Source organism: Jaculus jaculus, chromosome 1, assembly GCF_020740685.1.
Source record: "Jaculus jaculus isolate mJacJac1 chromosome 1, mJacJac1.mat.Y.cur, whole genome shotgun sequence".
NCBI classification, from domain to species: Eukaryota; Metazoa; Chordata; class Mammalia; order Rodentia; family Dipodidae; genus Jaculus; species Jaculus jaculus.
Window position 1 is genome coordinate 75,557,868 of NC_059102.1, and position 144,179 is coordinate 75,702,046.

Sequence of the window (144,179 nt, forward strand, 5' to 3'; positions counted from 1 at the left end):
AGCATTTCTTTATTGCTTTTTCTCAACATTCTGTCTTTAGCTGGAACTGCCACATTTATTCTCTTTGCTTTTATGGTTCCATACTTTTATTTGCATTACTCTGTTGTATGTTATCCCTGTTGTTCTAATAATTTGCTTTAATTAACCTGTTTATTTTCCATTTTCTTTCCACCCCTACTCTTAGTAACTATATTTGTTATAAATCAGCTGTGGTTGCATATGCAGTTACTACTCTAGATCAAGTGTGAGGACAGGAACACATAATCTGGTGGTTTAGCTGATGACAATACTCTAAGTTAAGTGGGATTTTACCCTACTACAACCTTGCAAATACTTCAACTGAAAGAATATAGGCAGTTACAAAAATGACCTAATCTTAGAAGTGCACATCTGTAGCAGACAGATTCAGGTTTGCTGAGATGAACTTCCAGACCAGGCACAGTTATGGAGGAAGTGATATTTATTGAAGCCTACAGGTCCAAGGGAAGTTCCATAAATGGCAGAAGAAACTGGCCTGCCTTCTCAGGACCAAGCAGAGAGAAAGAAGTACAAGCCAAAAGCCAAAAAGCCACACAGCACAGCACACTTCAGCAACTCCAGCTAGGTACACTTTGCATATCTTTAGATTGAAATCTGAAACCCACCACCACACCTAAAGATCCACCCAGCCTCCAGCCAGGGGGCTGCAGAATGCAAACTACAAACAAATAAACAACTGAATATATTGGGGGCCATCTATTCTATTCAAATCACCACAACATCCTAATGTAGAAACACAATAAACATGAAAAGCCAAGGCCACACATAACTCCTCTGAAATTTACCAATTCCACAATAATGGATTTCAATGAGAATTAATTAGATAAAATCCCAAAGAATTAAAAGAAGAGGTTATAATTAACAATAAAAGTTAGAGAGCACAAATAACCTCCGAAATTACTTCATAGAAAATACAAAAATCAGCTAAATTAAATAAGAAAGACAACACAAGGTATAAAGGAGAAATTCAATAAAGATAGAAATATAGACAAAAATCAAATTGAAAATCTGAAAACAAAAAAAAACTAAATAAATCATTTATAAAATTCAAAAATTTTTACTAACTGAATGGATGAAGTAGAAAATAGACTACCAGGGCTTGAAAACAGGTTAGAGTAAATGGTATATTTTAAAATGTTATAGATAAAAGTATAATGAAAGCTTGGTACATTGGCTCATATCTATAGCACTCAGGAGACTGAGGGAGGAAGATTACCATGAGCTTCAGGTCAGTCTTGGGTACAATGAGTTCCAGGTTAGCCGAGGCTTGAGTAAGAGCTTGCTTCAAAGAAAGCAAAAACAAAACAAAAAAAATTAAAAAATATAAAGAAGTAAGAACAGAAGTGTGATATCTAGAGGACAGCACTGAAAGACCAAATATATGAGCCATGAATATAGACAAAAGAGAAGTGCAAGTTAAAAGCACGGGAAATATGTTCAATGAAATCATAACAGAAATGTTTCTAAATCAAGGATAAAAGATAGCTAGCAGATAACCAAGGCATTTAGACCACCAAAGAGAAGACCAGAAAAGTACTTCTTTATAGCATGTTATAAGCAAAATACTGAAAACATATAAAAATAAGTAAAAAATTAAATACACAGAACAAATAAGAATACCAAAGCTACAAGAGTGAATTACCAAGTCGCATCCAAAAATAAATAAATAAAACTATCAGAATCACAGATTTCTTTCTTTTTTTTCTTTTTTTCTTTTTTTTTTTTTTTTTTTTTGAGGTAGGGTCTCTCTCTGGCCCAGGCTGACCTGAAATTCAATATGTAGTATGAGGGTGACCTCGAACTCACAATGATCCTCCTACCTCTGTCTCCTGAGTGCTGGGATTAAAGGAGTGAACCACCACACCCAGCTCAGAATCACAGATTTCTTGACAGAAACTTTAAAAGCCAAAACAAAGGGAATAGTGATATATTTCAATCTATAAGACACAATAAGTGACAACCAGATGACAATATCTACCAATATCCTTCCTAACTGAAGGAGATTCAAAATGTTTTGTGATAAATACAAACTAAATAAATTAATGACAATTAAACCATAACTATAGAAGATACTTGAAGGAACCCTGCACACTTAAGAGAAGGATAACTCTAAACATACCCATGGAGTCACAGGAAAGAATATACTAAACTAGGTAGGAGAAGAGATGAACAATACAGCAGTAGGAAAGTTCCAAACATTACAAAAATTTACCCATACCTTTCAATACCATTTTTCTGTCTGTAAGAAATTACCTAAGAGACAAACATAGCCTTAATATAAAAGAGACATTCAAAGCAAATAGAGGAAGGAAACAAACATGGTTGCTGTTCTCACATTAGATAAAATAGACTTCCAGCCAAAATGAATCAGGAGAGATAAAGGAGTCATGCCATCCAGTTTAGGGAACAATCCATCCAATAATATGATACTACAATTCTAAACATGTATGCAGCAAACATGAGCACATCCAGTTTTCTATTTAAAAAGAAAACTGCTGGAAGGAAAGGTACAGAATTGTCCCTACACAGTATTAGTAGATGTCTTTCATACTCTATTTTCAACAAAAGAATAGATAATTCAGACAAAAATGGCTTTGCTGAGCTACCCACCTACCCCAGTGTAACATCCTGTCTTTTTGTCAAATCTTTTGTTTACCTATCTGCTCAGCTGCTATGGTATAATTAAAAATTCTGTGGGATTGAGAGTGGCTAAAACAGATTCTGAAGATCCCAGAAGCCTTAGTTTGATAAGGTGTCTCCTATAATACAAAGCCTTTAATGGGTGCCAATAAAGTTTGCCTGTAAGGATGAGAAACAAGAAACATTCAGTGGAAAAACAGCTCCTGACTCACAAAAGAGACATTTCCTGCCCTACTTGCTTAGGAAGTACTTCCTCCATGGACAGGAGGAATTCATTGTACTTACAAGTACAGGTCAGCAACCTGTTAATAGTCAGAAAAATCATCTTGGGGCTGGAGAGAGGGCTTAGCAATTAAGGTACTTGCCTGCAAAGCCAAAGGATCCACATTCACCACCACAGAACCCACATAAGGCAGATATACAAGGTGGCACATGCAAGTTTGTTTCCAGTGGCTGGAGGCCTTGGCACACCCATTCTTTTTCTCTCTCCCCTCTTTCAAATATATATATATATATATATATATATATATATATTATATATATATATATAATATTTAAAAAGAAAAAAATCATTTTAGTGTATCATAGGAAATATGAAATTTTAAATTTCTGGGTTTTTTTTAAGTAAGTTATTTTTATTATTTTACTTATTTACTTGAGAAATAGGAGAGAGAATATGTCAGGGCCACTACCATGTGCATCTGGCATTACGTGGATACTGGGGAATCGAACCTGGATCCTTAAGCTTAGCAGGCAAGTGTCTTAACTGATAAGCCATCTCCCCAGCCCCATAAAATTTCTAGGTTTTATTTCAGGGTTTAAAATACTTCAGTTAAAACCAGCATGACTTTCAAAAACTAACTTTGGAGGATTCTTACTTCATGTCACATTTAAAGAGAAAAATTGAGTCAGATTCTGAGAGTCTACAGTACTGAATGGCTACAAATATGTTCAATTCCAGTGTCTTACCAAGATATAACCAAATCTAACAACTTTAAGAATCTCAGAAACAAAAACTTAGAATAGAGTTGTTAAAAAATAAATGCAGCACTAAACACAAAAGTATTACCTATGGAAGAATCAATGAGAAATTGAGAAAATACACTTGACACTCGCCTGTCACAACATTCCAAAAAAAAAAAAAAGAAAAAAAAAGAAAAAAGAACCACCTTGCTCAGTTTTATAGAAGGAGTTTATTTATTCATTTATTTTGGAAGTAGGGGGTACTGGAAAGACCTGATTAACAGGGAAGAATTGTCTTCTCTGTGAGGTTTTGAATATTCCTTTCAATTCCAGGATCTGTGATGTTTTTTATATCTTAACATCAGAAAACCAATGTCAATGTAAGGAAATAAAAAAGACAGAATTCCTTTTACAAAGCAGAAACTTTTATGTCTTTAATCCTATTTAATCTATATAGAAATCATGGGCAGAATCTATTACGGCTCCCATTTCAGATGCATAGTCAGTAGCTATGGGAGCCAAGTGCTTACCTGGTTAGCAGGCTGTGAGGTGTGTGTCACTGCAGAACAGACTACACCAAGCAGACTTCTATATCATGCTTTTTCTCTGATTACAAATTCTTGGAAATCTTTCCTTTCTTTTGATCTTAACCTTTTTTTTTTTTTCTTTCTATGTTTTCATTTTTATAGGTTAGACTCTGATCTTATCATGGAGTCATGGCTCCTAAAGTATCTTATAGAACCACAAAATGTGAGTGTCCATCTCAAATGGTGCATGTCCATGTAGTAATTCCGTTTTGAAGTATGAATCTTAAATTTCACATGAGATGAAACACCTTTATGGAATTTTTATTTTTATTTTAGTTTTTTTCTTTTTTCTTTTTTTCTCAAGGTAGGGTCTCAGTGTGGTCCAGCCTGACCTAGAACTCATTCTGTATTCCCAAGGTTGTCCTCAAACTCATAGCAATCCTCCTACCTCTGCCTCCTGAGTGCTGGGATTAAAGGCATGCTTGTACTTATTTACTACTATAGTTTTGCACAAATCAAAACAAATCTTTGAAATCTTAATTTGAAAATGGACTACCTTTATGAGCCATCATCAGTTATTGAGGTAGTTTGGATGGCATCTTCAAAGGGGATAATGAGGAGGTAGAAACTGGCTAGGAAGCTAAGGTTAACCTTAAAAGTGAACAGTTTTTCTTTTGTCATGGCTAAAACAGGAAATGTTTGTAAGGAAGGATCTGGTTATTCCTTATCTCTTTTTCACTAAATGAGTTTCCCTGCTCTAGAAATCTGGCAGGAAGATGCAAATAAGATTACAGAGCACCCAGCTGGCATGGGAGCTGGACTGGCCAGTTCAGCCTCCATCTAGTAAATTCCTATAAAAGACTCAGAGTCACTGGGTGGGTTTTCCCATTTCTTAGGATCCCTTCTGCTTTACAGAAGGACGTTTGCATTCTATTCATCTCTTTAAGTACTATAACAACATCTTTCTGAATTTTACCCTTTATGGTCTGTGGATTTCAGTTTTGAATCCATAAGACAAGAACCTGGAGGCCACTCACTTAGTGGAAGTAACCATGACTGCTTGTTGCCATAACTCCTGCGTGCCAGAGGGACCAAGCAAGAGCTGAGCATAGCTCTATTGCTTTCAATGACATACCAAGCTTGCATATCATTATCATCTAGTTTAAATTTCTTCCTCCACAAGATATACTTCACTACATTCCAACAATGTGTTTTTATTTCTTCATCTTGCATCAGGAATGACCAAAATATCTTCTTGGCAGATTATTCAAACTTCCTTGCTTCCTTCTGGTTTTCTAGGTTTGCCTCAGTACTCTTTCTGCTATTGGGGCTGTTTTAATGGCACTACAAAACACCAACTCAAGTTCATTTAAATAAGAAAGGAAGCTATTTTAAATATTCATCATGCTCACTGTGTCTTGAATTAAGTGGTTTCCAGGCAGATTCTCTCACATTCTGCCTTTCTCAGGCTCTATCACCTCTCTCCTCCCTGCCTCCCCTATATTGTGCTTTCTATGAATAGCTTCTTCTTCTTCATTACAGAAACTGTTCTTCAGTGTATTGACAAAAAACATAATAAAAATACCAAAAGTCCAACCTCCACATTGGCATAAGGGAATGTCCTATAATATTGTGAACAAACAAAAGAGTCAGAGTTATTGTCGAGTGTCAAACTAGTCTTTAAAAATACTCTTTGATTTCTTCATGGAAGAGTATGGAGTAAAAGTGGATTTGCCTCTTATAAAAGTTGTTAAATTTTCCAGCCATATAGATGTGTCTGGATTATGCCCTTACCCTTCCAATAGCCCTTTACTCCAATATTTTTCTCAAAGTATCTATGCCTACTATCAATATTCTGGCATTCATAGGTGACAAGAGATGTAGTTGAGGGCACTTTGATATTCTATATTTTGTGTATATGTTTGTACTCTGTTGTAGAAAGAAATCTGAACATACACATTATAAAATGTCTCAGCACATACACTGTTAATGGTTTGCCTCTTCTCAGTGAACCGTACCAATCCCCAACCTAGGTGCTGCCTGGAAGAATGCAGGACCGATATACTTAGATACTAAGCCAACTCAGCACCTTGAGAGGAGCTATATCCAGCTGTCTACAGGGGTCAGGAGATAAGCAGAGTCAAGTGCAGGAGATGATAAACAGAGAGACACGAACACCATGAATCTCAGGGATGACACATGACTGGGAAAAGGCAAGACTGAGCTCTGGAATGATTGACTGCCCTTGTTTCCCCTCCCTATATAACCAGCTGTCTTGAGATGAGCTGTAAGGCAGTTTTCTAGGGTGTGAACCTGCTGTCTTCTCAAATTAACAGCTCTCCAAATACAGTGTAAGTTAAAGATCCAATTCCTGTCTATTCACTGGCATTTGTAGTGACAGGCAGCACACAACTCTGGTATTCTGGTTGCAGGATTCCTAAATTAACTCACATTCAACCACCCTGAATAGGTAGCCACAGTCACAACATATCCTCTCCAAATTGATGGGATTATCATTAAAATACAATATTTACATGTATGAAAATTGTCAATATGAGACACTTGAAAACAAGAAAATAGAGCTGCTGGTCTATTGCATGAAGTGGGATCACCACAGTATTAATGCTGACCAGTGTGTGCATGCTTTAGATGTAATTGCAGTATTGATTTTCCTTGATCTCCTGCTGCAACAAGCTACCAAATTAATCTGCAAGAGTACAGATTAATATTTGGCATACTGTTTCTTTGGGAGTAGAGTGGCAGTTGCTTCACAAAATTGAGGTACTATTTCTTAAGAGTGCATAAGATACTCTTAAATATGTTAACTTCAATGTGTGTCTTTTGTGTTTTCATAAATGAAAATGCTTGACAACGTAAATATCATATGTATTTATAAAAAAGAACCTATTAGTTATATAATTATATTGTAGGTACTGCCTTTTAGCCATGCTGTTGAGGTAGGATAGAAAGAAAAGGAAAATTATCATGACATAGGAAGAAGTACACAAGCTCTTCATGGAATCCCGTCTGTTATATTTATTTTATTTACAAGGAGAGAGAAACACAGTGATAGAAAGATAAAGAGAAATGGATGTACCAGGGCCTCTAGCCACTGCAAACAAAATCCAGATGCATGCACCACTTTGTGCATCTGGCTTTATGTGAGTACTGGAGAATCAAACCTGGGTTGTTAGACTTTACAGATAAGTGCATTAACCATTGAGAAATCTCTCCAGCCCTGATCATTTTTTGCTGGTCAGGGTCTTGGACATTGAGCACTGCTGATATGGGAAAAATAGAAACTTTCTGACTTTAAATGACTTCAAACTTAATTTGCACTCTTCTCTCATTCCTAGGTTAGGAGAATACCCTTCATGAATCCAGCTTACAAGTATTTTTAGTAAAGAGAAATCTTTAACTTTTAACCTTGTTACCAATTTTGTCAACAAGGAAAGGGTGGTTTCCTAGCAACCTTTAAGGGTATAACTTAAGGGTCATCATTATATATATAATAATAACATTTTTTTTCTGATAGAATTGATTAAAAAGTAAAAAGCATAAAATCCAAATTCCATTTATTTTTGAATTCATATATATGCATATATATATGTGTGTGTGTATGCACATATCTACACATCTATCATATATATATATATATATATATATATATACACACACACACATATATATATGTATGTATATATATATATATGTATGTATATATATATATATCCATATATATCCATTACATGACTCTTCATTATAGAAGCCTACACTTGATTATCATGTATGCTTTTCCTTTCCTTTCTGTGAAGCACTTTTTCCCTCTGGTTTTTAATAAAGTTACCAACTTTGCTTCCCAATTGCCTCAGCCTAAAATTCATTTCAGTATCAGAAACCATGAACCCTGGGAATTTACCTGGGTGGAAATTTCTAACAAAGAACTCCCCAGGCTTTTGGGAGAGCATCAGATGGGCTAAGGTGGAGAGAGACTGAGAATGAAATGCAAGACTCATGCACTTACTACCACTGACATTCTTATCTGTGTAATTATTCCTTATCCTCCCATTTTCTTAGGAAGGATGTTCAAGGCAGTAATATAAAAATTTCCATGTGTCTTTGAGAGCATCATAATATTATTACTGCTCTTGGATGGATTCAAGAGTTAGAATCCAGAAAATTAATGATCATGCAAACTTCTACTGAGTGAGTAGCCTTCTGGTTCTTACCTTATGAATAAGATGAGTGAAATCTACAGACCAGAGGATATGGTTCAGAAAGATGTATTTTAGATTAGAGCATTAGGAGAGAGAGAGAGCTTTAAGAGAAGGAGAACTTAAGGGAATGAAGCTAGACATAGCTCTTGCCCAAGGAGGCACAAAACAGTTTCAGGAGCCACCTTGAGACTCAGGTTGGAGTCTTTTATGAAGGGTTTTTCTGCTTTCTTTTCACAGGGACAGGAAGGTGATGCAGCAAGGATGTGTGAGAACTGAGAAGTGGCTTCTTCCTGAAGGGTTCGGAATTCTGTTCCTCAACAATGTTGGTGTGTGTATGGTTTGGTTGGCTACCTGTGTAGACACTTGAAATTTGTTCAAGAATGAACCACAAAACCTGATTTTTTTTTAGGAAAAAATGAAATCTCAACAAATATAGGAAAATTGAGATAATCCCTTGTACTCTATCTGACAACAATGGGATTAAACTGCAAATTAGCAACAAGAAAAGGTACAGAGCATGCAGAATTTCATGGAGACTTAACAGTACACTATTGAATGATCAATGAGGTCATTGAAGAAATCAATAAATTCATAGAATTAATTCATGATGATAATACAACATACCAAAACCTTTGAGACACAAAGAAGTCAGTCCTAAGAGGGAAATTTATAGCTCTAAGTGCCTATATTAAGAAACCAGAGAGTTCACGAATAATCAGTTTAATGCTTCACCTTAAGACCTTGGGAAAAAAAGAACAAGGCAAACCAAAAGCCAGTAGATGAGAAGAAATAATAAACATTAGGTCAGAAATTAATGAAATAAAAACAAAATAAATCCAAAGAATCAATGAAACAAAGAGTTGGTTTTTGAAAGGATAAACAAGGCTGATAAACCCTTAGCAAATCTGACCAGAAGAAAGAGAGAAGAGACAAAAATTAACAAAGTTAGAGATGAAAAAGTTACCATTACAACAGATACCAAAGAAATTCAGAAAATCATAAGGACATACTTTAAGAATATATGTGCCTTTAAGTTGGAAAATCTGAAAGAAATGAATGATGTCCCTGATTCATATGACCTACCAAAATTAAATCAAGATGAGATAAACCATTTAAATAGACCTATAACAAGTATGGAGATCCAAGCAGTTATAAAAAGTCTCCCAACTAAAAAAAGTCCAGGCCCAGATGGATTCACTGGTGAATTGTACCAGACCTTCATGGAAGAACTAACATCACTGCTTCTCAAACTTTTCCATAAAATAGAAAAGGAAGGAATTCTACCAAACTCCTTCTATAGAGCCAGCATCACTCTCATATTAAAACCAGGCAAACACAAAACAAAAAAATAAAATTACAGACCAATCTCCCTCAAGAACATAGATGCAAAACTTCTGAACACAATATTGGCAAACAGAATACAAGAATATATCAAAAAGGTTATTCACCCTGACCAAGTTGGTGTTATCCCAGAGATTCAGGGATGGCTCAACATATGCAAATAGTTAAATGTAATGTATCATATAAAAGGTCTGAAGGATAAAAATCACACGATCATCTCAGTAGATGCTGAAAAGGCATTCGACAAAATCCAACATCCTTTCATGTAAAAGTATTACAGAAACTGGGTGCATGCATCTGGAGTTTTTTACAGTGACTAGAGGTCCTGGTGTGCCCATTCTCTCTCTATCTACCTCTTTCTCTCACTCTCAAAAAAATAAAATAAAATAAATATAGAGCTGTTTATATAAATTGAAAATGTCATATACATACTTTATTTTTATTAACTTTTACTTTTGATATAATTTTTGATTATACCAAAAACAGATTCAATATACCTAACCTAACAAATATCATAGCTTATCCTTGTAGTCAGTAATATGTTACAGGGTTTAGCCTACTAATTCAGAGGGTTTCTGGAATCTGAGGCTTACTTAATACTACCAGAATTATGAGAGATAGATCATACTACATATAGCAAGCTAGCTTAGCTAAAAAAATCTGAATTGTAATCTGACTGACCACATATCCCTTTGACACCATTGCAAATTTGAAGTATTGTAAGTCATACCATCCTTAGGTGGGGGATTGTTTATGGTACAAAATCAAAATGGAAACTTCAGGTAAACTAAATGAGATTTACCTTTTTGGCAAGGGGTCATACAGATTTTAGTAAAATGACTGATGAAATTATAGACCCAACAAATGAGAAGCAGTTATGATTTGAATATTCAATGTCTCTGTTATAGTTACTGTCACATTACTGGGACAAAACCTCTGACCATAAGTAAATGATAGGAGGAGAGGGGTTATTTAGGCTTAAAATCTCAAGGGAAGTTTCATGGTGGCAAGGGAAAGTATTGCACTAGCTGAGACTGGACATCACCTCCACAACAGCATGTGGTAAATATCATCAAGAGTGACCGAAGCTTTGGCAAGTAAGTTCAAGACAAAGTGGCATGAGTCTGGAGTTCATTTGCAGCCAGTATAGGCCTTGGTGTGCCCATACACTATCTGTCTCTTCTCTCTCTCTATCTATCTCACAACACATAAATAAATAAATAGTGAATAAAATATTTTTAATAAATAAAAGATTTTCAAGTATACTGAAGAATATCAAGGCTGGATCTTCTAGAATCATGTGCTTCACTACCAAGAAATATGAGATTGGTGTTAATAAGCTTTGTTCAAGAAAAAGAATCATGGGCTGGAGAGATGGCTTAGTGGTTAAGTGCTTGCCTGTGAAGCCTAAGGACCCCGGTTGGAGGCTCAGTTCCCCAGGTCCCATGTTAGCCAGATGCACAAGGGGGCGCAAGCGTCTGGAGTTTGTTTGCAGAGGCTGGAAGCCCCGGTGCACTCATTCTCTCTCTCTCCCTCTGTCTTTCTCTCTGTGTCTGTCACTCTCAAATAAATAAAAAAACTAAAAATAAAAAAAAAGAAAAAGAATCATGAAGGAAACATTTCAGTATGTGTACACATCATTATATATGATATATGAGAGAGAAGTTGATTTTAAGGACTCATCTAAGTCCATTGTGGAAATTCACAAATCTAAAAATTTCAAGGGTAGGTCAGCAGGCTGAAAACTTAGGGAAGAGTTGCAGTTTAAATCCAAAGATAGTCTACTATAAGTTTTCCCTTCCATGAAAAAAACAATTATAATTTTTGTCTAGGAAGTCCATAAATTTGGTATGAACTATGATGATGGTTCCACAGATAAAGAAATATTTGGAAAACAATATAAGTAGTACTGAAAGGTCAAATGCATAGAGAAGAATGGAAAGTTTTAAATTGTCTGCCTGTGGTAAGCCCAAGTGGATTTGGGCTCTATCACTTAGTATCAGAATTAATCTTCTCATCTTCACCTGTTTCCCTCTCTCTCTCTCTCTCTCTCTTTCTCTCTCCTCTCTCTTGTATATTACCTATCTCTTTTTCTTCCTTCTTTTCCCTTGGTGCTGGCCTGTAACTCTCAGTGCCAGATGCAACTAAAATCCACAGTGAGCTGCTGATCAGAGAGACCTATGAGGTTTCCCAAAAGAAGACAGAGTTCTGTCAGAGAACTTGATTACCCACCAAATGTTAATGGTAAGACCCTGCTGCTGGAGACACCATATGCTGTTGGTATAAAACATGGAGAAATCTAGCTGGAATCTGAAGAGAGTCAGTCCCCAGACAGCTTGTCCAGTGCCAGATGTTACTACATGAGCTACTGGGGGAAAATTGTCAACATCTGTCCAAGCAAATCGTGGTCTAAGCTACTCAGCAGCAAACAATCAGACATGATGTTCACCCAAGTGCAATAGTGGCTCACAGCCATGTTGGGTAACCAACTGCTCTTTAATTGGCTAATGGATCCACTCAGTGGAATGAAACCCATTGCTGGAACTGGGAAACAAGTCAGAACCATATTCAAAAAATGAGTTTGCTCTTGAAAATCAAGCTTTCACCAATCTTGGGCTACAAGAGGGCCTATACCTATTAAATTCACTCTAAAAGAATAATGGTTATCCCATTTACCCAGTGCTGACTTCAGTCTCCACTGGAGAATCTACTTCTCTTTTTTAGATGGACACAGAACCTGAGGAGAGAATCAGCCCATCACACCTCATCAGGGCCCAGATGAAACCATAGAATAATTGGGAAAATGATCAAGAGTGCTGCTTTCTTGGTAAACCTGGAACCAGCACAAGGGTGACCGAGATAGACACAGAAATCACTCACCTCCTACCAAACCAGATATCCAGAGACACAGAAGCCCCCAAGACCTCATTACTAAAGAAGAACTAATACAAACCCAACATGGCTCAGGGAAACTAGCGGAAGAGGGGGTGGAAAGATTGTTAGAGCCACAAGTTGTGACATTATGCACAGAGACATTACCTCTTCCCCATAACTGAGGGCTGCCCCCACAATGCACGAGCCACAATCCCCAGCGAAGAGGGTCCCTTTGGAGGGGAGAGGAGGTTAATGATGGTCCCAACATGGATATTTACACACTGAATATGTACATAATTAGTAAAGGAAAGAAAAAGAATATAAAGAGGACACTAGTAACTGTATTGAGAAAAGAATGAAAGACTATTTTGAGTAGTGAACTCAGTTAATAGTGAACTCAGAGAAGCATGTAGTCAGTGGGTGTGAAGAACAAATGGACTTCCAATGGAGATGTGCAAAATAGTCAAAGAATCTTAAATTCAAAGGAGATTAGGGAATGTAAAACCAAAATGTGGGATTCAACATCATACAGGCTTTAGTAATCTGCAATAATGAAATTTATTGAACAGAATATTAGTAGCAGAGCAGTGTGTTTAGGAAAGAGGAAGGAAAACCCACAGGGAGTACTGGGAAAGAACACGCACATAAAGAAGGAACAAGGAAGTAAGGGATCAACAGTGCTAACAACTAAAGAGTTAATGGACAACCACTTGCTCAGGTTTGTGCTATTTAGCAGCAAGGAGGCCACTTAGCAATTGCAGCCAGAGCAGCCTGATAGTGAGAAATCCAGAAGAAAGTGGGTTGAAGGGTGAGTGTGAAGACCAAGAATGGCAACTATGACAATCTTCTCATGAAAATCTTGGCTAAGAAGGAAAGTTCAAGGTAAAGGTGACATTGCACTGTTAAGTACAGGCGAGACCTGTGCATGTCTATAGGCTATAGGAAGAGAACCAGATTGAAAGTCAAGTAGACGTGTAAATATAACATCATTGATGGAGCATAGCTGTATGACACCAGAGGACCTAATTATAAAAATAAGTGCCTTTCTAGGCATGGTGGTACATGATGCCTTTAATCCCAGCACTTGGGAGGCAGAGGTAGGAGGATCACCAAGAGTTTGGGGCCACCCTGAGACTACATAGTGAATTCCAGGTCAGCCTGAGCCAGAGTGAGACCCTACCTTGAAAAATCAAAAAAAAAAAAAAAAAAAAAAAAGCATGTATTATAGGGGAGATCAAAACTTAAAAAAGAAGACACAAAAACACTTCCCTATGAATCCTTTTGTTTCATATGTTTTTATTATTATTATCAACATGATTTGTATAGATACATCATGTGTTGGTACCTCTTTTACCTAATTCCTGCCCCCCCATTCCATTGGGGATGATCCTCAGTGGGGTTGCAGGTATTCCTTATGGGGTATGTGTTGTGAGAGTACCAGTCAGCTATTTGGGGGGAGGGGGGAGGAATGCCTCTAAGCATGATGTCTCAACCTGTTGCTCTTACAATCTTTCTGCCTCCTCTTCTGCAAAATTCTCTGAGCTGTGGTGGGTGAGTTTTAAGTCTATTTCAGTGATGAGCTCTTAGAAGCTTCTGTATATCTGTTTTGGTAGGTGTTGAGTATCCTCAGGGTCTGTCTCCTACACTCTGGTGCTGATCATCAGGTTCAGCATGGAAGAAGCACTCATGCTGGTCTCCCCAATTACTCTGTGGTTTCAGCAGTGGCTTGGCTGAAGTGCAAGGGGTGGTTTATATCCTGTAGTCTCACTACCTTCTGAAAAAGAAAAACAGATTCTCCAATGGACAGTGAAGTCAGCATAGTTTAAATGGGATAAGCATTATAAATTTTGGGAGAATTTGATGTATGTAACCCCTTTGTTTGCCAAAGACTACTGAGAACTTGACACTGGAGAACATAATGTTTGTCTCCATAGGATTCTGATGTGGTTCCCAATTCCAGATATGGGTTCTATAGACCAAATTGATCTCTTAGCCAATCAAAAAGCTGTTGGTTACCCCCTGAGGCTGCATGCCACTATTGCACTAGCATGTACTTTCTGTCAGGGTGTTTGCTTCTGAGTAGTTTAGGCTGTGGTTGCTCAGACAGTTGTTGTCTACTTTCCCCTAGTAGCTCAAGTAGCGCTTTCCAGCACTAGGCAGGCTAAACTGCCTGCTGCCTGGATGTCTTCCAGATTCTAGCCAGGGCTCTCCATGTTCTGTGTCAGGAGCATGTGGTATCTTCAGCAATAGGGTCTTACCTTTTGCCTCTGGTGGGTAATCAAGTGCTTTGACAGAAACCTGCTAGTTTTGGAGACCTTGTAGGTCTCTCCAATCAGCAGCTCATCATGGGTAGCAATGGACTTCTGGTATTGGGAGTTCCAGGTTAGAGACATAATAGTAATAATAATAAGATTTGGTTTCTTCCCACTCTCCTCAGGGCCCTTCTATTCAGGTTCCCCCACCCCACTGCAGTTGAGGGTTACATCTTTTAGTCTATCTTCAAGGATAAAGGTTTCTATGATAGAAGCTCAGTTTGGATTCAGTTTTGTGTTTGTTTTGCACTCCCCCCATCCTCCCCCTAAACCCTTCCATCCCTATTGTCTGGGCCTTGAGTTGCCTATCAGGTACATTAGCAACTCAAGCAGGTCCCAGGTTAGGAACTGCAGATAAGTAACACCATGAGGCTTTTGTCTTTCTGTGATTGTGTAAGTTTGCTGAGTATGTGCTCCAAGTCTGCCCATTTTTCTACAAATTTCATTGTATCATTTTTTTCTTAGTGCTGAGTAGAATCCTATTGTATAAATGCACCACAACTTCATTACCCAGTCATCCAGTAATGGGCATCTGGGATGATTCCCAACTGCGACTGTCACCCTATGAGTGCAGGCGTGATAGAATTTAGAATGATTTGAAACAACTGTTGAAGGTTTGGACTAGCAAGAAAATGGAAGAGAGAAGTTTCCCAGTGCCTTAACCCCAGTTAGAGATGTGGAGTTTATATAGCATTAAATGTTACTGCTTTTGATGCTTCATTATCTGGGCTAATATGACAAAAAAAGAAAGGAAAATATAGAGTTGAGAGCCCTGAAGAAGGCCCTTGAATTCTTTTCCCTGTACTCTTTTACCTTGTGATTGCATTGCAGAATAATCTTCAAAATAGCACTTTGCCACTTCCTTTTAAAACTCCACATCCTGAAACTTCTGAATCTTTCACTATCTTGACTATTTTAGTTTAATGTACAAGGAAGTATAATTAGAAGTTTTTTCCTAATGGTAAGTTTTTTTCTTTCCAAATCCACAGGTCCCAAACCATTAGATAAATAACAATAGCAGCTTAGTTGAAAATAGTACATTTCCTTCCAGCAACCCCCCAGAAATCCAAATACAGAATTTTAATTCTATGCATATGAATACAGGTGAATATATTTGACAAAATGCAGACCTTTCTTTGGAAAAGTAAATACTATTCATGGTGAGTAGTTTTCATAATTGTTTTCTTTTTGTATTATTGAAAGGGAAGCAAATTTACTTCCTCCATATTCACAGGAATGGAAATTAGTATTGGAAATAAGCAATTAAAATCCCCATGAAGATTACATTAAAGATAAAATACAATAAGTTAAAAATACCATACGGAACAGACTAAATCTGATAAGGATCCAGAAAGAAAATGGCCAAAAGGTCCAGCTTTCCCTTTTCTTTCACTCCCTGCAAGGTGCAGGATTTCCACACATATGCTGCTAAAACCTTCCAGTGTTCTGTGGCCCCAGGTGCAAGACCATATGTGCTGCAATCTACTTGTACAAAGGATGAGATAGGAATTATCTGCCAGTTTTTCCTTGGAGTTCCTTTGTGTTAAACAGTTTTCTATTTGCCCTTATTGTTATAATTTACTAAGTTAATTACAGACGCTTTTATATTTTTGTCATTTCCTCATAAATGACTGATGGTTATTCCAGCTTGGGCCTGGAGGGCACCATTGCAATGCTGCCATCCATGTGGGCGACAGATCTGTCTATGGAAAATATTATCAGTAAATTTATAATGCTCTAAACTATACTTTTCTCTGCTTGGCTTTGTTCTTGTTTTCAATTTATAAGTGCAATAATTACTGACTTCTTTCCCTAATACCCTTCATTCAGTTTCATTGAAAAGTCCAGAGTTGCATTTTGATATTCAATACCCCAATTCTGGATTTTTTCTTTTAATTTTAGCTTTTAAAATACTTTAAAAATACAGATAAGACATTATAGGTCATTCCTACTTTGTTCTTCCATTTTACTAATGTGATGAAGAATTGACAGTTGGGACATGATTTGTTAACCCTTAACACTACTGGCATTTGGGGCCAGATAGTAGGCTGAGGTCCTATGCACTATAGAAAGCTGACAATCATGCCTTTTCTCTATCCAATCAATAGATACCAGAAGCCAATGCCACCCCCATCACCTCAGTTATGATGATCAAAAGTATCAACAAACATTTTCAAATATCCTTGACTTGCAAAATCATTACTTATCTCAAATTAGTAATATGAGTAATCTTTGTAGAACTTGAAATTCTACCAGAAACAACAGACTCATTTTCTATGAAAAGCAAATAGAACTAAGAGGATACAAAACATTAGCCTTTATCAAAACATTCTTCTACTAAGTATAAATGATCATCAAAATCTGAAAAAATATCTCAGTGAAGGAGAGAAGAAAGAAAGAGAGACTAACACAGAAACAGACTTGCAGAGATACTGTGGAAGATTGAGAATTCTAGAAGCTAGAAACTAAAGATTGTTAAGGGGGAAAGTGCCACTGAACAGGAACAAGGAATAGAAAGAAGTGATAAGAACACTGAAAATGAAATTCTCTGTCCAAATTTTTCTCAGCTCTGTTTCAATTGAGCTAGCTAGTAAAAATTGATTGCCACTTCTCTTGGCTCTCATCTCCAACACCTAATCCATTACATATCCTATTGATTTTTATCTCTCAGGTATTTTTGATCCTACTTACTGGTTTCCATCTCCATTACAACCCCACTAGTCCAAGTTCTCATCATCCCTCTTCTGAATTACTACACTACCTCTGAACTCTTCCCTGGATTCCAACCTGGCCCAACTTCTACAGGACATTTTCAAAAATTCAAATCCAATCACGGCTCCTCACTGCTGTCCATCCCTCAAAGTATCCCATTGTTCTTAAGGTAAAAATAAATCTTTTCAATGTGACCAATAAAGTGCTACAAAGTCTGCCATCTACATTATTCCATCTTCATGCCTTAACACACATTCATTCAATCACTCCCTGCACTTCTTCCTGTCTCACATTTTCACAGCCTATCTCAGTTTACCTTTGGAAAATTTTCATTAATATTCATTTCTTGTCAAAGTGTTCACTCCATAAGAGTTAAAAAGGATCAAATTTCTCAAGTCTCCAAAATACAGCAGTAAAATGTCCACACTTGTGTCCAGAGCATATTTATTTCATCTTTGAATGAGGAACTATATAAATGGATGAGTTAAGTTACAGAACAATCTATTGAGATTTTTGATAGGGCTGCATCTTCTTATTCCATAAATATACATGCTCATTCTCTCTCACACACACACAAAAATAAAATTAAAAGAAAAGTCTTTTATCCACTGGGCTATCTTCCCAGTCTAAGGTCCATTTTTAATGAAAAATTTTATTGGCATATATTCATTGTACATACTGATGGGTTTCATAAAAAAGATTTTTAAATAAGTATATGAAGTATTTTTATCATAGTCACCCCTCCCTTTGCCCCATTCCACTTTTCCCATTAATTCCTCTTAAACAGTCTCAATTTGACTTTTAATTGTATAAAATATAAAGGCAAAGATTCATAAATGAAAGAAAACATGAGATACTTGTTCTGAGTCTGACATATTTTACTCAATATGTGGTTGTTCATTTAGATTCATTTTTTGAAGCCCATTCTGTATTTTTCTTCTCTATAATTGTAAGTTCAGAGATTTGTGTTATGTTAAGCTACTGCATATGGAATAATTTGTTAGGGAAATATAAGGAAGCTAAAAGAGAAGCCCACAGTGTAGTCAGAGAAGAAAAAACAATGCAAAAACTCTACTACGTACTGAGGCTCTCACTACCTTATGATATTAAGAATGGATATAGGACTGAGAAATTAGTGAAAAAATCTGAGGTTTAGGACTGGCCTCAAATTCTGTCCTCACCCATGTAGCTACTATTGGGCATGTAATAGAATATTTCTGAGTTTCAATTTATTCATCAGTAACATCATAACATTAGTGCTCTCATTGTTAGGACTAGTGAGGATGTCATCTCTGAGGGGGCCTCTACTAAGAAACCAAGAGAATAACTTTAATGATATAGTCCACCAGGGGGAGATAGAATCAGGACTTGATCCACGTTTGAAAAATCCCATTATAAAATTTCCTTTATCAAGTCTTATTGCTTCCCCAAATGACTTTTAAAAATGCATAGCTATAATCAGTAACTGCTAAACTAATCTGACTTCATTAATCAATTTATTTATAATTTAGACCTTGCCTGCTTCCAACTATAATTGAAAGTGACTGATCAAAATTAATGCCTAAAAAAGGAACCTTTTCTAGTCACTTTAGTGGGAGTTGTTAATAGGTACATCACTGTGGGAAGGGTCAGAGCAGGCCTGCCTCCTCATGGAACATGGCTGACCCAATCGGTGTTTCTGATGATGTATGGCCACTCCATCTGAAGTAGACCTCATAGGTTCTCTGAGTTCACCTTCAGCATTTGTGCAATGTTAATGTAACATATTCTGGTGAATATGCTATAGAAATCTCCTAAGGAGTTATGATGAAAATAAAGAAAAGTGTTATAGCATTGCAAAGAGAATAAAAAAATATAGAGAAAAAGAAAAGAATACATAAAAAGGGAAACAAAGGAAAACCTCTAAGAAAAGCTGCTTATTGTCACAAGTCAAGATAAGTTCCTAATGGAATAAATAGGGTCTTACAAAGAGAGTAAAATGAATAATAAATAGTAAAATTGCCTACCTGCTCAAAAAATGCGGTGTGAAAAACATCTAAACATCTCTTAATACTCTGTTAAATTTGATAACAATGAAATACTACCAAGGCTTCAAAAAAGCAAATGTTTAAGTCAGGGGTTACCAAATGTGGTGGTTTGAATGAAATGTACCCATGGCTTCATGTATTTTAAACACTTGGTCCTCAAATAGTGGCAGTTTGGGAGAGTCTTGGATCCCTTTCGGGTTTGGAGCCATGCTAGAGGAGGTAGAATGGATCTTGAGGTTTATTAGTCCAGCCCACTTGGTGTGCAGAGCTAGGTCGCTCAAATTACTTCTTTACTTTGGCTAGTATGTGGCAATGAGAGGCAGCTTCCTGCTCATGCTAGGATTTCCTTGACATGATGAAACTTCTCCCCAGAGACTATGCATGGAAATAGGCCATTTCCTTGCATAAGCTGCTTTTGGTTAGATGTTTGAGCCCAGCAACAAAACATTACTGCAGCATAAAACTACTTCTCAACATGAGTTCAAATGGAGTAGGTTCTGCTCTTGGTCAAGTGAAGACAATAGAGGTTGGAAAACAAACCCAATTCTAGTAAAAACCTATGTTTATTAATATTTCAGCCTTGGGCTGAAGATATAGCTCAGCAGCTAAAGGTACTGGCTTTCAAAGCCTAACAGCCCTGGTTTTGTTTTGCTAATACCCATGTAAAGCCAGTTGCACAAAGTGTTGCCTGAATCTGGAGTTCTTTCTCCTTGCAAATAAATAAAGTTATTTTAAGAAAAGATTACAGCCTGAAATGGCATGAAATGGACATATAGCATGTATGTATCTTTTCATAAAATTACATAAATTTTAATGAAACAGTTATTTAAAAGCTTTAGTGTGTGTGTGTGTGTGTACGTGCATGCTCATGTGCACATACACATGTGTACTATAGCATATGTGAATAAGTCAGAAGACAACCTCAGGGTTAGTCCTCTCCTGCTCCCATGTTTGAGAGAGGGTCTCTCTTGCCATTTTGCCTCTGTGAAGGCCAGACTAGCTGACCCTTGAGCTTTGAGTTTCTCCTGACTCTTCCTCCCATTGCTGTAGCACATTAGGATAACAGATGTATGTACTACTGTGTGTCTAGCCTTAGGTCATTGCTGGGATTCTGACTTGTACAGTAAGAGTTTTGAACCACGGAGCCATCTCCCCAGCCTTTTTCCTTCCTTCCTTCATTCATTCAATATTTTGAGTGATAAACACAAGGCAAGAGAAAATAAATGAGATCTGACTATACATTTTAATTGTGAGACATGCGTCATTTCCATGTATAAATTGAATGAAAGCAGGGAACAATAGGTATAGAAGAATGGCTCAGAAAAATACATAGTAGTTCAGATATATAGCACTCTAGTTGGGGAAATGGATAAAGGTATTTTGGAAGAGATTTTATAAGGTTTGAGGAACAAATAAGAGGTACATTTGAGGAGAGACTATGAAAAGAGAGATAAATACAGATGGTAGGCTGTGTATTGCTTGTGGGTTTCTGTGTGAATGAATGGTGAGACTTTTAAGTGGGAAGAAAGATAAGCTTTATTACTTAATAAAAAATACTGATGGAGGGCTGGAGAGATGGCTTAGCGGTTAACCACTTTCCTGTGAAGCCTAAAGACACCAGATCAAGGCTCAATTCTCAGGACCTGCATTAGCCACATGCACAGGGGGCACACACATCTGAAGTTCATTTGCAGTGGCTGGAGACCCTGATGTGCCCATTCTCTCTCTCTCTTTCTCTCTCGCTCTCTCTCTCTGTCTCTTACCTCTTTTTCTTTATGTTGGTAGCTTTCACATAAATAAAAATAAAAAAATTCAAAACTACTGATGGGTAAGTGTCTTTATGCTATGCTCATTTTGAGGGCCAAGAAAAGAAAAAAGAATAGATGAGATCCCACCACCTTCATAGTATGTGAAAAAACTTGCTTATAGATACATTATATTAAAAGAAAAAAACATTGATGGTATCAGCCATATGAAAAGTAAATACATATTCTTGCCTTGAAATGAGCATTGCTTTTCATTTATTTCATTTTATTAAGAGGGTTGTTTATATTTGTGAGTACCTGTTCAAAGTGCATGTATTACTTTCAGACTGACCCTAGGCTTGGAAAGGAGCAGAGATATGTTTAATCCCACTCACCTTTTGTTTGAATAGAAAAAAGACACTTAAACATTGTCTATAATTTCTAGGATAAATTCATTTATTCCATAAAGGTAGCAAGAAATCTTACATTCATGTTGAGTTTACTATGAATTTTGCATATGTTGGTTATAATACTAGCAACAATATATAGCAGCAGTCATTATTTTTATGCCCATCTTACATTAAAGAAAGTAAGTCATTGTGGGATTCGTTGGCCCACCCCAGGCTGGAAACTTTATAACTAGCTACCAGTAGTACACAATTGGTGGGCTCAAGTTCATGTTCTCTGCTGGTCTAAGCAGCTTCAATTTCAATGTTACTAATTCTCCAATTTCCTGGTTAAATTTGAGACTATAAATTGGGAGCTAAAAAATGATACTAAAAACTCCTTTGAGTTCCTTTGCCTAACACTTTTCCTGCAGTTCTCTTAAGTGGTAACGTTTATTTTTGGATTCAGGAACCTGCATAGAGCAATATGGGAATGTAGGTGGCATCCTTAACTGAAGATGGAAGTTGCTGCTTATGGAATTATGTGCTTCAAAGTTAAGTAGGAACAGCCTTTGAGGAATTTGTGATTCTTCTGTAGAAGTTCACTACATCAAGCTTCCAGGATTAAGTAGAACCCAAGTGTTCCAAATGTGTACTACTCATGGTGGACACACAGAACTCTCTTGTTGGCTTTAATGTTCCTATGTTGTTCTCTAATGAGCAAAAGTTCTTTTTCTCCCAAGTCAGTTTATGCCTTTCTCAAGGTCTGAAAGGAAAGATATTAAGCAGGAAACATTCAAAAGCACATAAGTGGATAGATCAAAAGATCTATACCGATGTATTTATATAAGTACAAAAAAGCCAAGCTAGGGTACCAGCAGAAACACTTCCTGTAAAATAGCATTGTAGGCCAGGTGTGATGGTGCATGCCTTTAATCCCAGCACTCAAGAGGGAGACAAAGGAGGATTGTTGTGAGTTCAAGCTCTCCCTGAGACTCCAGAGTGAGTTCAAGGTCAGACTGTGCTAGAGTGACACCCTACCTTGAAAAAAACAAAACAAACAAACAAACAAAAAACAGCATCGCCATTTTTTTCTATTTCTAAACCAGTTTAGATTTCAGGGTTCATTTGCAGTACTATTTCTATAGCTGTCAGTAACCAGGGAACTTTTACATTCTTGTCTTCTCAGATACTAGTCTTCCTCCTATTTTTTTTTTAAAGGAATTAAACCTTTTACAAATTTCTTTCCAGATTATTCTGTAGCCTCCTGTTACAAAGCCAGGAGAAGGAGGAAAACCAAAAACAAAAACGTAAAATGATTCTCTTCTACTCTGAAAACTGACTGTGGGCTATATTTGCATGAACATTGGAAGGTATCTGAATATTGTTTGCCTCCCTCATGAAATCTACTCCACAGGTCAAGATAAACTAAAAAGTAATAGGGGACGGGGAGAGTGAGCAGCTTAAATGTTCATGAATGACCAGCTTGGAGTGGGGATAGATGTCCTGGGGTGGGGCATTAGACGTCCTTATATGGGGTTAGATGTCCTTGGGATGGGAGTAGATGTCCTTGAATATATGATCTTGAGAGAGCTCCAGATATGAATTCTTTCCACAAAAACAGGGTATTTGGAAATGTCACAAATAATTACTTCAGCAATGAACCAAGGCAGTGACTTAGTACCAAGTCCTATTATGAACTCAGACCAAAGATTCTTCTTTCAAGACAGACCTATTTGGGGCAGTTACTTTTTAATGTGTTCAGAAGTAACAGGACAAATTTATATAGACAGACTTCCGGGTAAGATTGTGGCATAGTAGCCATGTCAAACTAGCCTACGGAGGTTTTTAAGCAAAATCCCAGCAAAATACACTCTTCTTCTGAAAAATGAAGGAGTAAGGTTATTATTAGACACAGCAGAGAAGCCAGAGAAACCAAGATCCACCAGAAAGGAGGAAAACAGCCCAATCCACGCTACCCGTCCACCCGCCTGGCATTGCCCTGCCAGGCACACCAAGCAGCCACAGCAGCAGAGATGGATTTTTCAATTTCATCAGCCTCCTTACACAATTAAGAAAACAAAACTAAAGACAGCTGAGATCAACCAAAGAGCTACTGAAAGTGATACATGTGGAACTGCATGAGCAACTGCAGAAGTCTGAACTCCTCCATTCCCCACCATCAGAACAGGGAACCTCTGGCATTCAGTCCCCAGTGGCAGTGCAACCAGCAGAGCTGATCAGAGGTTCAGCTCCACAACACAGAGGAAATGAAGTGGGTACTCAGCATTGGTGAATTTGGAAGTTACCCCAAAAGGTAAGGAGGCCAACTGACAAAAAACAAAACAAATCAAACAAACAACAAGAACAACAACAAAAACAGGTACATAGGCCGACATTGGAAGAGCTAATCTCTCTTTCCTTGTCAGGGCAGGTTATGGGTTGGATTTACCATTTTCAAATAACTTGTATTTGGGGGTTGAATATTGTTCCCTTTGATACTTTCAAATTTATAGGGCCTTTGTCTTTGCTTCTGTAATTATTGGGGCAGGGTCTGATCCAGATCCATGTTGACCTGGAACCCAATTCAGAACAGAAATCTCTACCCACCAGCTGACTAGATTAAGGGTATATGAAAACACACACCCTTAGGGAATTTAGCTTTATAAGATTATGTGTTTTAATCTTCACAATTACATACTTTGTGCTGGTTTGTTTATTGATTGTGTATGTTTCTCAGTTGAAGTTTAGAATTTTCTAGTAAATTGTTCCACCCAGTCCACTAGAATACTTGCTTAGCAAGTAAACTCAACACCTAGGATTACTTCTTTTTTCTTTCTTTCAATTTTTAATTAACATTTTCCATGATTATAAAAAGTATCCCATGGTAATACCCCCCCCCACTTTCCATTTTGAAATTCCATTCTCCATCATATCCCCTCCCCATCTCAGTCAAGGATTACTTCTGCAGCTGGATTGGGGTACAAGAGCTACACCTGGCACCTTGAATTCATATCCTGAGGGCATAGGAGGTGGAATGCCACCTCTGGAAACACCGAAGATAAGTAGAAACCCTAAGCATTAAAGCAACTCAGGATGCAAATTTGCTACATTATAATAAAAGAAACTCAAAGAACCAAGATAATACAGTCCCATCAAAAATTATAAATCCATCAGAAATGATCACGGATAAGACTGTTTTAAATGAAATGCCTGGCAAAGATTTGAAGAAAATATTGGTATCTATGCTCAAAGAAATCAGAGAAGGGGGCTGGAGAGATGGCGTAGCAGTTAAGCGCTTGCCTGTGAAGCCTAAGGATCCCGGTTCGAGGCTCGATTCCCCAGGTCCCACGTTAGCCAGATGCACAAGAAGGCGCAAGTGTCTGGTGTTCGTTTGCAGTGGCTGAAGGCCCTGGCGCGCCCATTCTGTCTCTTCTCTCCCTATCTGCCTCTTTCTCTCTGTCACTATCAAATAAATTAAAAAAAAAAAAAAAAGGAGTTGTTCTTAGAGTCAAAGGCTGAAAGAGACTCCTTTAAAAAAAAAAAAAAAGAAATCAGAGAAGGAATAACGGGAATAAAAGAAACAAAGGAATTAAAGAAGAACACAAACTTATGAACAAGAACATAGGAAACTACCTTAATGAAATAAGGAGGTCATTACAAGACATAAGTAAGGAAATAAAAATACTGAAGAAAAAACAGGCTGAAATCCTAGCTTTTAAGAATACAGTCAGTGAAATTAAAATCTCTGTAGAAAGTCTCACCAGTAGAATGGATGAAGGAGAAAAAAAGAGTATCTAAACTGTAAGATCAGTGGCAGACTTAATACTGTCCAACAAAGAGAAAGACCAGCTAATAGCAAGGTGTGAATGGGAATTTCAAGATATCTGGGACACTATGAAAAGATCAAACATAAGAATTCAGGGCATAATAGAAGGAGAAGAATTTCAATCCAGAGTCTTAGTAGGTGTTCTCAACAAAAACATAGAAGAAAAATTTCCCCAAATTCAGAAAGAAATGCCACTGCAGATACAAGAAACTTTTAGAACATCAAACAGACAAAACCTGTATTCACCATGTTATAAATAAACTAGTAAACACACAAGCCAAAGAAAATATATTGAAAACAGAGGGGAAAAACAAATCACCTACAAAGGCAAGCCCATCAGAATGACTGCAGATTGCTCAACACAAATGTTAAAAGCCAGAAGGGCTTGGAATGATGTATTCCAAGTTCTGAAAGATAACAACTGTCAACCAAGATTACTTTATCCTGCAAAGCTATCTATCCCAATCAATGGAGAAATAAAGACATTCCACAACAAAACAGGCTAAAGTAATTTATGACAACTAAACCAGCTCTAACACTACAAACTAAAAAGAATGGTGAGAATAAATGCATACCTTTCAATAATAACTCTTAATATCGATGGCCTCAATGCATGAACCCAAAGCTACAGGCTTACAGACTAGATTAAAAGTCAGGATCCTGTCATTTGTTGTCTCCAAGAAACTCATCTGTCAATAAAAGATAAACACTGTCTTAGTGTGAAAGGATGGAAAATGGTATTTCAAGCAAATGTGCCTAGGAAACAAGCAGGAGTTGCTATCCTAATATCTGATAGTATAGACTTCAAACCAACATTAGTGAGGAAAAATAAAGAAGGTCATTTTATACTGATTAAAGGAACATCCCAACAGGAGGACATTACAATTCTAAACATATATTCATCTAAAATGGGGGCTCCCAGTTTCATCAAACAAACAGTATTAGACTTAAGCTCACAGATAACTTCAAACACAATATCAGTGAGTGACTTCAATACCCCACTTTCATTAATTGACAGGTCATCCTGGCAAAAAATAAAAAGAGAGACATCTGAATTAAAGGATGTCATGGATCAAATGGACCTAACAGATATCTATTGAACATTCCAACCAAATGCTGCAGAATATACATTTTCCTCAGCAGCACATGCAATATTCTCTAAAATATACCATATATAGGACACAAAGTAAATCTCCACAGATACAGGAAACTTTATATAATCCTTTGTACTGTATCTGACCACAGTGGGATTAAACTGCAACTCAGCAACAAGAAAAGCTACAGAGCATACAGAAATTCATGGAGACTAAAGAGTACACTATTGAATGGTCATTGAAGAAATCAAAAAGGCAAATAATAAATTCATAGACTCAAATGATGATGATAAGCCAGGCATGGTGGTGCATGCTTTTAATCCCAGCACTTGAGAGACAGAGGTAGGAGAATCACCATGAGTTCAAGCCACCCTGAGGCTACATAATGAATTCCAGGTCAGCCTGAGCTAGAGTGAGACACTACCTCAAAAAAACCATGAACAAAAAAGGCCAGGCATGGTGGCACACACCTTTAATCCCAGCACTTGGGAGGCAGAGGTGAGAGGATCACTATGAGTTTGAGGCCACCCTGAGACTACATAGAGTTCCAGGTCAGCCTAAGCTATAATGAGACCCTACCTCAAAAAAACAAAAAAAGAAAGAAAGAAAGAAAAAAATGATAATGATAATACTACATACCAAAACCTTTGGGACATAATTAAGATAGTCCTAAGAGGGGAATTTATAGCTCTAAGTATCTATATTAAGAAATTAGAAAGTTCATACACACACACAAAACCAATCTAATGCTTCACCTTTAAGACCTTGGAAAAAGAACAAGGCAAACCAAAAATCAGTAGAGAGAAGAAATAATAAAGATTAGGGCAGAAATTAATGAAAAAAAAACCAAAAAAATAAAAATAAAAAAACAATCCAAAGAATCAATGAAACAAAGGGTTGGTTCTTTGAAAGGATAAACATAATTGATAAACCCTTAGCAAATTTGACCAGAAGAAACAGAGAAGAGAAAAAAAATATATAATTAGAGATAAAAAAAGGCACTATTATAACAGATACCAAAGAAATTCAGACAATTATAAGGACATACTTTAAGAATATATTTGCCTCTAAGTTTGAAAATCTGAAAGTAATGGTTGATTTCCTTGATTCATATGACCTACCAAAATTAAATCAAGATGAGATAAGCTATTTAAATAGACCTGTTACACATATGGAGATCCAGGCAGTTATAAAAACTCTCCAAACTTAAAAAAGTCCAGGCCCAGATGGATTCACTGGTGAATTTTTCCAGACTTTCATTGAAGAACTAATACCACTGCTTCTCAACTTTTCCATAAAATAGAAAAGGAAGCAATTCTGCCAAACTCCTTCTATGAAGCCAGCATCACCCTCATGCCAAAATCTGACAAACACAGAACAAATAAAGAAAATTAGAGACCCATCTCCCTCATGACATAGGTGCAAAAATTCGGAACACAATATTGGCAAACAGAATATAAGACTATATCAAGAAGGTTATTCACCCTGACCAAGTTGGCTTTATGTCAGGCATGCAGGGATGGTTCAATATATGCAAATCAATAAATGTAATGCATCATATAAATGGTCTGAAGGACAAAACCACACGATCAGTTCAATAGATGCTAAAAAGGCATTCAATAAAATCCAAAATCCTTTCATGGTAAAAGTATTATAGAAACTGGGAACAGAATGTACATATGAACATATCTCAACCTAATAAAAGCTGTTTATGACAAACCTACAGCCAACATAATACTAAATGGAGAAAACTTGAAGCTTTTCCAATAAATTCAGGAAAAAAAAACAAGGGTGTCCACTGTCCTCCATTTTACTTAATATAGTACTGGAAGTCTTAGCTATAGCAATAAGGCTAGAGACACTCATAAAAAAGGATACAAATTAGAAAGGAAGAGATCAAATTATCACTATTTGCTGATGATATGATTCTATACATAAAAGACCCTAAAAACTCTACCAGAAAACTGTCAGAGCTGAAAAACACTTTTAGTAATGGAGCAAGATACAAAATAAATAAACAGAAATCAATAGCTTTCCTATATACTAACAACAAATGTGCAGGGAATGAAATCAGGGAATCTCCCATTCACAATTGCCTCAAAAAATAAAGTACATTGAAATAAACTTAACTAAGGAAGTGAAGGAGCTCTACAATGAGGACTTTAAAACACTCAAGCGAGAAATTGCAGAAGACACAATGAAATGGAAAGACATTCCATATTCTTGGATTGAAAGAATCAATCTTGCATAAGACCGTCATAAGAGGAGGAAAAGATCAAGACATCAAAAGTAAAAGAGAGACTGATTGAGATGGGGAGGGGGTATGATGGAAACTGGAGTTTCAAAGGGGTAAGTGGGGGGGGGAGGGTATCACCATGGGGTATTCTTATAATCATGGAAGTTGTTAATAAAAAAAATAAAATTTAAATATATATATATGAAAGAAAATGTCAAAAGCAATGCAAACATTTAATGCAATCCCCATTATAATTCCAATGGCATTCTTCACAGAAATAAAAAACAAAACAATCCTAATGTTCATTTGGAAGCACAAAAATCTTTGAATAGCCAAAATAGCAACCAAAATAATCACTATATCCAACTTTAAGCTATATTACAAAGCCATAGTAACAAAAACAGCTTGGTATTGGCACAAAGAGAGACATGTAGTTTGATGGAACAGAATAGAGGACCCAGATGTTAATCTAGGCAGCTACAGCCATTTGATTTTTGAGAAAAATGCCAAAAATATTCATTGGAGAAAAGACAACCTCTTCAACAAGTGGTGCTGGGAAAACTGGTTATGTAAATGTAGTAAGATGAAAATAATTTATTGTCTTTCTCCATGTGCAAGCATCAAATACATGTGGATCAGGGACCGTAATATCAGACCTGAAACTCTGAAACTGCTCAAGGAAAAGGTAAGGGAAACCCTTCATCATATTGGCATAAGTAAGGACTTTCTGAATAAAAACCCAATTCCTCAGAAAATAGAACCACTAATAAACCCCTGGGATCTCATGGCATTACAAAGATTTTGTACAGTAAAGGACACTGTGAATAGAGCAAAGAGACAACCTACAGAATGGGAGAAAATCTTTGCTTGCTACAGACCTAACAGGGGATTAATATCCAGAATATACAAAGAACTCATAAAACAAAACAAAAAATCAAACAACCCAATTAAAAAAATGGGCTATAGAACTAAATAGAGAGTTCTCATAAGAAGAAATACAGACAGCATATAAACATCTAAAAAAGTGTTCTACATCCTTACCCATCAGGGAAATGAAAATTAAAACTACTTTAACATTCCATCTCTCTCCTGAAAGAATGGCTACCATTAAGAAAACAAATAGCTCTGAGCATGGTGATGCACACCTTTAGTCCCAGCACTTGGGAGGCAGAGGTAAGAGGATTGCCATGAGTTCAAGGCCACCCTGAGACTCCACATGAATTCCAGGTCAGCCTGAGCTAGGGTGAGACCCTACCTTGCAAAACCAATAAATAAATAAATAAAAGGAAAACAAATGGCAATAAATGTTAGTGAGGATGTGATAAAAGGGGAACCCTTCTACACTGTTGGTGGGAATGTAATCTGGTACAGACATTGTGGATGTTTTTGAGTCAGCTAAAAGTATAGTTAACATGTGATCCAGCTACAGCACTCCTAGGCATATATCCTACTGACTCATCTTACTACCTTAGAGGTACTTTCACAACCATGTTTATTGCTGCTGTATTCACAATAGGGAGGGTATGGAACCAGCTTAGATGTTCATCCATAGATGAATGGATGATAAAGATGTGATAGATTAACAGAATGGAGTTCTATTCAGCAGTAAAGAGAAATGAAATTATGAAATTCACAGGGAAATACATGGATCTGGGAAGGATTATGCTGAATGAGGTAACCCTGGCCCAGAAAGCCAAATGTTGCATGTTTTCTCTCATATGTGGATCTTAGCTACAAATATATAGACTTGTGTGTGTGATCTGGAACCAAAAATCAGTAGCAGAGGCCCATAAGCTAGAAAACAGCTATAAGGGAGGGAGGAGAAAGAAAGAATTTATGGGATGATATTATATATATGTAACTAGAAGATTATAGGGAGGGAAAATGCTCAAATTAGGTCAAGGGAAAAGATTGTATAAAAGAAGAGGGAGGGGCAGGTCAATCAAAATTCAAGATATTCTGAATAAGATATATGAAATCTACTTTCTTGAATAATGGCATATCTAGAAGCCATTGATTGTTACTAGAAAATTTTCAGTGCCTGGGATGGGATTCTCTCCAGTGAGTTGTTGGCCAGGGAGGTCCCTGTTCCCTCCAAAACATTAGAGGCAATTGCCAAGGCCCTTAGTTTCTCATGAGAAAGAGATGGTAAGACCCTATTGCTGAAGACAAAGTCACTGAGAAATCAAGCTGTTGCTGAACTGAAAACCTTCTCCTTGTATGTGAGCCAACTGAAAGCTGGAAAAAGCTGCAGTGTATGCAGCCTTATGGGAGATGGAAGTCATCAGCAGTGAAAACAGTGGACACTGGAAGCCTCAAGTTTAGCCAAACAGGTCAAATGACTGAATGAGTACAACAGTGGCATGCCTGCTCTGGGGGAAACCAACTGTTCTCTAATTGGACTGATCATCCACTCTATGGGAGGGAATACATATCTGGTACTGAAAACCTAATCAAAAGCCTATGACAGGGGAGGTTATGAGCTTTATTGGTATAAAGCCTGCTCTTATCTGGATAAATGCATATATTTCTTTCATCAACTTGCACTGAAAGCACTACACTTAATGTTCATACTCATATATTAATGCTACTCCCAGTTCTGGGTCGAGAAGTTTCTCCTTTCAGATGGTGATTACCACTGGTGTGACCCCAAATGCAACATAATGCTGAGATGAAGAGATGGAGTGTCCAGCACTGAAACATCTCACACCCTCCAAGGCTCAGGGTTATTGTGGAAGAGGTGGCAGAAAGATTGTAAGAGCCAAAGAAAGGATACCTCTCTTTACATACAACTGTCCATACATAAATTGGCCTCAATATCCAAGACCTCGCAGTGCCTAGCAATATCTACAAAAGACCCACATAATAGGAGAAAAAGATGATGACATCAAATTCAGAGACTATTGAAGAGAGGGAGGGGACAGAGAAGAGAGTTATGTAGGGGAAAGCGGGAGAGGGGAGGGCAATACCACAGTTTGATGTCTATAAGTATAGAAGTTGTCAATAATTAGATAGATAGACGGATAGGTAGGTAGGTAGATAGATAGATAGAAAAATATTATTTTATGTTAAAATGATTGTAGATGAAAATTGCAGATTTACTTGTACAGGAAATCCTGGGTGCTAAATTATCCCACTTTATGTGTTAAGATTAAATAGCAGGGAGGGGAGGATAGGGATAGCAGAAGCACTTTTTTTTTTTTGCATCATTGCAAAGAAAAATGAGAATTCCCACTGCTCTGAAGTGAATTAGAAGCCACTTCTTTAATTGGAGTGTTTTTCATAAATATGATTAGTTTTCTGGAACTAACACATTCAGAAAACTCCAATAGTCTAATTGTATTCACAGATGCCCCAATATTCCCAGAGAACATTTTACACTTGTATATGCTAAATTAATGTGCTTTGAGTAATTGATAAATTAAAGTCAAACAGCTAAACAAAGATGCACAAAAATCCACACATTTCCAAGCACTCGAGCGACCATTCAGATGTACTACAGTCTATAATGTGATCAGGTGCTAATTTTCATGTAGCAGAGATGGATCCAGAAGTCTGACTTTGAGTCTCTACTCCCACATCTCTCTAAGTGGTGTTCTGTGTTGAATGTTTTGTGAGATGAAGTCTTTAGACAATATTCACTTCTGTAAATGGGATAATCTTTCTGGAAACAGCTACTTAAGGAATTTTTGAGTTTTGAAATAATGGGTATCATAAGATTGTAAATTAATTATTGATCCCAAAGAGATATGGATATGCCTTGTGGAAAGAAGTGTGTTTTCAGTCCCCATAGAATGTTAATATTTTGAGAGATGCTTTAAAGGATGCTGGATCAAGGGGAAGAAAAGAATTGTGAAAAAACTGAACTAAGAACCTGTTTGTCTGAATCCCAACTTTTCACATACCAATTTATGTTAGAATTAAAAATAAAATTTCAACTGAAAATAGTTTATTTGTTTAAAATGACTGAAATTGAATTCTGGCCAAGATGGCAAAGGCCAAGCTGAGCTGCAAATTCCAGGGAAAGAAAGACAGGACATTAACGGTTCACTGGGTCTTTTAGGGGAGAGTGATCTCCAATAGATTGACAGTGGGAGGGCACAGAGGGGGGCAAACAGGGAAGCGCTGATCCCATTGCAGGTGGGTAGCCCACCCCTCCCTCCAAGTAGCCACCATATCCTTGGAGCTGCTGAACACTGATCGATCCCTACACGTGGAAGCTTAGACTGCTCTGCCCACTCACCCAGTTATGGCTCTGGCCACCACAGGCTCAGTGAGTCCAGGCAAAAACAGGGAATCACTGATTCCCTCGTGGGTGGCTAGCTCACCCCTACCCCCAAATAGCTGCTTTATCCATGGCACCCTGTGCAGATCGATCCCTGCTTGTGGAAGCTTAGACTGCTCTACCCACTCGTCCACTTGCTGCTCCTGTCACCACATTTTCAGCAAGTCCAGGTTCATAGCAACTGCCATACAAGCTCAGACTGTGTCTGTTGCTTGCGCCAGCTCAGGTGCCATCCCCTACCTGTCTGTTCCACCTGCCAGCCTCAATTTTCCTGTGGCGGGGGAGTGCAGACTGCTTCCAGGTCCCAGTGTTCCAACACCAGTCAGGGATGCTTCAGTGCTTGATGCCTCAGTGTCCCTCCTAGCTCAAATGCAGGCATCTTTGGCACATTACCACTTGAGAGATCAGGCAACTTTGGCGCCCCCGCCAGACAGTAGATCAGGCAGCTTTGGCAAGTGAGAGATAAAGCCCAGGCTGCTTGGCAACTGCCCCAGGCTGCTTCAGATTCCCATTGTGCTTGAGCCCAAGCTGATCCACCTACCTACGTGCCCATATACTGTCATGGGCAGACCACAGCACAAAAGAAACAACATAAAGAATCAAATGCAAGAAAATCCAGTTAGATCACTCAGTCCTATAATGAACATATCTAATCAAAACATATAAGAGTCATTAGGATCAGAATACCAAAATGAAGTTATGAGCAATGCAACCATGACCAAGGTACTAGTAGAACTTGCAGAAAAGCAACAAAGGACCAATAATCATGTGGATTCTGCCATCACTAAACTAGACATAATAAATAAGAACATGAATGGAGTTCAAAGACAGTTAAGAGATTTGAGGGAGAGTGATAAAAAACGAGACCTCAAAAATCAGCTGGCCATACTAAATGAAGACACAAAGAAATACAAGGATGAATTCTAAGAATCATCAAGAAAATCAGAAAATGATATGAAAAGGGAGCTTGACAGAGGGATAGAAATTATACATAGAAAAGTAGTAGAAAATGCAAACCTAATTGAACAAGTCCAAAACTCTCAAGAAGCTCTCAAGAATAGAGTGAGCAATATGGAGGATAGAAACTCTGATCTGGAAGACAAGATGGAAGAAACAGTATGAAGTTTCAAAAATTTCAGTAAGTTCAAAACTTCCTGTGAACAGAACATGAGGGAATTGTGGGATACACTTAGATGTCCTAATATCAGGATCCCTGGAATACCTGAAGGAGAAGAAATTCACACCAAAGGCATGGAGAATTTATTTATCAAAATAATTGAAGAAAACTTCCCCAGGCTCTTAAAAGAAAGGCCCATAAAGATACAAGAAGCCAACCGAACTCCAAATAGACTGGACCAAAGGAGAAACTCTCCAAGACATATTATCATTAAGACTATAAACATTGACACCAAAGAGAAAATCCTAAAAGCGGCTAGGGAAAAACAGTACACCACTTTCAAAGGTAACCCCATCAGAATTACTTCAGACTTCTCGATGGAAACCCTGAAAGCTAGAAGGGCCTGGAATGAAACAGTGCAAAGTCTAAGAACCTATGGCTTCCAACCCAAACTACTCTACCCAGCAAAAGTATCCCTCATAATAGATGGTGAAAGAAAACTTTCCATGACAAAACTCAGCTTTACAATTATATGAACACAAAACCAAACCTACAGAGAGTATTTCAGGAAATTCTCCACACAGAAGAAACAAATAATCACACTCAAATGCCTACAAGATCAACTCCTACCAAATCAGAGAGCCAAAGCCTCAGAGGTCCCCAACACCTCAGCACTGAAGCAGACCAAAAATGAACCCAACATGGCTCAGGGAAATCTTGCTGAAGAGGGGGCGGAAAGAATGTCAGAGTTACATGTTGGGTCATGATTTGCAGAGACATTTATCATACTAATAACTGGGGGCTAGCTCCACAATGCACGACCCATTTTCATTAACAAGGAGGGTCTAATGGGAGGGGGTAGATCACAGATGAGCCTAAATAATGGTACCAAACAGCCTGTATTCACTGAAATGAAAAATAATAAATTAAATTAAAAAAAAATGCCTACAAGAAGCAGATCAAAATAACCAAACTCAGAGTAGGCACATAAAACTTCAAAGTCCATGAAACCAACCCACATAGACCATCACGATATGGCAGGGATAAAATCAAATCTCACAGTTATTACACAAAATATTAATTCACCCATCAAGAGATACAAGCTAACAGGATGGTTCAAAAAATTAGACCTCTGGACTGGAGAGATGATTAGTGGTTAAGCGCTTGCCCATGAAGCCTAAGGACCCCGGTTCGAGGCTCGGTTCCCCAGGTCCCATGTTAGCCAGATACACAAGGGGGCACACACATCTGGAGTTCGTTTGCAGAGGCTGGTAGCCCTGGCGTGCCCATTCTCTCTCTCTTCCTCTATCTGTCTTTCTCTCTGTGTCTGTCGCTCTCGTATAAATAAATAAATAAAAATTTTTTAAAAAATTTAAAAAAAATTAGACCTCTAAATCTGTTGCAATCAAGAACCCACCTTGCTACTAAAGACAGACTCCTCCTCAGGATGAAAGGGTAGAAAACAATATTCCAAGCAAGTGGGAATAAGAAATAAGCAGGTGTAGCTATATTATTATTGGATAAAATAATAGACTTCAAACCAAAAATAATCAAAAAAGACAAAGAATGCCACTTCCTACTTATCAAGGGAACAATCCATCAAGAGAATAATACAATCATAAATCTGCATGCACCAAACACAGGGGCATCACAGTTCATAAAATAAAACCTACTTGACAATGAAACAGAAATAACCACCAACACCATCATAGCTGGGAACTTCAATATACCATTATCAGTAATAGACAGATCATCCAAACAGAAGCTCAACAGCGAAGTAAGAGAGTTCAACAAAACCACATAGATCACTTAGACCTAATGGACATCTACAGAACTTTTCACCCCAAATCCACAGACTACACATTCTTCTCAGCAGCCCATGGAATATTCTCTAAAATAACCCATATACTGGTTCACAAATACTGCCTCCACGTATATAGGAAGATTGACATAATTCCCTACATGATATCAGATCACAATGCTAAATTGCTAGAAATCAACAACAAAATACCACGAAGAATCCCAACAGCACCTGGAAACTGAGTAGCACACCTTTAAACAATAAATGGATACTGGATGAAATAAAAAAATGAAATTGCAAAATTTCTAGAATTTAATGACATTGAGAACACATCGTACCAAAACTTATGGGACACAATGAAGGTGGTCCTCATGGGAAAATTCATAGCACTCAAAGCCTTCATAAAAAAAGACAGAGAAATCCCAAATCAATAACCTAACCATCCACCTAAAGGCAATGGAAAAGCAAGAAAAGTCCAACCCAAAGAGTTCCAGAAAGAAAGAAAGAATTAGGGCTGGAGAGATGGCTTAGCGGTTAAGCCCTTGCCTGTGAAGCCTAAGGACCCCGGTTTGAGGCTCGGTTCCCCAGGTCCCACATTAGCCAGATGCACAAGGGGGCGCACATGTCTGGAGTTCGTTTGCAGAGGCTGGAAGCCCTGGCCTGCTCATTCTCTCTTTCTCCCTCTATCTGTCTTTCTCTCTGTGTCTGTTGCTCTCAAACAAATAAATAAAATTTTTAAAAAAAAGAAAGAAAGAATTAAAATCAGAGCAGAAATGAATGAATTGGAAACCAAGGAAACAATTAATAGAATTGACAAAACAAAGAGCTGGTTCTTTGAAAATATTAACAAGATTGACACACCCCTGGCCAATTTGATCAAGTGAAAAAAAGAGAAGCTTCAAATTAACAAAATTCAAAATGAAAAAGGAGAGTTCACAATAGGCATAAGTGAAATTGGGAGAATTGTCAGGACTTATTTCAAAAACTTCTACTCCAGAAAACTGGGTAATATGGAGAAGATGGATAAATTCCTGGACACATACATCTACCAAACGTAAACTCAGATAGATTTTGATCATGAAGTGATGTTGTATCTTATCAAAGGCCTTTTCTGCATCTATCGAAATGATCATGTGGTTTTTATGTTTAACCTTTTTTATGTGGTATATTACATTGACAGATTTCCGTATGTTGAACCAACCCTGTGTTCCTGGGATAAATCCCACTTGGTCAAGGCTGATAATGCTTTTGATGTGTTGTTGGATTTTGGTTGGCAAGAATTTTGTTCAGGATCTTTCCACCTAACTTCATCAGGGAAGTAGACCAGTAGTTTTCTTTTCTTATGGCATCTCTGCCTGATTTTGGAATTAGGGTGATACTAGCTTCATAAACAGAGATGGCTAGCTTTCCCTGTTCTCCAATTGTGTGGCACAGTTTGAGGAAGACTGGTTTGAGTTCTTCCATGAAGCTTTGATAGAATTCAGCTAGGAAGACATCTGGTCCTGGACTCTTCTTTTTGGGGAGGTTTTTGATTACATTTTGAATCTCCATGAGTGTTATGGGTTCATTGAGGTGAATAATCTGCTCTGAGTTGAGCTTTGATAGATGGTATGCATCCAGGAATTTATCCATCTCCTCCACATTATCCAGTTTTGTGAATTAACATTGTGAAGATGACAATTCTACCAAAGACAATATGTAGATTTAATGCTATTCTAATGAAAATCCCCACAGTGTTCTTCACAGAGATAGAAAAACTGATCTCAAATTTCATATGAAAAGGCAGAAGGCCTTCTCATATCCAAACATATCCTCAGCAAAACAAATACCTCTGGAGACATCACCATACCTGATCTAAAGTTATATTACAAAGCCATAGTAATAAAAAAAAAAGCATGATACTGGCATAAAAACAGGAGTATAGGGCTGGAGAGATGGCTTAGTGGTTAAGTGCTTGCCTGTGAAGCATAAGGACCCCAGTTTGAGGCTGGATTCCCCAGGACCCATCTTAGCCAGATGCACAAGGGGGCGCACGCATCTGGAGTTCGTTTGCAGTGGCTGGAAGCCCTGGCACACCCATTCTCTCCCTCTCTCTCTCTCTCTCTCTCTCTCTGCCTCTTTCACTCTCAATCTCTCTCATATAAATAAATAAATAAACAAAAAATATTTAGAAAAAACAACAGGAGTATAGAACAATGGAATAGACTTGAGGACCCAGACACTGTGTCAAGAAACTATAGCTACTTGATATTCGACAAAGAACCTAAAAATATAGGTTGTAAAAAAGACAGCATCTTCAACAACCAGTGCTGGACAAACTGGATAACCATATGCAGGAAAATGAAACTTGATCCACACATTTTGCCATGCACTACACTCAAGTCCAAATGAATCAAAAAACTCAATATAAGACCAAAAACTTGACTAATACTGGAAGAAAATTTAGGAAGTACTTTCCATGATATAGGAATGAAAAAGACTTCCTGAATAAAACCCCAGTAGCTCACTATCTTAAACAGTCACTCAACCAAGGGGATCACATGAAGCTGAAGAGATTCTATACAGACAAAAATACAATAAGCAAAGCCAATAGTTTACCCACAGAATGGGAGAAAATATTTTCAGGTTATCCAACTGAGAGAGGCCTAATCTCTAGAATCCACAAAAAAACTCAAAAATCCAAACAGTAAAAAGTCAAGCACTCCATTCACAAAATGGGACAAAGAGCTGAACAGGCAGTTCACAAAGGAAGAAATACAAATGGCAAACCCACACTTAAGAAAATGTTCATCATCCCTAATCATCAGGGAAATGCAAATTCAAACAACTAGGAGATTCCACCTTACCCCAATAAGGATAGCAAATATCAAAAAATCAAATGAAAATAAATGCTGGCGAGGATGTGGAGAACACTCATCCACTGTTGGTGGGAATGTAAGATGGTACAACCACTTTGGAAAACATTATGGAGACTTCTGAAAAAGCTGACTATAGAGATACCAACAAATCTAGTTATTCCTTTACTGGGAATCTACCCTAAATCCTTCAAACCACAGGCCAGAGATAATTGCTCAACCATGTTTGTAGCAGCTCAATTCATAATAGCTAAGAGCTGGAATCAACCCAGATGTCCATCACTAGAAAAATGTATAACTAAGATGTGGTATATCTACACAATGGGATTCTATACAGCAGTAAGAAATAAATGACACAATGAAATTTGAGGAAAAATGGTTGAACCTGGAACAGATCATTCTCAGTGAACTTACCCATCACAGGAAAAAATAACCACATAGTCTCACTCTTCTACAGCACCTACCCTGAATCTACCCCAGATGCTTATATATCCAGCAAACATCTCCTGTGCTAGACATAAGGATGGGTGTGGAGGGCAATGGAGAGGTGGGAGACACATATCTAGACCCAAATGGCAATTGTACCATAAAATTCTCCTTCCTAAAAGGCAGAACCAATGACTGAACCTTCATCAGGCCCTTACAGGGAACACATGAACCACAAGACACTGGAGATCGTATGATGAAGACTAACCTTAATCTTCTACAGCTTTCCACCCTCCCTCACCCTCTCTCTCTCCCTCTCTCTCTCTCTCTTTCTCTCTCTCTCTCTCTCTCTTCTCTCTAACTCTTGTATATTAGTTATCTTTTTCCTCCTTTTCTTTGTGGGCACTGACCTGTAACTCCCAGTACCAGCATGTGGCTATCATCCACAATGAGCTTTTGATCAGAGATCTACAAGGTTTCCTAAAACGAAGACAGATTTCTGTCCAAGTACTTGATGACCCACCAAAGGTTAGTGGTAAGACCCTACTTCTGAAGACATCTTATGTGGTTGGCACATGAAATGGAATGGCATGTCTGGAAGCTGGAAGATAATCAGTCCCCAGACAGTCAGCGCATCTAGAGCCAGAAGGTGCTACATGGGCGACTGAGGAGAAATGACCAATATCTGTCCAAGCAACTCATGGTCTAACCTACGTAGCAGCAAATGACCTGTCGTGATGCTCACACAAGTGCTATAGTGGCATACAGCCATGGTGGGAAACCAACTGTACTTGATTTGGCTAACTGATCCCCTCAGTGGTACAGGGCCCATAGCTGGAGCTTGGAAACACGTCAGTAACATATCCAAACATAAGCCCACTCTCCATTATCAAGCTACCATCAATCGTGGGCTACAAGAGGGCCTACACCTATAAAATTCTCTATAAAAAAAAGTAAGGGTTATGTCATTTGTGTTGCTGCTAACTTGCTCTCTGTTGGAGAATCTTCTTCTCTTTTTCAGATAGATGTAGATCCTAAGAAGAGAGCCACCCCATCATACTTCAAAAGGGCCCCAGGCTGAAAGTAAGAAAAATTGGCGAAACAAGCAAGGGTGTTTTTATCCTGGTGAACCGGGTACCAGCAAAAGGGTGAAGGAAATCAACACAGAGAAAAATAAACTCCTACCAAATCATAGAGCCAGAGCCTCAGAGGCCCCCAACACCTCAGCACTGAAGCAGACCAAAAATGAACCCAACATGGCTCAGGGGAATTTTGTGGAAGAGGGGCGGAAAGAATGTCAGAGCCACATGTTGGGTCATGATATGCAGAGACATTTATCCTTCCCATAACTGTCAGCTAACTCCACAATGCATGACCCATATACCTCAACAAGGAGGGGCCCAGAGGAGGGGTTAGGTCACGGATGAGTCCAATAATGGTACCAAACTGACTGTATTTGTTGAATACAAAACTAATTAATAAAAAAAAATTTAAATCAATAAAATGACTAAAATCCATTGAATTAACCTCATTTGGATTGAAAACTCTAAAAATAGGACACAACCTACAATGTCCATGAGTAGGGGATTGGTCAATCAATCTGTATTATATTCATACTATAGCATATTACTCAGAATTATAAAGTAATGAACTAATCATATATGCAATATAATCATATATATATGCAATATAATCATATATGCAATAATGCATTATGTTGCACAAAAGAAGCCAGACACATTATACAATTTATGATTTCATTTACATACTAATAGTTACATGTATAGTTTCTTTTTTCCAGGTGTTATTAACTGAACATAATGCAAGGTAATTTTCTGGAGTACATAATATTACATACCTTGTTTTGATAAGTGATTATTCAAACAGTTAAAAAATTGAGCTATAACTTTAAAGATTTATATAAATAACTTTATATAAATAATGTCATGGTTTTTAAAAGTAGGTATATTATGATGAACTGAGTCATCAGAGATGTCACTAGAGATATAGAGTGGATGATCAGAAAATTTATTCATGTTGATTTGGACTCATGAGAATAACTAAAGCCTGAGTACTGAGCTCTGATAGCTCTGGGGTTTTCTATACAGTATAGCAGGTAGTTTTAAATCATCTTGAAGTTGTTATACTATTGGTGGGTTTCCAGTTTCTAGTGTCACATTATTTTGGGGTACAAGCAGACAATTCTATAGCAATAAATCAGTGATAAGAAAGTACAAATATAGAACAGAAATCTGTTTTGACAGTGGTGTTTGTGCCTGTGGCTGCATTAACTAGATAACACATAAGTGGGGTGCTACTGCATAGATAGGGAGGAGACTCGGAGTCATGCTGTCTCCCTGGTAAAACTTGTATAATAGAAACTGCATTTTACAGTATCACCTGGGCCTGGTTTCTTTGTTAAATATCTTCTACCACATCCCCCCACTTTGATGTCCTTTGTAAATATCACCAAGAGATGTCACCAATTCTATTATTATCATAAGTGTTTACCCTTTTATATTCCCAGAGGAGTATTTGAAATGTTATAGATTTTAATTGAAAGAAAACAAAATTGAAGACCATATTGAGAATATAAGAGCCAAACATAAGACCATGAAGAGTATCAAAAAAGAGCCAGCAAATGGAAAAGGCCAGAATCCTTACCATGTGTCTGGCTCTTTCTGCCTTATAGAGCTTAATAGGGCACAAGCTTTTATAAGCAGCAAATATTTTTTCCAACCTGGCACAGCAGATGCCAGTAGGACTGGTGGATATCCTGTCTATTTTTCATGATTCATGATATCCCATGTCAAATTCCTCAGGCTTCCTCCATGTGTGGACCAGTCAGCTTCCAGGATTATGACTGGAATAGGGCTGTAGTCTGACAAGGGAAGGTTTTCTCTGAAGGTTGACCTTGAGGGGACTTTCTGTGTTCCTGGTAACTTGTTAGCTATTACAATTAGCTGAGGACTAAGTGGTATTGACTCTGTTGTTTTGAATTTATACTATATCTCTTGGCTGATGGGTATGGGCCCAATTCCTTAGGGTCATGTAGGGCCCTTTGTGTTGTATATTTTAAGGGAACACCAGCAATGGCAGAAAAATCTGGCTTACTTCTGTAAATCTAAGCGGAGACACCATACAATCAATGCCGTCAACATCAGCAAGCAAGAACAACCAGAGTTCCAAATGGTTTTACACCTTAGGGCTAGGTTCCAGATTTGCCTTAAACATACCTTAGGGTAGGACTCCAAGATTTGCCCTCAGTGACATACCTCTTTAGTGGTAAAGCTTTATCTATTGGCTAATTAAGATTTATGCCTGGTTGTATGGGACCACACATTTAAGTCATTATATTTTGTCTTTGGCCCCCATAGGACTCACAAACATGTCATACTATAAATTGTATTTGGTCTTACTTTAAAGGTCCCCATAACCTTCACCAACTTTAAGATTGGTTTAAAGTTCCAAGTCTCATTTGAGATTTAGGATTGTCTGATAATGGTGAATCCTATAAAATCAAAATAAGTAACATATTTTAATAGCAAAGACACAGAGTAAACATTTCTATTCTAATATGTCATAACAAGAGAGTCCAATACAAATCAATAACCATCAGGTAAGAAAAACCAGTGAGGACAATTTCTGAATTTTTATTGAAAGTTGAACAGTGGATGACTAATCAGAGCTGGGCAGAGACAGAAGTCATGAGTTAATGTAACAGCTTAATATTGTAAGCCAGCATCAGACAGGGGAGCCTATTAGTCTGAATATTTCTTTATATTGAAATATTTTGTTATCATATTCTCTTACTGAGTGTTTAAGTCCATGCAGGCAGCCAAAATTAACAATGTACTGTATTTGTAGAGGTCAATAATGGCTCTGTAGGAGAGAATTTTAGGGACCTATGAGGAGCTCTGTGGCTCTCAGCATTGTGTCATCTGCTAGAAAAAGTCAAAGGCATGCTGACCAAGTGGCCTTCCCCCTTTTGAAAAGCCTGGAGTACTGATTTTCTTCTAATGTGACTCTCTTTTGCAGATACATTGACTTGGAACCAATCTCCAAGTCTCCATGTCCTCTCTGATCAAGAAAAGAGGTAATTTACCAGAGGCTAGAGGCTAAAGTGTCCTGTTATTTCCTGTGGCTATTTGACCTGGGGCAAGAAACTAAAATTTTTTTTTTCCTTTTTAACTCTTATGTTTCCAATTGTCTTTGGCTTCTAAATATGGTTATTAATCACTCAGAGAGACCATACACATTTGATTAGCAAAACAGATTTAACTAAAATAAAGTGCATAACATACCTGGTTAACAAAACATATCTTGTTAGAGAATGACAAAAAAGTTTAAAAGCATTCTAATATTCAAGTTTAGTTATCAGGTGTCATTGTAAGATGGAACAAAGAAAATGTACAGGTTTTATCCTTTAAGTATCTGTCAGGTATAAGTACATGCAGAATATGTTAGCAGCCCTGGAAACAATGTTTTACCAACATCTTTCAATCAATTGATTTATCTAAAAATTGTATGTCAGGAAAACAAAAGACAGTATAAAATCTTGGCATCTGTGTTTCAAACACCTTTGGCTAGTCTTTTCTTTGTATAGGTACCAGTTAGAAGCCAAACAACAGAATTTATGATAATTTTTCTCTTCAATAAAGATCATTTGAACATGCACTTGTATCCTAGAGTAGGAAACATGTCTTAAGAATCAATATATCTATAAGAAACTAACTTAAAATACCAGAAATGAGACAATTAGTTAAGTAAAACCCTGACTGAAACTGTTTGATTACACACAGCTCAAGAATAGAGCAAATCTTGGTCATTGTTGAACTAAACCAGCCTGATTTTAACATACATTAGAGACATTTTGACAGGAATAAAGTGATTTTGTAGGCAAGCACCTATAAGCATTGAGTCATTTTTAAAACTTAACATAAAACAGTATTTATGACTGTTAGAATATATGACATTTAGATGCACCATACCAACATATGTATATTGCAGATTTTCCTATGCCATGGGGAGTTTTTTTTATTTGTTTGCTTTTTTGTTTGTTTGCAGATCCTATAAGAACAAAGTAACAATGACTAAATCACTTTGTTAGGGGTGAGGGTTCTTTGAGGTAGAGTTTCACGTTAGACCAGGCTGATTTGAAATTTACTGTGTAGTCTCAGGCTGGCCTGGATCTCATAGCAATCCTCATGCCTCCGACTCCCAATGCTAGGCTTAAAGGCATCTCCCGCTACACCCAGATTAAACCACTTTTTATAAGACTTAAGTAATAATCTCCCAGCAGAACCAACATGAACAACACAGGAATTATGTCAAAGTTAAAGTGGTTTTAGACATAATAACCTTATAGTAGGAAATTAAATACCAATTAACAAACCTTAATCTTAAGATTCAGTTTTCAAGTAGTTAAAAGATTGACAGAAGAACTAAATTGGATGAGCACTCTAAAGTCAGTCTGTTACATCTGTTATCATGAATAGATTAACATCAGTGAGTTAAAGTCTTAATTTAACCTTGATGTTTTAAGGCATGGTGACATAAATTCACAACCTGTATATATCTTGCAACCAGCAAAGTTCATCCTTTGTTAGTTAGATATAAGCCCTAGGCAAGTCTAAGGAGTCTATAATCTGATCAAACACTTTCAGACTCAGTTTATCAATCTTGTCTGTAAGCTTTCTGTTTAAACTTACTCATAAACTTTTATTCACACACTTTTGCTTTATAATCTATATAAGAACTCTGCAATAATCTCTTCTTTTTTTTTTTTTTTTTTTTTTTTTTTTGAGGTAGGCTCTCACTCTGGCCAGGCTGACCTGGAATTCACTATGGAGTCTCAGGGTGGCCTCGAACTCATGGCAATCCTCCTACCTCTGCCTCCCAAGTGCTGGGATTAAAGGCATGCACCACCATGCCTGGCCAATAATCTCTTCTTATCAAAGATTTAACATTCAACATTTAAAGTTTCCTTTAAAGTTTATCCTTTTAGCCAGTTTATCTCATTGTAACCTCCAGCAAAAATTTTCATTAAAAAAACATTTTTACTTTACAAACAAACAAAATATTGGTCCCATCCCTTTATGTTATCTTATAGGTTTCTTTTCCCTTATTCCCATCCCAATTGAGACCCCTCCTCAGTGAGGTTATGAGTGTATCAGCCAGTCTCTATGGGTAGACACTGTCTCAGAATATTCCTTACCATAAGACTATTTTTTAACTGGATTTTTTTTTCTTAGTTACATACACAGTGTATACAGTCATGTTGGTACTATCATTATCCTCCTCCTTTTCCTCCCCCTTCCACAGGGACCCTCCTCATTGGGGAATATGGGTCGTGCATTGTGGGGTTAGCTATCAGTTATGGGTAAGAGGCAATGTTTCCGTGCATAATGACCCAAGTGTGGCTCTAACATCCTTTCTGCCCCCTCTGCTGCAATTTTCCCTGAGTTATGTTGTGTTCATTTTAGGTCTGCTTCAGTAATGAGGTCTTGGGAGCCTCTGTCTCTTTGCATATCTGGTTTGATAGGAGTTGGGTGCTCTCTGTGTCTATCTTTTTCACGCTCGTTCCTTTACCAGGTTCACCAAGAAAGCAGCACTCTTGCTCATTTCCCCAGTTACTCTTAGTTTCAGCTGGGGGCCCCTTTGAGGTGTGATGGGCTGGTTCTGTCCTTAGAATCTGTGTATATCTGAAAAAGAGAAGCAAATTCTCCAACAGAGACTTTTTTAACAGAACTACTTAAGTTTTTTTTTTTTTTTAATGTTATTAAGAACTCTCTGAGGGCTGGAGAGATGGCTTAGCGGTTAAGCGCTTGCCTGTGAAGCCTAAGGACCCCAGTTCGAGGCTCGGTTCTCCAGGTCCCACGTTAGCCAGATGCACAAGGGGGCGCACACGTCTGGAGTTCGTTTGCAGAGGCTGGAAGCCCTGGCGCGCCCATTCTCTCTCTCCCTCTATCTGTCTTTCTCTCTGTGTCTGTCACTCTCAAATAAATAAATTAAAAAAAAAAGAAGAACTCTCTGAAAATAAAAATAAAAGCTCTTTGTTTGTTTTTAGAGGTACAGTTTCACTATAGACCAGGCAGACCTGGAATTCATGATGGAGTCTCAGGGTGGCCTTGAACTCATGACAATCCTACTACCTCTGTCTCCCGAGTGCTGGGATTAAAGGCATGCACAACCATGCCTAAAGCAGCTTGTTGAAATAGATTCTTATAAAATAGACCAGATTTGATTTGTAAAATTTATCCAGTATATACATATAGATTTTTATCATTTGTTGATTTTAGAAACTTTTTTATAAGCTCTCTGAAATGCATTTAAAAAAATGAAAACAAGTCAGAACATTATTAGAAATTTTCTAACAAACTCAGTTTTGAGTATTCCTGAATCTAAGTATCACATAATTTTGAGACTGTGTTTTCTGTTAGCAGTTCCATAGAACCATACAAAGATAAAGTAAACTTGAAAACAGTTATAGAAAATTTCTTATAATAAGTCCAAATGTGTCTGCAGTAAGGTGGGATTCACTTATTATCATCCTGGGGCCAGAACCCTGAGATTCCCTGTACCTGCAGCTCCTCTGGCTCTTCAAGTAGGGAAGCCAAAAAAACAGCCACCAGGGTTGGGCTCTGGGCCTATGAACAACTGTGGCCCTGGCACCTACCACTGAAGAGAGAGGTGCAGAGGGAGCAAAGCAGCAGCCACAGCAGTACCTGGAACTCTGGAGAGATCCCAGGAGGAGTGTCTGGTCTCTAATGTCCACTGGGGATGGGCCTTACTGTCTAACTTTTCCTGATCAACCCTCAGCCATTGGGAACCCAGTGAGACAGCACATCCCCCCCACATACACACACAGTGAGAACTGCACTACAGCCTATCTCCTTCCCTCTAGGCCCCTCCCCATTGTCAGTTTGTATAGAACAAAGGAGACAAAATGAACTTTGAATATATTTCTCACAGATCCTAATATTTCTCACAGAGCCAAAAGAACTCCTGGAATTAGCATAGAACCAGCAGCAGTTTTACTATGAGAACTCTCTCAGATCTGGCCCAAACATGTCATCCACATTAAGCTTAGAGGCCTTTGCATAAAATTGCAGAGAGACTTCCACCTTGTTTTACCTTTGGCCAGTATTTAATCCCTTCCCATAGCACCAGGCCATGGAATAGTGGAATTCCCAAAAAGCCCAAACAACGTTGCACCACTCTTTCTGGGATTTTGGGCCTAGATATTCCCAGGCCTGGACTTCTGGTCTGATTCCAGCTGAACTTTTATTTTTCGTCTTTTTTCTTATTGGAGGGAGAGTTTTAAATTTTTCTTAGGGCTCCAGGGCAGCTCCCTGACCTTGTTGTTTTACTTTTTTTTTTTTTCAGTTTTTATTTTATTTTATTTTATTTTATTTTTTAATTTTTATTAACATTTTCCATAATTATAAAATATATCCCATGGTAATTCCCTCCCTCCCCACCCCCACACTTTCCCATTTAAAATTCCATTCTCCATCATATTACCTCCCCATTACAATCATTGTAATTACATATATACAATATCAACCTATTAAGTATCCTCCTTCCTTCCTTTCTCTATTTTTTTTTTTTTTTTGAGATAGTGTATTTCTTTCTCTGGCTGGGCTTCAAACTCGCAGTGATCCTCCTACCACTGCTCCCAATTGCTGAAATACAAAGTGTGTTCCATTATGCCTGGCAGAGAAAATGTTTAATAAGAGTAGAAGAATATTGTATTTTTTCTGTCTATAATCTCAGTTACATTCAAAGTTTCCTATGGGGTCAATTCAACATTAAAAGCTGGCCAATCGGGCTGGAGAGATGGCTTAGTGGTTAAGCGCTTGCCTGTGAAGTCTAAGGACCCCGATCGAGGCTCATTTCCCCAGGACCCACGTTAGCCAGATGCACAAGGGGGCGCATGCATCTGGAGTTTGTTTGCCGTGGCTAGAAGCCCTGGCGCGCCCATTCCCTCTCTATCTGTCTCTTTCTCTCCCTCTCTCTGTCACTTTCAAATAAATAAATAAAAGAAGAAGAACAACAACAAAAAGCTGGCCATCCTAATTCACAAAGGATCTTTCTTAATTTTTTTAAGGCAAACCCAACAAACTGTCTTTCTTATGCAAGAGAGAGAGAGAGAGAGAATTGGCATGCCTCCAGCCATTGCAGTTGAACTACAGACATGTCTACCCCTTGTGTGCATGTGCAAGCTCTCATGCTTGTGTCAATGTGTGACTGCTTTATGTAGGACCTGGAGAGTTGAACATGAGTCTTTGGACCTCATAGGCAAGTATCTCAATTGCTAAGCCATCTCTCCAGCCTGCATAGAGGATCTCTTATGTCTCCTCATGTCATCCTAATATCATAATCTCCTGATTATCCCTTTCTGAGTTTTTTGTTTGTTTGTTTGTTTTTTCGAGATATGGTCTCACTCTAGCTCAGGCTGATCTGGGTTCCACTGTGTAGTCTTAGGGTGGACTGGAACTCATGGTGATTCTCATACCTCTGCTTCCCGAGTGCTAGGATTAAAGACATGTGCCAACATGCCACGCTCCTTTCTGAAGTTTTTTTATTTTTTATTTTAATAATGTAGTCTAGGACAGTGGGCTTGGTGAAGGACTCTCCCTGTGATGAATTTCCCACTATGTTGGTGTTGCAGAACATACACAAGGACAAAGACTTCCTGGGCATGCACTAGTTAGGACAGAAATGGTTCAGCAGCTTCAGGTCTATGAGCCACATACATATACATACACATACCTTAATACCAAGTGCACTTTTCATATAAACTCCAGGCAGCCACCTGCTCCTTAGCTGACCTAACTGAGCAATGACAATAACTGCCACAGAATCCAGATGGCCACCTCCCTGAAATGATCTATTTGAACAGTCACAATGACTGCAGAGAGGGGATTAGTCTTATCTCCTAACAATTTGGTGGGTCTGACTAGTAGAGCATCCTGGGTGTCTGTCCTACCAGCTTTCTGGAGTCCTAGATGATTTGTCCACTCTCTTTGTCAGGTCCATCCAGCAGAGGATAATCTGATAGCACAGCCCACAGCCCATGGAGTCTGGATCACAAACAAAGCCTGGGTGGAAACCCCCACATAATTTTTGGGCTGTTTCTGGCCACAGCTGAATCCTGCAGAGATAGTGGCTCAAAGGGTCAATCTTGTTTGTGAGCACTAGACACAACAGGGTTTCCAATGCACCAAAAAATATGGGAAACTGAGTCACACAGTGATGGCACCAGAGAATAAGAAAATTTATTCATGTTGAGTTGGACTCAGGGGAATAACTTATAAAGCCTAAGTACTGAGCTGTCATAGTAAAGGGGATTTATACAGCATAACAGGATGTTTGACACCATCTTGAATTCATTATACTATTGGTGGGCTACCAGTTTCTAAGGTTGCATGATTTGGGGGCACAAACAGAAAATTCCTTAGCAATAAATAAGTGATAAGAAAGTAAAAATGTAGAACAGAAAGCTGTTTGTTCAAGGGTGTTTGTGCCTATGGTTGTACTAATCAGATAACATACAACCAGGGTACAGCTGCATAGATAGGGAAGAGCCTCAGGGTCATACAGTCTCCCTGGTAAAGCTTGTACAATAGAAACTGTGTTTTAGAGTATCATCTGGGTCTGGTTTCTTTGCTGAATTTCTTCTAAATTACTTTATAGCACAGTGTATTGGTCTTCTGATTTTTGTGGTGCCAATGAGAAATGGAATCCACTAAGTTCCAGAAAGAGATAGAGAGGAGCAATAAACATGTATCCATTTTTCTATAGTAATATCACCACACTCCCAACTCACCAAACTGAGATGCAAGCACACACATGCACAGGAAACAAACCAATATATCTTTCCAGTAAGCCCATTTACTTCCTTATCCCTTTTTTTCTTTTCTTCTTATTCTTTCTACATGCTACTATGTTACCAGGTACTATCCAAATCTTTCATTGAATAATTAATGATCCCTAACCTTGAGTTGTGTTCCTATCACATCATTGGAATCTCTGATGAAGATAAGTATATATTACCATACAACATTTTTTTTTTTTTAGTGCCAGCAATGTACTTCTAACATCTCTGGGATGTTTACATAAAAAATTATTAACATTTTTGGATTATGTGCTACCAGATGAGACCTGCTCTAAACAATTTGAATAGGTCATTTTTTTTTTTTGGTTTTTTAATTTTTTTTAATTTAATTTATTAGTTTTCTTTTCAGCAAATACAGGCAGTTTGGTACCATTGTTTAGGTTCATCCATGATCTACCCCCTCCCAATGGACCCTCCTTGTTGATGTAAATGGGTCGTGCATTGTGGAGTTAGTCCACAGTTATTGGTACTATAAATGTCTCTGCATATCATGACCCAACATGTGGCTCTGACATTCTTTCTGCCCCCTCTTCTGCAAAATTTCCCTGAGCCATGTTGGGTTCATTTTTGGTCTGCTTCAGTGCTGAGGTGTTGGGGGACTCTGAGGCTCTGGCTTTCTGATTTGGTAGGAGTTGATTTTTCTCTGTGTTGGTCTCCTTCCCCTTTGTGCTGGTATCTGGTTCATCAGGAAAACAGCACCCTTACTTGTTTCACCAATTTTCTTTAGTTTCAGTCGGGCCCCTTTTGAGGTATGTTGGGGCAGCTCTCTCCTTAGGATCTGCATCTATCTTTCTTTCCCCAGTATTTGCAGCACAGCTAGGTGGTCACCATCTTGGCCGGAAGTCCAGTCCGAATAGGTCATTTTTGATTATCAACTTGAATTGACTAATAAACAAACATGTAGGAAATTAGTCATTCACCTTTGGGTGTTTTAGAGACAATTATGTCATGAGGACTCTAACCTAATGAATGAACTATGCCTCTGATAGTTTCATAACATGATGGCATTATGGAGAGGTGGTGACAAGTAGGAAGTAGGGCCTGTCTAGGTAAGTAGATCATTAATATTTCCCTAAAGACAAGCATATAATAAGCAAAGCCAATAGATTACCCACAGAATGGGAGAAAATATTTGTGGGTTATCCTACTAATAGAGGCCTAATCTCTATAATCTACAAAGAAATCAAAAATCTAAACAATAAGAAGACAAACATCCCACTCACAAAATGGGGCAAAGAGATGAACAGGCAGTTCACAGAGGAAGATATACATATGGCAAACACAAACTTAAGAAAATGTTCATCATCCCTAATCATCAGGGAATTGCAAATTAAAACAACTATGAGATTCCACCTTACCCCAATAAGGATAGAAAACATCAAAAAATCAAATGAAAATATATGCCGGTGAGGATGTGGAGAAGCAAGAACACTCATTCACTGTTGATGGGAATGTATGATGGTACAACCACTTTGGAAAGCAATATGGAGAGTCCTGAAAAAGCTGACAATATAGATACCAACAGACCCAGTTATACCCTTACTGGGCATCTACCCTAAAACTTTCAAACCACAGGCCAGAGAGATTTGCTCAACCATGTTTGTAGCAGCTCAATTCATAATAGCTAAAAGATGGAATCAACCCAGATGTGCATCACTAGAAGAATGTATAACTAAGATGTGGCATATCTACACAATGGAATTCTATACAGCAGTAAGAAAAAATGACACAATGAAATTTGAGGAAAAATGGTTGAACCTGGAACAGATCATTCTCAGTGAACTTACCCAATAACAGAAAAAAAAAAATTTACACATAGTCTCACTCATCTACAACACCTAACCTGAATCAACACAATATACCTTACATACCCAGCAAGCACTTCATGGATTAGACACTAGGATGGATGGGGAGGGAGGGGAGGGCATCGAAGGGGTGAGAAACACTAATCTGAACCCAAACAGCAATGGTACCATAAAATTCTACTTGCTATCTTAAGCATTTTTGACTACATAGATGGTATGCACACACTGTATCTCTATGTGCCACTAAGAACCCTAGCTTAAGAGTCCTGTTGTATCCTTTCTGGTGATTTTTTTTTTTTTTTTTTTTTTTTTTTAGTCTTTTCAAACATATTGTCTCAATGGGATAGATATCCCAAGTGTGGTGGTTTGATCCAGGTGTCCCCCATAAACTTATGTGCCCTAAGTGATAGGTCCACAATTAGTGGAAATTTGGGAACTGGAACTCCTATAGGCAGTGAATGATTGGGGGTGCGCTTATGTGCATTATAGCCAGCTTTCCCTTGCCAGTGTTTTGCATACTCTTCTGCTATTGTCCACTTGATGTTGGCCAGGAAGTGATATCCACCCTCTGCTTATGCCGTCATATTCTCTTGCCATCATGGAGCTTCCCCTATAGTCTGTAAGCCAAAATAAAGCCTTTCCTCCTATAAGCTGCTCATAGTCAGGTGTTTTCTGTTAGCACTTGAGACTGACCAAAATAGTAAAATTTGTACTGAGAGAGGGGATGTTGCTGCTAGAAACCTGTCTAAATGGCTTTGGTCAACTAAAACTAATTTGAGGGAGTAATGGGGAAGAATTTGAAACCTTAGCCTAAGAGATGCTTTGTAGTGCTGAAAATACTGCTTGGTGTCAGAATTAGAAGACCTGAATGCAGTAAAAACTATGGACAGTGAAGCTTGGCTTATCAGGGTAAGAAAGAGCTTTGCTTGTACTGGGCTAGAAACAGTTTGTGTAAGACACTTGCTGTGTTCTGCCTTCTTATGCCCTGAGAACTTGTGAAATTGTGCAGGGTTACATTGTGTAGAAATGGACTGGTGTGAGCTGAGGGATATGGCACAGAAAGAAAAGATATCTTTAGGCCCAAACTGCTGCCCATTCAGCTTCAATTGTTTGAGAGGTTACAACATGTGAGATTAGACCAACTGATTTGCACTGGGACAAGAAGGAGAATGAAGACTCATTTGAAGGGAACTGATTGCTAAAGGCGTGCCCTATTCTTCATAGTCTGCTATATGCCCTCCTATATTAACAAAGTGGTAGCCCAACTGGTACTGTGGAGTAACAAATGCAAGAAAGAAAGGGTCATGCAATTTGAAACATGGTTTTGCTTTCTGGAAATAGTCATGGGAAGTGTGAAGCAGGCTTGTTGGATTACCTTTGTGGAGGCCCACTGAAGCCATGTGGATGAAAAATGAGTTGTAGTTGGAGATCAAATGGAGATGCTAGGACTTTGGGATGGCTGCCAAGGAGAGCTGCCAGCACTGGATGAAGTTTTTTGGGACTAAGAGTAGCCTAGCTAGAGGGGCAGAATTGGAACTCCAGATAGTTGTTAGTAGTTAGAATTATCTGGACTGGTTAGAGTTGTGAGACTTGGAGCTACAGAGCTTGATGTTTGTCCTGTTTGCTTCAAATATTGTACTGGTTGGCATAAGGGAAACAAGTATGAATTTAACCTTTAGCAGAAAGTAAAGGCACCAGGACTCCTTATAACTCTGCAGTTCAAAGCACTGTATGAGGCACAGATGGGTGAATATATGATAAGGGTGTGATATGAAGAAATATAAATGATGGAAACTTTACTTCTTGTCTTGGTTTTCTCAGGCTGGTTCAGTGAACTTCCACATGATGAACTGAAGCAGCAGCAAGTTACTATGTCAGTGGCCTAGCATCACAAAGTTTGAAATCCATTCAAGAGAACTACCACCTTCAGAAACCCCAGGGGGTTTTCAAAATTTTACTTTTGATGAGTAAATAATATATATATATATATATATATATATATATATATATATATATATATATATATAGTTTTTGTGATGAAGCTTTAAAAACTCGACTAATACTAATTGAAAAACATGCAATACATCACTTTTAGTTATCATCACTATTCTGGGCAATTAATTTCTCAAGGTTAATAAAATTTTAATTGAAACTTTCTGTCCTTTGGTCAGCATTGTCCCTTTCCACATCCATCTCTCTTCTCTAGCTTGTCTCTGTTACCACTATTAACTCAACTTTTTAAGATTCTACATACTTGTCTTTCTGTGCTTAGTTTATTTCATAATGTCAGCCATGTTGATCTACATTGCTGTAAGTGATGTAATTTTCTGCTTCATATGATTAAATGACATTCTAAGTGTATGGAAGCCATACCTATATTGATGTGTAGGATCAAAGGATCCAAGAAGGTATGTTATACATACTCAATGAGATACTCCTTGTTCTCTATTGCTTTTCCAGCTCCTATTGGTCCCAGGACTCCCTTAGTTTGTAGTTAAGGGTTCTGTTGTCTAGTTGTGCTTTGCCTGCCTGTGGTTTCACATGGTCATCTTGCCTTCTTATAAGGACACCAGGCACACTGGATGAAAAGCCTGTCCTAATATTCTTAACTGACTACATCTGAAAATGCCCTGTTTGTAAGTAAGGTTATTTTGACTGGTTCTAAGGGGTATGATTTCAGCATTTTTTCTTAATTGTTGAGGGACACAACTCAACCCTTAACACTCCTGGCACACCCTAGTTACATAGTTCTCCCACATACCATTTGTTTCTTGGTCGTTGCCACATTTTCTGAATCCTATCTTCTCCATTTCCCTCCTATTAACTGCAATTTGGAAAGGTCTTTGTACCAAACCAACAAAGCCAGTCTTTTTTTAAAAAAAAACTTTATTTATTTATTTGCAAGCAGAGGGAGAGAGACACAGAGAGAATATGTGCACCAGGGCCTCTAGGTACTGCAAGCAAACTCCAGATGCATGCACCACTTTTTGCATCTGGTTTTACATGAGTACTGTGGAATCAAATCAAGGTTGTTAGGCTTTGCAGGCAAATGCCTTAATGACTGAGCCATCTCTTCAGCCTAAAACCATTCTTCTTACTGTCCCATCATTTTTTTTCTCTCCAGTAGAATAATCATGAATGAGAAAAGCTTGGCTCCCTTCACCCTGACATCAAGTTAATTTTGTTCTCAAAACTTCAAGGTGCTGGGCATGGTAGCACACACCTTTAATCCCAGAACTCAGGAGGCAGAGGTAGGAGGATTGCTGTGAGTTTGAGGCAACCCTGAGACTACAGATGAATTCCAGGTCAGCCTGAGCTAGAGTGAGACCCTACCTCGAAAAACCAAAAACAAACAAACAAAAAAAAAAAAAAAAGAAAAAGAAAAAAAACTTCAAGCTAAACAGGACCTTTGAGATAAAGTTTGCATTAGTTTATCTTTATAATGAACATCCCATAACACAGTAGTTAATGTCAGTAACTTGCCTTCTGTCAGTGCAATGGCCAGGATTCTGACCAAGTTAGTGGTATGTTCTGAAATCAATTATGAATAAAAAGAAAGGAATAACATGATAATGCTAAATGATGGAAGGGATAGGCATAATATATAAATGTCATTAGCTGTTGTTTTGTGAAGGTAAATGTCTAGGTTCAACTGATTAGATCACAAGTTAAGTTAGAGACATACCACATTGTGACATACCAGATCTCTGAGCGAATTTCCAAGAGAAATTAACTGAGAGAAGAAGACTTTCCCCTAGAGTGGACAGCACTTCCATTTCCAGCCTATTTATAAAAAGAGGTTTCAGGAGCAAACAGTTCTTTTTCAGTAACTTCCTTCCTGCCCCACTGATAAGCCATCTTTTGCTGACATCAGAACCCAGTTTCGTAGGCCTTTCAGAATGGATTGAAGACTGGCACCTCTCTAGGGAACCCTCCAGACTTCCCATGTCAGAAGGTTGGGAATGCTGAGGCATCCAGCCTCACAGACTGAGAAGTTACTGGTTGCCAGACTCTCCAGTCTGCAGATAGCCATGGTTGAACTGCCAAGCCCATATCACGTAGGTCAACAGGATAAATTCCCTTTATAATATGTATTCATTCTATCAGTTGTGTTCCTGTAGAGGACCCTGACTAACACAACCTTAAGGAGCATTTATGTGATTACATGAATATGAAAATGCAGCACAGTACTTTAGAATTTCACTGAGCACTGGAAAGCTTTGAAGCAGATGGACTGTGTGACTAATGATTCAATAGTTGCACTGATTAAAAATTTCATGCTTTTAATTTATTCACAGCCTCCATCTCAACTCCATTCTGTGAAGAGCTGAAGAATGAAGTGGTTTGTAACTGTCAGCAGATAGAAAATATCTAAGTTTTCTTTGGGTGCCCTTGTCCCATATTTGGGGTCCTGACTGACATCTCAGAAGTCTAATAAAATATTGGAACCATCATCAACTGTCTCAAAAACAAGAGATAATATAGAGTATTTTTTCTGTACCTTCACTGTCTCCCCCAATCCCACCTCACACATAAAGTATATTTCATGTCTCCACAGTTGCTCTTCTATAAATCTCAGGTGTGTAGAAGTGTCCTGAAAAATTTAGATACAAGTTTTGAAAGCCCACTTCAGTCAAAGTGGGAGTGGGAGGTAGACAACACGTAAAAAAAAAAATATTAACAGTTACAGTTGGGGTGTCAAGATAGGTAATGTTGTAATTGTCTTCTTGTTGCTGGGACAAACACCTGAACATAAGTAGCTCATGGGAGGAAAGAGTTTATTTCAAGCTCCCAGATTCCATGGAAACTTTCATTATTGTGGAGGACGCTGGTTTATTTCATCATATATCCACAGGAGGGATAGGACAGCAAGCCAGAGCTGACTTTGAACACACAGGGCTGGAATCTGCCTCAGGGTCTAGCCCAGTTGTTATACTTATCCAATAGGACTCTACCTCCCCAAAGCTCTACAAGGTGAGGCCCAAGTAGAAAACTTAATCACAAACACCTGAGGCTATGGAAATATTCTACACAAACCACTGCAGGTAACAAAGCTGGGACTGAATTGCCTGGGTTAAAATGATGTATCTGAAACACCCATAGCATCTGTGCATCAATAGATGGCTTCTAGCTAAAGAGTCTGGCACTGCCAAAGCGTATGAGGATGAAACTGCCTTTTGTTTTTGCAAGCATTTATTCTCTGTATTACTTTACCAGCAAAACACATTATCCACTAGCAAAGGACCTGAGTACTGTACTGACTCACACCTCTAACTAGCTGTGTACTTTTCATAAGGCCTGGCCTCCTTCTGCTCAAGACTCAGCTATCTAGTTCTAAGATAGTATGAAATACTATTTTCTCACTCTGAAGAAGGAGCTATAGTACAAGGAAACACTAACTGCAATATTAGTCACACTTCAGAAGGCTGTGGTCTCATTGACTGATTGGGGCAGTAAGGCCCAGTGATATTCATAGAAAACTGACTTCATAGAAAGCAGTTGGATGCCTTCATATAAACTTTTGACATTATCTTGATTGATGGAATGGGCTTAAAAATAGTGTTATTTAAAAGTAAGGATACGGGCTGGAGAGATGGCTTAGTGGTTAAGCACTTGCCTGTGAAGCCTAAGGACCCTGGTTTGAGGCTTGATTCCCCAGGACCCATGTTAGCCAGATGCACAAGGGGGAGCATGAGTCTGGAGTTTGTTTGCAGTGGCTGGAAGCCCTGTCATGCCCATTCTCTCTCTCTGTTGCTCTCAAATAAATAAACAAAAAACTTTGTTTAAAGTAAGGATACAATTTTGAAAAATGGAAAAGAGGTAAGAATGTATGCTCTGGGCAATATCATTTGTGTAATGGTTGGACTGAGTTAGACTTTTGAGATGTGTTAATGAGCAAATCAAATTGGCTTTAAAAAAAAATTCCTTGTGTCTAACAGGACAGGTCTTGTTATGTCCAATACCAAATTTCCAGTGTTGGTGAAAGAGATCACTAGGCACATTCTGTAACTTCCCAAGGACCTCTAATCATGACTGAATTGAGTTGGAATCCACAAAAAAAAAGAACAACAACAACAATGAGTTTTCATTGCTACATGAGAGAACAGTCAGTAGGATGGAGATGGGACTGGCAGCTCCTGAAAAGAGGAACAGCTTATGATAAGATTAGCAGAAAATAGGGCTGGAGAGATGGCTTAGCGGTTAAGCGCTTGCCTGTGAAGCCTAAGGACCCCGGTTTGAGGCTCGATTCCCCAGGTCCCACGTTAGCCAGATGCACAAGGGGGCGCACGCGTCTGGAGTTCGTTTGCAGTGGCTGGAAGCCCTGGCGTGCCCATTCTCTCTCTCTCCCTCTATCTATCTTTCTCTCTATGTCTGCCGCTCTCAAATAAATAAATAAAAAAATTTAAAAAAAAAAAGATTAGCAGAAAATAGCCTCCAACGTAAAGTCATGCTGAGGGCAGGGACATTGTAAGTAAAAGCCAGGTGTGCCAATGCTCTGGGAAAGTCATAGTGACAACAGGATTGCCAGTGGAAAGTAGATGTGGTATAAGGACAGAGGAAAGAGGCATACATGGGTAGGATTTGAGCCTCACTTGTTTTTGTTTTGGTTATCCAGCAGCACATTGTTCATACAAACCTTTTTCCCATTTTGTAACTAGTGTCAACATTTACAATAATTATTTATATTTTATTATCTGTGTGTGTGTGCTCATGTGTGTGACTGTATGAGTGTAGAGACAGGCGAACCATGGCATACTTGAGGAGGTCAGAGGACAACTTCAGAATCAGGCCATCCCATTTAAGGAGGGGTTTCTCACTCTACTGTTCTTTGTGGTGTTTGACACCACTTCTGGAAATTTCTCCTGTTTCAGAATCTCTCATGTCAATGTCGGCAGTGTCTGCATGCTTTTAATATTTTTAAACTTTTATTTTATATAAAATATAGCAGGTTATATTCTCTTATCCCCTTGCCCTGGCTTTTGTTACCCTCAACACTAAAGACTGCCAACAGGCCTGCCATGGCTCAGGGTAAAATGCAGAAGAAGGGGTGGAAATATTTTTAATTTTTTAAATTTATTTTTATTTGAGAGAGATGGAGAGAAAGAGAGAGAGAGAGAGAGAGAGAGAGAGAGAGAGAGAGAGAGAGAGAGAGAGGGGATGGGCATACCAGGGCCTCTAGCCACTGCAGACAAACTCTGGATGCATGTGCCACCATGAATATCTGGTATATGAGGGACCTGAAGAATGGAACATGGATCCTTAGGCTGCGCAGGCATGCACCTTAATCACTAAACTATCTTTCCATCCCTCAAAGTCTTTTTGAATGAAAATAAAAGTGATGGCTGGAAGGCAAACCATGAAGAAAGTAGGGACAAGCCAACTATATCTGCAACCCCACTGAGGAATGTCCTCAATGGCATGGGGGCAGGGATGAGGAGAGAGGACCAACACATGACGTATCCATATAAAACATGTTGTTAATAATAATAACAAACACTAAACAAGTCAAAACTCATAACAGAAAAAGCAAAGAACATCTGTGAGAAGCTGGGGAGATGGCTCTGTGGGTGGAAGTGCTGTACAAGCACACGGTCCTGATTTCAGATTCCCAAGAACCCAAGTGGAGCTGGGTATGGTAGTTTACATCTGTAATTCTAGCCTGCCTGCAGGTCCATAGGAAGCAGAAAAAGGAAAATTGTGGGAAACTCCAGGAACAGCTGGCCTGGTGTCTGCAACAGTAAACAACACAAAGAAACCCTACCTCAAACAAAGGGTGTGGTGATGGCAGATACTCACAATTGTCCTCTAACCTCCACCAATGCACTGTGACGCATGGTGGCACTCACACACATGAACACCCATACCGTACAGATACATACACAAAAGATACAACAACAAAAATGTGTCTGTGGAAGACAGAAATAACCATGACAGAGTAATCATGAGGCATACACACAAAGATGAGGATGGAACCAGAGGGAGGAAAATGAAAGGGCCACAGTAGAAACTGGAGTGTTTCTTTCAGCAGCCCCTCCTGTGCCAGCCCCATAAGCCCTGCCTTCATAGAAATGGAGAAGAAATGGGAGTGATATATTAAGGAAAGGAAAGCCACAGATATTTTAAATGACATGTCACAGATACTCTGTCATAAATCTTACCTGGTTGGAGAAACTGAGATATAAGGATCTTGTCAAGTAAAACTGTAATTGGAACCAAGGAATGTTGGCTCCCAATTTTTAACCCACAAGATTGCACACTTTCTGCCTGACATCTAACATACATCACTCTTTCTCTTCTCTTTTGCTCAGCTGGCAAATGGAAACTTAACAGAAATGTTTGATATAATATAAGACACGTAATAATCACAGCAGTCATAATCTTCATGGTAATATATATTTTTATGTGTACATTGTAACTTCTTATTTCTAAATAGCATTTACCTGGTGGTAGTTATTTTCTGTGCATTAGTGGTTCACACAAAAAAATAAGAATAAAATAAAGCAAGCTGCTGAGTACCAACCACATTGAGGAATTAAAATATGATGATAAGTAATCATATGGCACCAGAGCATGATGTGAATGGAAAAAATAACATCTTGTTTTGGTCCAAACAAATGTATTATTATAACTGGAATGATGCAAATCTTCCAAATATCAAGTGATTGTAGTCACTTCCCTGATGGCTGTAGGAAAAACAAACAAACAAACAAACCCAGCAGCTTTATTTCCTGTGATACTTGGTAATCAGATTCTCTCAGTCTTGTCTCTGGGTCTCAGCAGTGGTCTAAATGATTGTAAGACAACTGTGTAAAGCCCAGAGAGAAAAGGTATAGCTACTAGCCATATGGTCAAGTCCTTGTAATATGATATAGTATGTAACAGGGAGTCTTGTTCTGTTTGTGTTATGACTTGAATGTGAAATGTCCCTCACAGGCTTAAGTGTTCGAACATTTCATCCCCAGCTAGTAGTTTTGTTTCAGGAAGTTGCAGAAGCGTGATGAAGTGGGGCCTTGTTAGAGAAAGTGTTTTGTTGCAGAGCAGGCCTTATGGGGTACAGCTCGGCCCAGGTCCTCTGCACCTTTGTCCATCAGCATATGAAGTAGCCACCTCATACTCTGGCTGTCATGAGTGGCATCATGCCTTCTCTGCTACGAAATGGTGAACCAAAAAAGTCTTCCCTCCCACTAAATTGTGATGTTTTATTTTAATTTTATTTTTTGCTCCTTGAAGCAATGGGAACCTATAAAATATATCTTTGCCCCTGTAATACGCCCATCTCCACCCCTGGGAGAAAGAGACCAGCATGTATGTTTCTGGGGACAGTTGAAAGAAGTTAAGCACAAAGCCATCTCTGATGTTGCTGATCTAGTGACCAGTCTGTTTTTGAATAAGCCATATGGATTTTTGCAGGGGCCAAAGACCATCTCCAATATCTTGGGGCATACAAGCCCTTGGGGCTTTTCTATAACCTAATTATGAGGAGACATCTTTAAAAATGAGGTTCTTCTAACCAATCTTAGCTGAAACAGAACTCATCCTAATTGCAATAAAAAAACTGGGCTGGAGAGATGGCTTAGCGGTTAAGCGCTTGCCTGTGAAGCCTAAGGACCCCGGTTCTAGGCTCTGTTCCCCAGGTCCCACGTTAGCCAGATGCACAAGGGGGCGCACGTGTCTGGAGTTCGTTTGCAGAGGCTGGAAGCCCTGGCACGCCCATTCTCTCTCTCTCCCTCTATCTATCTTTCTCTCTGTGTCTGTCGCTGTCAAATAAAAAAAAAAAAAAAAAAAAAAAAAAAAAAACTGAACTATCAGGGCACAGTGGTGCACACCTTTAATCCCGGTACTTGGGAGGCAGAGGTAGGAGGATCGCTGTGAGTCTGAGGCCAGCTGGAGACTACATAGTGAATTCTATGTTTCCCTGGGGTAGAGTCAAAAAAAAACTATGTAAAAAAAAATTGAACTGCAAATCTTTAATAATACCCCCAAGGACAGAAGTATAAGTGAAAATTTGCACAGAATTGTTCCATAGGCTGTTATTTAATTAAACTAATTTCAGTTTGTTAGAAATTTACAAATAAATGGTTACATTTTCCCCCTGTGGAACAGGCCACTCTGAGAGTTGTCCTCCATTCTCACATTGCCATGAGTGATGGGAGCTCTGCTCTTTGCCTGACATTCACAGACTAGAGTTAATGACTTTCAGGGCAGGACACACAGGTGCGACAAAGGCTAACTGTTATCACAGTGAGCCATGTGTCTCTGCATATTGCCGCAGCCCCACATGGCAGCTTTAGCCAGAGGATGACAGTACTGACCCAGTCCAGGCCAACTGATAAAGGACCTGTGTCCCTGTGTGAGGATAGGAAAAGACAGATGCCCTCAGTGTTGTCTGAGTTCAAGGTAGTCCATGTTTCTCCTCTCTAGCTAATTTTTTTTTTTCTATAAGGTATGCTTTAAAATATAAAAGGAGGGCTGGAGAGATGGCTTAGCGGTTAAGCGCTTGCCTGTGAAGCCTAAGGACCCCGGTTCGAGGCTCGGTTCCCCAGGTCCCACGTTAGCCAGATGCACAAGGGGGCGCACGCATCTGGAGTTCGTTTGCAGAGGCTGGAAGCCCTGGCGCGCCCATTCTCTCTCTCTTCCTCTATCTGTCTTTCTTTCTGTGTCTGTCGCTCTCAAATAAATAAATAAATTTAAAAAAAAATTAAAAAAAAATATAAAAGGACAAACAGCTGTATATATGTCCATCCCAGAGAGTGAGTGCATTACCTCTTTCACCACCAGTGTCTCTCCCATGCAGGAGATTCTTAGTGCCCTGGAGTCATACTGAGGGTCTCTAGAAAGCCATGCACTTCCCAAAATTACAGGCAAAATTATACAGATTTTTGTTACAGAAGTTAAGGACTTTGAGCAGGGAAGAACCATTCTCTCTCCTGCCTGCACTTATTATCCCATGCCCCGAGAAGAGTCACTTTCAGGAACCTAAGTCTAGGTTGAATATAAAAGAAGAAATGAAACTAGGAGTCTCTAAACTTCTGTTAAGGTTTTCTTTTCATGTCTGGTGATGCTGGACCATGTATTATGTAAATTCTTCACTGTAAAAGTTGTCTCAGTTGGATCTTCATTGCTTTCCAGTAAAGAAAATGTATTTACTCCATTGAAAATGAACTCAAAACAGACACATGTGTTAATTTGTCACAGGCCACATGGTCAGTAATGAGCAAGCCCAGGGGTTCAAGTTAGTGTAATCCAGATGTAGGTCAGTTCACATCTATTAAAATCTCCTGTAATAGTTTCTCATATTTTCCTATTCCTGTTTAAAAGGGGTCAGATTCCACTGACAGGGTCTTTCCTAATTACATGTTGAATATTTCTATATCATTTTATATTCCCTGGCTAGAATATTTCTAGGTAGAATCCAGAAAGAGAAAAATAAATGTATCTTTCTAGAGGCAAGAGAGTGGTTGCGACTCCTCTGACAGGTCTTGTTTATGTCAGCTTAGGTTCAAAGAGGACACTATCATGTCCGTAGCACATCAGTCCCTGTGGTGAACCAGCATGCCCCAGTGCAGCTTATGTCAGTCTCTATCGAGAGCTAGGGCTTTGAGCAGGTCGCCCTTCCTCAACCTGAGTCATCATCTGCCACATGGGGAAATAATTTTGGGATAGTTTTACTGTTACCAGTAAGTGGAATTCCTCTGGGTATTTCTAGGTTCTTGGCATTTTACTCACAGAACTGGGAAAAAGATACACACAAGTAGTGAAGCAGCAAGAAACTTGAATGAGAACAAAGTCATAGTAGAGACATGAGTGTAGAGTGTTCAAAGCATTTTAATAGAACTTTTAGGGGAGGAATGGCCAGTTGCTAGGGATGTAATCTAGTTTGATTCACTAGTTTGGGTTATATAACAGTTTTCCCATGGTGCATCAAATTTTATTTATATGTATACCTAGTTATACAAACATATAAGATGATAACTTGGCATTTTGTTCATGTAGAGTTCATTGAGAGGATACAGTTTGCCTTACCATGCATGTACCCAAAGCTATTCTAGATTGGTTGCCCGCCTGCTCTTCTCATCCCAGATCTAAGAAAATATTTGAGTAGGAATTGATCACAAATAGTGGTTGCTAAGAGATGGAGTAAATTAGTTCCTTACTTGGAGTGGGGTGTATGTAAAACTTGGTACTGGTTGGGGTCCCAGATCCCCAATAGGTTGCCAGGTACATTGTTTAGGTAAGGACTATTTGCTGAACAAGCCAAGCAGTGCCCCAGGTGGCTAAACTATTCCCTATCATTGCCTTCCAGAATAACACATTTCTTTAAAAAAAAAAAGTAAGTATATTAAAACTAATAAATGTTTAAAGAAGGAATCTCCTTTAACTGTGCTTAAACCGAGATTGAGTCTAGTGTCTCTCAATTCTACCACCTGCTAGCCTTCTTTTTTAATGATACACACTTAACTTTCCATTGTATAAATTTTTGAAAATGCTGATTTGCCAGTAGAAGAATAAGTATAAATAAGTTAAAAGTTAGTGTTCTTATGTGAGTGTGGATTGAAACAAGGAGAACCATTATTATCTTGTATTTGTGGGACTTAAAGCTATTGCCACTGGGTATTGCAGAAATGAAGATATTCTGTACAAATGTACATGTGTAGTATATGTGACATAGGATTTAAGAAATTTTTTACATATTCATTATGTAAAGTGAAATCTTATAAATAATGCAAAATAGAGAAAAACTAAACAGAAGTGGAAAAAATACCGCATAAATATACTTCATAAGAGAAATACAAGTGACCAATCCAATAAGATAAAGTTGTTAAAATAAAAACTGTGATAACATATTGGCAAAGCCCAGGTAAAATGACATCTCCAATCATTGTCAAGAAAAATATAATAGTGCAATTTCTACAGTGGACCAACTATTTGTGTCTCCTCAAAGTTCCTATCTTCAAATCTTATTCCCATGTGTGATGGGCTTTGGAAGTGGTGTCTTTGGAGGTAATTGGGTAAAGAATATGGAGTACTCTTAAAATGAATAGGATTGAAAGAGGATTTAATTTGGGGGTTGTCAAACACAAACCCCAAACCCAAGATTCATGTCTGTTTTACCAACGAATTGAAATAAAACAGACTAAGAGAGATTTAGCGAATTATTGCATTTTATTCCATCCAAGAACCAAAGGGCAAGGAGTGGGTACATAAATGTGGTCTAAGGGCCCATGCAAAAGTCCATGGGCCTAGAAAAAAATGTGAAAAAGAGAGAGGTTTTAAAAGTAATGTAACAACACATCATAATTTCCCACCCCAGTTGCAGCCAAGATGCCAGGGTAGGAAGGCCAAAACCTTGCTGAGGGCAAAAACCTTGAATGCTGAATGACAGGAGATAAATGGCCTAGGAACTGGAAGTGAAAAAAAAAAAAACCTCATCACCAGCCTCCTGAGCAGCCAGGATTTTTATTCTGGGTCAGGGGCTGAATCCAGAAGAAAGCACACCTGGGTGCAGCTTCCAAAAGGGGCTAGGCCAGAACTCCAGCACCTGAGTAATTCCAGCTCTGCTTCAGCTGCTGCAGACAGCAGACTAAATGTGTAATGTTAAGCAGCCACCCATAGTTTTATCTCTACTTGGCAGACAGGAATTAAAATTCATATTTCTCCTATGGGCCTTCTTGTCTAACTGCTTCTCCATAATGCTTCCTATATTCATCTCAGGATTATTACTTAAAAAAAAGTTTAGAGATTTTTCTTTTTTCATTAAGAGAAGGAAAGAAGAGATAAATCAAAGAGATCCTGCCACTGAGAAGGCAGGAGGGGGTAAAGCCGACTTAGAGATCTGAATAGAGGTCCTTTATAGGTGCTGAGTGTTGGTTAAGCTAACCTGCCATGATGTTTTCTACATCTAAATGAGGACTGAGCCAAATGCCAGATTCAAGTTTATACACTAGCAATCTTAATTCTAGGAAAGGGAAACTCTTTTATAGGGAGGGATTGTGGTTGAGTTTAAGGAAAGCCAGGTCTATGGAATTCCTTTAGATAGCAAGTGATAAGACAGTCAGATCCCTCTCTGATCTCTAACAAAGTGAAGACTGCAATGACAGTCTCATTACATTTTAGGGGGGATCCTGTTGCCCATAAACTGCCTCAGTCATCCCTCTGAAGAAGCAGCCCTAAGTGCCTTTAGGGAAATTGGGCCATCCATAACCAACCTGGCTTCTTGTTGAACGGGCTATCAAGTGTGGCAGTTGGGGTGCTTCTCCAGTGAATATAAGGGATCCTGAAAGCACATTGGTGTAACTCTGGAAGACATCCTAGCTAAATATTTTCGAGACAAAGAGTAAAAGAACAAAGTTAGGGGGAAGTGGGCACTGCACAAATTGGAGCTCTTTATGGTTCCCATTCTTGTAACTTTTTAGACTTCAGACAGCTATCAAGGGGAAACAAGTCGATGGAGTTAGATAGTCAGAGTTTGAGTGTGGGCTGCCTGGAAATTTTCCAGCTCATTGGTCACTAAGGCCTGGGCATAGGCCAGAGGCATGTAGTAGCGCTTGCTGCACTGGTGCACCTGTTACATGGATGCCTACTTGTCCTCACAGCAGCCAGTGCTACAATGTAACATCAGACCCTGAATCCTCTCTCCACATTTTTCTCTATGGTGTCCACCAGCTCCTGCATCAGGAGCTGCTGCACCTACACCATGGTGACTTTGCATGCAACCATCTGCAAGGACAAGATTGTTACTCTTATATGATGACATGAGATCACTGCTTTTTCCTTCTTTCTTCCTCCATATAAAGATACAAAAAGATGTCAGTATTCTATAATGCAGGGAAAAAGAAAAAAAAAAACCCTCCCAGAACCTGTACATGCTGGTTAGTTGAACTTTCAGCTTCCAGAACTGTGAGAAGCAAATGCTTGTTGTTAAGCTACTCAGCTTATGTTATTTTTTATGGTAGTCTTAACTAAGATGATAGTATAGAATAATTCTACAAATTTAGGTCTGTTCCCCTTGACATTGCAGTTTCCCTTCTTAGAGAGTATATGTTTGTATATGAACAATTCAAGGGAACTTATAAAAAGAAATTTGTATTGCACATCAGAACAAAGGACTAGAACAAAAGATAGGTGGCCACAAGTTAATTGTGGTAGAATTTTCAGTGGTATCTCTTGCAAGATTGGAAAGGGCAGCTTTCCATATGGTATGAGACAGTGTCAGAGTGACAAAATGGAGGATGTTGATGTGAATTCCTTTGTTGTTTAATATATGGGGCCAGAATGTCTTGGGGAGGCTTCAGGGGACTCAGGGGAGAATCAATGGACGGATGAGATCAGGAACCAGAGGCCAGAGTAAGAAAAAGGCCTATATCTCACTATATACCCTTTTGACTTTTAAAATTATGTTTAATCATGCATATTCATTAACTATTCAATAAAATACACCAATTACTGAGAAAAATGAAAATAAACATGTATACATATGGCCCATTCATAAAAATGATTTCTTCAAAATGAACCAAAGAAAGGAGGCTGGGGGTGTGATTTAGTGACACAGCCCATACTTATTATATGAAATGCCCTGGGTTCTGTCTCCAAAACTTTGCACTCCTGCCAAAAAGCTTTAATACAAATCCATTGTTTTTTTAAAAAAATATATAGATATAGATATAGATATAGATATAGATATAGATATAGATATAGATATAGATATAGATATAGATAGGTATATATAGATATGGATATGATATAAGAAAAATAACCCAATATTCTCTTACATATTGATAAAATTTAAAAGTTGACCTAAGGGCTGGAGAGATGGCTTAGCGGTTAAGCGCTTGCCTGTGAAGCCTAAGGACCCCGATTCGAGGCTCGGTTCCCCAGGTCCCACGTTAGCCAGATGCACAAGGGGGCGCATGCGTCTGGAGTTCGTTTGCAGAGGCTGGAAGCCCTGGCATGCCCATTCTCTCTCTCCCTCTATCTGTCTTTCTGTCTGTGTCTGTCACTCTCAAATAAATAAATAAATAAAATTATTAAAAAAAAAAGTTGACCTAAAGTGTTACTCATTTGTTTTTGTATAGATAACTTGACTCATACATGTGTCGGGTATACACATGTCAATGGCATCATTACCACTCCTAGCTTTCATTTAATAAGAATAATGGATCTTTTTTGAAGACTGAAAATAATGACAAGCCATCTTCACTCTAATGTGGAGTTGAACTGTTTCAATAGAGGAATTGCAATAACCAAATGGAGAACCTGAAAGCTTTTTTTCTAAGAATTTGAAAGGGTAGAGGAACCCTTCTCAGTTGCACATCCCACTTGATCCGTAGAAATAAACAAGAACTTTGGCTTTCAAAAACCTGCCATGAACTAGAATTGTCCATCACTAACTAGGAAAGATATTATGACAGCATTATCCCTGAACACCTAAGGGAAGACTATTATACACCCTTCTGCTCAGTACAGAAGGGAATCTAATGTAAACATTGTCAGCAAATTATATCACTAAAGGAAAAAATATTCATTTAAGATCTCTTACCTTTGTTGCAAAGACAAAGAAATTTAATAAGTAACAAGCTCCCAATGGCTTTGAGGTAGATAATCTTTCAGGCTGTCAGATTTGTTTGTGCTTAAAGACCAACCTAATGTGTATAAAGGTCACCTTTTATAGTTAGGTATAATTAATGAAAACAGTGGTTTTGTTAGATCTTATGGAAATCTGAGATCTGCAAGATATCTTGTATTCTATGTCATTCTATCTCTTAAGACAAAGAATGACAATATACATACATATTGAATATACATGAATATGTATGTGCAATATATATATATATATATTGCAATGTATCCACCCATAACATTGTTCCACTTATAGACAACATAAATCTTATTTGAAATGTATCCATTTAGTCTAACACACATGAATCAAACCACATTTTTAGTAAAATAATGCAATATTCAGCAGATTTGCCAATGAGCTCTTCTCTCTGAGGTATGGATGGCCACACACTTATTGTTATTTGAGTTGGACACAACTTATATGGATAGAATGAGAAAATAATGAGTTTATCATTTAGTATTACAAACTTAGCGCTAAAAAAAAAGTAAATAACTCATAGATTGAATAGTAGGGCTGGGAAATGGGCAAAAAGGCTAGATACTCTTTTTCCTCCATTTGAAATGTCTGATGAAGGCCAGATAATCTGGTTCAGTGGAAATAGCATTGAGTTGGTACCCATGAGAATGGATGTTTATCCCAATTCTTCCATTTGGTAGTTGAATGACCCTGGGCAGCAATTAGATTTTGTTTGTTTCTTTTTTTTATGACTCTAGAGAATGGGACTAGATGATCCCTAAAGTTAGTTACAGCTATAAAATTCTAAGATTCTAATTAAAATTATCCAATGAGGTTTGCATGCCAGCAAATTCCAGCAAGAAGATAAACCTAGAGTTTGCAGGTTATAGTTTCAGAAACACTGTGTACTAGCCTAGTACATATTAATCCTCTCCTTCTGTGAATTAACTTTGGTACTCTCAGGATTAAGAGTTTAAGTGAATGTTTGTCAAATTTGTATTTAGGATATTGCTAGTTTCAATAACAGTAAACACTAATGTGTATATTTTCAATTATTTCTCTTAAATTAAGCTGTCTGCTGATGCATATTGCATTTGTTCTTTCATTCTAAATCATTTTCCTTTTGTGGTCTACACTGGAACCTCCCATACACACAAGTCTCTGGGAATATCTTAAGTTAGAATTGTGGAAGTACAGCCTGAAACATGGGTTCTTTATGAGTCTTTTTGAGAGAATATTCAGGTAGAACATGTAGTGGAATGAAACATGTTGAGTAGTAATATAGAAGACACTCCATTTTCCTCAAGAACCAGGCTTATAAGGACTTTAATCAAGATTTTTGAAGTCAAGCTCAATTGTATCTACATTTAAAAGCTAAGAAGTCTGGAGCTTCTCAGTTCTCCTTGCGAAAAAGAATACTCAATCCCTGTACGTAGCCACAGCAGTGAATGCTTGGGAGTAGTTGCCAGAGTTGGACACAGGCCTGAAACAGAAGCCTCATACTTCTCTGTTGCTAGCCAAAGTACAAACAAATGTGAACATCCTCTGACTTCCTCCAACTTTGACACTAGGTGCTTTTAGTTCATCTGAGGGAAACTTCGAGTTTAAAGGCAAACATTTGGGCTTGAGAGATGTCCCAGTGATCAAGGTACTTGCCCGTAAAGCCTAACCTTCACATATTTCACACAAAATGGGGTTATTTTTAATGGAAAAGAAATAGCATCTATACCAGCATTTCAATTTGTTTATTGGAAAAATGAAGGTTTATATAATAATCCAGAAGAGAAGAAATATGACTCAACTCTAGATATGAAGTACACAGCAGTAAGGCTGTAGTAGAAAGCCAATTGGCTCTCAGAAAGCATCAATGAATAGTTTCTTTGTCATAGTATCTGGTCCTGTCCTCCTGGCCCAGATATGCATTGTAAAATACTTACTTCCTTAGTATCGTAATCAGGGATCTATCTATCTATCTATCTATCTATCTATCTATCTATCTATCTATCTATCTATCAATCATATGTCTATGTACCTACATATCACCTATCTATCTCTCTTTCCTTTTCTTATAGTATTTTTCTTCAGGTACACTTGGGCAAGAACTGTACTGAAATATTTTAGAGAAAAAGGATACTATATGTACAACTTTCTGTCATATGTCTTAGAAAAAGTTATAAATGGATAGATTTTGATAGATAGATAGATAAATCAAAACATAGATAGATAAAACTGACTGCTAAAAACAATGACAGGCCAGTTAAAATGTTAACAATAGACAAGCCTTGAAGTAGGATGATACCATGTTTTCTTTATTAGTCCTGTCACTTTTATTTAGGTTTGAAATGGTTTATAAACACAAAATTAAACAAAGTAATAAAGGGTTGTCATTTAACAACCATCTCTCTGCTTAAGTCCCTTATGTACAGATGAAAAAATTAACCCCCAAGCAGACCTCCTGAAACAGTAATAGCCATGCATACCTAATCTTTACAATAGCTAACATTCACACAAATGCACCTCGAAATTCAAAATAAGATATTGTAAGTTGGTATGAGCCACAAGCCATTTGAAATGTTGCAAATGACAGTGAATCCTATATAATTTTTTTAAAAGCTTGTCATCATGAACTTATATCTTTTAAGAGTATTTTTATATTTTCTACCTCAAGACACCCTTCTCTTCTTCTGTTGTGCCCCAACTATTTACTTTGGATAAATTAGAATATAACCTTGCCTTAGGAAAGGTTTTTATGTTCTAGAAGGAAAGGTGGACTGTGTCTCTTACAGCTGTGTGAAGGGGTAGGAGGGGTAGGAGTGGAAGTGAGTAGAGTGGGAACAAACCTCCATTCTTTCTTCCGTTTTCTCTCTATGGTAAGGAGAAAGTTTTCTTTCTTTCTTCTGGGTCTTTTAAATAGCTTAGAAGGAATGGAAAATTTCTGTGGTAGCTGATAGCAAATTCTGAAAGACTCATTTGCATATAGATGTTCCGGCTTGCAACTGCATAATCCCCTGAGAGAGGCCTTGTTTAAATGGGCAGGCAGGCTGGCACAGGGCTGCCCATTTCCTAATGAAAACTAAATTGAAACTTGGGAAACATTTGCCTTGGAGGTGGGCAGGCTTTTCAGAGTATCAATTTAAATCTGAAAGATGTAGGCAGGCCTGTGCCAAGTGGCCCCTCACTCTTTAAGGAAAAAAAAAAAAGGCTATAAGACAGAGGGTACAAGGGAATGGAGAGATAAAGATAATGATTAGGTACAACAGGAGCTTACCAGAGTGCCTCTTTGACTTTGGTATTCTGCCTGAAGGAGCCAAAGTGGTGAGCAGGTGGGGAAGTAGAGAAGAACCAGGAACACAAAGGCTCCTGCTTTGCAGGAAACTCCCTGGAAATAGAAAGGCCCTTGTAAAGTACCTTGCAGAGTCAAGTCTTTGAGACAACTGGTAATCCATTTATAGGCTAAGGACTTTTCAGATTGAATGTTCTCCTGAACTTGACTGTGGGCTGGAAAGATATGAACAACTCTGCAAACAAGATAATGTGGAAAGAAAAGAGATTACAAAAAGGTCAAGAAGATTACCCGGGGGATAAGAAGTGAGAGGAAAATAAAGGGAAAGGTTAGAAACTGATACTAGGCAAGCAAAATAAATCAAGTTAGCCAGAGGAGGATGTGAAAATAGGTGAAGAATGAGAAATAGGAACAGGGGAACTAGTCACAGAAGGAGAGGGGAATATAAAGATGATGAAGTATAAAAATGAAAGAAAACAAAAACTAATAATGTGGATTAAGGAAAGAAATTACAACACCAAATTGAATGCTGTCAAGCCTTATTTGTGTAAGTCCAATGAGAATTGGTATGTCAATTCTATTTTTGATTCCGCCCCCCCCCCAGTAGAATTAGTATTTCTTTGTTGCTTATTTTGATCAAACTCTGTTCTAAATCTTTTTGATTCGGCATCTAGAACTGAGTATGATATCTTCATCCATTAGCTAAAGCATCACAAGACTGGGTTAAAGCTTTTGATAAAATAATGTCTTAAAGGAGGCTTTAATGTACATGTGAGCATGTGAGCAAACACACACACACACAAGTAAGCTTTGCAGATATTGAGTAATTAAGGGCATACTTTCCACAATGTGGAAGACAGATTTATTCTACAGTGACATGCATTACAAATTAACATTTTCTGAGTGCCTGTTATATCCAAGGTTAATGTTTAAGTGATAAACTTTGCTGACAGTTTTTATAACACATTATTTCTAGCATAACAAATAACTAGAATATAATTTTTATGGCTAGAAGAAAGATGTAAAAGTGAAAGGAAATAACAATTGCCATCTATAGTATTATATTCATAGAGGACTGAATCTGAAACATGCAGGAATTTTTGTTTACTTTTTTTAAGGTGAGTAATTGTTTTGTATATAAGGTAAGTGCCGAAAGAATCCTGATGAAAGACTCTCTGACAGAGGACAGAGTTAGAAGGACCTTGTTAAGCATAGGCATCTACAAGATTGAAAACCAAAAATGATCTGAGCAGTCTGGAAGGAAAATGCATGCAGTGAAATACAAATTATTTTGTATTGCTCCTCAGTGCAATCTCCAGGATCTCAAGATCCAGGGAAGCAGATTTTCTCTGGGTATAGAGAGCACTGATCCACTTTGACCACAGTTCACTGCAGAGAATCACAGCACCTGCAAGAGGCATGTCACCCAAACAGATGAAGGGCAGCTGAACTCCAACTTATTCAGCATGTATTCTCTCCTTGGACAAAGCTGTGCAGGGTTTAAATGGTAAATGAGCCAATCTCTATGTTCCATAGGAAATGCAACCTGAAATTTCAATAGAAAAAATTTTACCTTTCAATTAATTGTTCACAAATAAGACCTTTAAAAACAAAGACAAAAGTAAAGCTTAATGAAAACAAGGATACAATGTAAGTATCCATTGCTAAACACAGTATGTGCTAACTATATGCCAGCTGCTTTACATACAATGGTTTTCAAAAATATTTTATTTATTTACTTATTAGAGATAGGGAGAGAGAGAAAGAAAGAGACACGGAGGGAAAGAGGCATATGGACACACACGCATACATATATACAGAGAGGAAGAGAGAGAATGGGTGTGCCAGGGCTTCTAGCCACTGCAAATAAACTCCAAATGCATGTACCACCATGTACATCTTACTTTACATGGGTCCTGGGAAACTGAATCTGGGTCCTTTGACTTTGCAGGCAAGCACCTTCAGCACTAAGCCATCTCCCCAGCCTTGAAATAGTTTCTTAGACCTCACAATCAGTTTTAGAGGTTGAAACTTTTGTTACCTCCATTACATACATAAAGAAACTGAGGATCACAACTATTAAAGAGCAGTTTGTCAGTTGCTCATTGCTATAACAAAGTACCTGAGAAGAATCAATTCAAGTGCTACAAAATTTACTTTGGCTTACAGTTTCATAGGTTTTAGTCCATGGCAACTATGGGCCTATGGCCAAGCATGACAGCGAGTTTGTGTTGATGCAAACTGCCCACCTCATGGTGGCCAGAAATGAGAGGGAGAGAGAGGAAAATACAGAGTAGGAGGCCAAGTACAAAATATACACTTCAAGTGTATTAGCATTGACCTTTGGCACTGACAGTGGCTTACTTACCTTACCTAACTAAGCCCTACCTCATAAAATTTTACTGCATCCAAATATTCCATTTAGCTATGAATCCATCAATAAATTAATCCATTGATGAGGTTAGAGACCTTGTGATATAATTATCTACTAAAGGCCCCACTTCTCAATAGTGTTGTATTTGGGAGCAAGCTTTCAACACATGAGCTTGAGAGGATACTGTAAATAGAGATCATAGCAATCTAACCATAACTTTCCGAAAGCATACCTTTGCAATACCAAACCTGAGGCTCAGTGGCATAACTGTTGATGTCAAAGCTCAAGTCTTTCAAGAACTTTGGTCATTCTTCAAAATTCAAGGAAAACTATCTCAAAAACTAAAATTGCTTTAGTTATAATCCATCCAGGTCCTTGTCCAAGGGAAAGGGAGTCAGTGTTCTACTTGAAAGTCAGATGAACAATTTTACATAATATCTAGTAAGTATTTGTAAATGTGCTCTTGGTCTTAAAACTATGGGCTATTGACTATGATACTAGCCACAGTCACGTGGGTTATCCTCACTTAGACGTCTTGGAACATATTTGATGCTGAACATTATTGCAATCAATAATAAAAATTATATCTGAGTACATAAATTCATGACAATAGCAAAAAAATTTAGTAAATTTGGCTCTTTTGATAATAAAGCTATCATACAAAGAGGAAAACCACTCTAACTGAACATGAGGGAAAGAAAGAAAGAGAGAGAAAGAGACAAAGGGGGAAAGGAGAGAAGGAAATGAATCTCTTGACTGGAGCCCTTGTCTTTTATTCCACTGGTTTCTTTGTGTACTTTTATTCTTGCCATTGACCAAGCAACCAAGTAATTCTAACTTCAAATCAGATCTCTCCTTTGGCATGTTAAGAATTTAAAAAAATAATAAATAAAGTAATTATAGTTAAAATTGGCAATTAAAGGCAAGATAAAAAGTATATATAAAATGATATTCATCCACAAAGGAAGGAAGCCAGCAGAAGAGAAATACTTTCTCTCAGGGATTTTAATAACTATTGCACTAAAATTACTCATTACTCTTGGGAAAACTGCATTTTGGTTGACCTTGTGGAATGTCTATTTGATCATTTTCAAAATCACTTATCCATGCAGTTTTGGCATCTCTGTGCTGTGTTAGCAATCCCACTTTTATATTAAATTGTACTTCAATCTTTTACATAAGTTATATATTTCCCCTTTTATTACTCTTCAAAATATCTAAGTGGGTACCCTGAATTTACAAATGGCCCACAATGGACTACTAGAAAGCTTTGATATAGTTCTACTATTTCAAAGTATTTAACCTAAATCATATGTATACTTGCAAGAAAGATGCAAAAGCTAAGTAGTGTTCATTGGCCTGAAGTCTGAGGACCATTTGGAAATTCTTTTTTTTATATTATTTATTTTATTTTTAGAGAGAGAAAGAGAGAATGAATTGGCATACCAGGGCCTCAGCCACTGAAATCACACTCCAGATGCTTGATCCACCTAGTGGGCATGTGCAACCTTGTGCTTGACTCATCTTTGTGTATCTGGCTTATATGGGGTCTGGAGAGTTAAACATGGGTTCTTATGCTTAGCAGGCAAGCACCTTAATGGCTAAGCCATCTCTCCAGCCTGGAAATATTTTAATGAAGTGACGAAAATTTTTAAGTAAAGTTTGGGAAACATCTTAGTAAATTTAGGGAATGTTTATCATTGGTAGATAAGTTTTTTTTTTTTTCTCTCTTTTTCTATCTGCTTACCTATGATTTAGAAAGGACATTCATGACTCCTTAAAATAAAGGTTTTTTTTTTCTTCTAAGTAGTCTATCCTTTCACTTCCTTTATCTCATTTAAATATTGACATGAAAATTAGTTATTGTTTTAGAGTTACCTCTCTCTATATATATGTATATGCACTTGATCTCATATAAACCACATAGAAAATCTGTGAGCTAGATACAGTTAACATTTCTATTTTATAAATACAGACATATTAATAACTTACCTGAATACCTATAATAGAAACTGGCAGAGCTGGGATCTCCATGGTCAGTTTGTTGGGATTTGGAATTCAGAATCATCATGGAATACCATGGAAACACCCCTGTGTGTCTGCAAGAGTTTTCAGAGAGATTTAGCTGAGGATAGAAGACCATTCCTGAATGTTGGTGCCACCATTCCATGGACTGACTTCCCAGACTTAATAAAATGGGAGAAAAAAGAAAATGAAAGGAATGCCAGCATTCCTCTTTCTCTTTGTTCTGACTGCAGATGCAATGTGAACAGCACTTCACATTCCTGCAGCCATTCCTTCCATAATATACTGTATTCCTTCCAACCATAAGTTATATTAATTCTTTTTCAAATTGCTTTGCATTAGGTATTTGGTCCCAGCAATAAAAAAGTAACTAATACAAGTCTGCTTGAGTTTAAAGCCTAAAGTTATTGACTTTTTTTAAATAAAAGGCTGCATTGTTAAACCCCCTCACCCTTGCTCCAATTTTGCAGTCCTTACTAGGATTAGTGGTATTATATAAATATAACAATATATAAACGACCAAGAGACCTCCCACAATCATGTGTATGGGGGGAGGATGATGTCTCAGGCTATTCCCACCCACCCAAAAGCTCTAACAATCTTTCAACACCCTCTTATTCAATGTTTTTGAGCCTTATTGGGCTTGATAAAGAACTGATTTAGTGTTGTGTTCTCTGTAGTCTCTGGGTGTATGTTTTTAATGATGTTTAAGTGTCCACAGTGTCTGTCACCATCTCCCTGGAACTGGTTTTCAGGTTAGCTGTGAAAGCAGTATTTGTGTCACCACTTCCCCTACAATTACTTCTGGCCCGACAAGTGAGGTGAACGTGACCCATCTCATGGAAGACAGTTGGCTCTCTATTCTTGATGTATTGATGGATCCTGGTTCTCTCAAATATACTCCACTATCTGTAAGATAAAACAGATTCTTAAACCAAAAGTGAGAGCAGTTTGAATTAAAGGGGATAAGCCTAGTGATTAAAGAGACTTGTTGATGTGTATGTCCACTCTTCTAACTTAAAGAGCGGGGGTGGGGGGTTCTCTCTTGAATCTATTGGTTTCCTGTCCTAGGGAATTTGGCTTGGTTCTCAGAGCCTGAAATGAGTCCCTGTGACACACACACACTGAGCAGGTCTCATGTCCAGTCCATGAGCAGTTGGTTACCCACATAAGCTGTGTGCTACTATTGTACAAGCAAGTACTTATTGCTCATCTGGTTAATTTTGTATCTGGAAGGATCTCCTGCTTATTCTATCTGTTGGCAATCATTGTTCTCCAGCAGCTCTCACAGCAATTTCTAGCACCATGAGAGCTAGCTGGGAGGGAGGTAGTTTCTCTCTCAGTTTCATCATGGTTACTTGATGTCATATGGCCTCAAAGCCTTAAGTGTTAAGGCATACTGCTTGCCAGGGTTGCACTGGGAAGCTACCCATAATAAACAAATAATATTCATCGCCCTTTCTTTTCTTTTTGAGACAAAGTGTCACTCTGCAGTGTAGTCTGGCCTCAAACTTGAAATCCTCCTGGCTTAACCTCCAGGTGCTGGTATCACAGGCTTCTCTTTAATAAATATGTTCTTAATGACTAGGCTTTACACTCAAGCCATATGGTCCAGGTGGAACCTCTAGTTGCTGGCTCCTAGGATAATAATATGATGTAGGCCTAGCCAGTCAGAATATCAATATGCTCCTGGCCATCGTGGCTGAATGGAATGATACTGGAACCATTATGTGAGTAGAAACCATCTATGAAGAAACTAAGATCTTATGATCCAAAGAATGGAAAGAGCCCTAGGCCTCATGTCCATGTAAAAACCCTACATCCAGTCATATCTTGGATATGTATATCTTCCCAGTTATATGAAACTATAGAATTTATGTTTACCTTTGTATTTCTTTAGCTAGTTTGAGTGCAATGCACTTACACCAGAAAAAGGCTAATGAGAGGGGACAGAGTCCCTTGTGTCAAGAGATTAACATTAAGTATTATAGAATACCCTGGGATTGCTTCATTCAGTTCCTTGCTCTTCCCTAACTGATAACCATTTACAAAAGCTCAAATAAGGTCATCTCTTTCAGTGCAATATTAAAATATTGGGATCATTTTTATATTTAAATAGTACTGTTTTTTTTTCCTAATTGCCCTTAAATATCTGCTAACTTTTCCTGTTTACTTTTATCATATTGTTGACATCTGGATGAACAGCATAGCTGTAAAATTATCACAAGTAGATGTTTGCTGATGAGTACTTATCTTGACACTTTGTGATGTCATAACAAATATTATGGATTGGATAGCTTACAAATAACTGATATGCAGTGCTGACAGATCTGGAGTCTGAGAAGCTCATAGTGAGGTGCTAGCTGGTACAGCATGTACTGAAGTCTGATTCTCCCATTCTTGCAGCATGCTTGCAAGGCAGAACAGGTCTGTTAGTTTTCTGGGGGTCTCATTTAGAGTGGCATGAGTCCTATTTATGAAAGAACAACTTTCATGATAAAATCATGTCCGCAAAGCCCTGGTTTCTCATTCTATCACATTGAAGATTAGATTTCAGCTAATGAATTAGAAAGTCATAAACATTCAGACCATGGCTATTGTGTTATGGACTGGATGCATTCCCACAGATACAGTGTTGAAGCCCTCATCTTAAACATGATAGTATTATGAAGACAATTAGGTTTAAGTGATGAGGGTAGATCTCTCCCCCACCCCCGGAACCATCATGAAGAGATTCATGTCCTTATAAAAGTGGAAGAAACACTAGAGCTTCCTATGCAACAAAAGGATGCTACAAGAGGCCAGCAATCTGCAAGCCAGGAAAAGGTACTTACTAACAACTTAGTCCTGTAGGTGTCCTGTTCTGGAACATGTTCATCTCCAGAACTGTCAGAAATTAATGCTATTACTTAAGCCACCAAGTCTATGTTATTTTGTTACAGCAGCCCCAATAGGCTAAAACAAGGTAGCCAATAGAGATTTTTTTTGAAATGTCTCATTTTAAATTTTCAATGAACTAAAATTTATGAAAATAAGAATTCACTGGAAAATTATCAAGCCATATTAAATGTACTTTTTAGCATCTTTGATTCAAACAACTGAACAAGTTAAAACTAAGCATAATTTATGTAGTAGGATTCTCTAGAGAGACAAAAACAATAGGATATGATATATGATGGTAAGGAGGTAGATAGATCGACAGAGAAATAGAAAGATAGATTATAGATAGGTAGGTAGATAATAGGTAGAAAAGCAAAGGGACACTTATTAGGAGAATTGGCTCATGTGGTTATAGATGGTGAGGAAATCCATGATATCTCCTCCACTAGCCAAAAAACCAGGAAGCAAGTAATATTACTATGTCTAAGTCCAAAGACTTGATAATAAGAGGGTGTGATTGTCAGTCCAAGGCAAAAATTCTGGGTACTCAGGGGAGAAGCAGGGGACATGGGAAGGATGGTATTATCCTGGGGTCCAAAGATAAGAGATTTTGGACTTTTCATGTTCAAGGGCAAAAGATTATTATCTGGATTCTAGGAGATAGAGAAGGGGAGAGAAAGAAGTGGGGAAGAGAAGCAGGATAGGGAGAGAAGAAGAGATAGACAGGGAAAGAGAGAAGGAGGAAGGGAAGAGAGATAAAAAATGAAATATAAAGAGAGAAGGAGAGAAACATAGAGGAAAAGTAGAATTCACATTTTGTTCTAATCAGACTCTCAGCTGCTCACATGGTGTCAGCCCGCATTGGGATTAGGTAAGGCTGGATCCCTTATTTAGTTGGCTACTTCAAATACTAATCTTTCCCAGAAACAGCCTCATAAACATATTCAAAAATAATACTTTTCCAGTTATCTATGTGTCACTCAATCTAATAGAGTTTACACCTAATATTTACCACCACAATTTCCTCCTCCATAACTTAATTTATGTATTAGAATCCTCAAACCACCTATACTATGTTATGTGTAAACTAGAGATTTATCCTGTATCTGGGTCTTTATACGTAGGAATATATCTATCCACTTTTTATCTATTTTATCTAAGTTTTGAACTTTCCATCTCCGTCCCTCAGCCTGCGCAGTGCTGCGATTACAGGTGTGCCACCACCCAGCCTCCATTTCTTTTTCAATGAAAGGCACAGGTGTATTCCAAATGCCTCAGTTCCCAGCAGTGCCGTCAGTATGGGGTACATCTTTGCAGCTTTGTTTTGATCATATGTTGACTCCAGAAAAGTTGCTGTTTTTTGTTTTGTTTGTTTCATTACTTTTTGCCTCTTTGAGGTGGCACTTGAGCACCATGATGGAAAAGCACATTTCCCACACTTAGGAAAAGAACAGTTCTTTGGCATCTCTGCTTTTGCCCACACTGAGCAGTTTCTTAACTTGCTCATTGCAGGAAGAACTGAGATGCATTGTCCCTTCACTTCATCAAAGCAATTATCAATTAAAAAGGGAAAAATAACAACTACATTCCATGAATGCACCATTTGCATCGTCTTTGTGTAGGTGCTGGGAAACTGAACCATGGGGGACAGGCTTTGATCAACAAGCAAAGATCATTAATCCCTGAGCCATCTCTGCAGCCTTATATACTTAATTTCTGTGTCTGCCAACTGGTATTCTGTTTATTAGCCCATTCATCCAACTTCTTGTATCCTCTACTTACCTTTTTAGAATTCATTGCTACAAAGAGCTGCAGGAAGACATAAATATATAATTTTGGGGTATGTTTGCAAGTCACTAGCATGCTAGCAATTCAGCTACATTAGAATTCAATTAGAGTGTGCTTCTTGGTTAGTTTTGGCTTTCCTGCTCCTTCCCTTCCTTGGTTTAGACAGCCACTCCAGAGAAAGGTAGTAAAAATACTTCATGTGTTTAAAGAAAATCAGGGCTTATTGACTGGTTAGAGTGCTTTGATAGTTCATTTTGTTTGGATCAAAGAACAGGGACTATTGATTTCCTAGTATTGTATGCAAACCTGCTTGTATGACACACAGATTCCTAGAATAGCCTTGATTGTTGTCTCTGGAACCTCAGTGAAAATGGAAATGATTCTCCTGGGACAGTGTCATTCTAATAACAACAGCAATGACAGACTGCCTTCACCAAAGAGGGAAAGAAAATGAACTTGCTCTTTATTTATCTATTTTGCATGTGCATGTATGTGTGAACATTTATGACACTTTTTCTGTCTGGCTTATGTGAGCAGCTTGGAAATTAAACCTGGGCCAGCAACTTTGCAATCAAGTACCTTTAACCACTGAGCAATCCTCTCATGCCCCAGAACATGAATTTTAAAAGAATGACAAAATTAATAATAAAGCCACTGGGATACTTATATAGATTAACTGTACCCACAGTACTTTTCATACTACAACAATTCATCAAGGTAGCAAGGCAAGCATTGTACACCAATTTTGCAGATGAAAACACTGAGCCTCAGGGGATTGACCACACTCATAGAGCTAGCATCCCAACCCAAGACTTTAAAAATGTTATTTCTTATATAATACACTCAGACTCAGTGTATAATAAAAGTTCCCTTTTATCTCCATGTTTTTAACCCATGATTTTTTTTTTCCTTCTTGACTGAATGAGCAGCAGTTTATATAGGCATTTCAGAGTTTGTTAGCTACTGTTCTCATCAATTTTACCAAATCTCTGACAAGAAACAATTTAAGTGAGAAGAAATTAAATATAGCCATCATAGTAGGGACAGCATGACGGCAGGGATCTCTCCTGCATTGGGAACCAGTAGCAGCTACTTGCCCTAAGGTGTCCACCAGGAAGGAGAGAGGACGCAGGTCTGACCCCAGCAACCCACTTCCTCCAGTGAAGGCCCATTTCCTAAAGGTTCTACAACCTTGCAAAACAGCAACATTAGTTGTGAATCAAGTGCTCAAACACAGGAACCTGTGGGGAACGCAATTTACTCATAGCACAGAGGTTGTTAATATTATCATTAAATCTTTCCCTGTTTTGTTCCTGGTGTGAAGGTACAAATGTTTCTTTTTTGGACCAGACCCAGTAAGTTCCCTAGAATATGAAAACTGGGGTATATAATGGAATTCAATTTGTGTTGGCAATGTTTTCTCCCTTCTGGTCAAAGTACCATTATTCAACAGTGCATTCTGTGACAAAATAACTCAGAAAACCAAATTTCAATGAAGAAACTTTTGTTTGGCTCATCGTTTCAGGTTTTTACCTGTAGTCATTTGGTTCTGTTATTTTTGAGCTTGTGGTAGGACAGGGGAGAACGTGGTAAAGCAAAGCTCCTATCACATGGAAGCTGAGAAGAAAAAAGCAAGAGAAAGGGGCCCAATATCTCCTTTGAGAGCTAATGCTCACTATCCTCAATACCTGACTTTCTTTTACTAGACTCCATCTCCTCAAGGTCCCACTATCCTCCAAGAGCAACATAGGCTTGTATACAAATGATGTTCATGATCTAAGATCCAAGTCCTAGCAAACAGAAACATGCCTGAGTACTGGAAGTGACTCTCTGATATTTGTGTGGGTGGCGAGGAGGGTTATAGTAAATAATGCAAATTGAATATCTCAGTAAAGTATTCAACCCCTAAGCATCTGCCCATTTTGATGGAAGAGTAGATTTTCTTTTTGACTCTACAACTTGATTTCTATAATCAATCAATTTTAGGATGCTGAGAATTTTTTCTACAATTGTTTTTCTTCCAGGGAACATTTTATTTTTGACAGATACATCAGTGCCAGAAGAGTGCATTTTACCAAAACATTTATTTTATGGATTTTATATTTGCATATCCAAATAGTAGTTATTTTTTTCTTATTGACATGGACATTTTTTGTTACTTAAAAACAAACACCTTGCACAGAGTTCCTCATAAAAAGCAATTAATATTTTAAAGATAGTTACTTCCTTAATGATAAAGAGTCTAGAACTCAGTGAAATAGCCATTTTATTAGCACAGAAGATCTCATCAGTCTTCTTTTATTTATTTATTTGAGAGTGACAGACACAGACAGAAAGACAGATAGAGGGAGAGAGAGAGAATGGGCGCACCAGGTCTTCCAGCCTCTGCAAACGAACTCCAGATGCGTGCGCCCCCTTGTGCATCTGGCTAACGTGGGACCTGGGGAACAGAGCCTCGAACCGGGGTCCTTAGGCTTCACAGGCAAGTGCTTAACCGCTAAGCCATCTCTCCAGCCCTCATCAGTCTTCTCTAGGCTGATGATTTGAATTAATTAATTCTGTTCTTCTAAAAGTAGAAAACAACAATAACAACAACAACAACAACAACAACAACAACAAAAATAGAAGGCTCCAAAACCACTGGATAAAGAGAAGGGAAAATCTGGGCTGGAGAGATGGCTTAGCGGTTAAGCACTTGCCTGTGAAGTCTAAGGACCCTGGTTCGAGGCTTGATTCCCCAGGACCCACGCTAGCCAGATACACAAGGGGGCGCACACATCAGGAGTTCATTTGCAGTGGAAGCCCTGGTGTGCCCATTCTTTCTCTCTCTCTCTCTCTCTCTCTCTCTCTCTCTCTCTCTCTTTGCCTCTTCCTCTGTCTGTCTGTAGCTCTCAAATAAATAAATAAAACAAACAAAAAAAATTAAAAAAGAGAAGGAAAAACTATTCTTGCCTCATTTAAGAAAGCCAAGAGAAATCCAAGCAGTTGGGAGGCAGAGGTAAGAGGATTGTGTGAGTTAGTGGCCACCCTGAGACTACACAGTGAATTCCATGTCAGCCTGGGCTACAGTGAGACCCTACCTCAAAAAAAAAAAAAAAAAAAAAAAAACGAAAAGGAAAGAGAAGAAAAGAAAGATAGAAAGAAATATAGGTAAGAGAAACTGTCTGTACAAAGCAAAGTATGTTTTCTGAAGTTACATCCAAATGTTTCTCCCTCAGAAGATGAGAATATAGTCAACAGTTCACTCAACATCTGCACAAGGCACTGGTCTTTGTACTGGATTTGAGGAGGGATCCAGATGAGTAGTAACAATCTGCTTAATTTAAGAATACATCTTTTTCTATCTGAAATTTCACTGAGCAGATGTTCCATTTTTCTCATTTTCTCTTATCTTCTTGAAACACAATTTAAAAACATCCAGGGGAAAATCTAATTTTCATGAAGGATGATCATTTAGAATTCTTTTTACACCTTCTAGAATTTCTTTCTTTAGTCAGATTTGATGTAGAAGTTCATGTTTGAAAATAACTGTAAACTCTAAGAATTTATGTGTTTATAAAAAAAGACTTTGTGGTGGTTTGAATTAGGTGTCCACCACAAACAACTCGTGTGTTCATGGTAGGTCACAGGCTGGTGGCAGCTGGGGAACAGGTGACCTGCTGGAGCAGGTGTGTGACTGGGAGAGGGCTGTGTGTGCTGCCCTGAGCTTCCTCCTGCCAGTGCACACTCTCCTGCTGCTGTCTGCCTCATGTTACAGCCCAGGGGGTGATGTTTACTCTCTGCTCATGCCATGTTTTCCCCTGACATCATGGGGCTTCCCCTGGAGTCCATAAGCCAAACTAAACCCTTTTCTCCCACAAGCTGTTTTTGGTCAAGTGTTTTGTCCCAGCAATGCAAAGCTGACCACAGAAGAAAATGTCTGAGCAAAGCTCACAACATGATAGGCTCAAGGGAGGATGGCTGTTTGGAATACAGGTAGATTCTGAAAAAAAAAAAATTGTTCCCTGTTGTTTAAGTTGTATGCAGGAGAAATGCCTGTTAAACACTTTAATTCCTTTTATTTTTAATTTCAAACTGCATTTATGACTCATGTACGTTGTATGTGACTATGGCCTAGCTTATGGGAAGTTTGCACAACATATACTTTCTTCTGCTTTTCATCCTGCATTACTACCATTGTATAAACTAGGCAGAGGCAGAAATTCAACCTGTAGATGAAACAAAAGAATTGGAAGTGAAACTGAGGCCACAACAGATTTAGCAATAATACAGAACTGTCTCTTCATCCATTCAACTGTAGCTTGTACTTAAAATTAATAACATTAGAACATTTATTTATAAATGACAAAGTCTAGTTTTGGTTTGATTTTTAAAATTAGTTAGAAAACTGATATTTGGAAATGGCAAGTTTTAGGTTCTTTTTATTGCTATTTTTAGGTCATTCTCTTTTATACTAGAATATATTGGATGGCATCTGATTAACCAGGAAAATAGATTCCTTACTATCTCAACAGGCCGCATAGCAATGATACTAAACCACGTTAAACTTTATCTAATTATGCTTTCAGTGTTTAAGGACAAGTATAGAGCTCCCCTCATGCCCTCCCCACAAATGAAAAAAAAATAAATAAAGCAATAGGAGAATGTGCTGCCTTCATTTAAGCAGGCTGGATAAATTCCCCCAAACACAAAGGTAATTTGTTGATTTATTTTCCTTCTGCTTACTTCCTTATTGGGGATATATTTCCTTACTCCCAATCTTTAATGTGCTAAGTTAAAACAAGCACAGCACAGTAGAAACATGTAATTTAGAGTATGGCTATGATTAAACTACTATATCTGGCACTAATATTTTTAAAAATGTTTTTGTTATTATATTTAAAACTTGCAATGAATATAAACTAATACAAAATTAGTGAATATATAAACATTTATCCTTGAGAAAACATGTACTTATGTCTACATAATGCACATACATATATACACACATATATGTACATATGTACAACCTTTCAAGTGACAGTATCTTTATTGTTGGCTTGTGTTAACCAGTCATTACAGTGAAATTAAAGCAGTATAATGTTACTAGATGTCTGAACAGAAACCAAAGACAGATGAGAAAAAGAGAATGAATACCTGGCACATCCCTACTTTGCTGTAACAAGTCAAATGTTCTGGGGTCTCAGTATGAGAACTAACAGACATGGGGTAATACACTGGCTGTTTGATTATAAGAAAGGGCAAGCCCTGCTCCAATTACTCATACTTTGCCAGACCCTATTTTCTCACTGCCACATTATTTTCATGGCATCATTTAATTATTATTGCATTAAGCCTTCATGGAATCTTGGACTGAATCTGTGGCATGTGGGTTAATGAGAAAGACCTAAATATAAGAATTGCCCCAAGCCCTTTTGAAACATTGCCATTGGAGATTTTACTCTGTAAAGTATAAGGAATGTTTTCCCCTAAGGTTTTCATAATATCTCATAATTTCTCTCATAGACTTTTCCTGATCCTCTGTTCAATTCATTCATGAGTTTGCCTTTCCATCCCTTTCCTATAGAAAATCTAGATCTTTAGAGTATAGAAACTATGTAAAGGATGATAAAAAGACTCAAATCTATAATAAGGCACAAAAGTGTCTCCTGTAGATTGGGGAGGCAAGACTAGCCTCCTGGCTACCCTTCCTTCCTGTATGTGCATATAGCAGAAGCAAGGCACTGACCACTCATGCTTGATATACTAAGTTTATTACACCTGGAATTTGGGAGACAGCTAAGTCAGTAAGGTATTCACCTTGAAAGCATGCAGATCTGAGTTTAATCTCCAGATTGAACTGCACTCACATGTGCATTTACACATACACATGCACACACATACAACACACAAATACACACCATTTGATATGTAAAAGTTGTGGGACTTATGCTAAAGTAGGAAAAACCTCTCAAGTGAGAATAAAATCTTAGCAGCATGTGCCTTGTATATCAGGTATTTGATGAATATTTACTAAAGTAACTGATGCATGATAGAAGATTCATTAAATTGTGCCCCAGATTTTCCCATAAGTCTTAGATTTCTCATCTGTATGGATTTTGTCATGGATTGTGGTTATAAAATGTTTGGAATGAGAGAGAACATTCTCAGTCCCCTTCCTACATGTTAACAGATGAAAAGGGACTAGCTGGATCCACCATCTCCCCCTGTTCTCAAAGCTGGCATGATTGACTCTCCTCTGGGAGTCTGTAGTTTGTGTTTAGATAGGAGCTGAGCCAGTTGTGGGAAGTCAGCAAGTGTCAGCTCCAAAAAAGGAGGAAGAAAGAGAACAGGGAGAATGCTTCTTCTCCCCAGGAGAAAGGTCTTTGAGGGGTAGGTTGGCATGTAGAGCCTCAGTCCAGAGTGCTAGAACTCAGCAAATGGCTCAAGTCTCAGCAGGAAGCAGAGGCACAAAGCCAGGCCATGTGGAACAGACTCCAAAGGTGGAGGAAAGAATGGGATTACCATTTGGTCAGGCCCCAGGTGCCGAGGACTCACACCATGCTAACCATATTACAAATTTGTGGTGAACCAGTTATTTTTGTACTCCTCCTGATAATCAACCATAAGTGTCACACACTGCGGCTTTGGTCTATGGGGCAGGTGGCCTCTTCTGAACGTGGAAAAGCACTGTGAACAGGGAAGAGCAACAGCTTTTCTGTATACACAAATGCCACTGTGGTATGGATTCAAAACCTTCTCAGTCACATGGATTTGAAAGCAGGAACAGATCCAGAGAGGGAGGAGAAATGCGATGGAAGTTTACTTTGGTCTTGATGCCAGTGCAGCCTATGTGCTATGGGGATTGATGTCCACATGTGCCCTGCCCCTTCAAAAATCAAGATCTAAAGAAAACACAGAGCCCAGTATTTTTGTTAAAAAATATTGTTTCTGACCCATGGTACATGCACATCATTGAGAAAAATATCTGCATGGCAGAAGGTGAAAACAGATCCTGTACTAATTTGATGGAGTCTGAAATATAGCCCAAACCAGCTAGAGACGGCAAACACCTTATTAAACATATTGAATACAAGATTGTTCAATTTCATCACTTACTTCTATTGAACATTAGCATTACTTCAAATTTCGACCACAGCAAAGAGCCCCCAAATTCAGATATACCTGGGAAGTTTTCCATTGTTTTAGTACCAAGCATAGTAGAGGTTGTCCTGTGCAGGGTAAAAGAGGTACTCATATCATTTCTTTCTCTCCTTTGTTTTGTTCCTTCCTTTCTTCGTTTCTTTCTTTTTCTTCCTAACATTCTTTAATTTCATATCTTATTTTCTTTCTTTCTTTACTGGTGTCTTAAACATTTATTTTCTCACAGTTTGGACAAAAAAGCTCAATATCAAGGTGCCAACACATTACAGTACCTGGAGAGGGCCCTCTTGGTGGTGCTCAGTGGCCCATCTTCTTACTATGTCCTTCGGAGCTTTCTTTTTTTTTTTTTTTTTTTTTTTTTGGTTTTTCTAGGTATGGTCTCACTCTAGCTCAGGCAGACATGGAATTCACTATGTAGCCTCAAGTTGGCCTCAAACTCGTGGTGATCCTCCTACCTCTGCCTCCCAAGTGCTGGGATTAAAGGCGTGCACCACCACGCCCAGCCCTTTGGAGCTTTTGCTCTGTGTGCAAGTGCCAACTGTAATGTGTCATCATCATAAAGATCACAGGTCCCAAGAACCTCAATCTTTATGGCCTCCTCAACCTTAAATCCTTCCTAATCTACATATATAGTCATTTCAGGATTATGCCTCAATATTTGGGCTTTAGGGGGACACAGTTAAGTCTGTAACACTTTAAAAGATTTTGGCTTGGCAGAGGCAAGTTGGAGAGGTCAGCTGTAGAAACTGAACTAAATTATAATGAAACAACCACCCAACTATAGCTTGAAGACTAAAAATAGTAACGATATGAAAATACCTTCATGTAATCTCTTAAAGTTGTTCATAGCAACCAAAAAAAGGTAAACTGAAGAAAACATCATTGACCTTTGTCAGGCAAGAAATTCCAAAGGGTGTTACTTGTCTCAAGTAACTGAGAGTAGGAGAAGTTGGGAGTTCTGCACTGAATCCATGACCTCAAAGCCAACACTGTTTTTCTTATGTGAATTGCCAGTGAAATAATTTTCAGATGTCCCACAATGAGGCAATAGGACAAATATCTATAGCAATCCCAGACACCAGCACTGATTTAAAGTGAATAATATGAAATCATGTCCCAAAAGATTCAGGCTCTGCAAGTTATTTCATTCTTGTAATAATTTCATTCTCAAAATATTTTCTGGGCACCATTCCTCAAGTAAATGGAGAACAATACCCTAGAGGAAGATTGGAACTTTAACGTGAGCTCTATTGTATTTCTTTAACTAAAAATGAGACAAGTTGAGGCAAAATGGGAAGTCTGAGCACCTGTAGCAGGAAGGTAAGATTTCCTATATGCACCCTTCAGATTCTCAAGGTGATCTAACATCCCTTCAGGGAGGATATGCCAAGATGCTCTGAATACTTCCAAGGACGAGGTGCATCTTTCTGGGATTGGATCAGAGGAATATCTGTGTAAACAGATTCTCTAAACCCAGATGAGCATCAGCAGCTCTCCTCCTTCCTTGGCACAAGCATCATTGTGGATGAATGCATGTGGATTTTTGCAAAAAGAAAACAAAGTAGATGCTATGGTTTGAGGATGAAGTGTCCTTCACGGGCTCTGGCAGTGAACTCTTTTTCCTCAACTAGTGGCACTCTTTGGGAACTGGTAGAATCTCTGGGAGGTGGGATGTAGCTGGATGAAGTGTGTCACTGGCATATTTTTGAAGACACCTTGGTGGCTCTCTCAGCCTCTTGTCTGCCAGAATTGAAGAACTTCCTTTGCTGCATGGCCCCACCAGCAAGGAGGGCTGCCACAGTGCAGAGATCCCATCAACCATGAGCCAAAGTAAGTCTTTCCTCATTTACACTGGTCTGTTAGGGATTTTAGTCATAGCTATGCAAAAATGGATTCTACAAAAAACAAACTAGTGCTTCTCTGATGTCTTTGGCAGGGTCAATAGAAGCTTTTTTCCAGTTTCTTTTTTCCAGGGTTCTTTCATTACAGATCCAAGAATTCTGCTCTTAACCAAGTTACATTCTCTTTGCAGTAGGTTTCTTTCCCTCCCAGTCTTTGTTGACAGTTTACTTTGGTCACAGTTGCTTTCTCACTGCTGTCACCATATGCTCTGACAAAAGCAACTTAATGGAAAAGATTAATTCTGGTTCACAATTTAAGGGTACAATCAGTCAGTCCATCATGGAATAGAAGGCAAAGCAGCAGGAACTTGAGCTGGCTGCTCACATTGTATCTGTGGTCAGGAGATAGAGTGAAGAAGGCTGATGTTCAGCCCAAGAGTTGCATTCAGTGGCTACCCCTGGACCTCAGGACTTTGGCCGCCAATTTTAGCCAGATATTACACTCCTGCCCCTGCTAGTGCTTTGATATGTTCACGCTGCAGTGTTTGCAGTGGGTCTACCAAGTGGAGCCTCAATACCCCAATATTTGGGCAATTGATTTATTCATACCAACTCCAGGAACTGCTTTTGAAATACTTGTACCCATTGATCGCTATTCCTAAAATGCAAATGATGTAATTAATATGTAAAGGGATCTGAAAAGTTAGTTGTAATTAAAGTTTCTGACAGCTATATAATGCAATAGTGCTCTGTGTCACTCCTCTTCTAGACCATGTGTTCACTGGGAAATGGCTGTCCTAGAATTGTAGATCCTGTGGTTCTGACAGCAGAATTGAAACACATTATCAGCTCAGAGAAAGCACACTGTTCATTACCAGAAAGATTACAGATTTATTCTATGTGTCTGGCAGCCTCTGCTTCATTGTTTGTTTTCTTTTTAACATCATGAAATAACTTGTTACACAAGCATATAACAGTATCAATGGGATGGCAAGGAGAGAAAATTAGTCATGATTCTTTTTTTAGTTTTACCTTCATTTCTCTGCTAGTTTCCAGTCTTTGGTCTTTCTATATAATTTTTCAATGCTAGAACCAGGTTGTGCTCTTTCATTAAACATTAAGGTAGAAGCCCTGCTCGTGCTGGTCCACAATCTTCTCCTGTGATAGCTATGTAATGGCACTACCCTTTCTAGCTGATAGTAACAAACGCAAAGTTTAGTCAGAAGTCATGATTGGAAGCCAAAGACTGATGCCACATAAAGCAGGAAATTTTAAGACAGGGTACTGTACCAACTTTGGGGATTGGAGGCGGGGGAGCTACAGGTAGTAATGTCTTAGCCTTGACTAGCTATGACAGTCACTCATTATTGTTTTTTATTTATATCTGATCTCTACAGACTGTGCCTTTAAAAAAATTGATTGTAAAATTATAAAATATTAAAACATACAGAATCTTTGTCATTCATTCAGGGCAAAGCATAGATGCATATAAATATTATTTGCAAATATCATACTCTATACCAATAAGCCATATTGTTATTTGTGACCTTCTGAAACTTAAAACGATTAAAATATTTTATTTATTATTTATTTGAGACAGTGAGGGAGACAGGAGAAAAAGAGGCAGATACAGAGAATGTGCATACCTCTAGCCACTGCAAACAAACTACAGATGCATGCGCAATCTTGTGCATCTGGCTTTACATAGGGACTAGGGAATCAAACCTAGGTCTTTTGGTTTTGCAGGCAAGCACCTGAACTTCCAAGCCATCTCTCCAGCTCTCAGAAACTTTTTTAAAAAACTTTAGAGATGTGTATAAATATTATTTGCAAATATCATACTCCGTATCAATAAACCATATTGTTATTTGTGACCTTCTAAAACTTAAAAAAATATTTTATTTATTATTTGAGAGACAGAGAGAGAGAGAGAAAGAGAGAGAGAGAGGCAGATACAGAGAAAGAATGCATACACCAGGGCCTCTAGCCACTGCAATCGAACCCCAGATGCATGTGCATCTTGTGCATCTGGCTTTATATTGCGACTAGGGAATCAAACCTAGGTTTTTGGTTGTGCAGGCAAGCACCTTAACTGCCAAGCCATCTCTTCAGCTCTCAGAAACTCTTTCTTTAAAATGTTGCTCTGCACTCTACAGTATCTGTTTTATTTTACTGCATAGCTATTGTTCAATCATTTTCATGTAATAATTATAATCATATTTTGCAATACTCTATTACATAAGTGTTCTAACATCTGTTTAGTTTTCTTTTGATTGTTTTTAGGGGTTTGTTTTGATTTTTTAAACATATTTTTATTTATTTATTTTAGAGGGAAAAAGAAGCAGAGGAAGAGAGAGAGAGAAAGAGAGAGAGAGAAAAAGAGAGTGAGAAAGAAAAAGAATAGGCACGCCAGGGCCTCCAGCCACTGCACATAAACTCCAGATGCATGCTCCCCCTTGTGCATCTGGCTTAAGTGGTTCTTGGGAGTCGAACCCCAGTCCTCTGGCTTTGCAGGCAAATTCCTTAAGCGCGAAGCCATCTTTCCAGCCCCTTGTTTTGATTTTTTGAAGCAGTCTCACATATCCCAAACTTGTCTTCAACTCTGAATCCTCTTGCCTCCATCTCCCAAGTGCAGGGATTATAGGTGTATACCTCTACTTGTGGCTTTTTTAAAAAGTTATTTGCCATATTTAAAAGGTCTGCTTGTGAATACCAATGGCTTGAAACAATTGCTTGGTAATGCAAATTGCTCCCTAAATTATTTCTATTTCTCTATATTCTCATTATTTTGGGAAATAAGAAAGCCTTTAGGATTTTCTGATATTTTGGTTTACAAATATTTCCATGCTTGCTGGCAAGGTTGAGTGTCTTCTTACAAGTTTACTGTGGACACTGTTTTTGTTTGCTTGTTTTTGTTTTTAATGCAGGCCCTGCTCAGATCTGTATGCTTATTTTTACATGAGTGTCTGATGTTTTCATAATTAAATTCTTAATCCGAATATTAGTCTTAAAAAAACAGAATTGCAAGCGTCTCCTTTTAAAATTCCCATAGAGATTGAACAACACTGAGTATGGTATTGATGCCAGTTTTTTGTGAATAGTATTTATTAGTTTAAAGAAGTTCTCATTTTATTTTTATAAAAATTTAAAATTTTTTAGCATGGATGATGTGAAATTATATTGAGTGCTATTTATTTATTATATAAATGTTTCCCTTTAATTTCTACTGATAGTCTTTTGAGGTTGTATTGTATTATATTTTCAAAATTAGAAAAAAAACTGGTGGTATTGCTGTATGTATTTAGTAAACTGCCTAATTTCATTTGCTAGTATTTCAATATTTTTGTTTATACTTGGGATGGTAATTAGTTTTTGTTTGCTTAACTTTTTAAATTTAATTTTATTCTTCTTATAATGTATTTGTCTGGTTTCTTAGAAGGAGTAAACTAGTCCATAAAACAAATTTGGTAGCTTGTCCTATTTTTCTACATCTAATACACTTCTATAGGACTGAGGTAGTGTACTGAAGGAAGATTTGCAATACATTGATAAAAACCTTTAGGAAATGAATATATAAGCAGTTGCTCTGAGAATGAATCAAGGCAATTTATTTTTCATTACTAATTTCATTTTCATGGCTGTTTTATTGTACATTTTTTGAGTTATTTTTTCTTAGAATTCCAAATATCTTAGAAATTTTTAGAGAATTTATATTAGCCTTTATGTTTGTTGAAATAAGCTGCCTCTGATATTATCTTGAGTTTTCATCTCACTTGAAGCTTGCCATTTTGATGAATTCTCTATGTCTTGATAAAATATGCCAGCACCTTCTTCTATTGCTTAGGTTATCTCCATCTCACACGAAGTTTGCTGTTTTCTTTTCTCATACATATTGCAGATTGCTAATAAATAACACATTTGAAAAAAAATAATTTGTTATAATTACCAATGGATATACCAACAGGGTGTTATGTTTGATTTTTCTTTTTGAGACACAATCTTTTTCTGTTGCTCCACCTGAAAATTGTTATGTAACCCAAACTGGACTTAATCTCCTGGCAATCCCTTTGCTTCAGGCTCCCAAATGTTAGGATTATAGGATTATATGAGCCACCACATCTTATTTCAGAAGGTGGGTTTTATGAATATTTATCAAGTCTGTTTTATGATATAAAACATTGCTTTTAGGTACATTTCATGTGACTAGCTTTTTATGGAAAATTTTGGAAAGTCTTATTTTAACTAAGTCATTTTATAAATAAGGAAACTCAACATGGACTCCAAGACATTATATAGTTTGATGGACACTATCAATTTATAGCTGTCCTCTAAGGAATCAGGCTTACAAAAACAGTGAACTCTGATGTAACATTCACAAATTAAACATTTCTTTTCAGCCATTTCATGGTGTAAGGCGGCCTTCCACTCCCAGCCCTACCCCCAGCTTGGGAGTAGCTTCTGCTTCCGGTCTGGCCGAAGACCTTTGCATTGTGGCATCATCTTCCTTTCTTGCTTCCCAACCATCTTGGTGGCTGCTCTTGGTTGAGGACCCTCCCGCAACTAAGGCAGAAAGATGGTAACCTTAAAGAAGATGTAAAAGTCCTAGAGTCCATCCACTCGAGGCTTCAGCAGACGCTGAAGATGATCAGACAGGCCAAGGCAAAATAGGTCATCCTCACCAACAACCGCCCAGCATGGAGGAAATCTGAACTAGAATGCTATGCTATGTTGGCCAAAACTGGTGTCCATCACTACAGTGGCAATAATATCAAATTAGGCACAGCATGCGGTAAATACTACAGAGTATGAACACTGTCGATCATTGATCCAGGTGATTCTGACATTATTAGAAGCATGCCAGAACAGCCAGGTGAAAAGTAAACTTTGTAAAATTTTTCTTTAATAAAATTTTCCAGAGCTTGTTTAAAATAAAATTCTGGGGCTGGAGAGATGGCTTAGCTGTTAAGCGCTTGCCTGTGAAGCCTAAGGACCCCGGTTCAAGGCTCGGTTCCCCAGGTCCCACGTAAGCCAGATGCACAAGGGGGCCCACGCGTCTGGAGTTCGTTTGTAGAGGCTGGAAGCCCTGGCGCGCCCATTCTCTCTCTCTTCCCTCTATCTGTCTTTCTCTCTGTGTCTGTCACTCTCAAATAAATAAAAAATTTAAAAAAAGAAATTCTGGCCGGGCGTGGTGGCACACGCCTTTAATCCCAGCACTGGGGAGGCAGAGGTAGGAGGATCGCCATGAGTTCAAGGCTACCCTGAGACTACAGAGTTAATTCCAGGTCAGCCTGGACCAGAGTGAGACCCTACCTCGAAAAACAAAACAAAACAAAACAAAAAAAATTCTGTTCATTGCTAAGACCATCATATAAAACATTGGGAAAAATTACAAAATGTTTGTATTTTTTAAGACTGGATTTTAATAATTTTAGTATGACAAGAAAATTTATAATATAATATAGTCGATGTTACTTATCATCATTTCATAATTTCTAGTGGAAAGGTATCATATCATGAATATTTTGAGACTAAGACACTGATTTCTTATAATAGATTTTAAAGAAACAAGTACATAAAGTAAGACCCATAGCAAATCTTAGAGCATATCTTTATTCAGTTCTGGTTACTTTATTTCCTTAGTTCTGAACTAGGATAGTTCTGAACTTAGTTCTGAACAAGACTAGGATAACATCTGTTTAGAGATATAGTATAGAATAGTATCTAATGAAAAGGTCTATCATGATAAACAATAAACTGAGAGGAGTATTTTTTCTAAACTACAATAATTCTAGGTTTCTATAGAAGCTTATTCTGGGAATAATTTCTGATTTTATATCTTTGTTCCTGCTTCAGGATCTACTAGGTCTGTTATTTACTTCCCAGATTTTTATATCCAGTTTTTTATATCATTGCCTATCAAAACCAATAATATCCCTTCTATGCTGCTCAAATGAAAACTCAGAAAAAAATAAAATTATTATTCTATTAGAAACACAACTCAAGCCCTTCTAAGGTAGACATCATGAACAAATGTCAGCAAAAGGGGAATAGTCAAGAAAACTTATTACCAGATGTAATGTGGAATAGCCATTACTCTTTATACCTTTGGAATCAGTGTAATTCCTAGAAGTCTAAAGACAGAAATGAACCTCTTAGTAAGGGGAAGCATGTTCTACTTAATATTTAGGTATCAAAAATGATCACTGATAAGGTGGCATACATAATATGGCAAATATAAATAAATACAAAAAATATGATAAATATAAATGTAAAAGCTCAGGGTCTCATAAGGAAAATGTTGGCAGCTAAAACCAACCTGAAGAAATAAGTACTTTTAAATACTCTGGTTAGAGCATATCTTTATTCAGTTCTGGTTACTTTATTTCTTTAGTTCTGAACTTTAAACCCACTCACTACCATTGATTTAAATGGCAAGCACTTTAGTAAAGTGTCTTACTTTTAGCAACCTATAAATTTCCTATGCAAATTTACTATACAAATTTATACCAGAAAATATATACATATACTATTGAGGGTTTAAACCAGAGAAATTATACATGATATTCTAAATGCCATTGTACTTTATATTTCCAAATAGATACCAGATGAAATTGAAAAAAGTTAAACTTAGTTACTAGAAAATATTAACATAACAACATGAATATCATAAAAATTTATCTGTTCCAGAAATGTAATAGTTGAAAATACTATCATGAAAAAGCAAAGTAGGACTTTGAGTGGGGTTACTGGTTTTTGCAGCACTTTATTTATTTATTTATGTTTTGTATTTTTGAAAAACATTAAGTATTGAATTATGGAAAAATAAGAGAATAAACATCACTCATCATTCACAAATAAACTAATACTTTGTATTCTGGGAAAGACAGAAGATTAGAAGCTGATTCCATGTGTTGCAGGGAATGAAAACAGTAAGGATTAAAAGGATGGAATCATTCCAAAAAGAGAAAGACAAAAGATAGTACAGAAATGGAAGCAAAAAAGAAGAAAGCACTCAGGCCTCTAGCCTCATGGCTTCCCAGATGGAGGAGGGAAAACAGAAGGCCACATGGCTAGCTAGGTGGTAGTCCTACCCACAGGAAAACCTTAACAGTTCTTAGCAATTCTTACAGACCTAAAATCCAGTTGCAGGGTATTTTGTTTGTTTGCTTGTTTTATGTTTGTTTTGTTTTTTAAATAGGGTCTTTCTCTAGCCCAGGTTCACCCGAAGTGGAATTTAGTAGGAAGGCTCAGGGTGGCCTCGAACTCATGGTGTTCCTCCTACCTCTGTCTCCCAAGTGCTGGGATTAAAATCGTGCACCCCCACACCCAGCTCAGTTGAAGTTTTTAGTGAGACAGTGACCCCTCTAAAAGTACTGGTCAACAGTGGAGACGAGCTATTTAGTCACTCACCTTGTCTGTGAGCTACACTGGGGGCTGACAGACCAAGAAACAGTTAAAGGAGTCTGAACTCACCGTGGCACCAGGTCATTGAGAAAGGCAGACACAGCAGGCAGTCATGGAGAGTAAGACGGCTGGATGTTCCTAAGCCACATGGTTGAGGTAGTAGGAGATTCCACTCAGGTAATGCCTTAGTGGCTAAGAGACAACCTCATCATTTGAGAATAACCTTGGAATCTAAGAGCTCTGAACCAACCGAGGACATTTTACATTCAAACCATAGCAAACAGAAATTTTAGAAAGAAAAGCTCAACCAAATAAGAAAACTGAAAAGCATCACCAGTAGACTAGATCAAGCAGAATTAAGAATATTTCAGAGCTGGAGTGATGGCTTAGCAGTTAAGGCAATTTACCTGTGAGGCCTAAGGACCCAGGTTCTATTTCCCAGTACATACATAAGCCAGCTGCACAAGGTGGCACATGTGTCCGGAGTTTGTTTTCAGTGGCTAGAGGCCTTGGTGCACCCATATTCTCTCTCTCTCTCTCTCTTTCCCTCAAATAAATAGATAAGATATTTTTTTTAAATAACATTTCACATGGATGAAAAAATCAAGTAACTACTACATGTAAGTATCAAGAAAAACATATACACATGCATACAACTTCCAAAGACTCTGGGACATGATCAAGACACCAAATGTAAGAGTTCATGAAATAGGGACTTACCAGTAAGATAATAGAATGGGAATTTCATCAACAAAACTGGGGAAACAAAACCAGCATGATTACACACAAAACACTCTTTTTTTCCACAAAAGAACAGATCCATAAATGAATTTAGTAAGCCAGGTGAGATGCCCCACAGAGAAGCAGGAAGGAGTTGCTACAGTGAATTGACTTCAGCCAGCCAAGTGTGCTTCTTTTCACACACTACTGCTCTGTCCTTCTGGCACCATCAGAATAATAAAAACTCTGGGGAAGAACTTCCCACCTAACACTCAACAAACTTGCAAGATCAAAATAACCTGAAGGAGATGATGGGGAACCAGCTGAATTCTCACGAACACCACCAAGCAATATACCACAACTTCCAGTCACCCATATGCCACCATGCTGCAGAGACTGAAGAAGTGAAGGCTTTCTCTCACCCCTCCCGCACATAGCATTCCACTAACAGTAGCTGAGTCCTGTCCAGGCAAGATTCTGAGTTAAGCAAAGATGAGAATGCACCAAGTAGGGAATCTTCTTCACAATTCCACATAGGTGGGATAAGAACTCAACACAAAAGCTAACTCTTGATTTTCACAGGAAATAAATGCTACATACACGATACCAGTAGGAAACTATAATTAATGTAGAAAAACTAATCTGAAGTATTAAAAATTAAAAATAATAAGTAAAATTTTAAAAAAATGTGGAAAGCTTCACCACTAAAATGGGTCAAGGAGGGAACAGAATGTCTGAGCTTGAAAACAGGTGGAGGAATTTGAACATTTCTACCAGTAGAAAGATGAATTAACAAGAAAATACAAAGGAGGACTTTCAAGATACTTGGAAAACAATGAAGAACTCAAATCAAATTTGTAGCATGTGAAAAGAAGGAAAAATTAGACTAAAGACATAGTAAGTATTTTCAACAAAACCATAGAAGAATGTTTCTGCATCTTCAGGAAAGAGGTACCAATACAGATACAAGAGGCATTTAGAACACCAAGCAGACAATATCAGAAAAGATCCTCCCTTCAGCCTATCTTTCTAAATAGGACCCAGTTGTATAGGAAATAAATCCAATAATTTACAAATGGGACCTCGGGAAGTTAAAGTGGTTCTGTTCAGCAAAGACAACTGGTATTCAAGTAAGAGGCAGCCTGCAGATTGAGGAAAAAATGTTCTTTTCCATCTACACATCAGACAAAGGGCTATATCTATAATAAACATAACCTTTAAAAAACTGAACAGTTAGAAAAACAGGGGCTGGGGGGATGACTTAAAGGTTCTTGCTTGCAAAGTCTGCTGGCCCTGCTTGATTCCCCAGTGCCCATGTAAATCAGATACATTAAGTGGCGTATGCATCTGATACTTGTTTGCAGTGGCAAGAGGCACTTGTGCACCCATACTTTCTCTGTCTTCCTCTTTCTCTCTCTCTTCTCTTTCTCTGTCTCTTCTCTCTCTCCCCCTTGTTTTCATGTATGCTCTCTCTCAAATAAGGAAATTAAAATATTTCTTTTAAAAAAAAAAAAATCAAACATCCCAATCATAAAATAGGCTATGGAACTGAGAAGAAAGTTCTCAAAAGAAAAAATATGGTAAAAACATGCTTAGGTATCAAGGACATGCAAATTCTATTTTGAGATGGCCTCTCAATCAAGAAATACCATCAAGAAATAAAATGGCAAAACATGCTGGTGAGGGTGTGGGGGAAAACAAAACCTCATTCACTATTGGTGGCAGTGTAAACTGATGTAGTGACTATAGAAATCAGTGTGGAGGTTTCTTGAATAACAAAAATAGGGCTGACCTGAAGTCTGTAAATGCCCACCTATAGGCAAGTAGCGGTAGCTGTGAGGGGAAGCTTGTGCCCCAATCACTTTTGGCCTCAAAATGAGTTAATGAAGGCCAAGGCACTCTGTCTCTTCCCAGCTCCATAGCATTATCCCTTTTCTGGGATAAATAGGCTGGTAGAGCCACTGAAATAGACCTTTTAGGGAATACTGGGAGTTGAAGGACTCCAGATCAAGGCCTGCCCCACACCGACTCCACCTCACACAGTGTTTGGATGGGAGGCATTTGGCAGTGCTCTGGCATAGAGGCAGCCAGGCGTTTGTCCACCAGGAAGAATCAGTGATCACTTCTCACTTCTGTGAACCACAGGTACATTGTGAAGAAGCAGGTTTGCTAAGAGGTAATCTAGTTTCTTAGTTGATCATGAATGAACCATATATGGCTAACTTGGAATTTAAAGGGGTCCCATCAGTCAAAGGAATCAAATTAAAATAAAAAACTTTTTAGATAAGTGGAAGAAAGTCACCTATTCTCAAAGGCTTCAACTTTCTCACCTTGATCATAAAAGCATGTCAGACAATCCATGTCAGATGCCATGAACATCAACTATGAGAGAGCTTAGTACAACAATCTCAGTGGATAGGAATGGGAATCAAATGTTTGTTGTCTTCCTTACAGTGTTCTAAAATGTCAAGGCAGTTGCTTGTGTTTAACTGTGAACAAATAAAAATTTATTCTTTTACACTAAAAAAATAAAATAAAAATTGCAGCAGAGGAGATGGCTCAGCTGTTAAAGGTGCTTTTCTTGCAAAGGCTGCTGTTCTGGGTTTGGTAACCTACTACCCATATAAAGCCAGATGCACAAAGTGGCACGTGCTAGTTTGCGGTAGCAAGAGGCCCTGAGACACTCAAACTTTCTCTCTCTCTTCCCCACCCTGTCTCTCAAATAAATCCATAAAATATTTTTAAAATACAAAAGTAGGACTATGATATCATAATAGTTTGAATGTGAAGTGGCTCTATACTCTCAAGTGTTTGTGGTTAAGTCCCATACTTAGTGGAGAATGGATAGAGCCTTTGGAATGTGGAGACTTGCTGGAGGAGGTGTGTCATTTGGTTGGCCTTGGGGTAATATAGCCCATCCCCTCTTGACACACTTAACAAGTCTACTTTATTTATTTATATTTATATTTATATTTATATTTATATTTATTTATTTTACAGAGAAAGAGGGAGGGAGGAAGGGAGGGAGAGAAAGAAAAAAAAATGGGCATGCCAGGGCCTCCAGGCACTGCAATCTCCAGATGCATGTACCCCCTTGTGCGTTTAGCTAACATGGGTCCTGGGGAATTGAACCTGAATCTTTTGGCTTTGTAAGCAATACCTCCAGCCCAAGTTCACTTTCTTTCTCCTTCCTTACTTCTGATGAAAAAGATGTGACTCCCAGCTATCTGCTCCAACCATACTTTGCCACCCATAATAAAATTTCTACCTCAAAACTGTAATCCAGCAATAAACCTTTTTATTTCCATGGGTAGTTTATGGTCTAGTGTTTTTTTCCTTTTTTAGCCTTCATAACATCATCTACTACTATGATAGCTAGCCACCAGTGAGTAAACTTCAAGCTCAGTTCCACCTTGATTTCTCAGTATCCTGAAACTGAAGCAAGTGGTATGTTTGGCTTACCATCTTGTACTGATGGGCAACTAAGAGCAATGGGTTATAGTTTCTAGTTTCCAGTTTTTAAAACACTTTATTTATTTATTTATTTTGTGTGTGAGGAAGGGGGTGTATATGAGAGTGCTACAGCCTCCTGCCAATGCAAATCAAATCACATATGCCACTTTGCACATCTGGCTTTACGTGGGTACTAGAGAATTGAACCTGAGCTGGTCTGGGCTGGGAGGCTTTGAAAGAAAGCACTTTTAACAGCTCATCCAACTCCCCAGCCCCAGCTTACAGTTTCTGTGGGAAGTTTCAGTATTTCCAGGAAAGCAAGGCAGGAGCAGACAGCCGGAAGTCAATAACTGAAAGCAGTGGGGGAAAGTTGTGAGTGCATTAAATGTGGCAAGTGGGGCTGGGCTACATCTGCCACCATCTGGAGATAAGTATCAAGCTTAGTCACAGATATATGAAGCTATGGGGACATTTTACAGTCAAACCACCACACAGGGAGATTAAATATTTAATAGTCATAATTAGCAGTGGACTGTGTAAGCTATACAATCAACTAGCCAGGCAAGATGAACCCCCTTATACAATAGTGGCTCTATGAGGAACCAACTGCTCTCTGATTGGATTGAGGCCTGGGCTGTGGGAGGGAATTCATGCTTTTTACTGAAAATCCTGTCAGGACCATATAACTGGGACACTAAAAGGGAAGGTACTACTATTCTTTGGCTAACTGGTTATGTTATGTCTATCGAATTACACTATAAATACATTTTTACAAACAGCTTTCCTCAGAGAAACTTCTTTGCCCAGTTGGTAGTAACTACTTAGGAGACAAAAAATTCATCAGAATGCTGAAAAAAGTGACAAATGCTCTGCACTAAATGAAACATCTGTATCACCTCCTCCAGGGTCCAGTGAACATTGTGGATGAAAGGGATGAAAGAATGTGAGAGCAAAAGAATGGGATGAAGTTCTGTGAATTGCTGTCTTCTGGATAGAACATGATCATTACATTCATGACTATACAGCAGCTGTGATTACATGCAGAAAACCTGTACCAAACAGGACCAGTCAATTAACCATTGACAGAGAATAGACTCATGAGGGCCCTTTCCATTAGGAGCTAATGACAGTTAACAGGTACTAGGGAAAAGGAGACATTCTCTTCCATGGTGTAGTCACTGGAATGTGGTGGAGAGAATAAGGGGTTCAGCTGCAGTGGAGGATAAGAGAGAACAATAGGAGTATATATAATCAAAACTCAATATATACATTCATGGAGGTGTCCATAAATATATATGCAAATATTTAAAAATCCATGCAGTATAGGAGGGAGCCTAAAAAAGGAAAGAAAGGAAGAAATAAATTAAGAAAGAAAGAAGGAAAGAAAGAAACTAAAGTGAAAATCTATAGAACCAAATTATAAAAGCATGGTCTCAATTCTAGGAATGAAATGGACATCCAAGCCCAAGAGGCAGTAATAGTGCCAAATATACATGACTCAAGAAGGCATTCCGCAATACATTATAGTTCAAGGGTTAGTTATAAACTATATTTACAACTGCAAAAAACCCGCTGATCCACACAGGCAAACACAGCAAGCAACATCAGACTCCTCAGTCGATATCCTAAAATCTAGGAAAATATGGAATGATATATTGAAGGTTTGATGGTAATAACTACTAAGATCACTGTATAAAGCAAACATCTTTTAAAATTTATGGAGAAATGAGGTTATTTCAAGACAGGCACAAACTGAAACAATTCATTGCAACAATGAGAACATTACAGAAGGTACAAAACAAATTCCTAAGCACAGAGAAGCAAACAGATGACCTTAACCAAAGCAGCACAGGACACCATGAGTTTCATGAAAGATGGAACGACAAAGGAGAACTAGGAGAGAATCTATTGTGTTCAACTCAACAAATAAGCTAACCACTACTATGAAAAATGTGGAAAGATAAAAAATCAGGAATTAGCAACCTCTCTCAGTAATAACCATGAGTGAAAATAATCTTGAATGTTCAATTAAAAGATTCAGACTGGCTTGAAAATCGAGATACAGATTTCTGTTGTCTGTAATACACACTTCACTAGCAAAGACACCAACAGACTGGGAGTCAATGGTTGAAAGTCAACTTACCAAGCCAAAGGAATCCAATTACAAGCTAATAAAACTATTCTGAGATTTGATAAATTAGACTTCAAACAAACATTAATCAGAAGAGATAAAGATCAGTCTATCTTAATAACAGGAACAATTTATAAGGAAAATATGATAGGTATAAATGTATATGAACTGAATTTGGGCCCCCAATTACACAAGTCAGATACTAAAAGAACATAAAAAGAATGATAACCATTCATACAATATTGGTGGGTGACTTAAATTCCCTACTCTTATCAACAGATAGGTCATCTGGACCAACATTCAACTAACAAACTTCAGAATTTTACTGTACCATTCATCAAGTAGAAGTAATAGATGTTGACAGAATATAGAACATACATTTTTCCTTACTAGCACATTCTCTAAAATATACTATATAATAGGCTATAAAAGGTCTTAAAACACAAAAAAAAAACAAATAATTTCTTATATCTGATGAGACCATAAAAGAATTAAGGGAGAAATCAATATCAATATATTACAGAAACTGTATAAATACTTAGACAGTGAATAATACATTCTTGGGCTGGAGAGATGGCTCAGTGGTTAAAGGTCCTTGTTTTCAAAGCCTGATGGCCCAGGTTCAATTTCGTAGTACCCACTTAAAGCCAGATGCACAAAGTGGTACATGTATCTGGAGGCCTTGATATACCCATATTCTTTCTCTCTTTCTGCCTCTCTGCCTCTTTGCCTTTCTCTATCTGTGTGTCTCAAATAAATAAATAAAACTATTTTAAAGAATACATTCTTGAGAAAACACAAAACCTTCAATCAGAAGGAAAATTAAGAAATTCCTAAAATCAAATTAAATTTAAAGTAGTTTTCCAAAACCTATAGGGTACACCAAAGACAATTCAAAGAGGAAAGCTTAGAGCTATGAATATTGAGATCTAAAAAGTAAGTTATATTTCAAATGAATAACTTCGTGATGAACCTCAAGGTGTTGGGATAACAAGAATAAGCCAAACCTAAAAGCTGTACATGGAAGGAAACAATAAAGATCAAGGAAGAAATGACTAAAATAGAGATGATGAGAACCACCAAAATATTTAATGAAACAAATAATAGATTCTTTTAAACAAGAAACAAAGGTGATAAATCCTTAGCAAACTGGAAAAAAATAAGAGCAGGCCCAAATTAATAAAATCAAAGATAAAAAAGGAACATTATAGCAGATACTAATAAAGTTCAAAGGATCACTAGACATATTTTAATAATTTATATTCTAATATATGGAAAAACTAGATAAAATGGATAAAGTCCTAGACTTATATGGCCTGTGAAAATTAAAGGAAGAAAATATAAACAACTGGTTCAGATGTGTGTGACATAAAAACAGAAGGGAGGGCTGGAGTGATGGCTTAGCGGGTAAGTGCTTGCCTGTGAAGCCTAAGGACCCCGGTTCAAGGCTCGACTCCCCAGGGCCCACGTTAGCCAGATGCACAAGGGGGCGCATGCGTCTGGAGTTCATTTGCAGTGGCTGGAGGCCCTGGCGCACCCATCCTCTCTTTCTCTCTCATCTGCCTTTTTCTCTGTCTGTCACTCTCAAATAAATTAAAAAAAAAAAAAAAAAAAAAAAAAACAGAAGGGAGACTATATATGGAGATAAAGGGGACCGAGGAAGAGAGTGGAATAGTGAGGAAGTATGTCAGAGGATAAATATAAGCAAAATACAATGCTATATGTATATGCATGAAAATATCACAGTAAAATAAAGTTTACTCCTAGATTTTTAAAGACCTAAATACAAGAAATACAATGAAAACTCTATTTTACTTTGAGTTTCTCCAGTGTTTCCATAATGAAAATATGCTGTAAGAGTTGAGTTAGAGATGGCATTTAAAACAAGAAGAGATGCAGGTGGTAGGATTTGAAGGTACCTCAAAGGGAAACAAGCTGTTTTACAGTTAAAACAGAATTTCTTTTCTTCCTTTATGTTTTCTTACTTTTATATGTTATCATTCTCTGAGGCTTTAAACCATGTATGTGGTTCTTTAAATAAATCTCACAAGATAAAAGCAAAATGCATCAAAATCACCAGGTATTGACACCTGTCTGTAAAATATAATCACATGCTAATCATGGAGTATAGATTTTCTTTCTTCTCCAAGGTAAGATGCTTGCTGGCACCTGTGGAGGTGAGCCCCAGTATGAATGATCTGTTTTTGACATTCTTTTCATACATGAAAACTCATTGACAAGCCGTATCAGCACAACTCTGACAGGCATTTGTATTTGCTGTGAATCATATGCCCTGAAGAGCAAGAGGTATTTCTGCAGGTGCACCCAAGTTGACTGAAGTCCCGAAGTCCTTTCAATTGTTGTAGGTCACAGCGACGGCCACATTTAAGTGCGTAAGTTAAAATTAATCACAATTTAAAAGGAAAAACTGCTTTCTAGCTAGGCATGGAAGCCCTTGTAAGGCTGAAGCAGAAGGACTGCTGTAAGCTCAAAGCCAGTCGGGAAAACCTAGTGAGTCCCAGTCTAACCTGATTTACCCTGTGAGACCTTGTCTCAAAAATCAACTCTTCCCTCAGTGTAGTGGTGCCTGCCTTTAATCCCAGCATTTGGGAGGCAGAGGCAGGGATAGGGGAGTCACTGTGACTTTGAGGGTAGTCTGACACAACATAGTGAATTCCAGGTCAGCCTAGGCTACAGTGAAACCCTACCTCAGACAATAAAAAAAAAAAAAAAAGAAAGAAAAATAAAATCTCATTTCCTCCCCAAAGTACTGTGTTCAACAGTCCAACAAGTTATATTCAGGTTCTCAGTAACCATTTAGCATTAGTGAATGAAATATTAAATAATTCAGGTACAGATTTCCACCTTTATAGAAAATTATACTTGATAATGCTGGCCCAGGATATAATTATTGGTGACATAACTATTTTATGTGATTAAGAGTCTTCTGCATGTATATTTCCCTATGAGAATCGGCATATAAGTTTGAAAACTATTTCGCTAGATTTTTTGAGCTTCTTTTCTTCATGGCTCACAGTTATGGAGTAAATATAGCATAGAACAAAGTAAACACTAGCTTTTGTTGGTAAGCACACCTAGTACTCTGACCATCATCTCTGAATCACCCAACAGAACAAACACAAAGAATTGTCAAGGGCTGGAGAGATGGCTTAGTGGTTAAGCTCTTGCCTGTGAAGCCTAAGGACCCTGGTTCCGGGTTTGATTCACCAGGAAACAGTTAACCAGATGCATAAGGGGTACATGTGTCTGGAGTTCATTTGCGGTGGCTGGAGGCCCTGGTGCGCTCATTTTCTCTCTCTCTTTCTCTCTCTCTCTCTGTCTGTTGTTCTCGAATAAATAAAACTAAACAAAAAAATTTAAAAAAAGAATTGTCAAGAAGAGTAGTTTCTTTATCCGTACGTTCTGAGCTGAACACAGATCCATTCCAGTTATTAGAACAGAGGATTTTATATAAAGAATGATTAATAAGGTAAAAAGGAATTGACATAGTTAAAGTATCATGGAGACAGCAACAGCAGAAAATAGTTTTACAGGCTGCAGAGATGGCATAGTACTTAAGGTACTTGCCTGAAAGCCAAAGAACCCAGGATCAATTCCCCAGGACCCATGTAAGACAGAAGCACAAGGTGGTCAGGGGTTTGTTTACAGTGGCTGATGGCCCTGGTACATTCATATTCTCTCTCTCTCTCAAATAAAACAAATTTTAAAAAAATTAAAAAGAAAGAAAATAGTTTTTATTTTATAGTGGTTTGATTCAGATGTCCCCCGTAAACTTAGGTATTCTAAATGCTAATCTCCCCAACTGATGGCAATCAGAAATTAAAGACTCCTGGAGGTGGTGTATTGTTGGAGGCAGGCTTATGGGTGTTATAGTCAGTTTTCCCATACCAGTGTTTGGCACACTCTCCTGTTCCTGTTGTACATCTGATGCTGGCCAGGGTGTGATGTCCACCAACTGCTCATGGCATTGTTTTCCCCTGCCATCGAGGAGCTTCCCGTTAAGTGTATAAGCCAAAATAAACCTTTCTCCCCCTACAAGTTGCTCTGGGTCAAGTGTTTTCTTGCAGCAATGCAAACATGACTGCAACATCTTCCAAGGATGGAGAGAACTGTGTCAGAGATAGGGAATATATTTTCAAAATCCAGTACTGGCCTCCAGATATTTGAGGAAAGGCTCCTTTCTGCTGGTACTACATCTCTGTGAGCATCAGACAAATTTTACTGAGTGACAGCTTTGGTGAAGAAGCATGGCCACAGTAGAGTGTGCAGGAGATTCTGTTCATTACTTACTTTCTTGTTGCTGTCAACAGACATGTGACCAGAAACAAGGAAGTAAAGGGTTCATTTCATCTTACCTTCCTGAGGGGCTACGGTCTGTGATATCAAGAAAGATATGGCAGGCTGGCTGGTTACATTGCAGTCAGATTCAGGAAGCAGAAGACCAGCAGGAGGTCCACTACAAGTGACCCACTTCCTCGAGCACAGCTGCATCAGCTAAAGGTTCCACAACTTTCCCAAACAGTGTCATCAGCTAGGGAACAAGCATTCAGACACATGAGTGATGCATTCAAATTATACCACTGTGGTAGGATAAGATGGTAACAAACAAATGGAAAGGAGCCAGTCCTATGCCTTTTCAAGCTTAAAGATTATTTCTCATGCTGCCTAGTGCCAGAGCTAAATTAAAGTAGATGGTATAATAAAGTATTTTCAAAGAATTGAAAAGTTTCATAAGGAAAGTTGGACTTCAACCATAATTCAAGGACAGGCACGTGCCTTATAAATGTTAACAACCTTTCCCTGGCTAAGGATAGAAATCTTTTTTTGGTCACATACCTATCTTAGTACATTATTTTCCTATTATGTGTTCTGTTGTTTATGGTAAAACCTATTTATCACAGGCCAACATGAAAAATTAGCTATGTTTCTTTGTATTATATTATCAATAGCATCAAAAATAATAAAATATGGGGCTGGGAAGATAGTTCAGCGGTTAAAAGTGCTTGCTTATAAAGCATGCTGGCCAAGGTTCAGTTCCCAGGTCTTCCATGTAAAGCTAGAAACAAGAAATAGCACATGTCTGACATTTGTTTTCAGTGGCAAGAGGTCCTAATGTGCACATGTGTTTGTGCATGTGCCCACACACGCACATATACACACATCACTCAATCATATAATAACATAAAGTTAAACACAGCAGGGCAACATTTTACACTGACAATTTTCAAAGCTAATGTGAAATAAGTTGAAGATCTAAATAAGTGAAAGATTCATGCATCATAAGAGATATTACTAAGATTACTGACTGATCTATAGATTCAAATTGCAATAGCTTTTTTTTTTTTAATCCAGAAAGGGACATGCACTTGTAGAAGACCCCAAATAGTCAAAAGTCTTGAAAAGGGAGAAGGGAGATAAGTGAAGGATCATACACACTTCTCTATTTCAATGCTTATAAAGCCATAAGAAATGAAAACTATGTAGTATTGACATTAATATATAGACATACAAAATAGTAGAATGAGGTTGAAAGCCTAGAAATAGAACCAAAGAATTAGATGCATATTTCATGTCATTTAAATAATAGGAATGAACTCTAGGATATGCCCCCATTAATACTTCCCCTAGCCCAGATTTTGAATTTTGAATACAAATTTACTGCCCATTTTAGAAACTTCTTTCCTTATTCAATAAAAGTGATGATTTGCCTAAGCAGGAGACTCAAAGAAACAGTGAAAATTTTTCAAAATATTTTATTTATTTGAGAGAGACACAGAGAAAGAAAGAGGCAGAGAGAGAGAGAGAGAGAGAGAGACAGATGGAGGGGGGTATGAGCATGCAAGAGCCTCCTGCCACTGCAGATAAACTCCAGATGCACACACCTCTTTGTGTATCTGGCTTACTTGGTTACTGGGGAAGCAAATTCAGGCCATTAGGCTTTTTAAGCAAGTGCCTTCCTTTCTAATACTCACTAAAATTGGTTGTATCATGAGACAGCACAGTATTTAGCCTGATAGAGTGCTTTGTCTTAATTTGCTATTGTGTAGTCTATATCCTTCTTTGGCTTCTAAAACCCAGATACATATAATACTGGTCATTAGTGAGATTGCTTAGCTGGCATACAAACAAAAATAATTATTTATATATTTGAAATTGTTAAATTAACTCATCAAATTAGTTAATTTAAGAATGTATCACCTATTTCAAAGCTAATATAAAATTTTTCTATAGCCTGAATATTTATGTCTGCCCAAATATTTGTGTCTCTCCCAAACTTCATGTTGAACGCTAATCACCAAGGTGATGGTGTTAGTTGGAACATTTGTAATGTGATGATAGGGCCATATCTTCAGGAGTGGGATTTGTAAGAAATGTCCTTATATAAGAGAACCGAGAGAGCTAGCTACCCCTATTCACCTTGTGAGGCACTGAGGAGGTACTATCTATGAATCTGAAAGGATAGACCCTTAGTAGACAATCTGCTGGTGTTTTGGTTTTACCTCCTCTATCCAGAGAAATGTATTAGACACACAGTTAATAGTGTTGTCTTATACCAGCCTATTAATGCTCAGATGAATTTAGCTACTAAATGGGTAAAATTCCAGATAAACCTCAAAAGAATTGAGAATAATCACAGTATGCATAACTGTGCTATCAGATAGACAGGGAAAGCCACAAGAGTTAAGGCTAACAATTTAGTCTGCTGTACCATTCAAGAAGTCAAGATGCCTAGAATAACTTCACTCAGATACCACTATGAAAACCCTTAGCACTTTTCATCATCATCCATTTGAAATTTAATGTTATTATAAAGAAACTATAATTATTTGACATTTTAGTTCATAAGATAATTTCCCATGTATTAATGATTACTTTTTTTAAAATGAACCAGACAAGATAGACAGGGAATGGCTTTCTCGTCTGTCATGTGAAAACTAAGGTTTATGGAGGTTAAATGGCTTGGTGACCTTGAACAAATATTTACTAAGTAGTTCCTGCCAGGCTCCAGTGGCTAGGAACCTCGCAGAAAGGTCACTGGGCTTGTGGCCTTTCACTTCGCACAGTCACCTTAGGGATTGACTTTGACTCAATCTTTTATTTGCTTTGTGACTGGTATGGATGTAGTTGCTCTGATTCTTTGTCAAAAACAAACTAGAAATAGCTTTTGTAATTCTGCAGAGCTACTACAAATTAAGGGATAATTCTTGTGTTTTGGAAAAATACTAAAAAAAAAAAAAAAAAAAAAAACCAATGGTACCAATATTCTACCTTTACATAAACAATACGTTTCCTTCTGTCCTATTTTGGTTTCCATTGTATTTCAGTAATTGTTAAATTTTGTTCTCACATTTTCTCAAATATAACTGCTACATGTCTCATTCTATTTTCTGCTGCTAAAACTGAGCAGTATGGAATGGTAATTTATCATCAGGTTTATAGTTTGGGGGCCTGGGATGTCCAGAATGATGCTGACAGCATATGATGAGGGCCTGCAGTGTGTATCACAGACTTATCAAAGGGCAAATAGGCATGTGGGAGGCAGAGGTTCCGAGAGAGCCAAGCTTAATGTTACAACAAATCTAGTCTTTGGCATATGAACCCAACCTCAACAGTGATATTAATGCATTGACAGAAGCATTCTTAGGACCCAAACACCTCCTTGTAGGTCCCACCCCTTTAACAATATTACAATGGCAACTAAATTTCAACATGAATGTTGGAGGGAGCATTCAAATCACAGCAGTATGTTTATTCCATTTCTTTTAGTTCAAGAAATTATACTGAGAAATATCCTGATTTAGTACTATGATTTAAATCTTAAGACAAAGCCAGACATGACGGCTCATGTCTATAATCCTAGAACCTGGGGAGGCTGAAGTAGAAAGATTGCCATGAATTTAACGCCAGCCAGGATACAAAGTGAGTTACAGGTCAGCCTGGGCTACAGTTAGAACCTCATTATAAACAAACAAATGTATCCTAAAGTAAACATTTTTTTCTATAGTTTTTTTTTTTTTTTTTTTTTGGTTTTTCAAGGTAGGGTCTCACTCTGGTCCAGGCTGACCTGGAATTAACTCTGTAGTCTCAGGGTGGCCTTGAACTCATGGCGATCCTCCTACCTCTGCCTCCCAAGTGTTTAAAAAAAAAGTGTTTAAAGTGATTAAAGGTGTGTGCCACCATGCCCGGCTTTCTATAGTTTCTGATACTATCAATTTTCCATTTGATTATATCTTATTTACAATTTTATTTGTACATTTATTGATGAACTCAATTTAAAAACATTGTGCCATATTATTTTACAATAATAACACCATAAATGAACAAAACAAGTAGAATGAAGTACTACAGGGTTATAGGTTGTGTCTTGCTTAATGTGGCACACTAGCAATTATTAAATAAACTGTTATATTGAATACTGGATAAATGTCTGTCTAAAGTATGAAGAGAGAGGACAATAAAAGAGAATAGGAAAGAGACCAGAAAAGTCTATCTGTTATTCAAAGTTTTGTGAAACTCACATGTATGTTATCGCATGCTAGTTTTCACGGTATGTATTTATTTACTTGCAACCCACAAATATTATCTGGTTTATTTGCATTTCCAATAACTTTGCATTGAATGTATTATATTAGCTATTTCTCTTAATGTTTTGCCATATAATTATATTCCCATATTATTTGAAATTATTCTGCCTTTCATAAAGGTTATATTTACAGGCTAGAGAGATGGCTTAACAATTAAGGCACTTGCCTGAAAAGCCACAGGACCCAGGTTTGATTTCCCAGAACGCACAAGAGTCAGATGCACAAGGTGTCATATGAATCTGCAGTTTGTTTGCAGTGGCTGAAGGTCCTGGTTCACCCATTCGCTATCAGTCTTTTTTCTATCTCTCAAATAAATAAATAAAAATAAAATATTTTTAAAAGGTTATATTTCCCTTCATTTCATAGCATTATGGATTTTTCTGTCGTTTTTTTTTTCTCTTAATTTGGACTCAAGGACATTTATTTCTTCTTTGGGTCTTGGCAGAGAATGAGCTTTCAAATTAATACTGTTATGCTTTGTATTGTAGGTCTTACTTTCAAATTGCTTTGTGTTTCCCCACTACATTTTGGTACACTTCATTGTTTTAGATATATTAACATAAATCTTAACTTTCTTTAGATATATTTTCTAATTATTTAGTTTTAGTTTTGATGACTAAAGCTTTCTCATTAATTTAAATTAACATTGAAATATTGCTGAGCAAAATTTAAAAGGTACTGCTGATTTGTAAAGTGTAGCATACAAACCATTAGATATGCTAAAACGGGGCTGGGGAGATGGCTTTGTAGGCAAGCATGAACACCTGAGTTCAATCTTCTTAAATAAAACACCAAACATGGCTGTGCATGCCTATGACCCTAGGGACAACGGCGTTGGGGTGGTGGAGACAGGATTCCAAGCTCATTAAGATTCTGTCTCAGGGTAAGAAGGCAACTAGAGGAAATACTCAACATCCTTCCTTTAGCCTAAGATCACATGCTAAAGGGGCACGTGCATCTGCATACACAGGTACATATACCATGCAACACACACACAAACACACACACACACACCACATACTTCACACACATCCATTCAAAATATGCTAAATTTTTAAAAAGATTTATTTGTTTATTAGAGACACAGAGAAAGAGGGAGAGACAGAGCAAGAGAGAAAGAGAATGGGCATTCCAGGGCCTCCAGCCACTGAAAACGAACTCCAGATGCATGTGCCACCATTTGCATTCGGCTTACGTGGGACCAGGAGAATTGAATCTGGGTCCTTAGGCTTCAGGTCTGCAGGCATGTGCCTTAACTGCTAAGCCACCTCTGCAGCCCCCAAATATGCTACATTTAAGGACAGAGAATCTTAAATCATTAGAAGGTGTTGAAATCAAATTTGCATTGCTAGTAGAAATCACCTGACCAAAGCAGGTTGTGGGTTAAAAGAGATTTAGTTTGGCTTACAGGCTAGAAGGGGAAGCTCCATGATGGCAGGGGAAAACAATGGCATGAGCAGAGGGTGGACATCAACTGTCAGCCAAAATAAGGTGGACAATAGCAACAGGAAAGTATGCCAAACACTGGCATGGTGAAATTGGCTACAACACCCATAAGCCTGCCCCAACAATTCACTGCCTCCGGGAAGTGTTAATTCCCAAATCTTCATCAGCTGGGAACCTAGCATTCAGAACATGTAAGTTTATGTGGGACACCTGACTCAAACCACCACATTCCGCCCCTGGCCCCCATAAATTGATAACTATACGTGATGTAAAATGCAGTGCATTCATCCAACTTTAAAAGTCCTCATAGTATTTATTAATCCCAATGATGTTCAAACATCCCCATAGCCCAAGATCTTTTTAACTGAGCCATAATACCAAAAAATAACCTCAAGAAAACCCATAATGGCACAGAATAAACATTCACACTGAACAAGATGGCTCAGGGCTTAGCAAAGAAACATTCAAACAATACAAGATTTAAAACAACCAGGGCAAACATCAAACTCCATAGCTTCAAGTTCAACAACTATAGACTGTGACAAATCTCCAAGTCTGATAATTCTAACCAGCAATAAGTCTCTGGAATTCCAATTCCACCACTCCAGCTAGGCTACTCACAGTCCTGGAAAACTTCACTGGGGATGGCAGTTTTCCTTAGCCATCTACTGGTGCTGGCATCTCCACTGCAATCCACAGTTCACCCTCATGGCCCCATGGGGTCTCCATGCAGGCGATCAGCAAACCTGCATCACACTGCCCATAGCCATTTCCAAAACACAAGACTGTGTTTCAAACTCAATGACCCTTCCTTTCCTGTATTTCTTACACCCTACAGTACCAGGTAGGGTGCCAATTCGTTAATCCAGGGGGGAAATAAAGCAGACTTTGAAGCACAGGACACTTCTTGAGCACTCAGGCCCCTTCAAAAGAGTCTACATTCTTCCTGTTGCCCCATTGCAGGTCAGCTGGCCTAATTTCAAAGGCTTAATATCTTAAATAATTTGCAGGTGAAGGGGCAACAGTTTAGGCCCAAAGATTTTATTTGTTCTGTGCCACATCCCTCTGCTCACACCAGTCCATTTCCATGCAATGCAACCCTGCACAATTTCTCAGGACACGAGCATAACAGCAAGCTTTGCACACAAACTGCTTGCCCAATCCAAGCAAAGCTCTTTCTCAACCACCATATGCCAAATCTCACAGTCCATAGTTCTTGCTGCACTCAGGTCTTTCAACTCTGACCAGAATAGTCCATCAAGCTGTACTTATAGCACTGCAAGGCATCTCGTACACCAGGGTTTCAAATCCTTCCACATTCCTCTTAAAAATCAGCTCCAAAAGGCCAAAGCCACACAGTCAGGTGTCTATCAGCAATCCCACCCCTCAGTACCACTTTACTGTTGCAGTCAGGTTTGCAGAAATCACCTGACCAAGAGAAGCCTGTGAGGAAAAGGAGATTTATTTTGGCTTACAAGCTCGAGGGGAAGCCCCATGATGGCAGGGGGGAAAAATGGCATGAGCAGATCGTGGAAATCACACTCTGGCCAACATAAGGTGGACAATAGCAACAGGAGAGTGTGCCAAACACTGGCAAGGGGACAATGGCTATAACACCCATAAGCCCACCCCCAATAATACATTACCTCCAGGAAGTGTTAATTCCCAATTCTCCATCAGCTGGGAACCTAGCATTCAGAACACCTAAGTTTATGGGGGCACCTGAATCAAACCACCACAGAATGTAATGATTGATATTACACAAATAAATTGTTTGCTTTTCAAAAATTATCTTGTGAAGTAACAGATTCCCTCATGGAAATTTTCATATTGACTTCAAATTTATTAATCCTGTCTGCCTCTTCTGCTCCTCCTCCATCTCCCTGCACTCTTTCCCTGCTATATAACTTTTGCCACCAGTATTCCCCATCTACTTTCTTATTTCATGTGTTCTATTATCCTTGGCAACTGCATACCTTGAAGCCTGTCCTCACCTCATGAACCCCTTTGTACTATCATGGTCTTTACCTACATTTATTCCCATGTAGATAACCATATATAACAATTGGAAGCTAGAATCCACATCTGAGAGAAAACAAGTAGCCTTTGTCTTTTTGAGCCTAGGTTAGCTCAATTACTGCTTTTCATTTTCATCCATTTTCCTACAAATTTCATTTTTCTATATGAATGAATAAAATTTCATTGTGTTTAAGAGTCATCATCTCATCACCCACTGATCTGTTGATGGAAATCCATGCTGACTCCACTTCCTTACTATTGTGAAAAGCAATAAACATGGATAAGCAGATTGAACTGTCCTTTAGGTATATGCTCAGGAGTGGTAACTAGGTCATATTATAATTCTATTTTAGTCTCTTAAAAAGCCTCAAGAAGCCCATTCCCTTCATCCTAGAGTCACATTGGACTGGTCATCTTGTTGGGAAAGTGTGCATATAAATATCAGAAGCTTAATCCTGTTATAACTTCTTTCTCCTTTACCTTGCATGGCACACAGGGCTGATCATCTTGTCTGAGACTTGTGCAAGTTCTAGCAGCCATACACATTTACAAACCCTTTCCTTTTACTGTTCATGCTGTATTGGAACTGCCAACATGACCACGACCTAAATGGGATAGAGTACTTAAGTTCCAGCAGCTAAATTATGGTTGGAAATCCTCTTTCCAGTTAACAACTTAATGATACACTAGACAGTTTTGGAAAACCAAGAACAAACAAAACCCCAAAGTACCATATAGAAAGAAATATTAAGATCAGGGTAGAATTTAATGAAATAGAAGTTTAGATAACAAATGATGAAAGAAAGAGTTCTGTGAAAACATTAGCAGGATTTAAAAACATAAAGCTAAATTAATCAAAAGACAGGGAAATAATATCCTAATTAATGAAATTAGAGATAAAAAAGGAAATATTACAATAGAAAGCAATGAAATAGAGAGAATTGTAAGGAAATAGTTTTAAAAAATGCTTTGTTTTACAAAATTGAATAATACAGAAGAAATGAATGTTTCTTGACACATGTTTTCTACTAAAGTTAAACACAAAGGAGACAAATAATTTAAATAGAGCCATAACTAATAATGAGAATGAAATAGTAATCAAAAGTCTCTAAACCAAAAAACATTCCTGGCCCAGATGACTTTACTACCTTTATAGATGACATGAAATCACTGTTTCTCAAGTCATTTTATAAAATTGAAACACAGGGATTGTTACTTAACTCCTTCTATGATGTCAGCATTGCACTAAAAATGAAACCAGATACACACACACACACACACATTGACAGAGGGAAAAAAATACTACACAAGTATTATTGATGAACATAGATTGCAAAAATTCTCAATAATTACTAATCATCAATTCAAGAGCACATTAAAAATAGCATTTAGGAATGTGAAAAGAGCTCAGCAGTTGTATGCAAAGCATGTCTAGCTGGGTTCAATTCCAAAGCCACCCACATGAAGCCAAACAAAAATTATTTTAAAATTTGCAGAAACAACACCCCCTAGAATACCTATACATGCATACATATATACATAAATATAAACATACCAAAAATTATAATAAATGTCATCCATCTTGAACAAGTAGATTTTCTCCGATGGATTCAGGGGAAATTTGAAATATAGAAATCAAAAAACCATATTACATAAATATTTTTTTAATTAATTTATTTTTTATCGACAACTTCCATGATTGTAAACAATATCCCATGGAAATTCACTCCCTCCCCGCACTTTCCCCTTTGAAACTCCACTCTCCATCATCTCCTCTTCCCACTCAAACAGTCTCTCTTTTATTTTGATGTCATCAGCTTTTCCTCCTATTATGATGGTCTTGTATAGGTAGTGTCAGGCATGGTGTGGTCATGGATATCCAGGCCATTTTGTGTCTGGAGGAGCATGTTGTAAGGAGTACCATCCTTCCTTTGGCTCTTACATTCTTTCTGCCACCTTTCTGCAATGGACCCCGAGCCTTGGAAGGTATGTTGAGATATTTCAATGCTGAGCACTCCTCTGTCATTTCTTCTCAGCACCATGGTGCCTTCTGAGTCATCCCAAGGTCACTGCCATCTGAAAAGAAAAGATTCTCTAACCAAAAGTGAGAGTAGCATTAATGTATGGATATTAACATTAAGAGAAGTGCTTACTGGACAGTTTGATGAGCATAGTATAAACATTTAGCTAGACAGCAACAAACATTACACCCCTAGGGGTCATGACTTACTCCTGTTGTAGGATTCCAATGTCAGGGATGTAGTCCCTCCAATGAAGTAGGCCTCCAGTCAAATTAGAGGGTGGTTGGTTTCCCCCATAATAGACATACCACTACTGCACCCATTGGCTCATTTGGCTTGGCTGGCCAAATCTAAAGCCTGCAGTGTCTACTGTTGAGTATCTTCACTGATGATTTCTCTCTTTCCTATTGAGCTGCATGAAGCATAGTTTTTACCAAATTTCTGTTACCTAGTCTACATATAGGAGGTTTTTAGCTCAGTTCCAGTAGGATTTCTCAGTGACCTTGTAGCCCAAGTATGTGGAGTCTTCAGCAATAGGGTCTTATCATCTATTCCTAGTGGGAGACCAAGGGCTTTGACAATGGACTGCAATGCTTTTGATGTCATCAGGGATCTCCCTGGCCAACAACTCACTGGAAGGTATCTTATTGGAAGGCACTGAAATTTTTCTAGTACCAACCTATGGCTCCTGAGTGTTCCATTGTCCAAAAAAGTAGGTTTCCATATGATTTACTTATATCCTCTTAGATTTTGATTAGCCCTCCTTCCACCTTTCCTTTACATAATCACTTCTGCTGACCTCACTTAGGCCTTTTACCTCCAGTAATCTGTTCTGCTTACATATATATAATACCATCCTATTAACTCCCCCTCTCCCTTCCTTTCAATTTCCTTTATAACTCCTTTCAAGCTTACTGGCCTCTGCTACTGAGTTTTCTTTTTACTTACACATAAATAGGTTTAAAGAAAGATAACACAGGATCATATCATAGATAACAGAAAAGTTCTTTCACAAAATACATTATCTGTCCATGACCAAAACTTTGGAGAAACTAGGGATTTAGGAATCAATACCCAACAAAATAAAGGCTAAAAATGACAGGCCTAAAGCCAATATCATAATAAATAGTAAAAAACTTGAAGCATTTCCATCAAGATCTGGAATAGATTAAGGATATCCATTCACCCCACTGCTATTTAATAGTACTCAAAATCTTAGCTTGAGTGACAAGACAAGAGAAAGAAATAAAAGCATTCCAAATTAAACTATTTTTATTTGTAAATGGTATGATTCTGTATTGAAGATATGCTAAAAATTCCACCAGAAAACTCTATAGCTAACAAACACTTTTAGCAACATGGCAGGATACAAACTTAACACACAAAAATTAGTGGCCTTCCTAAATACTGGTGACAAACATACTGATAAAGACATAAGGGAAATAGTCCCATTCACAATAGCCACAAAAATTTAAATATTTACACTATCCCTAACCAAAGAAGTGAAAGATCCCTACAATTATAACATTAGCACATTTTTTAAAAAAGAAATTGAGGAAAATATCAGAAGATATAAAGAGCTCCCATGATCATGGGTTGAAAGACTTAATATCATAAAAATAGCCATCTTAACAAAGGCACCTTATAGATTTAAAGCAATTCCAATCAAAATTCTAGCACCATTCATCACAGAAGTTAAAAAAAATAACAGAAAACAAGAATTAAAAATTACATGGCAGGACATTAGGCCTTGGATATCCTAAAATATCCTTGGAAACAAATACTGCTAGTTTTCAATACTGCTAAATTTCAAGCTGTACTACAGAACCATAATAATAAAAACAACATAGTACTGGCCCCCAAACAGACATGCAAATCAGTGGAATAGAATAAAAGATCAAGGTATAAGTCCAATGTGATAGAGGGTAGGTGAGGGGGCAAATGAGGGTAATGGGATGGGAATACAATCAAATTACCATACATTTATGTATTAAAATTCTTATTAACATGTTAAAAAAAAACTTCCACAACCATTTACACAGGGGTTATAGCAGTTTACACTCCTAACAATGAATAAATATTCCTCTGTCCCCACTTCTTGCTAGCATTTGTTTTCATGAAGGTAGTCATTCTAACTGGGGTGAAATGGAATTTCAAAGTAATTTTAACTAGCATTTCTATGATGGGCAACACTGTCAAACACTTAAATATTGTGGTCCAATTGTATTTCTTTTGAGAACTCTCTGTTGAGCTCATTGCCCTATTTATTGATTGGCTGTTTTGTTATTTTGGTGGTTAATTTTACAATTTGTCTTAGATTCTAGATAATAACCCTTATGTGAATAGTAGATGGCAAAGGTTGTTTTTTTTCCTCATTCATTAGTCTATATTTTTACTCTGTTAATATTTATTTTGTATGCAGAAAAAAAAAGTCATGCTGTTCTATTTATCAATTCTTAAGGCTATTTCCTGTTTCATTGGGGTTCTAGTCAGAAATTTCTTGCCTGTTTCCTAAAGTGTGCTCTCTTTATTTAACTTTAGCATTATCAGAATTTATGTTCTCAGATTTAAAGTTTTTACTACACTTTAAACATATTTTTGTGTAGGGTCTCAATTCATTGTTCTGTAAGTAGATATTCAGTTTTATAAGCACAATTAATTGAAAGGCCTTTTCCCCTCGATGCATGTTTTTGATACCTTTGTTCAAATTAGATCCTTAGCTATATGAGTTTATCTCAGGTTTTCTAGTACATTCCATTGGTTTACATGTCTTTTGTGTGTGTGTGTGTGTGTGTGTGTGTGTGTGTGTGCGTGTGTGTGTGTGTGTGTGCTGGTATGCTATAACTGTGGTTCTATAGATTTTCTTTGCCTGTTCATGGTCTTTTGTATTTTCATATGAATTTTAGGATTGGTTCTTCTTATAGTTCTGTGAAGATTATCACTGGAAATTCTGGGTGGGGGGTGCACACACCAGTTTGTGTGCATTTGCAGCCATATGTGTGTCTTAGCCCATGGAGGCCAGAGATCAAATTCTAGTGATAATATTCTCAGGTGCCATCCACCAATTTCTTTTGATACAAGGTCTCTCATAGGCCTGGAGCTCACCAGTTAGGTTACTGTCCAAACCAGTGAGTCTTGAGGATCCATATCCTCACTCCAGGTATTACAAGCATGCTATAATGCCATTAAAAAAAATGTCATAATCATTTTCATGGAGATAGAGACAACGCAAGAACACTCCAAGGTTTATAGCTGCTGCAAACAAACTCCATATGCGGGTACTACTTTGTGCATATGGCTTTACTTGGGAACTGGAATAATGAACCCCGGTCATTAGTCATTGCAGGCAAGCACTTTAACCACTGAACAATCTTTCCAGCCCCAAATGCCAGCATTTTTTATGTCTGTTTTGTGGATTGAGTTTAGGTCATCATGTTTTCTAGTGAAGCACTTTACCCACTAAACTTTTTACCTAGACCCTGTTATTCAAATTTTGTTCTAAATTGCATTGAATCTATGAATTGATTTTGGTAGTATAGACATACTCATAATACTAAATCTGTCAGTAAAGGGGCATGGAGGATCTTTCTCTCATCTACTGTCTATTTTATTTTCTTTTTTCAGTGTTTTAAATTTTTCCTTGTAGATATCTTTTACCACCTTGGTTAAGTTCATTTCTATATATTTTATTTTTAAGTTTGTGGCTGTTCTGAATGGGATTTTTTTTCTTGATTGCTCAGTAGGTTCATATATACAAAAGTCACTGACATTTATGTGTTGATTTTGTATCCTGCAATTTTAACAAAAATGTTCATCAGATTCTAAAGTTCTCTGATCTATTTCATGAGGCTTTTGAAGTATAGTATCATGTTATATGCCAATAGGGATAGTTTACCTTGCCAACTTTTATCCTTTATAGACTTTGAGCTGTTGCTAGACTGCACTGGGAATGGAGCTGCTGCCTGGCAGAACTGGACTGTGGGAAGTATTCCCTGTCCCATCACCATAGAGAGATAGCTCTCAGTCACACATCTTTCCACTGTTAACAAAACTCTACTTCATCAATGGATTTACAGAACTTTCTTGAAATAAAATACATTTTGTCTAGAATAAAGTTGGTTTTCTTATTTTAACTCTCCTTTACTGGCTCAGAGAAAGGTAGCTCTTCAGTCCTTCAGAATATTTTATGGTCATCTTCATATTCTTTACCTAGAGTCTGTGGAGGAACTGTAGGAGAGCTTAAACTAAGGGTCTAACCTTCATTATTTTTAATAGAAAGGATTTAAGGTTATAGCTTTTGCAATGAATGTTATGATTGCCATTTCTTATACTAGTATGAAGTGTTTTATTAAAATGTTTTCCAGACAGAGTACAATTTTAGTTTTATTTCACCTTTAGGTCAAAGGTTATGCAGTAAAGTGATTTTATTTTCAAAGAGGATAAAATTTTGCCATTTGCATTTCCCCCTTATTTTACTATTGTATTATTTTAAGAGTGTGACTTTATAATAAAACTTTTATTAAAATCTCACTTGTATCCAAATATACAATTTATTTTTGTAAATTTCTACTTTGTGTAATAAATAATTTTAATTGTGAAAGTTTAAACTAAACATCTATTAGAAAGCTTATTGAATTAAGGAAATAGAATCAGCCTAAATGTCTATCAAACAAGGACTAAATAATGAAATATGGTGCATATATACAATGGAATTCTATTGTCATAAATAAAGATAAAAGTGTAAAATTTGCTGGGAAATGAGTGGAATTGTAAAATATATTATGAGAAGTAATTATGTACAGAAAGACAAACACTACATATTCTCTCTTATGTGGACCCTAGCTTAGCCCCTTTATATATATGTTATTGTGCAGGAGTATGCAGATACTAAGAAGTCATCAAGGATCCCATGAAAGGGGAGAAAAGAGTCTTCAGGGAAAAGAGGTATAGAAAGTAATAGATCTTAAGAGAGTCAAAAGGATAATATCAGTGGTAGGAAATTAAACCAGGGATATCATGGGGAGCAGGAGGCTCAAACAAAATTAAGGATCTGTATTAAAAATGAATAATAAAAAGAAAGAAAGAAAATGAGCTGGAGAGATGACTTAATAGTTAAGGCACTTGTCTGCGAAGCCAAAAGTCTCAGGTTTTATTCCCCAGAATTCACATAAGACAGATATATTCTGTGGAAATGCATCTGGAGTTCATTTGCTGGGTCTGGAGACCCTGGCATGCCCAATACCTCTCCCTTTCTCTCTTTTAAATAAAATAAAATATTTTTAAAAAGAAAATAATTTAAAAAAATAAATATAAAGTTTATTGATTCTATTGTTAAATTTCCTTATTATTATTTTACCTCATAGCTTTTCTCGATTCTGAAAAAGAAAAACTAAAATGTGCCACCATTATTTGTATTGCAAATTATCCTGTATAACTAGTGGTTTTCACTTCATTTATTTAACTTTTGCGATGATTTAGTATCCACAAGAATCAGCATAAATTTTCCTATTTCATATATTTACTTAACATGTAAATATTATTATTTTATATTTAAGAATTTTCACTTTATGTTCCACTTGTTCTAATAGTAATACTACCTTTCTGAGACTAAATTTGTTTTTGCCAAGTATTTGTCTACACTTTTATTTTCAAGCATTTTCATCTTGTTTTCAGCTGTGTTTCTGGTAAGTGGTAGTTTAACTTTGAGTTTATTCCAGTCAAATCAAATGTTCTCTCTTTTTTGGGAGAATTTCATCTCTTATCTCTTAGAACATGATATTCTTATCCCTTACAATATGTTAATTTTTATATTTATTGGTTTATTTTGCCTTAGTTTTATAGTATAATTATGTTGTTACAAATTTTACTAAACTTCCTTTTCTTCCTTGACGTTGAAGTTCTACTACTTTACCTATCATTACCTTTCATGTCTTCATGTCCATAAATATATGCATCTTTATTTAATATTTCATAAAAATAAGACTATGACCTCTACTATGATTCTTTATTCGTGTGTTGCTTTCCTCATTTTTTCTTTTTAAGCAGTTTATTTCCTTGCCCACTAGCTTCCTTTAATCCCATCTGTACTCCATTTGAAATCTCTTGAAGACTTTCATTCTATTCTCTTGTTTTCCTCTTAAAAATTGGTCTTAAATAATTCACTACTTTTAGATTCAGAAAGTTACTATAATTTCCTTGCAGTATTTCTGTTTTAAGAATCTTTTGTCCCTTAATTTACACAGCTTTGGATAATCTATCATAATTCAATTACATTTCATTATACATTTACTACTGAGTTCTTTGCCCCTTTTACCTCTTCTGTTCTATCTATCATGGAACTTAGATTTGTTTATTCTTTATTTTGAGACCTTTATTGTTTTCTTAGTATAAGGGTGCATCTATCATTTAAAATAGAATTCTTGTAGACTGTTGGTGAATAGTATACTATAGTTCAGGCACTTGTTCTAAAACTCTGTGGACAGTCTCCTACTGTCATGTAGGTTTGGAACTCCAAATTTAAAATAAATATATATTACTTGTTTAATATTTATTTGAGCGAGAGCAAGAGCAAGAAAGAAAGAAAGAAAGAAAGAAAGAAAGAAAGAAAGAAAGGAAGGAAGGAAGGAAGGAAGGAAGGAAGGAAGGAAGGAAGGAAGGAAGGAAGGAAGAAAGAGAAAGAAAGAGTTTGAGAGAGACAGAGAGGGTGAGCATGGGTGTGCCAGCTCCAGCATCTGTAAATGAACTCCAGACACATGCACCACGTGGGGCTTCTACCCTCCCTGGCCTTCCACATTGCAGGAGCTCTCTGCACTTTCTTCTTTTTCCTCTCTAAATCTCTTTTCATGTTTCTTCCAGGCCCATGCTTCCTTCCCAAGTGGGCTCTCAGACACGCGGTTCTTCTATTTCCCTTCCCTTGGTTCCAACTTCCCTGAATAAATGTGATAATTTAATGATTATTCTTCTTAATCTTATTTTATCCCAGTTCTTTGGTAAAAAACACAGACACAAACTAGGTGTTTGGAGTTTAGGGACTCTTTCTAAGCTCCTAATACCTTGTTATACCCCTGCATGTCCCAAGTCCTGAAAATGCTTTGAGCTGAGAATTAGACGCCTCCATTCTAGAGCAGAATTCCCTACCTGCAGCTGCAAACACCAACGAAGGCCCCACTCAGGCAGCACCAGTAATGAACTCCACAAGCTCTGTGGGCTGATTATGCACTAAAGGATATATAGCTGGTGGCCAAAGCTGGGCGCTCATGCCCAGCGGGGCTCTCACTAGTCCCCTGAGTGTACCTGGTCTTGAAAGTGTTGTGAGCCAAAGCCAGGAGCCAACATTCTAGAGCAGTATTTCCAACCTTCAGCTCTGAATATTCTCCAACCCCAGTCGGGCAGCATCAGCACCTTAGCCCAGAAGGTCCCTGAACTAATAAAACACTAAAGTGTCAGTAGCTGATGGGTAAGGCTGGGTGCTCATGAGTGGTGGTGGTGGGAGGGGGTTCTTACCCCTCCCCCATGTGTACCAGCTCCTGAAAGTGCTGTGAACAGGAAGTAACCCACTGGAGCTGAATTCTGGACCTATCACATGCTACAACTTTTACAGTGACACTAGCATTGTAGTATACAGGGTTCTGGGGCAAGTCATATATTAAATGCCAGGCAGGGGCTAATGCTAGGCATCCAAACCCAAGAAAGCTTCCTTCCTACCCCTATACATACAGGGTCTACACCTGCAGTGGCCAGGTAGGCACCACATTAACAGGGAATTAATTACCATTCTACAGCAGAATGTCCTCCCCACCATCTAACCTTTCTGTGCTTCCACAGGGGCTCACAGAGTCCTGGGGCTTGGCACTCATCAAAGGCCAGGAAGGGGGTGGGTTAAACTTGGCCAAGTTCAGGTGAACTCCATACTCTCCACAAGCCCCTAGCTTGGTAATCACTGCCATCAGTAAGATTCCACCCTAGCAAAGACCCCTCATCCTGCAGCCTGGAACTTCCAGAACTCTTTACTTGCCCAGGGGCTAACCCTATCCCTGAGGCACACAAGATCCCAGTGCTGACCTCACTACAAAATCCCAGGTAGTGATTAGCACTAGGAAAACAAGGCCCTCCTCTGACACTGTGAAGACCAGGCCTCCCAAGGCCACTCTCAGGCTCACATTCAGGCTACATATACAAAGAGGGCCTTATTCAGACTCAAAAGCACCTAGCGTAAGCAGGTAGATAGACCACTCTTCTACCCTCACTTTCACTAATGCTTTCCAGGTTATACAATAAGTACCATAAAAGGCAAAATTGCTACCCTGTTAGAAAAACAAGGGAACTATCTTGAGATGGAAAAATACCAATGGAAAAGACATAATACAAGAAATTAAGCCAAGAGTTCCTCACCAAAAATGGCTAGTGCTATAAGGGAAACCTCTAACAAATTCAGAAAGGAAACTCCAGACAGAGACACCCATGATAAAAACAAAAATAATAAGCTTGTTATAAAAACTTGATGAGGCTATGAACAAGAGGCTTAAATGAATATGAAAAGAATCTCCTAAAGGAACATAAAACAGAATTTCAAGAATGGATGAATGAAGAAAACTAAAAGAATGAGCTCAAAGCATGAATGAAAGAAATGCAAGACAATCAATAATAAGAATTTAATAGACACCTGAGTGACTTTGAGGAGAACCAACAGAATATTCTCAATAAACATCTCAATATAATCAAAGAGAATCAAAAAGAACTTAGCAGGAAGATAAATGAAATGGAGGAGACTCAACAAAGTCATGACTTAAAGGTCAGTGGAACAAGCTTAAAGGGAACATGATCAAATGTAGGAATGAAATCCATGAGTTAGCAACAATGTCAAACCAGACAATAAGAATGGAATTCAATAAAAAGTTGGAGATAATGAAGAAACACAAGGGATAATAAAAATGAAATAGCCCTTTCAAGAGGATCCTAAGGAAGCCTTGTCAACAGAATAGAGCACAGAGAAGACAAAATATCTGAAATCTAGTACAAAGGAGAGGCAGTAGATGGGAATCCAAAAATAATGAGAAGTTCAAAAAATGCATGAACAGAATATGAGGGAAATGTGGGACACATTAAATAGAACAAGTCCAGATTATAGGCATACAAGAAGGGGAAGAAATATAAACCAAAGTTATAAAGAATATCTTCAACAAAATTATTGAAGGAATGTTTTCTAATCTCACAAAAGAGAGACCAATCCAGTCAAAGGAGGCTCGCAGAACTCTAAACAGGATCAGAAAAGAAATTCTCCATATCACATTCTAGTTAATACTCTAACTGAAGACAAAGAGAGATTAGTAAAAGCTACAAGGGTGTGGGAGAGGAACAGCTTGTTACATAAAAAGGTAAACCAATCAAAATTACCTCAGATTTCTCAGTGGAAACTCTAAAATACAGAAGAGTTTGGAATAAAGCATTTCAAATTTTAAACACTACAACTACCAACCTAGACTTCTATATCCAGTAAGTTTATCCCCCTTAATAGACAGTGAAAATAACCCTTTCCATGATAAAAGCCAGCTTTATGAATAGATGAGAATGAAACCAATTCTACAAAGAATACTACAAGTAATACTCCACACAGAAAAGACAAACAAATATACCCCAAAAGGTAAAAGTTGCATTATTTGAGAGTGTAAAAATAGTAACCAAATCTAGAACAGACAAGAAAACATGCAGAGCTCAAGAAAACCACAAACCCCACAAAAATTCCAACATGACAGGAATTAACTCAAACCTCACAGTCATAACACTGAATATTAATGGACTCAATTTCCTAAGACACAGGTTAACAGGTTAGATCATAAAAATGGATTCTTCCATCTGCTGTCTACAAGAAACCCACCTAGCCATTTAAGACAGGAACCTCCTTAGGATGAAATGTTGGAAAATGATTTTCCAAGCCAATGAATGCTGGGCTCCCCTGGCAGGTAGTGCTGAGGAAGGACCAGGCCTGCTGGTTCCTCCCAAGGGGTTGAGGAGGAGGATGAATGACGGCCAGGAACACACCACCAAGCTGGGAGTCTTGTTGAGGGAGGAACTTCCTTTATTATTACAAGCAGTTACTTATATAATGTTGAAAATGAGGGTGGAGATTTTAGGACGGGGGGGGAGAGGTAAGGGCCAATAGTATACCATGACTTTTAAAATGATTGGTTCTAAGCATGCACATGCAGGAATTCCAACTCCTATGTGGAAGTAACAGGCCAGAGGCCATTAGGCATCTTGCTGAGTCATAGCTGGCCAGAGGCAGATGGCCAAACTTTAGCTAGGCTCAGGAAGTTCCACTAGGCCTCACATCCTAGCCTTTTAAGGCCCAACATCTCCCCCTTTTGTTTCTGAAAGAGCATTAGTCACCATGGCCCCTGTCTTAGTTTGTCCCTTCTGGGGATCTTACCTGTCACTGGGTACCAGGTAGTTAGCTAACTGAGAACCCACTCCATGGCCTGTCTTATGTTGTCTCAGTCAGTCTGAGATCTTACCCATCATTGGTCACATGGAGGGCAGAGAAGGTGGCAGTGGGTCATCTGAAGAACTTAATTCCTGAGTTGCCAGCCTGTGATAATGTACCTCAACCTGATGGATTTTTTATTGCCTCTAGCCTCTGGTGAATGAATTGTGTAATTTTGTTAATTACACAAGGGCCGACAGTGAGGATAAGGAGGAGGGAAAGGAGAAGCCACAGTAGAGGGAGGAGGTAGGGTAAGAAGCCATGTAGGCCCGTCCACAGTGGGTTGTCCTGGATGTCCCACTGTCTCCACTCCAGGTCCTCTTGAAGTTTTCTGATCTTGTCCTGAACGATTCCTGATCTATTGGCATAGAAACAGTATTTTTCCTGTAAAAACAAGCATATGCTTCCCTTTTGGGCCATTAATAGGTCTAGTCCCCTCTTGTTTTGTAGGACTACTTCAGCCAGGGAATCTAGCTGTTGTTGGAGATCAACGATAGTGTTGGACACAGCTTTTATGTCACTGATAAACTGGAGAGAGAGCTTTCTGTGGAGATGGACTGCCATTCCCATCCTGGCTGTCCCAGTGGCCATGCCTGCAGTTATTCCCATCCCAATGAGTAAAGGTATCACTTGTACAGCTCTCTTAGTTCTCCTTCCAATATAAGGAGGGCCTCATTTCCAGGAATGATATCTACATCTGGGATTAAGGTGGCTGGGGCACAAAAGCCTGTCAAATGGGTGGGCAGAAAGTCATAGGCCATTCTGCCTCCACAAACATAAACCATTCCAGAAGGGGGGCAGTATTGAGCATTGGGCTCAGTTGTGTTAATTATTATGGGAGGGTGGGGCCCAAATGCAAGTTCCAGAAGGAGATATTGGGAAAAGCTGGACGGGGATGGGGAAGGTGGCTGAGGAAATTTTTAGGGTCTTATGGGCAACTGCAAGCAGCCAGGGAGGCCCAAATCAGAGGCAAAGCCAGCAATCCTCCACAAGAGAGGGAGTTGTTTGGTTTAGTAGGGTGAAGACAATTTTAGGAACAGTCCTCAGGGGTGGGACACTCCCTGGAGAAGTAATTGTTAGTTTTCCCTTGTTGGGATAAATATTTTAGGTCCCTCGCTGGTATCCAAATGGGTATTTTTTATCTTGAGGGAAGACACATCCAAACCCTCTCCCTGTTGTGAGGAGTGGGTCTGGTCCTCTCCATGCCCCAGTCAATGGGTCTCTCCATTTGACCTTGATTGAGCTGTATTTGACAGAGGATGAAAAATGTTTGTGAAATTGAGGCCTTTTTGCATTTCTAGAAAAATTTAAAATATTTAAGGTGAATAATGCTTTCTTTAGCTGATCATGGGGGGGGGTAGTGAATTGTGATTTAAGTGTTTGGTTATATCTTTCAAGGATAGCTTGGCCTCGAGGGTTATATGGAATGTCTGTGGCATGTATAATTTGCCAGGTCTGGAGGAAACTTGTAAAATTTTGGCTTACAAAGCAAGGGCCATTATCTGTTTTTACTTGATCAGGCAGCCCAAGAGTGGCAAAATATTGAAGCACATGACGAATGGCATGTTTAGATTTCTCCATGGCAACTGATAAGCAGATAAAGCCAAAAGCCACAGCACACACTTTGTATAACTTTAGGTTGAAATCTGAAACCCACCACCACACCTTAAGATCCACCCAGTGACATTGCCCCCAGCCAGATGGCTGCAGAATGTAAACTATAAACAAATAAACAACTGAATCCCCAGTCTTGACCAATTTAAGACATTAAGACCTGTAAAATCAAGCAAGTTAAACACTTCTAACATACTCTAAAGCCAGTCTCTGTGCCTGTAATTTTAACTTGCTTCAGGTTTTTCCAGCTTAAAAATCTTAAATCTCTCAGTCCAATATCTCTAGCCAAGCACATCAGTCCATTACAAATTTAACCTTGACCAAACTCTCTGAGCCTGGGCAGCAGGATGCAGCCAGCCCTTATGCCAGTAGCCCAGTTCCAACAGAGTCCTCCGAAGTCTTTCCTTCCCTTTAGAAAGCTCATAAGCCAAGCCTCAAAGTTCAATGCTGTCTGCACTTAGCATTCTCAGACTCTCATCAGAATAGTCCATAAAACTTGGTTTACCACTTCAGAAGACACCTACAGTTGCAATCATCAAGTCCATGCCTATTCCTCCAAAACAAAGTTTCCAAAAGATCAACATCCACATGGTCAGGTTCATCTCAGTCCACTCCTTGGTAACAAGTTAGCAGACAGCTTCAGGTTCACTGAGATGAACTTCCAGATGAGACACAGTTATGGAGGAAGGGATAATTATTGAAGCTTACAGATCCATGGGAAGTTCCATAATGACAGAAAAAGCTGGCCTGCCTTCACAGGCCCAATCAGAGAGAGAGAAAAGCACAAGCCTAACGGTCAAAAGCCACACAATGTGTCCACTAGGGACATATGACGCATTCAGAAATACAAAAGCTGCAGGTGCAGCTTGCCGGCGAACTGAAAGTGAAAGGAAAGAGAAAGTCATAGCTGGCCAGAGGCAGATTGCCAAACTTGAGCTTGGCTCAGGAAGTTCCACTAGGCCTCACGCCCAGGCCTTTCAGGGCCCAACAAATGGAAGTAAGAAACAAGCAGGTGCAGCTATATTAATATTTAATAAAATAGTCTTTAAGCCAATAGTAACTAAAAAAGACAAACAAGACCATTTATTGCTCATTTAGGGAACCATCCAAGAAGATATATCAGTCATAAACTTATGTGCACCAAACATAAGTGTACCAGATTTCATAAAGCAAAATCTACTAAACAAAAAACCAGAAAAACCCTAATACAATAATAGTAGGAGACTTTAAAACACCACTATTATCAATAGACAATCCAAGCAGCAAATTCACAGAGAAGTAATGGAGTTAACAATGCCATAGACCAACTGGACTTAACAGAGGTCTACAGAACTTTCCATCACAACTCCACTGAATACACATTATTCTCAGCAGTGCATGAAACTTTCTTTAAATAGATTATATATTAAGGCATAAAGTATGTCTCCACAAATTCAGTGTAACTGTCCAAACTCTTTGCATTGTATCTGACCACAATACAATAAAATTAGAAATGAAATCAATAACAAGAGAAACCACAAAAAAAAATACACCAACTCCTGGAGACTAAATGGCTAGCTACTAAATAATCAATGGGTCATTGCAGAAGTCAAAAGGGAAATCTGAAAATTTCTTGAGCTGAAAGGTAATGAAAACACAATATATCAAAACTTATGGGACACAATGAATGCAGTTCTAAGAGGGAAGTTTATATCATGAAATGAATGCATTACAAAGTAATAGAGAACTCAAGTCTATGACTTAACCATAACTGAAGTCAATGGCAAAATAAAAGCAACCCAAAAACAAAAGTACCAGTTGGAAAAAAGTAATCAAAATCATAACAAAAAATTGGAAATTAATAAACTAAAATAGATGAATAGAAGAGCTGGTTCTTTGAAAACAAAATTGATTTGAAAATCCTGGCCAATTTGATCAAAAGAAAAAAATACTCAAATAACAAGATTATAAATGAAAATGGACCTGTTATAACAAATAACAATGAAATTGTCCTGATGATTATAAACAGGAAATACTTGAAACCTATATTCCACAACATTATAAAATCTGAAAGAAATGGATCATTTCCTTGAGTCTTACCACCTACAAAAATTAAAACTAGAAGAGCTCAGTTACCTGAATAAAGCTATAACATCAAGTGAGATAGAAAATATAATTCAAAGCCTGCCAACAACAACAACAAAAGTCCAGGCCCAGATGGTTTCACTGCTGAATAATACCCAACCTTCACTGAAGAACTGAAACCATTATTTTTCAAGGTTTTCCACACAACTGAAAAAGACGGAATGCTCCCTGGTTCCTTCTTTGAAGCCAGCATCTCACTAACAACTGAACAAGACAGAAACCCAACAAAAAAATGATAGACTAATATCCTTGATGAACTTGATGCAAAGATTCTTAATAAAATTCTCACAAAACAAATACAAGTACACTTCAAATGTATCATCCACCTATATTAGGCATGTTTCATTCTAGGGACGTAGGGATGGTTTAACATGTAAATCAATAAACATAATACATCTCATAAACAGACCTAAAGACAGGAAGCATATGAACATTTTAATTGATACAAAAAAGGCCTTCAACAAAATACAACATTCCCTCATGAGGAAAACACTGGAAATACTAGGGATTAGCGCACTTGTATCTCAACATAATAAGGGCCATATATATCACACTTAAGGCCCATATCATTCTAAATGGGGAAAGACTCAAGCTTTCCCACTAAAGTAGGGAACAAGAAAGGGGTATCTGCTCTTATCACTGCTTTTCAGCATAGCATTTGAAGTTCAGCTCAAGCAGTAAGGCAAGAGAAAGAAATAAAAGGGTTACAAATTAGAAAGTACATGGTCAAAACTTGCTTTATTTGCATGACATGATTCTTTACTTAAGTGATCTAAAAGACTCCACCAAGGGCTGGAGAGATGGCTTAGCGGTTAAGCGCTTGCCTGTGAAGCCTAAGGACCCCGGTTCGAGGCTCGACTCCCTAGGTCCCACGTTAGCCAGATGCACAAGGGGGAGCACGCATCTGGAGTTCGTTTGCAGTGGCTGGAAGCCCTGGCGCACCCATTCTCTCTCTCTCCCTCTATCTGTCTTTCTCTCTATGTCTGTTGCTCTCAAATAAATAAATAAAAAATGAACAAAAAAAAAATTTAAAAAAAAAAGACTCCACCAAGAAACTTCAAAGTGATATGATATAAAATCAACAGACTCAAATCAGGAGCCTTTGTATATATACCAATGACAAACATATAAAGAAAGAAATCACTGAAGTAGTCCTGTTTACAATAGCCACCAAAAAATTAAATATTTTGGAATGTAACTACCCAAGGAAATAAAAATCTTATACAATGAAAACATTAAACCTCTGAGAAAAGAAGTCAAAGAAGACAAAGGAAGGCAGAAAGGTCTTCCATGCTCATGGATAAGAAGAATTAGTATCTTTAAAATGGCCATGCTCCCAAAAGCTGTATTCAGATTCACTGCAATTCCAGTCAAAATTCCTGAAACATTCTTTACAGAATCAGAAAAAGGAAATCTTAAAACTTATTCAGAAGCACAAAAGTCCTTGGATAGTACAGAATATCATCAAAAGGAATACATCTGATGCCATCACCATAACTGATTTCAAGACTTACTGTAAAGCCATAGTAATAAAAACAATTTCTTACTGGCACAAAACAGATGTATACATCAATGCATAGAAGAATGGAATAGATAGGATAGACTAGACTAGACTAGACTAGGTAATCCAAGTATAAGTTCCTTCAACTAGTTACCTGATCTTTGACAAAGGGGCTAAAACTGCACTCTGTAGTAAGTAAGCATGCAGCAAAAACTGGATACCTACATATAGAAGAAACAATATGGACCTTCTTCTCTTACCCTGCACAAAAATCAACTACCAATGGATCAAGGACCTCAATATAAGCCCTGAAACTCTAAAGTGACTATAAGAAAAAAAAAATAAGCAAAATACTCCAAGATAGAGGCATAAGCAAGGACTTTCTGAAGAATACCCTCCCAATAGCCATACAACTAGAAAAACACTCAACTATTAGGATTTCATGAAACTCAAAAGCTGCTGTACACATGAACAAACTGTCAAAAGAGTCCAAAAACAACCTACAGAATGGGAGAAAAATATTTACTAGTTACACATCTGATAGGGGTCTCTTATCTAGAATTTATAAACTCAAAAACTAAAATGTCAAGGAACCCACTCAAAAATGGGGAAGGGAATTGAACAGAGAGTTCTCAAAGAAAGAAATTCAAATGGCTAATCAATGCCTAAAGAAATGTTCAACATCCCTATCAATCAGGGAAATACAAATTAAAATGACTTTGAGATAGCATGTCACCCCAGTCAGAAGGGCAACCATCAAAAATTTAAGTGACAGGGCTGGAGAGATGGCTTAGCAGTGAAAGGGCTTGCCTGTGAAACCTGAGGGCCCCTGTTTGAGGCTCCATTCCCCAGGACCCACATTAGCCAGATGCACAAGGGGGCGCAGGGGTCTGGAATTCGTTTGCAGTGGCTAGAGGCCCTGGTGCCCATTCTCTCTCTCTGTCTGCCTCTTTCTCTCTGTCTGTCACACTCAAATAAATATATAAAATAAAAAATAAAAAATGACAAAAATAAAGTGACAAAAAATGCTGGAGGGAATGTGGAGTAAGAGGAACCCTCATCCTTTGCTGGTGGGCTTGCAACCTTCTACAACCATGATGGAAATCAGTATGGAGATTCCTCAAAAAAATAAAATAGGCCAATGATATGATCCTAGTATAGCACTCCTGGACCTACACCCTAAATATTACTACTTCAGCAACACTTTCTTAGCTGTTGAGAGTATAATAATTAGGATTGGAATTAGCCCAGATGCCCAAGTGGTTAATAAAGTCGTGGTAAGTATACACAATGGAATTCTACTTAGTGGTAAGTAAAAAATGAAATTATAAAATTTGCAGGAAAATGGATGGACTTGGAAAAGCTATACTAAGTAAACTCACAAAAGTACAGAAAGATACATACTGCATGATCTTTGTCACATATGCTTCCTAACCTAGAACAGCTTGAGTTGCAGGCATATTGGACAGGCAACTTGAGGGACAGATAATTGAGGGAAGGTTTTGGAGGGAGGGAGGGAGGGAGGGGAGAAAGTGAGTGGGTGGGGGAATATCTGCATAAAACTAAAGCCAGCACAAATTGGTTCAATAGAAACCTTTTCCCTGAATAGAAAACTAAAAATATATAACCCTCAGTAGGAGTGCAAGGGTGGGGGGATTATTTGGGAAGAAGAGTCTTGGGGATGGCTGTAAAGAAGCCTAATCCCAAAACCATTGGTTCTGGTTTATAACTCTCTGTACCAGAAATGGGTAACACCTCATAGTGAGCTGTTAGCTGGAGAGATCTCTGAGAAATCAAAACAAGTCAGGCACTTGATTTTCTGCCTAGGACAAAAAGTGAGACCTTATTTTCTGATGGTACCAAAAACTGTTGACACAACATGAACAGATCATGCTGGAATTTGGAAGGAACCTAGTCCCTAATGGTTTGCCCTGATAGTGCTGCATGAACTATTGGGAGAAAATGTGAACAAGCAAGGGATTCTGCTAGAGACAAAATCACAACTGCCAAGGCTCAGAGAACATTGGAGAAGAGGGGAAGAAAAAACTGTAGTAGCTGCAGGGTATGAAGGAGTATCCTGAGGCATTGCCCTCTGCCCCCATGACTGATTGCTGCTGTCTTGTCTTAACTCCTATTCCATTGTGAATAACCATACTGAGGAGAGTTGTCAGTGGAATTGGGGCAGAGAGGAGGGGAATGGGACTAACACATCATTTATCCATACAACAAAGTGCTACATGTCACTAGGTTTCTCTTTGTATGGTCCTATAGTTTTTAAGTTTGCTTCTAAAAGCACCTATTTCTTTGGTTGCCTATTCAGCATTTTCTGTTTAGTAGGTTTCCTGGCTGTAAGATGCCGTTTTTCTGCTTGGTCATTCAGCCACCACACCCAGGAGCCCTCCTGAGCATAGTGGAATGCACAACCACCTCACACTCCCTGTGGCTCATTGCACACACAAAATGCAGTTCACCTCATCTCTAAGCATGCCACATTGTGGTCACTTGTTCCTTCTAAAATTAGAGATAGCAAGTGGAGATAAGCTATCTCAACTTTTCCTCTCTTCCCCATACCCTTGGGATCAGAGAGACCCTGAAGTTTAGAAAAGATTAAATCCAGGAGATCTGGAATGTACTGCCCATTTCCAAATCTTTATCTAGGATTTTTGTATTAAGCCCTAATATTCTGAGCCAGTGGGAAGAAAGTATAGAGACAGATCTTGGTTCATTCTTGCCTATCTACCACACCAAGTAGGCCCAGTTGAAGACAGAGCCCTAAGTGGAAAGCTATGGGACCTCTCAAGCTATCACCATTCCAGAGTTCCCTCTAGTTTTCTCTATTTAGGCTGATATATTTTAAACTTTGTCATCTTAACATAGTCATAGGCTTGCTTTGTCCACCACATAAGCTATAAAGAACATGTCTCATACTCTTTTTATTATTAATAACTGAGGTGTGTCCACAGGTTAGAGGTGCTTTTCCCATCTTCCAGCATCCTCACGGGCTTAGTTCTGTAACTGCCATACAATCAAGTGAAACTCACCACTCTGTATCAACTCTGAGTAAAAAGAATATATATACTTGAGTAAAACTTGGCAAAACAAGGTTTTGAACTTCCAACAAATTCTTCTTCAAGACCTCAGAACATTATGCTTTAGCCTTCACTCTCCAAGTCATGCCAATTTTGCTTAAGAGAATACTGTTGTTTGAACTAAATCAAACCTAAATTGTGGCTATGCATCTGGCATTCTTAATATATGTAAGAAAGTAATAGATTTGCTTGTTGTTTTTCTCCAAATCACACAAGCTGCAAATTATATACACATATGGAGTTTCTTTTCACATTCACAAAATTAAAATTAAATTGTGACTACAAAGAATTTTTTTTGCAGAAGTATGAGGGAACAATGCATTTTTTTTGTTGTTGTTGTTTGTTTGTTTGTGTTTGGCTTTTCAAGGTAGGGTCTCACTCTAGCCCAGGCTGACCTGGAATCCACTATGGAGTCTCAGGGTAGCCTCAAACTCATGGCAATCCACCTACCTCTGCCTCCCAAGTGCTGGGATTAAAGGTCTGTGCCACCATGCCCAGCTCGTCTATGATTTTTTTACAGAAGTTGCTTTGCCCATTGTTTTTCATGGCTTTCTTTCAGGTAGTGTTTAAGCACATATAGTTTTAACAGCCACAAGACTAAGTCCTAGGTTACCATTTCAATGTCTCTTATGAAACATTTTAATGATTTCTTTCATGCCCTGTGTTCTCTTTGCCTTCCTTACCCTTCCTCTTCATGCAGTACTAATGTTTAGTAATCATTCAACTTCTAGCATTGACTATGGATCTCAGTAGCCATGAGTAAGGGACTTGAGATGTAGCAAATATATTTGATTCAGTGGTCTCAGATACAGTGTTATAGATAAATTACTAAGTTCTGTAATCAATTGTAGAGCCTTGGTGTTATGGTCATTATATGTGTAACTGTGCCATCTTCTCCATGACTATACACAGCTTAAAGATGGTGACCCTATTCTTTCTCATCTTTTTAAGAAATAAGACCAATAAATCAAAGGTGCTCATTATTTTGCGTTAAACAACCCTTAATTCTCAGTCTTATTCACAATTCCATTATCTCCTAATCAGAAACATTAATGCTAGAATCATGGCTGTTAGAAGTTAAACTTCCACAAAAGCCATTACCAATGTAACAAACATCAGAGTTTCTGTATTGAACACTGAGGAACTACTTTAAAGTCAAATAAATGAGTCAAATTACATCATGATTTTCTTTGACATGGAATGGACTATGTGTTTTTAATTTGCTTTTGTTCTTGACCTCGTGATGTTCTGGACTGCACTTTAAGTGATGGATAAAGTGGATTCACTTGCGTGTACTCTAACAACCCTTGAGTTATGATACAGCAGAAAGTGAAGGATTCATGCAGAAGTATCCAACCTCCTGCCATTGCAGCATGATGTTATCATCTATAAATGTGTGGAGCCCCATTCATAGCTATCCTGTGGTGCATATTGCCCATAGATCACATGTTGAGCATACCTGGTGGAAGATAACTCTTTGTGTGCAGAGTAAATACATATTAATTAGTTGTGGTTGTAGAATATTATGGGTGTTATAAATGCAGTGTAGCCAGAGATCATAGAAAATTGTGCTGCTAAGAAGGAAGGGGCATCTTAAAAGGAAGTAACAATAACCATAACTATGTACTTATAGTCTGTGGATGTGCAACAGCCTCTTGGACATCCCTCAACTCCATGGACACAACACAGACAGTAAAACAAGGAGTCTTAGGAATTATAATAAGCTGCTGATTATCAGATTGTGATGTAGATTGGCAATGAATTCTGCTTCTTGATGTCTCATATTGTGTAGCTTTGGCAAGAAAGTGTCTTGTTCATAATGCCAGGATTGACATTCTTCAAAGTCCTCAGTCTCTTTCATTTCTAAGGGTAGTTGCTGCCAAAGGGATTTTCTCCCAGTTCCTTCTCTGCAGAACTCAAAGCAACTCTGGTGGATGTAGCGGATCTGTTTCCAGGATGAATGTGCTCACATTACAATCTGACATAGCAAAACTGTCCTACCTTCTCCACAAACTCAGTTCTGAAAAATGTACAAATTAGTAAATGAGAATTCTGGGGGAGAAACTTCCTAGGGTTTTTAAGAAGTGATAGCTAGATTTGTTTTGTTTTCACTGTTGTGCCTCTTGAGGAAAAAGAGAAAGTGAAAAGACTGACTAGGGAGACTTCCTTCTAGTCTCTCCTTCCCTCTGCTGACTTGGGAGTACTCAGGAGATCAGAGCTGTAACAGTGAAGCAGGTAGACCAATTCTGTCAGTTTCCTTGAAGTGAAAACACACAACTGAGTCTTCAATAGAAGTTCTGGAACTCCAAGCCAGGGTTCCCAGGCAGGAAAAAAAAAAAAAAAGTAAAGCAAAACAGAACCAAAATTTTGGGTCTAATATATCTCCTTTCCTTGTGAGCAAACATGAACTAGACAAAGTCTATGTAACTAATTTGTGTGGGAAGGCAGGGGGGTTGTTTGGTTGCTTGATTTTGTTTTGTGAGTATGAGGGCTTTGGTCATGGGTTCAGCTTCCATCCATCACCTACTTAGCATTTCTTTAATCTTTATCTAAATACAAATGTTGTAAAGCTGGTTAAAAGCATAAAGATCTGGAATTACATTGCAACTCTGCCATTTCCCAACTAGATGGGAATCAGTTCTGAAACTAAACTTGCTGAATTTAGTATTGGCTCTACCTCTCCCTAGCTGAGTGCTCCTAGGTAAAATGCTTGAAATCTAAATAAATTTTTTCATCTGCAAAATGGAGACGATAATAGTACTTAATGACAGTTGTGATAATCACATAATTAAGTACTGCATGTATGCTTATAGTTTCCAGTACTGAGGCTGGCATGTGGTAAATAGTCAATAAATATTAATGCTTTAAACCTATTATATATTAATATTTTAAAGCTCATTATATGAACATATTTTTATATGTGTAAAAGCTTAGAGAGAAACTTTGCATCTATTACAGTATTTATACTGAATAATACTTGATGGTTTCTATGCAAGTGTAGTATCTTGCTACCTTCAACTCCAGGGTGCATGACCACACACACACACACACACACACACACACACACACACACATGCTCCAGAAGTTTATAGCAGAGGTTAAAAATACATGGATTATTCCTACAAGTAACATGTCATAGTGGGGCCCTCACTGATTGAACCTAGGATGAATTAAAACTGGGCCACATGCTAATTTAAAGTAATAGAGAATAACTTATATGAGTTCCAACATTAAGCTTTTGAGCTTGAAGAAGTTAAATAGTTCTGTTTTCAATTTGTCTCAAATTCTGTCATCCTACTGTCAAAACAGGCACTAATGTAGATGCCATCTGAACCCCCTCATTGTGATCCTTGAAAGCTAAACTGAGTAGTAACTACCAGTCTGAAACAGAAAAACCATGTCCCACAATCATGGTTGACTTATTTTGGCTCAGATGCTTTGACAAGTAATTTCCATTAGGTTTTAATCATTATTGGTGACACTTCTACTCTAGCTATAATGAATTATGTCAGTACATATGTGAACTCCTAGGAGGAAGGACCCTTCATTCAACACAACATTCTGCTAGTACCCTTCCCCAGAAACCATGCAATCATCAGGGACTACTAAGGATATGAGATCTTCACAGATGCTTCGGAAGGAAGACTTTTGGTGTAGTTCATATAATCCATCCTAACCATTTTTCTCTGTTTTCTTTACTCCCTGGAAAATTGAATAAGCTCAGAAAAATCCTAAGTGTCTAAGGGAGAAAGGGAAGAGATCATCACACAGAAAAAAGGAAACAATGATCAAGAGAGAGAATGAAAGAGAAAAGATATGCTGCAACTGCTTTCTCAAAAATATTTTAGGAAGTATAAAGTCTAACTGATTTTTAGAATTCTTATCAATTTCTATAAGATTACTGACAGAATATGCCCAGTGAAGCCTACTGCAAGCTGACATATGACTTCCTTCTCCTTTGCTAGCAAGTCACATATGAGAACAGTTGCACTGAACATAGGAGTTGCCTAGCTTTCAATTGCATCACTCCTAATAATGTCAGTCTTTTCTAGCTTTTTCTGGCCTTTTCCACAACTCTGGAGGCCACAGATCAACTAAGGGTTCCCAGAAACTGGCAAAAGCTCAAGACTTAGCATTTTCTTATCCCCTGGTCTCAGGAAAGCAAAACCAATCTGTGGATAAAACAGAAATCCTGCATTTTGAAAGAAACAATCCCAGAGATACCTTTAAGGCTAGATTTCATATAGACTCAATACTTCTCAGTATGGTATTAAATACCTCAAAGCATATTTAGCAGTATATATATACTTTTAATCCATCCTTCCAATTAAAATTCTAGCATGCCAATTAGTAGATGAGAAGTTCCACACGGTCTGTTCTTCATGAACTTTGTTTCCCAGCCATGGAGAGTGCTATCCACCAACAGCTTTCAGCTGGTGGTAGCTTCTTGTTGGACAGCATTTGCCAAGAGCCTCCTCACCCGGACCACAGTCCATAACTATGAGCCATGCCATAGATTTGTACAGAGACCTGTGATTTGTGTCCAATTTGGAATATACTTAACAATTTTTATTTTCTTGTGATCACTCTGCACATACCCACTCTGTTGTGGGCCAAAGCTTTGGGGACCTGTGCCACAATTTGGCTCAGACTTCTCTGCCAGCTGTGTTCCCTCCTGCTATCATTCATGGTTCCTGATTCCTAATACAAATTTTGCCTCCCTGCCCAAACTCCCTGTCAGTGTCTGCCTTTGCTGATCCCAACCTGCAGCTAGGGTTGGCCTAACTTCTTACTAGAACATTGTTTTCATAATAAAAATCATTAAGCTTTGTTGATAAATGGGAGAAAGAAAACTCTTCAGTCTCCATTATGAATTTTAGTTGATGTTCCAACTAATTCAGCACCATTTTCCTGTGCCTCCTCAGTTATTGCTTCTATTTTTATTTTTGTTTTTTTGTGGGACAAGGTTTGAGGTAGGGTCTTGCTCTAACCCAAGCTCTTGGAATTCACTCTGTAGTCTCAGGGTATTCTTGAACTCACGGCAATCCTCCTACCTTTGCCTTCGAGTGCTAGGATTAAAAGCATGAAACTCCCAGCTGTTCCTCTCACTTTTTAAAAAAAATATTTTTATTTATTTATTTATTTATTTATTTGAGAGAGAGAGAGAGATACAGAAATAGGCAGGTATACAGAGAGAATGGGCGCCCCAGGGCTTCCAGCCACTGCAAACGAACTCCAGATGCTTGCACCCCGTTGTGCATCTGGCTAACATGGGTTCTGGGGAGTTGAGCCTCGAACCAGGGTCCTTAGGCTTCACAGGCAACTGCTTAACCGCTCAGCCATCTCTCTAGCCCTCCTCTCACTTTCTATAGCCTTCCTCAGAATGGATTCCATTTCTCTTCACAAATACGTACAGCTGCTCATGATTCATCTCTTTTGTCCAGGCAGATGGGAGCAATGTGACCAAACAAGCACAGTCAGAGACTTGGATGGAATCCAAATGACTACTGGGGTCCTTATACTGAAGCAAAATGAGAAAGGCCACCATCACCTAAGAATATATACAAATTATGTACAGGTAGAGAAGAGGAAGAACTAAAGCTATAGTATTAAAGAATTTTTGGGTGAGTTGACTCAAAAGAATTTAAAAATATTTTTTTTTCTTGAGGAGCCATAGCTTAAATGGTAGAAGAGATAGGATATTGAGGTAGTATATGAAGTTAGACAAGAGAATAACATATTGGGAAAACATTAAGAATTATTCCTAAATAAAAAGGTATGAAAAATATGTTGAGACAATAACAAACCTTTTTATTGTTAAAGATCAGTTTCAATGCACTTCAAAATACTGATGATTTTCTAAAGGAACCCTGTGAAAACTTTGTGAATAGCAATATGTTCTTCATTTTTAAATAAGGTTTGAAGAGGATACAATGCTCATTTTTATAAATTGCATCACTAGGTAATAAAAAAGCTGGGAAATGTGTCCTGTTCTCTTGGGTTAGAGTCCAAGTTTTCTTCTCATTAGTCCTTGATAAATGTCTTCAAGGACCAATACAGCATTGCCAAGACCACCATTCTTTACACAGCCCAAAGAAAATAATGGACTCTGTCCTTAGAAACAAACCATCTGTTACGGAGCAGTGCAAAACAGCCAGACATTCATAAGCTTCACATCAGTTCTGCCAGGATCTGGCTGGGCAGTTTCTGTTGCAAATGCTTTCATCTTTAATTCCTGTAAATCGGGAACAATGTCAACTGGTTTGTGAAGAGTTTGGAGAAATCTAGGACCAAAAAAAAAAAAAAAAAAAAAAAATGCTTGCAACAAACACCAGCTTAGTTTTGGGCAAAACCAGCTCTGCGGATTCTCTCCTTAGGCAGCTTGAACCCTTTGTTTACCACCTGTCAGGTGTCTGTGTTACCAAGATGGGTAAAGCACTCAAGCCAGGGGCTTTAGAAAAATTGATGAAAATCATCTTTATCTCAAAAGAAAGACATTAACCTTCAAGCTTATTCTTATTTTATGTGCTTAATATTTTAATGTATCTTTATATAATAAATCCTAAGCAATATCAAGGAATAATAGCACACATAAACGTTATTTCGCTATTTTTTCAACTTTTCTTGGTCCTATCCATCTATTTCCTTTAGTAATTTTATTTATTTATTTGTTATTTTGGTAGGCCCGAGACTTGCTATAGCCCAGGCTGGCCTTGAACTTACAATGTTAGTGCCTCTGCCTTCTGAGAATGCTTGAGCTGCAGATGTGCATTATCCTACCTGGCCACTACTCCTTTTACCAAATGTCAAAGAGAAAGTTATTCAAGTTCTGTTTTGAAGTTATTGGAAAGGAGATATTTTTGGTCATTTGTAAAAAGCTTTGCATTTTCCCAAGGATAGGTGTTCTCTGATAGCTGCTCTTTGATGAGGAAGGGTTCAAAGTTTATCCTGTAAATTTCAGGCATGTGTCTGTCCCAGAGAGTTTGGCGTTGCTGTTCTGTATGCCTGAACACCCTCACTGTGGGTGCTTATTGTGTTTCTCTCTTCTTTGAGGTGTTCCTCAAATGAGATGCATTTATTCACATTTTCCTTGGCTACCTTTTTTAAGAGTGCATTTCTCCCAGTAAGTTCAATTTCCTTTTTTCTTTCATTTTTTAAAAAATAATTATTATTAATTTATTTGTAAGCAGTGTGAGAGAGAAACAGAGCAGCACTGCAGAAGCGCTCAGAGCTCACCTCCTCTGCTCACCTCCTCGGGAAGGATGGAGTGGCAAGGCTGCTTCCTGAATGCCCAGAGGCCACTCTCATTACCACTCTGAGACTATCCACCACATCTGGCATGTGACCTTGATTCCGTAGGAATGAAAAAATGCTGCCTCCTGTCACCAAGCATCATGCTTAACTGTCTTCCTTTAGCATTTAGAAAAGATTTACTTTAATGTGAATTACCTTCCCCTATAGTCACAGCACAGTGTGTTTTGTCCTCACTAGTTCTCTAGAAAAGATGTTTCCTGTGAGTTTGTTCAGCAC